The sequence below is a fragment of the Vespula vulgaris genome, chromosome 18, assembly GCF_905475345.1.
Source record: "Vespula vulgaris chromosome 18, iyVesVulg1.1, whole genome shotgun sequence".
In the NCBI taxonomy this organism is placed as follows: Eukaryota; Metazoa; Arthropoda; class Insecta; order Hymenoptera; family Vespidae; genus Vespula; species Vespula vulgaris.
The window spans coordinates 1,260,487-1,387,500 of record NC_066603.1 but is presented as its reverse complement, the minus strand read 5'-3'; the positions used below and the strand labels follow the sequence as shown (position 1 = coordinate 1,387,500).

At 33.9% G+C, this 127,014-nt stretch overlaps 6 protein-coding genes and 1 non-coding gene across 37 annotated transcripts in view; 4 read left to right on the top strand and 3 right to left on the bottom strand.

Annotated features, from left to right (window-relative positions):
• Positions 1–45,933, top strand: part of LOC127070480 (lachesin-like) — a 143,772-nt gene extending 97,839 nt beyond the window's left edge. For 7 of the 10 annotated variants that reach the window (XM_051008524.1, XM_051008525.1, XM_051008522.1 and 4 more), the window contains 6 exons: positions 9,128–9,313; positions 9,605–9,800; positions 10,084–10,212; positions 17,974–18,093; positions 18,832–19,002; positions 22,209–30,354. In XM_051008524.1, coding sequence (XP_050864481.1) covers positions 9,128–9,313; positions 9,605–9,800; positions 10,084–10,212; positions 17,974–18,093; positions 18,832–19,002; positions 22,209–22,471 — 1,065 coding nt within the window. In that variant the 3' untranslated portion in view covers positions 22,472–30,354. The other 3 variants (XM_051008529.1, XM_051008528.1, XM_051008527.1) reach the window with 3 other exon arrangements.
• A 15,317-nt stretch (positions 45,934–61,250) lies between these two features.
• LOC127070478 (RNA-binding protein 25) lies at positions 61,251–117,981 on the bottom strand. Of its 5 annotated transcripts, XM_051008510.1 has the most exons (13): positions 117,922–117,981; positions 117,704–117,815; positions 70,510–70,652; positions 69,271–69,625; positions 68,939–69,133; positions 68,747–68,862; positions 64,716–64,933; positions 63,906–64,524; positions 63,280–63,706; positions 62,933–63,151; positions 62,681–62,856; positions 62,448–62,594; positions 61,251–62,337 (listed from the first exon to the last, which is right to left on the bottom strand). In XM_051008510.1, the coding sequence occupies exons 3-13, from the start codon at positions 70,615–70,617 to the stop codon at positions 62,245–62,247; spliced, it is 2,673 nt and encodes an 890-aa protein (XP_050864467.1). In that variant the 5' UTR covers positions 70,618–70,652; positions 117,704–117,815; positions 117,922–117,981; the 3' UTR covers positions 61,251–62,244. The 5 variants fall into 5 exon arrangements, with proteins under 5 accessions (XP_050864467.1, XP_050864468.1, XP_050864466.1 ...); XM_051008511.1 differs by lacking the exons at positions 117,704–117,815; positions 117,922–117,981 and adding an exon at positions 71,460–71,620; XM_051008509.1 differs by lacking the exons at positions 117,704–117,815; positions 117,922–117,981 and adding an exon at positions 71,142–71,368.
• Positions 71,984–78,985, top strand: LOC127070479 (serine/threonine-protein kinase VRK1-like). Of its 4 annotated transcripts, none has more exons than XM_051008516.1 (10): positions 71,984–72,425; positions 72,770–72,937; positions 73,019–73,144; positions 73,243–73,439; positions 73,550–73,793; positions 73,858–74,058; positions 74,175–74,395; positions 74,567–74,814; positions 74,904–75,052; positions 75,228–78,985. In XM_051008516.1, the coding sequence occupies exons 1-10, from the start codon at positions 72,383–72,385 to the stop codon at positions 75,302–75,304; spliced, it is 1,674 nt and encodes a 557-aa protein (XP_050864473.1). In that variant the 5' UTR covers positions 71,984–72,382; the 3' UTR covers positions 75,305–78,985. The 4 variants fall into 4 exon arrangements, with proteins under 4 accessions (XP_050864473.1, XP_050864471.1, XP_050864474.1 ...); XM_051008514.1 differs by having other exon boundaries at positions 72,767–72,937; XM_051008517.1 differs by having other exon boundaries at positions 72,678–72,937.
• Trnar-ucu (transfer RNA arginine (anticodon UCU)) lies at positions 103,077–103,149 on the bottom strand. The gene has a single exon. It is a non-coding gene; the product is annotated as a tRNA-Arg (tRNA).
• LOC127070477 (calpain-D-like) lies at positions 103,528–117,470 on the top strand. Of its 3 annotated transcripts, none has more exons than XM_051008506.1 (10): positions 103,564–105,062; positions 105,525–105,916; positions 106,005–107,371; positions 107,450–107,683; positions 107,777–108,471; positions 108,548–108,584; positions 108,656–108,981; positions 109,058–109,400; positions 109,481–109,659; positions 109,720–117,470. In XM_051008506.1, exons 1-10 carry the CDS (start codon positions 104,554–104,556, stop codon positions 109,898–109,900), a joined length of 4,263 nt encoding a protein of 1,420 aa, XP_050864463.1. In that variant the 5' UTR covers positions 103,564–104,553; the 3' UTR covers positions 109,901–117,470. The 3 variants fall into 3 exon arrangements, with proteins under 3 accessions (XP_050864465.1, XP_050864463.1, XP_050864464.1); XM_051008507.1 differs by having other exon boundaries at positions 104,924–105,257; XM_051008508.1 differs by lacking the exons at positions 109,481–109,659; positions 109,720–117,470 and having other exon boundaries at positions 103,528–105,062; positions 109,086–109,220.
• A 297-nt stretch (positions 117,982–118,278) lies between the features above and the next one.
• On the top strand, positions 118,279–121,204 carry LOC127070580 (nuclear pore complex protein Nup58). 11 transcript variants are annotated; one of them, XR_007784585.1, is made up of 9 exons: positions 118,279–118,459; positions 118,568–118,884; positions 118,962–119,169; positions 119,251–119,624; positions 119,697–119,921; positions 119,990–120,064; positions 120,192–120,414; positions 120,933–120,943; positions 121,012–121,204. XR_007784585.1 is itself a non-coding variant. In XM_051008720.1 (9 exons), the coding sequence occupies exons 1-7, from the start codon at positions 118,389–118,391 to the stop codon at positions 120,390–120,392; spliced, it is 1,281 nt and encodes a 426-aa protein (XP_050864677.1). In that variant the 5' UTR covers positions 118,279–118,388; the 3' UTR covers positions 120,393–120,414; positions 120,933–120,943; positions 121,012–121,204. The 11 variants fall into 11 exon arrangements, 8 of the variants coding, with proteins under 8 accessions (XP_050864677.1, XP_050864673.1, XP_050864670.1 ...); XM_051008720.1 differs by having other exon boundaries at positions 120,382–120,414; XM_051008716.1 differs by having other exon boundaries at positions 120,192–120,214.
• On the bottom strand, positions 121,200–124,525 carry LOC127070579 (protein FAM114A2). Of its 3 annotated transcripts, none has more exons than XM_051008709.1 (6): positions 124,373–124,525; positions 123,042–124,165; positions 122,358–122,956; positions 121,971–122,294; positions 121,773–121,850; positions 121,200–121,532 (listed from the first exon to the last, which is right to left on the bottom strand). In XM_051008709.1, the coding sequence occupies exons 2-5, from the start codon at positions 124,054–124,056 to the stop codon at positions 121,776–121,778; spliced, it is 2,013 nt and encodes a 670-aa protein (XP_050864666.1). In that variant the 5' UTR covers positions 124,057–124,165; positions 124,373–124,525; the 3' UTR covers positions 121,200–121,532; positions 121,773–121,775. The 3 variants fall into 3 exon arrangements, with proteins under 3 accessions (XP_050864666.1, XP_050864668.1, XP_050864665.1); XM_051008711.1 differs by lacking the exon at positions 124,373–124,525 and having other exon boundaries at positions 121,200–121,349; positions 121,488–121,532; positions 123,042–124,294; XM_051008708.1 differs by lacking the exon at positions 124,373–124,525 and having other exon boundaries at positions 123,042–124,294.
• Between the last annotated feature and the right edge of the window lie 2,489 nt (positions 124,526–127,014).

The window sequence follows — 127,014 nt, the reverse complement described above, 5'->3', positions numbered from 1 at the left end:
CAAAAATAGTTCAATGATATCGGTTCTATTTTGCGAGATACTTATGTACTTTCATATCTTTTTAATTGCGAGCTTTTAATAACGAGTGTTGAAGAAAATCAACGAACGATTTTCGTTAAATCGTCTTCACCTATTTCCAACTCTTTTCTTTCACTTTCTTTCTTTCTTTCTTTTTTTCCTTTTCTCCTCTCCTCCCTCTCTTCTCCTTTTTCCATCCTCTTCCTTCTGTTGCTACAACGAACCTCTCTCTCTCTCTTTCTCTCTCTTTCTCTCTCTCTCTTTCTCTAGCTCTCCTCCTTTCGTGAATATATTTAATGGAAGTACAAGTCTAGCATATTGATGAGTTTAGATTGTAAAGTAGAGGAAGTGTAACGTGGCGGATACACCTCGCCCGAACGAAACAGCCCGAAAGCGACTACGACGTTTAAACGATGAATTACATTTCACGAACTTCCGTAATTTCCCTAGCCGTCCCGCGTATACTTAAGAAAAGATAAACGTAATCCATCGAAAGTCCAAATAATAGACAGCATACGATATTTATGAACGATCATAACCTTTATTCGGGAAATATATATACATATAGATATAAGAGAATAAAGAAGAATAAAGAGAAGCGAAGGGATATAATGAAAGTTACTAAATCATTTCTTAAACAGACAAATAATAATCGTGAAACAAAAAAGTATATTCGATCGTATTAAATCTATCAGGAAGTTTTATCAATTTTATTTAACCTGTTAATTGTTTAATTTTTTCCTTTTTTTTATATACATATATATATATATATATATGTATATATATATATGTTTCCATTTCTATGATAAATTAAATATGAATTAAGAGATTGTGGGAATATTCGTCGAAAAGGAAATAATTCAAAAGAAAAGAAGAGAAAAGGAAGGAACAAAATTCCAGTTTCGTTTGATAGAAAATAATTTGAAAGGAAAAGCGATAGGGAACGAAGTTTCATTTAAAAATAATTGTGTGCTCTTAAGCGGACACAACTTTTTTATATACATATATATTCTTTCTTTCCTATCTTTATTGTAATTTTGTTTACTTGCATTTTTTTTTCTTTTTTTTTTTTTTTACATGTATCCCGGATTTTTTTTGAACCACAAAATTTCATCACAATAATTCTTTTCCGCGGGACATTTCGGCGAGCGGCACTACGCGTCGAGCGTTTGATTTTAATCAAACGCGTACATACCACACACACGCACGCACAAAATGTTAAAGTTTATAACTTGTAGCAAAAGCGATTACTTCCGTTAACGTTCTCATGCTTAAACTTTCTACTATGCGATATAGGTATAGCTCGACCGTCGAACGATAATTCTTCACTCGAAGTCACACTCGTTAACGACCTACTCTCTCTCTCTCTCTCTCTCTATCTATCTATCTATCTATCTATCTATCTATCTATCTATCTATCTATCTATCTATCTATCTCTCTATCTCTTTCTATCTCTTCTTGATAATGAGATTGAATTGATTACAACGATCCTTTACCTTCCTTCGATTATTCGACTATCGAATTCGTGTCGAATTGGAAACATTCGATTTACGTCTGGCTCACTCATTTCCTCCATTACGTTTCTTTGGCTAATCAGTCTATTAGAAATTAAATTATTACAAGTTACATATATACATATATATATATATATATATGTGCGTGTGTGTGTGTATATATATGTATATATGCAGAAGAGAAAAACGATTTTATCATGTGAAATTCACGTTGGGGAAATTCAGTTGGATTAACGTCGCGTCAATTTTACACGAATGATTTATGTTGGCACATAAGAATAGGAGAGCAATTTAATAAATCGATTTTCGTCTAGCAATTAAACCTGATCAATTAATTATGAAATTAATTAATTAATGAATGAAATAATTAATTTATTATTATTATTGTAATTATTATTATTATTCGTCGAGTTGACAAAAATGTATCCAACGTAATATTATCGTTAGGACAATGCCATTGTAGAAAATAGCTGAGCAGAGTAGAGTTTAGGGGACGCGTGGGAAATAAAAAGAAAGAAACTAATTAAAGGCTCGGGCGTATGGCTCCGGCCTTAAAAAAGCTTGTTAGCGTTAAAAATGTTCCACCGTTAATAAGCATAATTGCTTCGCTGGACGACGATCGCGAGAGAGAGTTGCTAGGTGTTAGGTATATTCGTATGTATGTATATATATATACATATATATATATATATGTTTATATATTTTATACTACTTGCCGCTCGCCATCGAGTATGATGATTCAATAATTTTTTTTAACGAGTTCGACACTCATACAAACGAAAGAAGCATCCTAAATTATCGATGAGATAACGTACGCGATGGAATACGTTCTATATGTACGATACGTATATATATATATTTTTTTTCTTTCTTTTCTCTTTTCTTTTTAATTCATATCTTTCTACTTTTATACATTATTTTATTATCTTATTATCTTTTTATTATCGTATGAAACATATTAGGTATATATCTATGAAATATACTTTCAGATAAACAAAATTTCTTCTGCATTAATATATCAATGGAAATACTTGTTGGTAGATCTAATATAAAATCGAGATGAGAAATATTGAAATGTTTCGCTCCGAATTTCTCGTAAAATTTGTTCGTCGCTTTTTTATTTTTATTTTCTTTTTTCTTTCTCTCTCTCTCTCTCTCTCTCTTTCTCTCTCTCTTTTTCTTTTCTCTTCTTTTTTTTATTTCCTCGTCGTAAATATTCGTGCGTTTTCATACATATATTCACTAACGTAGGTATGTACATATGTACGCGTACGTAGGCAAATCTTGGGGAAAGAAAAGTCAGGAAAGTTAAATAAGACGTTAAAGTTCCCTACCGAGAGACTAGTTGAAGATAATAAACATACGTTTTACAGTTCCAGCCAGGAACGATCGTACCGTTATAAAGTTTCGAGTTCCATCGACAGGACATGTTCGAGACGGTTCTCGAACTCGTTTCGGTCGTTCTACTTTCAACTGAAAGTAACCGAAAGGAATTTGCCATCGAAATTCATTTCAATGATATATATATATATATATATATATATATATATATATATATATAAATGTGTATTACATTTTATCAATTAATGATTGAAAATATATAATAAGCTTTCTGGCTTTTTCCAGCTTTGACGCTTACATTAGTAAAAAAAGGTGGATGGAGGTGATCCCGCCCGACCTGTAGTTCGTAGTCATCGTACATCCTCGAATTAATCATATAATCAAAGCATTGGAATATACATACATATGTATATATGTATGTATGTATGTATGTATGTATGTATGTATGTATGTATGTATATGCATATACTTTCATTAATATATAATAATTAATATAGCACAAGTAGTAGTTTCATACGTAGAATATAAACACAGTGATAAATTAGATGAAAATAATCGATCTTAAATGACGCCAAATAACGTACTAGAAAAGTATATTTTCGATAGTAGATTCGATAGTAGATTAACGGGATAATTGATATACGTATCTTCGTTTAGAGCAAGATTTTACCTTTAAAATGGTCTTTGTTTCGTCCCTCTACGACTTCCCGTTTCGAAGATACGCGCTTCTAAAGATTTCATTGATGAATTATAATGCAAATATATATGTATATATATAGGTTAGTAGTCAATGAAGTCTCAGTTCCAAGAATTTTGTGCGTACTACTAATAGTAAGATGGCGGACTCGTCTGGCAGTCACTTTTTTTTTTTTTTTTATGAATGAACGGCGCCGAGCCAATTCCAAGAATTAATATAGGTCTAGACGCTCCTTATATGGTAATGCGTTATTCGTTTGTCTCGTACGACGAAGGTAATACATTGACACCATTTTCTAAGAAATTATATAGGTCAGTGGGTTAGTAAAACAGCTGATTGACCTATATATACAGGGTGACTTTTTTGAAAAGGATTTTAATTTTTTTTTTTAATTAAACGAACGAAGTAAATGTTTTTATTAATATTTTTCCGAAAAATATAATTATAGAAATATATTTATATATCGTGTGTGCTGATATTATTATATATAGGGTGATCATTTTGAAACGAATTTTTCTTCATTAATCGAAACAAAGTGAGATTCTTAAAAATGATTTAATAGAAATAAATAAACTACTTGTTAGTGATATAGATTAATATGTATCGGTATTTCATATATAGGGTGACCATTTTGAAAAGAATTTTTCTTTATAAATCAAAATAAAGGAAAAAAGAAATGAATAATTACAATTTAATCGGGGACGAATAAACTGTTTAGTGTGGAATATTGGGCGCTGAAATTTTATATACATGGTGTCCATTTCGAAAACGACTTTTCCTCAAAATCAAATCGTAATAAATAAATAAATAAATTTTTGTTTAAAAACGAAACTTATCGTCGAGTGCGCGTATTTTTTTTTTTTTTTTAACGATCTAACTTTTCTACAAACGATTCGATCATATTATACAAGGTGTACTTTCGAAAAGGGATTTTTTTGATTTTTGTTTCCCAAGGACGATGACGGCGAAGCATGTCCCGATGCATGTCTACGCGATTGAGAGATCTGAAACAGGCAAAATTGCATGAGCATGTATTCTTTCTCCCCCACCCTTCACCCTCAAATAAGCACAAATTTATAGATAATAAATAAAAATAATAAAAGCGGGGAGGAGTAGAATTTTTAGCAGGGAAAAAAAAAAAAAGAAAAACTTTTTCTTAATGTTTCGATCGAATGTCCAAGATTTCTCTTCACTTCCATGCATTGTACACATATTATATATCTCACATAGCAATTTAATTTAACGAGAAGGGTTCTTAACGACATCGTTAAAGATGACGAGATAATGATTTATACAATCGTGCCCATTCAATCGAACGATCATACGTGTAAGTAGATAGTGAGTGCGTTTCAATGTAACCGTAAGTCGTTTAAAGTCTGCACATTTGGGGTAGAAGAAAACCTTCAACTTTCTAAAAAGAAAAAAAAACGAAAGAAAGAAAAAAATGAAAATAAATGCAAAAAATAAAAAAGGAGAAAATATTCTATAGGAGAAGGAGGTGTGTGTAAGTTGAAAAGGTACTTCCGGTCTAAACGCGAACCGTGAAGAAAGTGGACAAAGCGAAAAGTTTGGTGAATGTATATAAGTATACTATATATATATATATATATATATATATATATATATATATATATATACGTGGAGAAGAAAAGAAAATGCAAAAGATAGAGTAATAAAAATAGAAAAAAGGAAATAAAAGAGGGGAGAGAGAGAGAGAGAGAGAGAATAAAAAAGAAAGAACTTATACAAGGTGCCTCATTAAACTCGATCATAAAAATGAATCATTCTACTAAACATAAGAAACAATTTATCTTCCAAAGAAAAAAAAAAGAAAAAAAAGCAAATGTTTTTCTTATCCTTTCCAAGTTTCTTCTCGTTCCATCTTTTCTTTTCTCTTTTTTCAAGGTCATACTTATTTCCCAAAGTATCTTTCTTAAGGATAACGATACAATCGAAAAAGTATACGTTTCGAAGTAGCAAGTTTAAATGGCACACCCCGTGTATAAGGATAGTCGGAAAGAAAGTTTTAATTAGCGAGTTTATCCATTTATCTGCATGCCGTTGAAAAGAACAGCAGCATCCTCCTCAGTCTGTCTGTGGAAAAGAAGGAGGAGGAGGAGGAGGGGGAGGAAGAGGAGGAAGAAAGTCTCGTCGTTTCTCTTTTCGGCGATAGGAAAAAAAAATAAGAAATAAAAAATACGAAATGGAAAATACGAAATAAAGAGTAAAAAAAATGGTGAAAGCAACGAAAAAAAAATAAAAAAGAAGACGGAGAGAGGGGAGAGAGAGAGAGAGAGAGAGAGAAATGGTGATACAGGATTGCAAAGGTGGATGGCGAGGAGGTGGAGGAGGATAAGGAGGGGAAGGGGGGACACGTAAGTTTACCGAAGGGAGTTGAAGTGGTGGAAAGAGAGAAGGGAAAGAGATGGTGGAAGGATGGAAGGGTAGGTGTGTGGGAGTATGGACTCGGGAGTTGAAGAAGGTAAAGGAGAAAGAGGGAGACGATGGAGGGAAATAAACGAGGTGTGCTAGCTAGACTGGACCGAGCCTCCTGATCTCGACAATGGCCGACAATAGAACGCCGACTATGGTTTTGCATATGAAAGAGGAACGAGAATGGAGCCAGCCAAAGATAGATGCACGCTTCGCGATATTATATCTGACTCTTCTCTTCGCTTCTCACCACCCTTCATCCTACTCCTCCTTTAACAACTCTCTCTCTCTCTCTCTCTCTCTCTCTCTCTCTCTCTCTCTCTCTCTCTCTCTCTCTCTCTCTCTCTCTCTCTCTCTCTCTCTCTCTTCTCCCTGTCTCTCTTTCTCTCTCTCTCTGCACGAGTCCTTCCGTTTATCCGTCGCCTCTCTTACCGACGAAGGGCGGAACGATTGTAAGTCGAAAATATCCGGGAGGGAAGACCCTTCAAGAAGAGAGGATAACCTCCTCGAGATTCTTTATCTCTTTTAACGAGCCTCTTCTTCTTCTTCTTTCGCACTTGACTCTTCTCCTTTCTTTCTCTTTCTCTCTCTTTCTCTTTAAATATTCTTCTGTAATACTTGTAGTTGTTTAAAGAATTGATTCCAATATATTCGTAATATTGTTTCTTCTCGTTTATATTCGAGTACTTCTCAAATAGAAAGAAATTATGAAATTTTAGTATATCCGTTACCTGGATAGTTATCTATAGTTAGTTGTTATCTACTATATTCCGTTCTTACTTAGTTGATATTTTTCATAAAGGCATACACGCATATAGTTGCACATAAAGCCTTTGTAATTTTCACGGTGTCACGTTTCCGTTCTTGATATATCTAGCCACACAATAGACGTCTCTTCGTCCTTCCCCATAATCAACCCGATCGAAGTAATATCGATAGAACGATACCCGTTCGTTCCTTCGTTCGTTCCTTCGTTCGTTCCTTCGTTCCTTCGTCTCCTTCGTCCGTCCCGTTCGTTTTGTTCGAAGGAACTTTGTATAATCGAGGAAACCCTAGCGGTTTTGAGGAAAATGAGAGGAGAGAAGTGAAGATGAGAAGATACAAGTTCGAAGTATATAGCTTTTAGCAAACGGTGAAGTTGATGTTGAAGTACTCCTCTCACCTTCTCGTCATCAAGAGTTTCCACAAAATTACTACAACGTCATACGAGTATGTAACTTAAAGTAGCTTGGATATACGTACGTATATACATCGTGTGTAACGCCGCAAAAGAGAAATCTAATCTTTCGGATTGTTTAGAATATCCATAACTTTTCTATCTTATCTCGTCTTCTTATTTTCTTATAAGAGAGAAAGAGAGAAAGAGAGAGAGAGGAGGGGTGAGATAAAAAGAAAAAATATCACTTTCCTTTTCTTTTCTTCTTCATCAAAGAAGCATAAACATCGATAATTAACGAATACAAAATTCTAAAATTGTTCTCTCTTCATTTTCCACGTGTTTAATAATACAATAAATAAAAAAGAATGATTGAATTTTTTATTACCATTATTTTTCTTCCTCTTTAATAAAGAAACTATAAGATATTCATAATCTCAATTTTTTGTCTATAAGAAAAAGAAGAAAGTAAACGTAAACTTTGATAAGATCGATAAAAACGATGATTCAAAATTTGTCATCGTTTCCGCTTAGGTATCTGTCGCATTCGATGTCAGACTCGATATATGATACGCGTTGAATAATAAGCAAAATAAAACAAAACAAAACAAAATAGAAAAAGGGGAAATGATGAAAGAAGAAGAAGAAGAAGAAGAAGAAGAAGAAAAAGAGAAACAAAAATAGAAAGAAAGAAAGAAAGAAATAAGATATAAGGTTGACAAAGCAAAACGCCGGTGCAAAATGTTCGGCATCCGGCAAGTAGATTTTTTTTTCGTAATGCAAGAACGAAGGATAAAAAGAGGGCTTGGTAGATGAGAAGAGGAAGAGGAGGAGTAGAGGAGAAGAAGGAGGATAAAAGGGAGGAAAAGGGAGGAGGAGGAAAGAGAGGGAAAGAGAGAACGTGAGCTTAGCATACTCCGCATAATGTATTATAAGTGGAGGCACTCGCAGGGCCATCACTACCAAACACTCGAGGCCCTCCTCGCTTCTCTCTTCTCCTTCTCCACTTCCTCCTCCTCCTCCTCCTCACTTCTTTCCTCTTTTCGTTCTATCCCCTTCTCTTTTACTCTTTGGCAGGGATCTTCGGTTAAGGATTTTCTACCTTCCGTACCTCTCTCTTTCTCTCTTTCTCTCTTTCTCTGTCTGTCTGTCTGTCTGTCTCTCTCTCTTTCTTTCTTTCTTTCTCTCTCTCTCTCTCTCTCTCTTTCTCTCTCTCTCTCTCTCTCTATACACTCCACTTTCGAGTTATCGATAAGAACCGCAGACCTCTTTTGTCGGTTGATAGATAGCCTTTCAGAACGACGCGAGGTCAGATACTCGACATCGCCGGGAGTTCAATTTCGTGCCAATAATATCTATGCGACGCGAAAGAGCATGGGTGTCGGAGATAGTGGGGATGAACGGGCGTAGGGACGAAGGGGAGGGAAGGGGTGCGATTGATTTTTGCGCGATCCCTTATCGAAGAATAAGGGAAAGAAAAGTACGACGCGTTTCTTCTCGTATTTATCGCCTATGTTGTATAATAGATCGAATTGTATTCAAAGGATTATTTATCGATCAATGGGAGATCTACGATCGATGGGATCTATATATTTATATGTGGGTATCTATATATGTATATGTTGAGGAAATTTCAGAACGTATCTGTTTCTCTTTACTGATTTTTTTCTTGTATTTTTTACTTTGTTAATCTGTTATATTATATTATTTTATTTTTAATTTTTTTTCATTTTTTCATCTTTTTTTCTCCAAGTACAGAGGAATGAAGAGAGATCTCTTCGTCGGATTTTCTTACTATATTAAGGGGAAAAGAAATGTGTCGCGTTTGTTAATCGATTCTATTTTTTTTTCTTTTTTCTTTTTTCTTTTTCGATCGATTAGAGAATCGACTTTTCTAAAGAGATCTAATTTCTTTTGATCTCACGAAAAAGAAAAGAGATTACTGAGAAACGGGTTTGTGAGATCAGGTAGCGTGGATCAAGGCGGACACCAAGGCGATCTTAGCGATTCACGAACACGTCATCACTAATAACGCTCGTCTGTCGGTGACGCACAATGATCAGAACACCTGGACGTTGAATATACGAGGAGCTAGGAAGGAGGATGGAGGTGTTTACATGTGCCAAGTTAACACGAATCCGATGAAGAGTCAGGTGAGAGCATTGATTATCATTCTCATTTTCCTTTAATATCCAGTGTTTCGTTTTCTTTTTTCTTCCTTTTAATTTCTTTTTTTTCATGTCTTCTTTCCTCTCCCATTTTTCCTATTTTTCTTTTTCCTTTATTTTTCTGTTCTTTTTTCTTTTCTCTCTTCTTCTTTTTCCCTTTCATTGGAGCATAATCAATTTCTCTCGGTGTTGATTAATTAACGTAGGGAACGAACGTAATTAAGGCTGCAGGTAGATCGTAAGTAAATGATGATCAATTCCTCGCACAAATTACAGAGCGCCTTCCTCGAAGTGGTAATACCACCGGACATCATATCGGAGGAAACGTCCAACGATTTAATGGTTCCGGAAGGTGGCTCGGCTAAGCTGGTATGTAAGGCTAGGGGATATCCGAAACCAGACATCGTTTGGAAACGAGAGGATGGCTCGGAGATCATATCTCGTGCTGGCTTGTCTGGCGGCAAAACGAAAAGTAAGGGAAAAGAAATAATCGATTTTTTTCTTGAATATAAATTTCTTTTTCCCTTTTCCTTTTCTTTAATTATAATATCGGATATAATACGAGCGTCTTATCGTTTATTTTCAACGTTAACTTTTCCATAAATATATTATATATATAATAATATGTATATAATATATCAGTATAAAAAGGTATTACAAATTATTAGAATTACTTAAATTATTAAATTATAGGATACATTTTATAATGTTCGTAATATACAAACACGATCTTTCCTGATGGATCTATTTCTCAGCACCAACGGCGGAAGGTGAGCTCCTAGTTTTATCTAAAGTAACTAGAAGCGAGATGGGAGCTTATCTTTGCATCGCCAGTAACGGAGTACCGCCATCGGTTAGCAAAAGAATAATGTTGCACGTTCATTGTAAGTATTATTATCCTCGAAATGATCAATAATTTTCATTTCGTTTTTAATCCTTTTTTTTCGATTAGAAAACTCATCAGAGGGCAATTAGTTGGAGAGCTTTCGATATTTCCCGACTGTTTCTCACGTTATCATTTAACTCTATAAATACATACCTGTATACACACACATACACACACACACTCTCTCTCTTTCTCTCTCTCTCTCTCTCTCTCTCATAGTTCGAGATCATAACAGATACTCCAGTAATTCCATCGAAATGGGTTAATTGTCTGCAAATACAGTCGGTACTGAGAATTTGATCTATTGATGTATAATCCGCGTACAACTCTCGCTTTGAGATATTCCCTACAAACTGGTTGTTTCCTAATCCTACGAATACTATTAATCATCTATTCAAGATACTATGCGTTTATACAGATCTCGACTCGGCGGCGTATTCGCCTTTTATCGTATACTATTAATCCTATCGTTTCACATTGTTCTCTTCGTTTCTCTTTATCTCTTAGTCTCGAGGGTAATCGAAATGAGAAGTAAGGGAAAGGAAAAAGAAAATAGAAAAGGAGAAATATTTGGTTGGTAATTGTCGAGGGTTAACTCTCATTCAGTCGTACTCTACGATAGAACTGCTTTTATTCTTGTCCAACAACTCTATATATATATATATATATATATATATATATATATATATATATAATAAGAAAAAAGACAAAAGTGGAAACGAAGCAATGGAAGAATAAAAAGTACCGGCAACAGCAATGGTAACGGTCCTGCTATCGCCCTGATACGGCCATCGTCTTCTTCTTTGCATAATTTCTCTCTGTGGAGAAAGAAGCGAGAAGGCGCCGGGGATTCGCAAAGGGATAAGTAAAACAAGAAAGTAAGAAAGGAAGGAAAGAAAGAAAAAAAGAAAGAGAGAGAGAGAGAGAGAGAGAGAGAGAGAGAGAGATATGGTATGAGAAAAGATTCAAGCTAAAATACAGCTTAAATGAGATAGATAGAAAGAGAGAAAGAGAAAGAGGCCGTTTCGTCGCTTACGGTAAAGAAAAGAAAGGAAAGAGAGCACAAAAAAAAAGAAAGAAAAGAAAGATAGAAACTTAGAAGACGGCAATAGCCGACCATCGTTCGAGTTCGTTCGTTCGTCGAGAGAGAAAGAGAGAGAGAGAGAGAGAGAGGGAAATAGAGAGAGAAATAGAGATGGAGATGGAGATGGAAGAAGAAAGATAATAAAATTACACTCTCAGGACGATATATACCAAGGCACTGTTCTCGGTTTTAAGGAAAAGCGAAAAGGAAAAGTCGGAAAATAGGGGGTGGGTTAGGGGTGACGGGGTGATACGGTTTGAGGATCAAGTTGAGGCCGTTGGGTAGTCTCTTTTCTCCTACTCTTCTCTCTCTCTCTCTCTCTCTCTCTCTCTACTTCGAGAGTTTCGAAGGATGGGGACGATGGTGAGTTAAGCCGTGGTTACGACCGACCAGCACCGTCCGTTCATCCGTCCGTCCGTCCGTCCGTCCGTTAGTACGTTAGTCCGTCCGTCAGTCCGTCAGTTCGTGTCTTAGATCCAACCAGAGAGGTAATTCTTATCCCGGAAATTGGATGTACTTCTAACGCCACGAATCTTGCACCTGCTCTTCCCTACCTTCCCCTACTCTATTCTACTCTGTCCCTTGCTCACCCCTATCCTGTATACTCGGATAAGAGATCGTCCTAGGATAATCGAATTTCATTGAATACGTTACGCAAACTTGGTTCCACACCGAGCATCTCGGCATTGAGAGATCTCCATTTTATTGTAATTGATAAAAATTCGACAGCGATACAAGTGCTATCAGGATTTGATCTATGAATGAATGTGTGTTTGTGATAAAGAAAGAGAGGGAGGAAAGGAGAGGAGATACTTTATAGTAGTAAGAATAAAATTTGATTGATTGTTTTAAACGATAATTCGATCTTTTTTTTCTTTTTCTTATTCATTTGGACGAATGTATAATGTAATGTTCTTTTCTTTTTTTTTGTTTCTTGTAGCTTTTCTTTAATAATATAATTTGTAGAATGAAACATACAAGTTTCTAATCAGTTTGATATATCGAGAAGTCGTAAGAACGATTTCGTCGAAGTAAATGATAGTTTAGAGAAGGATCGAAGTCAATCTTATTGGTACAAGCATAGAAGAAAGACAGAGAGAGAGAGAGAGAGAGTGAATAGGACAGTAACGGAGAAATAGCACTTGTCCTTTACTTTGACAAAATCCTCCTTTCGTTGGAGTTCAGGTTGTTCGAGAGTACGGAGTTTAGTAAGTATATATGTAGAAGCGATCGTACGATCGGTTTGTTCGATCTTTTCTTGATCCATGAGACTATCAGGAAGGACTGTTACAATGTCTGTTAACCCCTTCTATCTCTCTCTCTCTCACTTGATTTATTTTAGAACTTATGTCGTGCAAATATATATATATATATATATATATATATATATATATATATATAAATGTGTGTATGTGTATCGATAAGAAACAATCCTTCGATTACATCGTACAAATATTTTATCGCCCAATTATAGAATAACATTTGAATACTTTCGATCTAATCGTTCTAATAATCATCTAATCATCATCCTCGCATCATCGCAATACTATTAATAACAACGATTCGTTCATCGCTGTCTCTAAAACTTTTTCTTTTTCTTCCACCATATATATATATATATATATATATATATATATATATATATATATATGACTTTTTATGCCATCTCATAAAACATTAACAAACCTTATTAATAATGATCCGTATATCTTTATTTTCTTCAATCAAACATATACATTTCTCATCGGAATTTGAATACTTATTCGATACATAATCGACTTGTCATCGTTCCACACGAAATCATCTGTAATATTCAAACGTAAACGTAATTCATGATTCCCTCGATGATTTATGGTTTTATGTACATATGACAGATCCAATATTATTATGTACATAACAATGAGCAATTTATCTATTTATCTCCCTCTCTCTCTCTCTCTCTCTCTCTCTCCCTCTATATCTCTATTTTCTTACACCATGGAATATCGAATCGAATACGCACATAAATTCATCTTTGGACGAATAGGTTTATCGTTGGTTGGTAGTACCAAAACGAAAAGAGGATCGCACGTTATCGTATCACCGCAGAAGAACCTCCGAGTGAAATCCTTTGCACGAACGGTTGTACTAGCTTGGGGTTGATACCATTGGTGGCGATGGTGATGGTACTAGGTGATAAAGTAGTGGTGGAAGTGGAGAATGGAGGAAGAAGGATGCTAGGGAAGGGATGAGGTAGGGGAAAATCCTCCTGCTTTCAGCAAAACCACCGGCTACGAGCTGACCAGTCAACCTCGAAACCCATTACCGAGTAGCAATGTTTCGGCTCGCAGGCTTATTTCATAGCCGCAATCGCATCGGAGGAGAAACTATCTCCGTCTTTGTTTCTCTCTGTCTCTCTGTCTTTCTGTCTTTCTGTATCTATGTCTCTCTCTCTTTCTCTCTCTTTCTCTCTATTTCTCTCTCTCTCTCTCTCTCTTCGAGGATACCAACGACTATTAGCCAGGGATTTCCTCTTTCCTCCAATTTAAATGATTTATTTCGCGCGGTAGGGAAAACCAACGTCGCGCGACTCGCTTTACCTTCCTACCTCCCTACGCTGTTTAACTTTTTTCTTTTCATTCCAATAGTAGAATGCAATAGTAATAATAATTATTATTATTGTTATTATGATTATAATAATAATAGCGTTTAAACTTTGAAAGTTCTATATCGAATCGGATCGAATGCGATTTTATTTTCTATTTGTTTTTGGTCGTTTAATATTAAATATATGTATGGATGTTTGTATATGTACGTATATGTGTGTGTATATATGTACATATCGTATAAATAATGTATATGTATATATATATATATATAAATATTGTATAAATATTTAATTAGATAATATCATTATCCGAGTAATAATAATTATTATAAAATCTTATCCCGCAAGACACTCCGTTCAATATCAATTGAAACAATTATTTCAAAAAAGAAAATAAATAAAAAGGAAGACAAAAAAGAGGCAGGGAAGAAACAAAAATAGAATAAACAAAAGTCAACGAACGAAATTATGATTTATCGTAGCCATTTCTTATTCGAATAAAAATCGTACAACATTTTATCCTTCTTATAAATCACCGTACAAAGGCAAATTATTCGGAATGATTCATAGACGCTATCTTTAGGATTCTTAATGTTTCACAAGTATGATTATCAGAATGAAATCGCGTTTCTCGAATGGTTTCGTAGCGAAATACTGTCGTTTACAATCGTCATTGTCACTGATAGAATAAAAATATTCGTGTCGGTCGTTCCGGTGTTTCGTATCGTAAGGATTGATTTATGGTAGCTTGGTTTCTCAACAACGTGATAACGAATTTTTAATTGCTATGTCTGTAAAAGCGTTCGTTCTATTTTCCTCCTTGTTTTTTTCTTCTTTCTTTTCCGTTTTTTTTCCTTTCTTTCTTTCTTTCTTTCTTTCTTTCTTTTTTCTTTTCTCTAACAGCACGGCTATCGTTCCATTCTTCTTCTGGCTTACGTTCGCTCGTTAAAACCAAAAGCGATTTCGATTAAATCGACGCACGAAGCCGACCACTCCGTCTACGTTCGACTTCTTTGAATTCGAGATCAGGAGAAATAAAAACGGGAAAAGAAGAGAAGAGAAGAGAAGAGAAGAGAAGAGAAGAGAAGAGAAAAGAAGAGAAAAGAAAAGAAAAGAAAGAAAGAGAAATAAAAAAATCTAAAAAAATAATTCGTCTAAATACACATACACATCTATATAAATATATGTAGTATGCAAATATATTATATATACATATATGCGAATTCAAAGGGTGGATCAAAAGTTTCTAATTTTGTAATCTAAATAAAATATTAATGTAGAAAGTCTGGAAAATGAGTAAGTGATTGTTAATGTCATCTAGAAATTTTTGATTCATTTTCTCTCTCTGTCTCTGTCTCGATCTTCCTCTCTTCAGATATATATATATATATATATATATATATATATATATATATATATAAAATGAAAATTATCGAGTAATTTGGTGTTGTTTAATTTGATAAAATCCTCGTGAAATTTCGTGTCCTTACTAGGATCCGGATGAGAAATCGAGGAAAAAGTAGCGATATTCTCTCTGGTAAAGCACGTCTTTTCCTTCTTATCTCGTAGTATCATCTTAATTTTCTATTACCTACCACCTATGTAATATCCGGCTCAAATTTCGTTCGTAGTATCACTGGCATGATCTTTATTGCTAGGGGAGACTATTACACGTTGTAACACACACACATACACACCCACGCACGTGCGATCACACGCGCACATACACACATATACATATTAGAGTAATGTTATCTTTTAATAACGATAAGTACAAAGCTCTGTGAAAGTGTCGAGAAGAAAATTTGCCACTTCCCTCTCTCTCTCTCTCTCTCTGTCTCTCTGTCTCTCTCTATATTTTTCTCCCTTTCTCTCTCTTATAATTAGTCCGTATAATCCTAAAAAAAAACTCTACCTTGCTAAACGAATTTATTTTTTTTAACGTGGAAAGAGATTTTTGAAAAAAAAGAAAAAAGTAAATCGTCCGATTTGCGAGTGTTGACAAAATAAAAAAAAAAAAAACAAAGTTAATTTTATCCTTCGATTATTCGGAAATATTTTTCGTGCAATTTCGAGAATTTGTCAATTAATTTCGTACTCGTACGATCTATGCGAGTGAATTTAACGCCCTCGTGTAATCACGAGTATTCCCCGAGAATGGATTGTTTTTCGATGGACGACCGCAATGGCGAACGCGTTTAATACCTAAATAGAAACATTTTCGAGAGAGAGAGTAGAGCAATTTTCATTGTATCGAAAGCACTACTAAAATGTTATCTAGGTTGGTCAGTAATATCTACCTAATGCTAATGAATTATTCGATAAATTATTTTCATCTTCTATAATCAAATTTTATTTTATTCAACGTAATTATATTAATCATTTCAATCATATGTTATAGCTTACTATTTCTAAAATTTTAATTATTTTCGTATATTAAGCAAATATTATACGCAATATAAAAAAACTATAGAGAAAGAGAGAGACAGAGAGAGAGAGAGAGAGAGAGAGAGAGACAGACAGATAGATTCATTTTTTATTTATTTTAAATAATTGATTAGTTTCAATTATATTATAATATACAATTATCATTTATGTACACTTACACAGCAAACACATTGCGCTCTACAGAATGTCACATTTTGGACAATGAATAAAATAAAAGTTGTATCAAACGACTACGAAAGACATATTCTCAAAAATAGAGAACCAATTCAAAATCTATTCTGATCAATCTCGTTATTGTTCGAAAAAAAGAATCACTAGATTTCGTAATAAACCTGGTGTTTCGTTCGATCATTGTACATATATCATATATACATATATAATATTACAGATGAATTAGAAAAGTAATAAGAGAACGAATTCAGGGTAACCGAGAAGGGCGCATTTCTAAAGCTAGAGATGGCGAACAAAATTAATAAACATTTTCTCTAGGAAAGGAAAGTGCGAGGACGTTGGAAGAGGTTAAGCGGCCTTTCTGAACCAAAAGAGCATTACAATGCTCTCTCACGTTGGAAGATGCAAGCGGGAGTCGAGTTTCGGTCAAAAGGAACGTCCAATGAAAGGATGTTAAAACCTAAGCAGCTTTTCGTGAGCCGTTTACGATATTCGAAAGGAAGAACGTACATCTAGGGACTTGTATTACTCGTTCATACTAAATGCTAGACTGTCAAGGCTTGTCGGCATTTCATTAACGTGAAAGCTCCTCGTCTCGATGGTTAATGAGTAACAAAAACTCTTTCTCTCTCTCTCTTTCGAGAGAGAGAGACAGAGAGACAGAGAGATACTAGTTCCTTGTAATATAATGATTCAAAAATATACAGTTGCGGGAGTTAAGTATTCTTACAGTAGAAATATAGAAATACATATTTATGTATGTATATATGTATGTATGTATATATGTATAATATATTATATAAGGGTCTGGTTGTGCTTTAGTCTTTCGTTGTTTCGCAACACCGTCGAATGCAGAGAAATCTACTTGTCCGCCGAGATATTTTCTAGAAAAATACATTCTACGCTAGTCGGCCAAATGATAATCCTAGATAAAATTTGAAACAGTCTAATTCACTCTTTTTCGAGATGTTTTACTATACAATATTTTTGTTTCTTCTCGTATCGTAAAATTACAAGGTTGAAATTGCAAATCTAGAAACAAAGAATATTATCTCGGAAAAGAAGTCATCGATTTATCAAAGCTATCAGCTAACTGGGAACTTTTGATTGCCCTGCTCCTCTACAAAAATTGAGAAACATAGAGAGAGAGAGAGAGAGAGAGAGAAAGAGAGAAAGAGCATTGTCATCGAAAGATCTGTAATAATTTCTTATCTTTCCAACGCGACATTCATAATTTTAGAGAAATATCTCAAGAAAAAAGTGGAAGAATAATATCAGATAATAAAAGATGTAAAGAGTTCGGAGAGAAAAGCTGTTTTTCATTGTTACCATTTTGAAGAGGTTTATACAGAGCGAGAGGAAGAGAAAGAGAGAGAGAGAAACAGAAAGAGAGAAAGGGAGAGAGAGAGAGAGAGAGAGGAAAGGATCCTCACACACATCGTAATATGTGACATCGTGATAAATTGCAGTTCATCCGATGGTTCAAGTACCGAACCAACTTGTTGGAGCTCCAACTGGAACTAACGTCACGCTGGTCTGCCACGTAGAAGCATCACCCAAAGCCATTAATTATTGGACTCGCGAATCGGGTAAGGGCCCACTGGTTATCTGTATCCTTGTCTTCGTTAACTGGCGAGTAAACTTCCGATGTATTGCAATAACGAATTACTAAAACCACCTAGATAGAGAGAAGAGAAAGGAACAAAGATAAAAAAAAAGAAAAAAAAAATTATGCCACGTTGTATAACAAGGGTTCGCTATCACGTTGACTCACCGATAGTAATTGACTGTGTACTTATTTTACAAGGAAAAAAAAAGAAATTACTTACTACGAAATTTAATAACGACGTCGAATAAATATGTGCATAGTGTGTAGGTATATATATATATATATGTGTGTGTGTGTGAAATTTTTTTTTTCTTTTCCTAGTACAAATGACGATAACAGAGGTAAACTAAAAATATAAAAGTAATCATTTCTCTAATCTATTAGAAATAAAATAATTTTCAAGTTTTACATAAAGTTTCTTAGCGATCGATTTCAATTTGAATATAAAGTGATGATAATAATAAAGGCGCGAATGAATTTCGAATAAAAACCAATGAAATGGAAATCATATATTCTTGTATATAATATGAGTGACAAAAATTTTTTAATTTAATTATTTTATTATGTATGTGCGTATAACATTAAAAAAAAAAAATTTCCATCACTTGCGAATATTAAACGAGAATGTTTTCTTTGTTTTCTTTTTTTTGGGCTTTTCTTTTTGTTTTTCTTCTTTTCTTCGTTTTCTTTTCTTTTTTTCTTTTCACTTTTTGTCCAGGTGAAATGATCATCAGTAACAGCAAGTACTCGATGTCGGAGACGAAGACATCTGCTTATAGCGTGCATATGAAACTAGTTATCATGAATCTTCAAAAGCAAGATCTTGGTGGTTACAAGTGTATCTCGAAAAACTCTATCGGAGACGCCGAGGGTAACATCCGACTTTACGGTGAGTTTTCACGAGTAATACCTTGATAACGGTAAAAACACGTCGTAAAGTTTCCAGGCAGAGAGAGAGAAAGAGAGAGAGAGAGAAAGAAAGAGAGAGAGAGAGAGAGAGAGAGAGAGAGAGAGAGAGAGTTTGAGAGTTTCTTACTACGTGTCGAAACGTGAAACACTTTAAGCACCTTTTCTTCTAACCCCTCTTACACCCTCCTCTGCTATCCCATCTCACATTTCTTTTTCTATACACAGATAGTGTGTGTATGTATATATATATATATGTAGAAAAAGAATATGAGAGAAAGATCTGTCCACGTGACAACAGTTTTACATGAATCTTAAAAAAAAAGGAAGAAAAAGAGCTTTCAAAGAAGACATTTTTTTAAGTAGGTTTTTAACATAAAAAGAAAAAGGGAGAAGAAAGAAAAAAGAAAAAGAAAGAGGAAAAGTCGAAGTTAACTAGCTCGTAAAAGATAGGTAGTACCGGATAGCTAGTTAAAAGATTGATCTACCGATTGGCTTATCAGCAACGAGAGCACGATTTATCTATCCATTTGGAGTCTTTAATCAAGTACTTCGATCGGGTCTATATATCGTTCTCTTTCTCTTCCTTCCGTTTTAACATGGGTAATGTAGAAAGACGAAAAATGTGAACGTATAAAACGTATAAGAGGAAGATTGAGATAAAAATGGGTGCAGTATCAATATGTATCTCTCTGTCTCTTTCTCTCTCAATATATATGTATATTCATATATATATATATATATATATATATATATATATATATATAAATAAATAAATATATATATATATCCTTTTATTTCTATTTGGAAAGACGAAGAATGTAAAATTATAAGAGAGAGAGAGAGAGAGAGAGAGAGACGAAGATATAGAAAAGTCAGAGAAATTCATATAGTATATTATTTTAAATCCACAAAATCATTGGTTATTTAAAATAAAATTTAATAATCCATATTTCTCGTTTCCTCCCATTCTCTATTTCTTTCTATTTTAACATAGTAACGTACAAAACGAAAAATTTATAGAAAAGTGTGAGAGAGAATGATACCGATATATATATATATATATATATATATATATATATATATATATATATATATATATATATAAATTTACATTGCATAGATTTAACGTGAAAGTAATACCACCTTAAAAATATAACAACCCTCTCTCGGCTATGTTTTATTTCGAATAATATAATCCTGAGCGTACAAGTTACGTAGAAATTGAACGAGTCTCGTTGCAACAGGTTTATCGGGGTTACAATCGAAGCGATTCGTGGGAAGATATGTATGTATGTATATATGTATTTTTATGTGTGTATATATATATATATGCATATATATATTTATGTATATATATATATGTATGTGCGTACGCGTGCTTTGTCGAGAAGATTATTTTACATGGAGGAAAACGAAATAAAACTAAAAAAAGAAGGAATGATAAAAAAAAGAATAAAAAGTGCAAAAAAAAGCAAAACGAAAAATGAAGGAAAAAAACGCGCGCGCGCAAACGCAGAGAGACATAGACACGAAATGATTCGTACCGAAGAGTGAAAAGTGGAATAGTTTTAGAGTCACGCGATGAGCTAAACTAAAGTGAGATTAAAAGGTTTAAAAGGCAACGGAGAAGGGGTTATATGGGGTGTTTCTATCGTATTGAATTCTTCAACTTCCGTATTACGTTTCTTTATAATTATTTTCTTTTTTTATTTCGTGTAGTAGAAAATATGCAATACGTGTAGATAGTATATATTGTTAAATAATTTTAATATACGTATACAAAAGAAAAAATTAAAAGGAAAAAGAAAAAGAATAAAAAGAGGTAGGAAAAAAATGTATAAAGTTTAATATTCTTCTCTCTCTCTTTCTCTCTCTCTCTCTCTCATGTATATATTTCATACGAAAAATATCTTATATTTAGAATATTATTTCATATGAAATAACTTGAATACCCCCACTATCCTATATTTCTATATATACATATAGAAAAAGAGAGAAAGAGTGAAAAACTTGTAAACGATAAAAAAAATATATAAAAAGAAAAAAAGAAAAGGAAAAAGAAGGATGAAAAAAAAATCATGATTTTTCTCATAGAGAGTAGCGTCACGTCGAAGGTTACAAGTCCGCGAAACAATATCTTCGTAGCATCTTTTTCTCCTTCCTTTGTATCCACCTTTTTTTCTTGGCCCTTCCCCTACCTTTCAGTTTGTACCTTCTCGGTGTAAAACAACAGTTTCCTTCGTATTAGTTATCGTTTATCAGACTGCCCGGAGAAAATCAGGAAAGGCTCGTGCGGCGCGCCGCTATGGGGAATTGGCTGAGCCATCTGTTGCCAGACATGATCGATAAAAGTCCGCCAAGTGTTATCAGTGCTAAACTGCTATTTCGACGAGCTGCCGCGCACGTTTTCTCTTAGCACTTCCCCCACTCCCTTTGCCTACAACTCGGATATTCTCGGGTTATCCTCTCGACGTATTCCACTTTCGTGTTTCATCGTCTCTCTCTCTCTCTTTCTTTTTCTCTTATTCTTTTATTCTCTCTCTCTCTCTCTCTCTCTCTCTCTCACTCTCTCTTGTACTCATGTATAAACATGTGTGTGTGTGTATGCATGCCTGCACGCATAGTAACGATTTACGTGGACATACACGAAAAGAATGAGATAGATGGATAAAAGGAGAGAGAGAGAGAGAGGAAGAGAGAAAATACGTAAAGCTACGCGATAAATTGAATCGGGATTCCTTGTCAAAGAGGAATTCCGACTCTCGCGTTTGTATGTGTGCGGTGAAGCGGTGCATAAAACGTGCATTTGGCATTTGTGTTTTGTGTGAACAAGCTCGCCAGCGGAAAAAATAATATTCGAGGGTTCACGGACGACTTGCCGTCTAGCAAGCAGCCTATCTTCTTTCTCTCTTCTATACACACACACGCTCTCTCTCTCTCTCTCTCTCTCTCTCTCTCTCTCTATCTCTATCTTTATCTCTCTATCTATCGTTTCATCAAATATAATGTTTTCACGGTACGTACGTACGTTCTCTTTAATCTAACGTTTACACGAGTGTAACGATAATAATAGTAACAATGTCACTAAACATTTTCTTTATTCCTTTTTTTTCTGTTTTTTTTTGTTTTCGTTCTTTTTTGTTTCTTTTTTTTTTTTGGTTCTCCCTCTCTCTTCACAATCGACAGATATGGAACTTCCGAAACATACGAAAAAAATTGGCGATCGTCGCGGAGCAGAGGAAGATACGAACGACTCCATAAACGAACGGGATCACAACCTGAATCGCATTTATCAGGGCTCGCTTAGAGAAGCTGGCTCAACTCTGGACCCGTCCGCCGTCGGAGGAGAAGATTCTGCCTCGTCTACCTCCTCTCCTACGGAAAGACGCAGTATCATTCTCTTCTGGATCTTCCTTCATATCGCAACAAATCGACTGTTTGCCGTTTAACGACATAAACCAAATATCAATCAGATAAGAAAAATGGATTAGAGATCGTTTATTCGGTCATATTTTTCATCCGAATTAAACGACGAACTCTGGATTGCGTGTGTGTGTGTGTGTACGTGTACGTGTACGGGTATGTGTGACGATTATCTCGATGGACGACGACGTTCGATCGTTCATAATCTCCGAGAAATCACGAATTTTTATTCTCTTTCTTTTTTCTCTTCTCTCTTTTTTCTCTTTTTTTATTTATTTACTAATGATTATCGAACGATTCGATCACTTATTTATCTCGTCGCGATTATAAAATTACGAAGAAATTACCGCAGACTTTATCGATATTAATATTCATTTAAATTAATTATTATCTCTGGAGAAAAAAGTAGATTAAATCGTGTCGCGTGTAAATTAAATATTTTATCGATATTGTCACTATTTCTCTCTCTCTCTCTCTCCCTCTCTCCCTCTCTCTCTTGTTTTCAATGTTTCATCTATCGATAATTCGTGTTCTCCATTCGTAACTTATTGGTTGTTTCGTTCGTTATCGAATCCCGTGCTAAAGTTATAATTATATCCCCACCGATGTTATCCACTTTATTACATTAGAAGATAAATCGAAAGAAAATTATCGTTCGATTAATATTCAAGGTAAATCGATTGATTTTATTAAATCCGATGTTACTAATCCTTCTTTTTTCTCAGGCTATATGAAGAAAACCGACGGGTCTTCGTCAGTCAGGTACGTTAATTCTCTATAACCCACAATTTTTATTCATAATTAAAAGCAAATATATTATATTCAAATAAAATAAAGTATTAAACTTTCTCTCTCTCTCTCTCTCTCTCTCTCTCTCTCTTTCCCATCGAAAATTCATAACAAAATTTAACTTCCTTTTTCGAATCTAAATGAAGAATTGATTGTCTGACGAAGTAAAAACGATTAGAACGAAACGAAACGAAACGAAAACGAAAGAAAGAAAGAATGAAAAATAAAAGATCGAATTAACGTAAGTAGATATGTGAGCATGTGACGGATAGTGTTATAGAGAGTTAAAAATAAGAAAAAGAAACGAAAAGAAAAGAAAAGAAAAGAAAAGGTCGAAGGTAACGCTAGAGTGTCTCGATGGAAAAATAACGCTCGTCGGGCTTACGCCCGCTGCGGATAGCAGTTTTATTTTCACATAAAAGTGGAAAAATTTCTCGCGGGAGGAAACGAAGCGTAGAACATAGCCCGGGCCCGGATTGATTGTTTTACTACGTGCGCCCCTCGAAATGAACCGCGGGACCGAGTTTGCCGGCGGCGGCAGCTCTCTGTTCCTGAAGTCGAGCACAATTTCGTGGTACTTTAAGATAAATTCTTACGAGAAAGGGAGAGAGACAGAGAGAGAGAGAGAGAAAAAGAGAGAAAGAGAGAAAGTATAAACGAGACGAGAGAAAACTGTACTCACCCTCACCCTCCTCTTTCTCCTCCTCTTTCTCCTTCTCCACCTCCTCCACCTCCTCCTCCTCCTCCTCCTCATTTTTTTTATTGTAAGACATTTCTTTTCCTATCAAAAAGTATCGTTCCAAGGAGTGCCTCGAATTACGAACGGGTTATGTTCTTTATCGATCTTTGTGTTGGTTGATCTTTTAATATACTGGGTGAATGAAATTATATCGATAGAGTAATAATGATAATCATGATAATAATAATAATAATAATAGTAATAATACTAGTAATAATAAATAATGATGATGATGATGATGATGATGACAACGATGTCGATAATTATTATCATTAAATATATAATTCTATCTCCAATTATTTATATCAAAGGTGTTGCTAAATTATATTACATTTGTGTAATATTTGTAATACTACATTTAATTTTATTCATATAGTTCCGCTCGGTGTTAAATTAATGTTATTCTTTTTATAGAGAAAAGGAAATGAAAAAAGGCAACTTCGGAAAAAGGAAATATTATTTGCAATTAAAAATTTATTACACTCCGACAACAACGTTTCTTTTTTTCTTTCTTTTTTGCCTGTTTTCTTTTTTTTTCCTTATGGGAGATGAAAAGAATAAAACAAAAAAAAAAGAAGAAATGGGAGAGGAAAAGAAAAATGTAATAAAAAATATGCCACTCCTCACGTATTATAAAAAATATCGTAAGTTTCTGTTATTTTCTGTTCCTTCTTTTTCTTTTTCTTTTCTCTTTCGTATTCACACGTGTATTCGCATATTCAAGTGTCAAAACATTCTCGTATAAACCGAGTAGAACGAGAGTCGAGAAAGAAGTAAAAATGAATATACATATGTCTATACTATGAAAATAAGATGAAAAAGAAAATAACAGAATATTATTACGTTCTTGTATTTTAAAAGAAATATATTATTATTATTATTATTATTATTATTTGTTTTTTTATTTTTATTTTTATTTTTACTTGCATTTCACGTCTCTTAACGTAATACACTGTACACAAAAAAGAAAACATTTCTAATTTACAAGATGAAGGTTCATGAAAAGATCGAGGTAAACATCGATGTTTCTTTCGCCATTTATAAAGATAAATTTTCATTAGAGAAATATTCTTCTAATACCTCTTGGCGTCAACGTTTACCCGACGCCTTTCCTTTTCTTTCCCTTAAACCTCCTGCGCCATCACCATCGTAGTTTACCACGTAAACGAAACGAATTCCCGACGAGGGAAATGCTCGAGCACGCGGATTTAATCGTGTTTAACGTGGAATCTACTTCTTTTTCTTTTTTCTTTGCTTTTTCTTTTTTTTTCCTCGGTCGCAACGAAAACGCATCCGGTTGAGGCACATTCGCGTGTAACTTCGACAACGTGAATTTCTTCGAAAGGAAGATTTATATACCGATATGTTTTTTCTATGGGTTCACGCGTAAACGTGTAATAGTAATTGTTTTATCTGTAGTATGTTTTATGTATATATATATATATATATATATATATATATATATATATGTATATATATATATATATATCTTTATCTTCTTGCAGTTTTTAATCTTCAAAGGGAAAAAGTAATCTTTCGGAAAATATTTCCTCGATGAAAGATTTCCACGATCTCTCAGTTCGTTTCTCTCCTTTGAGAAAATCAAGATTCCATAAACTATCCATTTGAACTTTCTTATTCAACTTGAACGACGAGAGTTAACGCGAATCGAATCGCTTTTTCTCTTGTAACAATAAGTGATACCTTAGACGATAAAGACAGAGAAAGAAAGAGAGAGAGAGAGAGAGAGGGAGAAGGAGAAAGTTGAGAAGAGATACATTGTTTTAAAAATATATATAATAATACGTTCCAGAGAGAATTTATTTTTATTTATTGTTTATCGCAATCTTTTCTATTTTTCTGTTTTTCTTCTTTTTCTTTCTTTTTTTTCATCTTTTACACTTTTTTAATTTGAAAAACGATCGTTCAAAAGATTCGTGCGTTTCTCGTGGATAAGGAAAGAGAATAATAATAAGAGAGAAAAACGAAAAGAAAACGAAAAAAAAAAGAAAAAAGAAAGAAAAAATGATAAAACGTGTGGCAACGTGCTGATAGTACAATACTTAATAAACAATTTAGTCGTATCCGTTGCTTACGCTTAACTGTTGTAAATAATGTCGAAAATAACATCGGCTTGTCTAATGAGAGAGAAAAAAAGAGAGAAAGAGAGAGAGGAATAAATAGGGAAAGACATAGATAAAAATTGAGAGAGAGAAAAATAATCGTCAAATCTGTACAAACGTACAGAATGAAAGAAAGATTGAAAGTGATAATTTTCAAAATCAATTAAACTCTTTCTCGAAATTTGCTTGGTCTTAAATAATTGATCGTAGATTTATAAGCTACCCTCGCAGTTTTACGACGTGAAAGCTAAACAAAAAAAAAAAAGAAAAAAGCAGAACGAAAACAATTAATCTAAAGAATCTCGAAAAAAAAAGTATAATTTATTTTTAAGATCACTTAGTAGGAACTTTTGGTTCACCCTGTGTATGTATGTAAGTCTTGTTGATGAAAGTTCTTTCCTTCCTTGCTTTTTTCTTTATTTTTTGGCTCTCTCTTTCTCTCTCTCTCTCTCTCTCTCTCTCTCTCTCTCTCTCTCTCTCTCTCTCTCTCTCTTTCTCATGTGTAAATTTACTTCGAAAGCTCATGGAAAAAGAAAAAATAAGAAGAAAAAGAAGAAGAAAAAAGAGAAAGAGAGAGAGAGAGAAAAGAAAAAGAAAAAAGGAGAAAAAAATATGAAGGAATACAAGAAGTAAAGGAAATCGCAGTCCATTAAGACACATTAACGTGCCAAATCTATATACACAAAGGAACGATCAAAGCATTTACGTTCTCTAACGTGTATGGTCGTCTAGTTAAAAGCGGAGATCATTAGACCGTTCTATTGATTTTTCTTGCTTTTATCAAGGCGCTCGCGTATGTCTGTGTTGTGTGTGACTGTACGTTTACTTGGTTGCATGCGTGGATGTGTGTATGCGTATACCTGTGTACCTACCGTGCAGTCATCGACATTAAAAGAAAAAAAAAAAAGAAAAAACGAAAGAAAAATAATAATATTAATAATAATAATAACAATAATAATAATATGACAGATATCATAACAGAATGCAATCAATGATAAATGCAATCAATGACATTCGGATCTTCGATTACGGATTTGCAATATATCATTGAAAAATCATTTAACAGGATTTGTTTCTATGGGGAAAATTTTTTCACGAGAATATTATTATTATTATTAATCAATTGTATCGAATAAATGTTAATCTAACAAATATTATTTGTAAGGATTATTTGTTTAAATATTATCAAAGACTTATATTATTTATAAATTGTTGGATTAAATTGTTACGTTAAAGATTATTATGTCGTAATTCATAGATTGAAGTGGTTGGTTGTTAATGAACGAATCCATCTAATTAAATAATCGATATTCATGTATCAAATACATGATGATAAATAATTCAAGTCGTACAAGTCGTTTTGATAAAATCGAAACGTATTGCTTTCGAATGGATTGAGAACCATAACGAAAGCATAGCCGAATATAACAGACGGTATGAACGTCGAATGTATGAATGGATTCTCGTGATGAGAGAGAGAGAGAGAGAGAGAGAGAGAGAGAGAGAGAGAGAGAGAGAGAGAGAGAGAGAGAGAGAGAGAGAGAGAGAGAGAGAGAGAGGATTTAAGAGTCGATAGATGATCGTTAAACTCATCAATGAGAAATTACTTTGGAAATGGTCATGTATTAACAATGCAACTATGAAACAAGCTTATGAGCTAATATTTTGTTATAAATTTGTGGAAACGTTATCGCGGCATCCTGATTTATCGATCCTTTATACTCTCAACGTATACGTATATACGCAAATGATTATGAAAGTGAGGTAGTGTAAATCATGTTTTATCGGTATTTTTTTATTTTTTTGTTTTTTGAGATTATAAAGTTTGAGATTATAAAGGCTTGAAAGCTATTTCAAAATTTATTTGTATTCCATAATGAAATATATTTCTTTTACGTAATTTTATAATTAAAATATTTCAAAGGATAACGTGAGATATGTCTCTTAATATCTAATGATGAATGACTAATAGAAATCACTTTCATGATCAACCGACTTATATATATGTATCTTCAAAAAAAAAAGAAAACTGTGCGAGTACGAAGAACTTGAAAAAACAGAAAAAAGAAAAGAAGAAAGAAAGAAGAAAGTTTGTCTGTAGATTGTATAAAAAGGTATAAAAGGTTAATTATTATCAAAGAGTTAACGAATTGTTGATCATAGGTGTTGTTCGCGCGAAAGTTATATTAAATTAATATAAAAATGGCAAGAGGAGATGTATTGTATAATGACATCGTATAACTATTAAAAAAACAAAAAAAAAATGACCGTGTGATAAAATATGATATACATATACTATACTATATATATATATATATATATATATATGTCATATTTTATGTGAAAAAATATGTATACTGCATATTACACTTTGGTAAAAACGAATCTAACACGTTATACGTCGTATAAGTGAGAAACCGACGAAAAGAAAAAAAAAAAGATAATTAAATCCCAAAAAATACCCAAATCGGCCTTTTTTTGAATAATCACAAACATCGAAGACGTCATAATGAAAGAGACGATTTTTCATGAAATTTCATTCGTCTCTAAATTAATTATTATGGCTTCGATCGTTTGTTCGAAATAAATAAATAAAAAAAAGGACAAAGAAAAAACACCATAACAAAATAAAAAATGAAAAATTACGCGATTAGGATGACTATGGTACACCGCGAAACGTAAGCACGAAAAAGCACGAGAAACTTTGTGATGCGATCGTATATATAAATATCGTGTATATAAATATATAATATATAATATATATAATATATATAAATATATAATATGCAAAAAAGAGGACAGCTCTTCACACAGTTACACGTATTGCAAAATGTAACAAAATATATTTACCGAAGAAACGCGTCCGCTTCGTTTCGTGATAAGACCAATGTATGACTGTTTAATAATTAAGAATTCAAACAAAAAAAGAAAAAAAGAAACAAACAAACCAAATAAATAAATAAATAAATAAGTAAATAAATAAATAAATAAATTCATATAACATATACCATACGTGAGGATCATCGAAGAAAATAAAAAATAAAATAAAATTGAAATAATTCAAATGAAGGAAAAATGCTTGGAAGCTACGAATAAATTCGTACGAACGCACGTGCGTAGTATATATAAAAAATATGATATATATATATATACTATACACACACATATATATATATATATGTATATATCATAAAATGACATAGACGTGTATATAATTTATTATACATAGGCAAATAAAATAAAGAAAAAAAAAAGAAAAAGAGAATAAGAAGAGTCGAAGAAACGTAATCCGTTAAGAAAAGTGATTAAAACTTTAGTTCTTTCGCGAATAATTTTTGAAACGGATGTTCACTTCCTCTTAATATAATTGTATAATTTTCAGTCGCCAAAGGGGGAACGAAAAGTTTTTAATCCTTCTTACGAAGATCCTGACGCGAAGGATTATTCAAATCTCTAACGCATATCGTGAGAATGAAGGAAAAAGGATAGGGGATGGGGAAAAAAAGAAAACAAGAAAAGAACGAAAATAAAAATAAGAAAGTGGAAACAAATTTTAACATATCTAGAGTCTGACGAAGAATGAAAGAAAGAAGTTAACTACTGCACTTGTGTTTTACCTTTATTTTTTTCTCTTTTTATTATTTATTTATCAGACAAATCGTTATGATCGTGGGCATATCATCAAAAAAAGAAAAAGAAATGAAAATAATATGTGATTGATTAAAATTAATGTCGGACGTTACGGACGATCGTAAGAAAAAAAAAAAGAAAAAGGAAGAAAGAAAGAAAGAAAGCAACGAAGAAAATAAAAAAAAGAAAGAAAAAATCAATGAAAAACGACAGACTATCCACGAAGAAAAGTAAGCGACAAAATGACACGAATTTTTTCAAAACGCATAATCGAATGAAAATAATAATAATAATATGCATAGTAAAAGCCGATAATCGTTCGTGCAGCAAAGAAATAATGAAAATAAAAGAAAAGAAGAACGATCGACAAATTAATTCTTTTTGTTATAATTTATTACGTTGTGTGTGTGTGTGTGTATGTGTGTGTGTGTGTGTGTGTGTGTGTCTGGTGTAAGATGACTAAATAAAAAAAAAGAAAAAGAAATAACCAATTAAAAAAAAGGAGACAAAAGGGAAACGAGTATGATATAAAAATTTTTTCTCGCGTAAACGACAAAATAAAACGAAACGAAACAAAACGAAAAGAGAAAACAAAGTAAAATGAAACAAAGGAAAATGAAAAAAAAAATCGTCTCTTCCTTCGAAGAAAAAGAAAACGTATAAAAATGACGGCGCATTGCACACTGTATAATAATCACGCACGTACATATGTTGCATACGGTATACATACGATTAATCATACGAATGCTTATGCGTCGGTGTAATTAATTATTGTTCTCCTTCCCCTCCCCCTCCCACTCTCCAACCCTTCCATCAACACTACTATCACTGAAACATCACTTCTACCGCAAACATACGATCTCATGTAACATCATTTACGAAAAAGGAAACAAAACTTGTATCAGAAGCGAATTTTCCGATTTATGCCGAAATGTGGCCACGAAATCAGAGGTATATATATATATATACATATGTGTGTGTGTGTGTGTGTGTGTGTATAACGTGTATGTACATATATTATATACACATATACAAATGGAAATAGCAGAGAAATATGGACATCATTTAGCGTGCATTCACATGAATTCAATGTACGAGAATATTCTCTTACATATATATATATATAAAATGTGTATGTGTATATGTATATGTATATACCTATGTATGTATATACATTACGCGTAGTCGAATAAAGAGACAATTACTGTAAATCCTTACTTAATTCTTCCACGACTTCTCATTCTTTTTTTTATATATTAAATCCTAATCAATTTCTATCTCCTATTTCATCGTTATATATCTATCGAATTATTAGATATATTCGGAAAACAATAATGAACATATCGATATCTAATTTATGCGATTACCCTTTTAAGGTAATAAAGTAAATCGCAGCTTTTGCCGTTCTCTCGATATTTGTACGTATACCTATATACTTACACACATACATACACACACATATTTATGTATATATGTACGTGTAGATACGGATATACATGCATACATAAATACGACATACATATGGGTAGCATTGGTGATTATTTAATCTAACGAACTGTTGTAAATCAGAAATTTCGCATTGCCCTGCGCGATACGCCGGAAGTAGACGTACACGAGCGAACAAATCATTATAATGCACAGGACGCGTTCGATTTTCGTTATTTACCGAGTTGTTTGTATTTCGCTTGTTAGGAAAATTAGTAATGATTGCATTGCAATAGTAACAAGACCACGTTAATAATACATTATTTTATTAAGATTTTCTTTTAACAATGTATTTATATACAATTAAATATATAAGTTCCCTATGACAAATAATATATAATACAATGATTATCAAATAAAATGGAATAAAAGAAAATAAAGAAATAAATCTACAAACATACATACGTACATACACACACACATATACATACATAGATACATACATATATATATATATATATATATATATATATAATATATATTAACGTATACGTACTTTAGGAGGCTATATATTCTATAAAATCGTAATTCTCGAGGTTAACTGCAATTCCCGCTACCTGTGGCCTCGGATATGACCTCGATGATTATTCAATTTAATGAGCCATTGTAGACGGCCTCTGAAACGTGACGTTTACACCGCAACCCGTTTCCAGACTTCGATCGGTCGTTCGTGCTTAACGAGTTCGCGAGACTCTCTCTCTCTCTCTCTCTCACGCACACTTCACGTACAAGAGAATGAGAGAAAGAGAGAGAGAGAGAGAGAGAGAGAGAGAGACAGGGAGAGAGAGGCAGAGGTAATACCTATGCCGTTCTCTTTCCATTTCTCTCTCTCTCTCTCTCTCTCTCTCTATCAATCTACCTCTCTTACTAACACTTACACACATCTCTAGAATTTCGATCCGATGACTAGCACGCAACAAGACTCTACAGATAATTAGTAGACACTTCGAATCGAATTAATCCGTGATACGAATTATCTACGTGGACCATTAATTAAGAAGCTAGTCTGTATGTACCTGTGTATATATGTCCTATATACGTCTTCGTATCTATGAGAGAAATATAGACCAAACATAGAACGACCAACGAGAATACACGTTGGAATTGTAAAGGTTCGCTAAATCGTCGATTTCGTTTGAACCGATCGAACGAGGTTTAAAAGAGAAAGGGGATGAAAGAACATCGACTTGTTCACACGAATAGATACACGATCGGTCGATAGGTATATAAGATCGAACTATAGTAAGACGTTTCAAGGCTGATCACGAATGGGCCCAACCAACCTCGGACTCCTTTTTCTTTCTGTCTTTCTTTCTTGCTTTCTTATACACATATATGCTTTTTTTTACTTTTCTCTTTCTCCCTCTCTCTCCTTTCAGTAGCAGCCTCTGGCTAGTACTCAGAAAGAAGGGAGAAAGGGAAGTTAGAAAAAGGGTTGGCTCGTTAATCCAGATCGCTGGTGGAAGAGTAACTGTGGTGGATGAGAAAAAACCAGAGTATGAGAGAAAGAGAGAAAGAGATGTAGGATCCTTTCGATCGTCGATGACGATGAACGGTGGTGTAGTGTTCGATCCGACGAGAAAAGAGAAGTAAAGAGTAAAAAGATAGGACGAGGGGATAAGGAGAAGTAAGGAAGAAGAGAGTGAGTGTGTCGGTCTCCTTTGAAAGAGGAGGGCCGAGGATATTGTAAGTGGCTGCGAATCCTTTATAACTGAGGGAGAACTCGCGGATGGTAGGTAGGTATGGGCGAGCTTGGAATTTTTGATGTAGTAGCAGGCAGATATGAATATCGGAAAGTTCCCAAAGGAATTCCGTAAGGAGGGAATCTGTGGATGTGAGAGAGAGAAAGAGAGAGAGAGAGAGAGAGAGAGGAGAAGAGGAGGAGGAGGAGAAGGAGGAAAAGGTGGCTGGGAAACTAGCTCGACCAACTTTGAGAAATCGTCGAAGAACCGATAAACTTCACGCCAAACAAACAACGCGATCCAATGGACTGATACACCTTTGACTATCGATAAGGTGAGTACGAAAGAGAGAAAGAGAAAGAGAGAAGAGAGAAAAAGAAAAAGATGCTGACGAACTGGTTAGATTTTATCGATGTAGATATATTTCTAAGAGTCTCGACTGCGAAACTTTTTCAAGGGAGAATTTTCTTCCAGGAAAAAAAAATATTTATCTTTTATCGAAGAAATTGATCGTAGAGAAGGTAAAAGAAAATAAATAAAAATAAGTGAAGTTGCATCTCCTTGATAAATTATTAATTAATTGACAAAATCGTAACGTGTACACCGTTAGATTAATTGTGATATAGGTATGTGTACCTTTCTATTTCTATACTTGCTGCTATGCCAATAAAATTTTTCCAACAGTACGGAAAGTTATTTTTCTGCTTGAAAACGTACGCTTACGTTAACCAGTATATTACAATGCAAACGTAAAACGAAATTACGCTCGATTTAGCAATGTCTGTGTATTCAGATATATAGGTTCGTGAGATTTCTATTTTAAATGTCTGTGTATATATGTATATATGTATGTACATATGTATAACTATAATATTGATATATATATATATATATATATATATATTACAATTTTTTAACCAAGTATTAATAGTAGTAAGTAATTTATACAAGATCTATTTAATAAAATGGATAATTAAACGAATTGAAATATATATACACATATATATATCGTACATGAATAGGTAGGTATTTATATATATATATATATATATTCGTGTACGATCAGCTGTAAAATCTTTGAGAGATTTAATTCATATACATATATATACATATATGTACATTTTTCAATAGAATATCGTTCAAACGAAAAATAAAAGCTTCGTGATTTCGATATACTCCAAAAAAAAAAAGGAAAAGGAAAAGAAAAAAAGATACCGATTAAGTTTCAAACTGTATTGTTTTAATTTCATTATTTAACCAACCATTGAAAATATTCGAAGTGCCGTGAATAGATTTCGATTTAACAATCGACGTTTCACCAAACTTTTTTCACATTTATCGTTGAAATACGATTACAAATTTGTATGCGTATTTGTAACCAGAAACATGGGCAAACTGAAAATCCTGCGAGAAAAGGAAAGGAGGAGGAGAAGTAAAAGGAGAAGAACAAGGACAAGAAGAAGAAGAAGAAGGAGAGAGTGCAAACCCGTAGAAGGGTAGGGTAGGTAAAGAGGAACCCTATAGCGAGTTTCGCGCCCTATCGCGAATCTTACCGCACGTGTAAACTCATAAACTGTCAGGTCTCTGCAAGCCCGAGACGAAAATCGTGATACGCGTTAAAACCATTACGATCTTGCGATCCTTTGGAAACGAAAATAACGACACGCCATGTTGGAATATACGTTCAGATATACGTCGTCTCGAAAAAAAGGATAAAAAAGAAAAAAAAAATATATCTACGATCGAGATTAAACAAAGACATTTTTTTCTTTTACAATTTAAAATATCCTTATCTACGTATCCATACGTCTGTTAAAAACGACACGGATGTAAAAGGATAATTATGGCAAAATATATGGAATCTTTTAATAAGTTATTAATTTCTTATTGTACCTGATTATATATAAATCATATTATTATATAATTTTTCGATACGTTGAATATTGTATGTTTTTATAAGAAAAATATGATAAATCGAAGTTTTACGTATGTCTGCTAAAAGACGCACGATGAATACGTATGAATAGACGAGGTATAAAAAATATGAAGAAATATCAAATCTCTTAATGAATAATTTGTATTTTTGAACGATAAATAAATTATATGTTATTATTATTATTTCGTAAAAGTGAATTATTCCACGTAGGTATATTAAAGAATATATTGATGTGCTATATACATACATATACACATGTTATAATTCTCTTTAAAGAAATACATTGAAGATATATCGTAATAATTTAAAAGAAATATTGAACGTATAAAGGACGAACAAACAATCTGAGTAGTCGATATTGTGTCGTAAGTGACATTGCGTTATCGGATTTTCAGGTACAGTCTAACAGGCGATCGTTCGTCGTTTAGAAAACTTTTAATCGACGACTTGCTCAGCTGATCTTCGCTTGATTCCAATCGCGAATAAAATTTATTGGAAAGCAATCGGATAAACGATCGTTGCCGAATCAGATTGGGAGTGTCGAATGTTCAATGGAAATTTCGAAAACGATTTTAATGAAACCTATATATATATATATATATATATATATATATATATATATATATATGTACACATACATGTATGTATACAATATATATGCGCATTCCATTTATTTTTTCTTTCTTGGTGGAAACAAAAGACGTAAAAAAACGGATATAAAACAAAATAAATAAATAAACAATAAAATAAAAAAAAAGAAATGTACGTGGGTGATAATTTGATTTGAAATATAGATCGATTTTAGGACACGGCGTATCTCTTTTAAAGTTCAACGCTTGATTTGAAGAGTTCTCTTCGATGTGACACCAACGGAACGAAACCGTCCAACTTTCGAAAGGCAAATATCCGCTTTAATCGAAACGAACTTGGAACGGTTTACTCGTCTAAAGAGAACGACGGAGAGAGAGAGAGAGAGAGAGAGAGAGAGAGAGAGAGAGAGAGAGAGAGAGAGAGAGAGAGACACAGAAAAGAGTAGGAGACAGTATTTTTAATGAAAGGATCTCACGGAAACGAGAGGAATTATTTTATTTTCAAATTCGAAAAACTTGGTTAACAACGTTACATTTATAAACGTAACGAGAATATTGTTAACTAATAGAAATCTTTTTTTATTTAACACGATCTATACAATGTTATATTTAGAAAGCATTAACCTATAGTGACAATCGGTCATTGATCCTTCCTTTGCCATCGATTTCGTAATATATATAGTTAGATGTTACGATCTAAAAAAATCTTATACATACATACATATATATGAAATATAGTGAATTAATATCAATTTATAAATTATATAAATCTTAAAATAAGGTAGGAAAAAAAGAATCATATACAGAATTATGATTTTGAAAGTTAACGAAGATAAGAAAGAATACGTTCGTGCGGATAAGATAATTAGTCAAAGAGAGATAATTTTGTAGACGAATTAGCCTACTTTAGTTCTAGAGGTTCGCGATCTGTACGCGATCGTAAAGTGCGGTTCGCCGTAGCTGGCGTCGCGTTAATCAATTTCATTGAGTATCCGATTTCGGGCGGGCCAGGTGCGGTGTCGGTCTGCGTAAACCTGATCAAACGATGCCACCGTGAGCCAGGCTTCGCGTTCATGTTATTAATTGGGCTCCGCATAACACAGCAATAACATTAGCGAAATAATATAATAACACTATCGGCACTCGACCACCATCCTCGACCACCAATGAAAGCCAACGAAATTTAGCGTCGATCTATACCAGCGAACATTTGCATAATGCCTCCTGCATTTACCCCTGCGCTTCGCTTTATTAAAACTCAAAAGGTCACCCTCTCTCTCTCTCTCTCTCTCTGTCTGTCTCTCTTTCACTCCCTGTCTCTCTCTCTCTGTCTATCTCTTTCTTTTTGTTTTTATTAGATCTTATCGTTCAACGATCTTCTCTATGAAAATAATAATAGGAACAAAAAAAAGGAAATAAAATAAAAAGAAGGAAGAAAAGAAGTAAACCAAAGAAAATATCTCAGAAAGAAATAATAATTATGAAGTATGCAAATATAACGTCGGATCTATCGAAAAAGGAATATCATTGAAAAAACAAGAAGACTAAAAAACGATAATAAATTTTGCATAGAATATTGCAATGCTTTCGATTCCATATTTCGATAATGCAATAATAAACAAGTAACATATTACATATTAGAATAGATATAGCTCGATGTAACTCGAAAAAGTAGAGATTTTAAGTAGAATTACGTCGAATAAAAATAACATTATATCTATTCGATTCGATCGTTCGCGCGATATGTAATACATCCTTCGTGTATTTTCTAATCGAAGGGAACGGTCATTTTTCAAAAAGTTCCAAAGCGAATTTGAAAGATTTGAGAGAAATATTGGCAGACGTAGGAAACAAAGAAGAAGATAATCTTGAAGGTCCCTGAGGAAGAGAAGACTCGAAGAGAAGGAGATAGGAGAGATAGATAGAATAGATATTTATCTATCTGTCTAGCTATCTGTCTGTCTGCTTGTCTATCTGTCTGTCTGTTCGTTGATGATGCTGGAAAGAGATATACGTATGTATACTCTATCTCGCACTCACACTCGCTAAATCGGACACGGAGGTACGTTTGTGCGGTGGAACGGGAATAGAGGGGTGGGTGGAGGGATGAAGGGGAAGGGGTAGGGTGGTGAAAGAGGAGAGGAGGGGAAGAGGAGTGGTCGGAGTTGGGGTAGAAGCGAGTATGGGTTTTAATTATTTCCACGAGATGAGATTTCGCCACGGTGGCTAGTATTGAGCGTTAGTCCGGTGTAAATTCCAGGATCCCGGGCTAATCGGCATAATTCCACGGAATCCGTAATGGACTTTGGAATGGGTGGGACGTTAGTGAACGCTGGGGCTAGCAACACCCACCTCGCACCCCACGAAAGAGAGGGGTGAAAGAGGGTGAGTGCCTTCCGCTTTTACACCACCGATCCTACGGCACACCATTGTCCTCTGTCTCTCTACCATCTATTCGCCATCTCTTTCTCTCTAATTCTCTTTCTCTCTGTCCGTCTTTCTCTTTCAGATACACACATATACACAGTAGCCTCTTCTTCGGTCCCACTTTACTTGCACGGCAAATTAGATCTTCCCAACGTTGACCAACTTTAAAGGGCTTAACGCAATAGATTTACCAATCGTAGAGAAAATCTGACCGCGAAAGATCGGTTGGTTTTCGGCGTTGGCTCGTAACACGTAGGTATATACTATTTTATAGATAATTCCAACGATTAAGATGCGTTAAATACGATAAATACTGCGACTAATTACCTTTCAAAAATAAAAGTACATATATATATATATATGAAGAAAGAGAGGAAGACAAACAGATAAACAAGACAAACAAGGAAGGAAGAAAGAAAGATAAAAAAGGAGGAAAGGAAAACGATGTTATAGGAAGAGACGTTTGAAAATCAGCTTTCCGAAGTTTGTCTGGTCTCGCTCGTTAGCGAGGTTTCCTCGTCCGAAGAGACAACAAACGTGAGAGTAAAAGAGGAAGAGAAAGAGAGATAGATAGACAGATAGACAGAGAAAGAGAGGAAGAGAGATAGATACAGCAGTCAGGCACGTATGTAGGTAACAACTAACCTTTCCCCCTCTACTCCTCCTTTCGTACTTCTTCAACCCTATCACGGTTTCTATCCACACATTGTTCAGGAACGAATAGGAACAGGACCGTATACCACAAGGAGAGGGACTGACTATAGAATAGGAGTCTCGTCGTCGAACGTGTAGCAGTAGACTTGGACAAGTAGTAGACTTGGACAGTTCGACCGGCAACGTTCGATGCTAATGAAATTCCAACGTTTCTCGGTCGCTTTCGCGGATCGCGTAATCGTTTCAACTGACTACTGACTCTCTCTCTCTCTCTCTCTCTCTTTCTCTCTCTCTCTCTCTATTTCTATCTATATGTCTTTCTCTCTGTCTTTCTCTATCTTGTTCTCTCTCTCGTTTTATCTCATTTTATCTCTGTCTAGCTAGTATTCGACTCACTGGCCCAGCTTGACCTTCTCGAATCGACTCGACTCGACTCGACTCGACTCGACTCGACTCGAGTCGACTAGAATCGACTCGACTAGAATCGACTCGACGAAGTCACACACCGAACACGATCGACAACCACTACTATTACTATTACTACTACTACTACTATTCGTTCAAATCCGAATCGAGAGAGAGGGAAAGAGAGACTGAAAGAAGCTCGATTTCCAGTCGGAAGCGCGGCCCAGCTCTGAAACGTAGATGGAATTTTAGAGACGTATTTTCTCTCGTCCGTCTGTCGATCCCTCCGATCATTTTTCTATTTCTTTTCTCCTCTCTCGCAATTAGTACTGATTTCTTTCTATTTTTTACTTTTTTCTTTCTTTTTTTTATCGCTTCTTTCATTACCCCTCCTCATGCTCAACCCTCTCTTGAAGAAAATATCGAACGGACGTCAAAGCGTTTAATTTGTTAAATCGTTCAGGAATATTTTTGACAGAGATCAAAATTAAATTTATTCGTACGTATACGTATACATTTTTATCAGACATAAGAAATTAAATTCATGTAAAATCCTTGTAAAAAATATGTATGTTCCTCTGTATAAATTTTCAAATGTATATACGTGTATACATATACCCATATATATCTACAAACACACACACATATACTATTCTATCCTATCCCATCCTATCCATCGATATAAAATCAGACTGAATCTGAATAATTTCAAGAGAATCTTTTTGGATTCGTAAAAAAGTCTGGGCATGTAACTATACATATAGATAGATATAGATAGATAGATAGATAGATAGATAGATAGATAGATAGATAGATAGATAGATAGATAGATAGATAGATAGATAGATAGATAGATAGATAGATAGATAGATAGACAGACAGACAGACAGATAAATAGATAGATGGATAGATACTATCCTAGTTACTACATACATTTACCAAGATTCTTCCTTGAATAATTTACATTCGCTCCAGTTTTAGTAGTACGATAATGCGGGAGAACTCTGAAACAAAGTAGAGAACCGTGAATAGCGAGAGGGTAAAATAAGAAGAAAAAGTAGAAGAGGAAGAAGAAGAGCATGCAGAAGAGGATGAAGAAAAATAAAAAGAATAAGAACAAGAAGACGAAGAAGAAGAAGAAGAAGAAGAAGAAAACGGTTTAGAAGGCACATAATCCTTGGGTGCTTTCGGTAATTGATCGGCGAAAGGATTCGTTGGCTTTGCCCAACGCGCTATCTTCGGAGACTTCATTGCGTACGCACCGAACTATGAACAGTTTGCTGAAAGTTAAAGGCACTTATCGACGACGGCATATCTCCGCCGAGTTTAATCTACCTTGGAATCTAGGTTTCCTTCGAGGAACAGTCTCTCTCTCTTTCGCGAGACACTCATTTCCTTCCACCGTCTGTACCCGATTACCACCCGGGAATGTTTATTAAATCCGGCTGTGACTCCTTCTTTCCAAACCCCCAACCACCCTTACTACCCAGAAAGAAAGAAAGAAAGAAAAAAGAGAGAGAGAGAGAGAGAGAGAGATCACCTACCTTTATTGCTACCTCCTCTCTGATTCTCCTCGATTAAAAGCTTCACTTCGGGGATTCGATCATTCGATTCTTTCTTTTTTCTCTTTCTCTCTGTTTTTTCCTTTTATTTATTTATTTTTTTTTTTGCTCTCTTTTCTTTTTTCTTCTCCCTTTTTTCATACCGTTTTTCTTAAATTTTCGAAACTCGTCTTTTTGATTTTTTTCTAGTTCTCAAACACAACTTCTCATCAATTGCATTTATCGTATTTATTATAATGAAGTCGACTTTTTGTGTAGCATCGACGTAACTGTATTTGAAGGAGTAATGATATCGATATATATATATATATATATATATATATATATATATACACACATATATATAACGTTACGACAGACAGGAAATTCGAAACTGTCATAAGCGGGAAATTCGAATGTTGATGAGAGAAAAAGGAAGGAAGACAGAAAGAAGGAGAAAGCACGCTCGCACGAGAGAGAGAGAGAGAGAGAGAGAGAGAGAGAGAGAGAATGAAATAATTAGAGCTCTTTAGCAACGTCATCGACGATGGCTAGGCGTTGCATCGCGTTGTACGAAATTCATTATACTTTCCTTTTTCTTTTCGTAAAATAAAAAAAAAATGAAAGTAGGTATGCATAGCTGAAGCTGGGATAGAAACTTTTATTCGATGGTAGAGAAACGACAGGGGATTGAAAATTTTCTGGGAAAATTTGTTCTATTTTCCTTCGTCGAATAAAACGACAGAGAGAGACAGAAAAAGATAGAGAAAGAGAGAGAGAGAGAGAGAGAGACAGAGAGACAGAGAGAGAGAGAGAGAGAGAGAGAGAGAGAGACAGTCCTAAGAGAAGTTAGCGTAACTGGTGCGTATTAAATCGCACGCGTTCCGCTTGGTTTAGCTCGGTGGTCTCTGCAACGACGCAAACTTGACACTGGTCCCTTCCGTTTACATTCGCTTTGCGTTCTTCCACCCAGAGTCGAGAAAGAGAGAGAGAGAGAGGGAAGGAGTAAGATAGAAAGCAACTTCGAACCAATTGCGGCACGCAAAGCAAACTGCTAATACATTCACGAACGTTATTTAAACGAAAGAGAGAGAGAGAGAGAGAGAGAGAGAGAGAACGTTTAGAGAACAATTTTCAATCGTATTCAATCGTAAGATCTTGGGTCTGACCTTTACATGACTAACATATATATTATGTATTATATTTATATATATGTATGTATGTATGTATGTATGTATGTATATATATATGTACGTATGTATGCATGTATATTGATTATATCTTAACCCTGATTCCCTGAGTCGATAAACGATTCAAGGAAACTGGAACGTTTGCGAAAGAGAAAGAGGTAAAGGGAGAAAAGAGACAGAGAGAATATTAATGCATTGTTGAAAAATTTGTTAAACTTTGAAAACTGGAGACTATAAGTATTATCGTTAATTATATATATATATTTGTATGTATGTATGTATGTATGTATGTACGTACGTACGTATGTATGTATGTACGTATGTATGTAGTATATGATCATGAATTTTTTAATAAAAAATTTCGTTCAATAAAATATTTCGAATGGGTAGAATTTTTTTACATGCTAGAACCACAGGCAAGATAGTTTGAAAATTAAAATTAAAAAAAGAAATTGGAGAAAGAACGTCGTTGATGCTTCGATGCTTTTGATTAAATTGATCTTGAAAATATGATGCATCTGATGTGTTTTGGGTTTAATAATTTCTTATAACAATTTGAGAAACACGTGCATGAGAGAAAGAGAGAGAGAGAGAGAGAGAAAGAGAGAGAGAGAGAGAGAGAAAAGAAGAGAGAGAACAGAAGTTGACAAGATAATAAAAATAGAAATATGTCTACAAAGAAAGTAATACATAATTTAGAGATATTTACATAAATAAAATGCAATGTCCTTATTTTTTTTTTCTTCTTTTCCCATTCATTCTACAGGATCTTCAATTAGTTTCTTTAGCTTATACTAATACGTTTACAATAACAAAACGAATGAACGGTTCGATTAGAAACTTTCATCGCACTTGTACGAGAATTGATATTACCGAAGAGTATCGATTTTAATTATGATATACCATCCCACCCCCTCCTCCTTTCTTTTTCTCTCTCTTTTTCTATCTCTCTCTGAGAAAATTACTCTGTTGAGCTTTTAATAAAATTTTCTCTTCTCGTCGAAACGCTCCCGATGAGAGTTCGATCGAGTAACGATGATAAAGACGCGCTATCGTTCACAACAAAAGGTTTCTCTTCTATACATACAAATGCGCGCACACACACCCACAATACGTATGTATATGGTATGTACATAAAAAAGAGAACTATCGTTGTCTCAGGAACGTTGTAACATTATTTCAAGCAAAGTAGATACTAAGGAGGGGGCAAAAAAGAAAAGAAAAAAAAAATAGAAAAATAGAAAAAAGAAATAGAAGACGAGATATGATAAAGAAATAGAAAAAGATTCTTCTTATATTAGAACAAAAAAATTCATTCGTAGTTTATCGAGGGATATTAAACTAAAATTTCCTTTATTAGTCTCTAAGAATATTATAATGAAATAGATAGATAGATAGATACGTAGAGAGAGAGAGAGAGAGAGAGAGAAACGTTAACACTTGTATTTAGACGCGGATTCGCGAACGATCTTCGAGGCTACCCGCGTGGCTCACATGCCGACAAAGGATCCTTTGTTCACTATGATCGTATCCTGTGACCGACAAACTACGGCGTTGCTTGCTCTCTGTACTCGAACGAGAGAGTGACAGAGACAAAGAGAGAGAGAGAGAGAGAGAGAGAGAGAGAGAGAGAGAGAGAATATGAGGAGTCTCTCTCTCTCTCTCTCTCATACGGGCTTGTATACACATACAATTAGACATTTACACGGTCACACGAAGCTGAGTGACGACCAATACTGGTGTACGGCTGCCTAGGCTGTCTTTGACGTATTCACTGTTACAATGCCAGGTTCTACGCCTTTGAAGCTTCGTCGTAGGTAACGTCGCTCGTACTTCCCTATATATACTATGCAATGTCTGTGTGTGTGTATGTGCACCGCGTACGTACGACCACGCGAAACTGCACTCGGCATCAAAACGATAATGGAACCTAACGTATGATATATATATATATGTGTGTGTGTGTGTATGTATGTATTATATATGCATGTATATATATATATATATGTATATATGTAACTGAGAGAAAGAGAGAGAGTGACAGAAAGAGAAACAACGAGCATGAAACAACGAGTATGTAAATCGACCGTCCCTTTATACGTCAACCTTTTGGACACTCGAAACAGCAGAAATAAATTCGATCAAAAAAAAACTAATGATTTTTATTAGTTTCAAGAACGTCTCTATTAACTTCGAGTAGTCAAAGTCGGACACTGGTCGGACGCTAAGCAAGTAGTCGTAACGTTGCACTTCACGTATTGAAGTTTTTAAAGTAGTAATACTCGCGCTTTTCTCCGACGAGGTTTTTCAATGGTTACTTACAAGCATCGTCGACAGAGATTATTTATAAAATATAATACTTGAGTGTTCCCCTTCTATGGGAATTGATTATATAGGATGTTTCGACGTTCGTAGATATTTTTTATTTTAAAAAAGAAAAAAAGAACAAATAGAATTTCGTTCATTAAATTTTGTATATTTATGACAGAGTCTTTTGGATACTTAATTGTTAATTGGATCGCGTATCTATTTTCTTTTTTTCTTTTTATTTTAAAGTGAAGAAGAAACAGGATTAATAAATCTTTGATTTTCTGATAAATTACGATATATTTCATTCCTCCGATCTACAGCGCGTTGTGTATATTAACGATATTAAACCTTCTACCATTTTTCTTGGTACTAAAACCCGCCAAACTTTTTAATAGTTAAAAATTGTCAGTATCGTTTAGAGGAAATATTTATAAATAATTGAAGTGACAAACTTCGATCAGATAAGTTTAAAATCAACGAGCATGGATCACAGGTCACGTCATATCGATCGATCGATCGATCGAGCAATCGTTCAATCAATCGATCAATTAATCCATCGATCGATCGATCGATCGATTGATAATCGTGATATACTATTAGTTTAGAAGTTCCTTCAGATTCATCGAGAGCATCGATCCGTCAATATATTTCGACTCGGCCGCGCAGCCCGGATGAATGACCCGTGCGCGACATCGTGCCGTTGATTGCGCTTTTCCAACAAATCCAATTTAAATATTATCCTCCGATCGAAAAGCGACGGAGTGAAGGTCTCTGTGTGCGTGTCTCTCAATCCATCTGTGTGTCTACGTGTGTATACGCGCGCACGTGTGTTCGTTGCACCACGCGTTGCCTTCTAAAAATAGAGAAAAATATTGAACAGAGAGAAAAAAAAGAGATAGAGAAAGAGAGAAAGAGAAAGAAACTGAGAAAAATGAAGAACAAACAAAGCGTTACACAAACGATTTAGCGATATTTCTCGCTATCACGGCGTTAGAACTCGACGAGCTAATAATGCGCTACGAGCAATCGAATTCCGAGATTATTGCCAACGAGACGATTATCGAAAATCGTTTCTATTGTCCTATTCGTTCCTTTCTAAAATGTATCCAAAAATTTCCAAGATCGATTACGAACGTCACTATAAGAGATATCAATGTCGAATTAATAACATTTTTTATGTCCGCAAATATCTTTTGTATTCGGAACTCGTTTCATTAGTTAAGTCATTTCTAAATAATGCTAAACAAATTAAAAATTGACAAGTTTTCCTATCTCGATTTTAGCAGAATGTGCATATTACGTATTCGCTTGAAATCCGGCTGATCATTGTACGAGCGTGACTACTCAAACATCTTGCTTCTTCTGACATAAGAGTTGTACTGTTTGAAAAACAATCTCATTAATATTAAAAGGATATTAACGAGTTAATTGTCGAATAAATAAAATGAAAATTCGTTTGTAATTAATATTTAACGAATACGATACATTATTTATACGTCGTTTATTATTTCCAGGAAACATTACACTGATATTAAGGGAAAGGATAATACGATATTAAGGGAAAGGAAAATGGAAAGAAAGGAAAAGAAAAAGAAGAAAAAGAACAGACAAAAAAAGAGCAAAAAATCCGTGGGAACAAAAATTGGAGCATTGAAGCTGCCAACGGACCTACCAACGGCGTTAAAATCAATCGATAGAAAAAAAAAGAAGAGAGAAGAAGAAAAAAGAAAGAAAGAAAAGAAAGAAAGAAACGATCGCGAATATTGTTAATATATTTTAATCGATCGATTGTGTTTTAGACGAACACACGCGATTTCCTCGCGATCGTTAAATCGAGACTCCGCGCTATATGTCCCGAGAATTCAACGTATACCTAATTTAGTTTCGGCCACGGTTACGCGTGCGTATCTATATCCCATTTGTATTCTGTGTATTACGAAATGGAGAAGGACGCGAGGGGATATACGGTAGCACGGGAAATCGCGTTCCCATATCCGGCAATATCATATCCGTCAGACAACTCGACGTGTTTCTCTCGGGCACGAGCCAAATCTATGTTACGCGTGTCTTCCGCGTCATCGGAATCGTCCGTTTTTAGTTTTGTTTCTTCTTTATCCGCAAATCAATTCGATTTATTTTCTTCTTTTAATATCTATCCTTTTCTTTCACTCTAAATTGTAAATTAAAATTTCTCTTCGTCTCTCTCTCTCTCTCTCTCTCTGTTCTTTTTTCTTTTTTTCTCTCTTTTCTTTTTAATATCTCAACAAACCTTATTATTCGTTGCACGACTTTATATCAATGATATTATCCCGAATTATCGGATATCGCGTTTACGTCGGAAAGGAAAAATGACTTTTTCGAAAAACGAGAAACAAAAATGGAAATAAAAATTAACGAAAGGAAAAAATGGAAGAAATAGAAGAAACGATATCGTTGCACAGAGAAATAACGCAGCAGCAGCAGCAGCAGCAGCGGCGGCGATAGGAGCAACAGCAGGCGGACTCATCGAGAGAGGCTAATTAGCTCGGCGATGCGCGGAAATTGTACGATGTCGATTAGGATCGAGAGAGAGACAGAGAGAGAGAGAGAGAGAGAGAAGGATAGATAGATAGAGAGATTGTAATTAACGGCGATATCATTAAATATTCGAGGTGTAACGCGATATCGAAGTCGTTTAAATCGCTTTCGCGCAATCGAGGAAACTGAGGAGGATATCGTCATTAATTAACGAGTATTTAAACGATCGTTTGAAAAAACTATTTCCATCTCATCCTCTGCGTTTATCAACTCTTTCCGTGTATCTTCCTGTTTACCTAACTAAAGGTAACATTATTTTTTTTTTGTTCGAGAGGTCGCACAGTAGATGGTTAAAAAACAGAAAAGGAAAGAAAATTGGCAAGGTATCTAATATCTTGTTGTAGTATCGATGAGAACGAGTTAGAAAGTGAAAACTTGACCTTCTTCTCATTTCGAATCGATTCGAAGTATAGTCGAAGACTATATAGAACGTATCTAATAATATTCCTTAAGCGTGTGCGCTTCTACGACGTACTACGTGACAGACAGGGATAGAGATAGGGATGAAGATAGACAGAGATAAGGACAGAGATAGAGAGAGAGAGAGAGAGAGAGAGACTGAGAAAGAAGGAGAAAGAAAAAGAGAGAGAGAGAGAGAGAGAGAAAAAAAATCCTTGTGAAACGAGCGAAGGAAACTCGTGTTAGAGAGAACGTTCTCCGGCAATGGGGTGAATATGGGTACCTACGGGGTTTACGCAAGTATCGTCCGCCCTCGTCCAATCTCCTTTATGTCCTTCCAGTTTCTGCAACTGCCTCGCCTTGTCAATCGATATCCATACTCTCGTTGCTATCGAAAACGAAAAGGAGAGAGAGAGAGAGAGAGAGAGTTTCCTTCCTTCCTTCCTTCCTTCCTTCCTTCCTATCGTGAGTCTTTAAACTCGCGTTTCTTAAATTTTGTTCTTTCTTTTCCTTTCTTTCTCTCTTTTCTTTTTTCTTCATTTTTTTCCTTTTTTTTTTTTTAGACAGCCAGATCGTTTTACTTTCCTTTTTTTAATCATTCATATACACGAGTCAACATCAGTCTTTAGAGATATATATTACTAATCGTAATAATTATAGATAGTTATTGATATCGATTCGATCATCGAAGTTTCGTTTGCAATTTTCAGCGCTACTTTATCTCTCGTCAAAGAGTCGTTTAACGTAAATTGGTGTACGCGCATTACGACTGGTGTAAGCATGATTTAATCGAGAGAGAGAGAGAGAGAGAGAGAGAGAGAGAGAGAGAGAAGGAATGAGAGAGACCTTTTAGCGACAAATATTAATTTACAATAAAATCCGATGATTTCTTTTTTATTTTCTCTGTCTTTCACTTCTCTCTCTCCCTCTCTCTCTCTCTCTTTCTCTCTCTCTCTCTCTCTCTCTCTCTCTCTCTATCAACTCGCATTTCACAATTTTGATTGATTCCATGCACAACACCGTGCTTGATTTCCCCGGTTGATTGATTAATAACTAATTACGTCATCGATTATATATATCATGAATTGAAATGAATCGTTAAATATTTCATTTCCTTCTGGCATCTACGCATCAAACACATGGACGTATACACCCTTTCATTATCCAACTACTAGAAAGACGTGGGGAAAATTGATGAAATAAAAAAACCATGAGAAAGAGAGAGAGAGAGGATTTCGTGTCTTCTCATTCATTAGGAAGGATTCTCTTGGTTGTAACGTCACACTATTCACGACGAGTCTTCGTCCCTTAACATTTGCTGGTAGGATCGAAGGGTGAAGTATAACATTGGACTCCAACGAAAGTGAATTTTGCAAAAGGAGATGTAGGGGACAGAAAGGTGTCGGAGAGTGTAAATTATTAAGAGAGAGGAACCTTCTCATTATTAAATTAAAATCCTTTTGTAACATCCTGTAGATATATAAGAAACCTAGTAGTAGATCTATATTAGGTTGGGTGAAAATTTTCTAGACTCGATCGAACGTTCCTAAATTATTTAAAAAACAAACCGATTACATCTGTTTTATCTGTTATATTAAAACGATATTTCTTTATACGGATTAAACTAATTAGACAAGTAATATTAAATATCAAGGATCTTTTGGATCACCCTCTATACACACACACACATATCTATATATATATATATGTATACATAGGATACTTTCAGGGTGATTGTAGAGAAAAAGCTCGTAACGCTCGCAAAGCCTAAGTCGAAGAAATCGCTCGTCTTTCGAAGCATGACCTGAGTCCAACGTTCTTGGATTCGTCGAAGATCGTTCGATCCAGGTAAAAGTGCTACGTGTATGTGTACTATCTTCTCTCTCGTTCTCTCACTTTCTCACCCTCTCTCTCTCTCTCTCTCTCTCTCTCTCTCTCTCTCTCTCTCTCTCTCTCGCTCTCTCTTTATCTCGTATGCGTATATATATATATACAGATATAGTTATATATCTGCACACCTCTTTCTCACTCACTCTTACACGAACTTAGCACTAAGCGAACAGCAACGGGGGATGGTGTATGAGCCAGATGCGCTCGTAAAACCATCGTCCCATAAAACCAGCTAGTTCGCCGGTTACCGAGACGCCCATCAACCATTCCTTACATGGTCTAATTCTCCAGAATACCGAGACTTGCTCCTGCCGCTAGTACTACCTCTCCCCTCACTACCACTACCACTACCACTACCACCACCACCACCACCACTACTATCGCTACCACTACTACCACCACCCACAATCCACCATCCACCTCTTAGCTCTCTTACTTCTCCACCATCTTCTCTAGCCATCTATACACTTACGAACTTATCCCCGTCGTCCCGACGATTTTATCTGACGTTTGCAAAAAAAAAAGAAAAACAAACAAACAAAAATAAAAAAGAAAAAAGGAAAGAAAAAAAGAAATCGGAATGACCTATACGTTCATTCGAATAGCTATTGTCGATTTTCTTTCTTTTCCTTTTTCTTATTATTCTTTTTTTTTTTTTTTTTATTGATCTTTCCTTCAAAATAACCACTTAATTTTTCATTCGAAAGTTAAAAATATCTTCCTTTTTTCCTATCGTCGTACGATGTGTCGTAATCGTGTTTTTGTAAAGAGTCGGGGATAATTAAAAGAAGAGGGAGAAGAGGAAAAAAGAAAGAAAGAAAAATTGCATCGCTAGGAATATATTTCCTTCTTTAATATTATTATTATTATTATTATTATTATCATACAAGTAGGTAACAATTTTTCTTTCCTCTTTCTACTCTCTCTTTTTTTTTATATTTTTTGATCAAAGAAGAAGAAAAAAAGAAAAGTGCAATCGTAGAAGATCGTTTCGCTACCTCCGGCGAAATTTAACGTCGTCTCATCGGCAAACGCATTCGCATGAAATGTGGACTGGTCCTTTGGAACCCTCCAGAGAAAGAAAAAGGCAACGCTTATCCTATCTTTCATTCTCCTTTCTTTCCCATCAGTCCTCCCTCTTGCGAAGGGAACTTGAGGGTGAACACCAAGCGCTAACGTCTCTGCGGGACGATTCTGTCTTAGTCTGCCTCTTTCTTCCTTTTCTCCTACTTTTTCTCTCTCTCTCTCTCTCTCTCTCTCTCTCTCTCTTTCTCTCTCTCTCTCTGTCTCTCTTTTTCTCTTTCTCCCTTTCTCTCTTTTCCTTTCCTTGTGATATCAATGTCTCCTGGATCTTCACGGTCCTCCAAGAACAAAATCACTTCCACTTTCCTCATTCCAAATCCTCTTCGAACTCTTATCGAACAGAACACGCTATTTCGTAAAATACTTCAACGATATGTTTCTTCTCGTTATTAAACGAAAGATTTATAAACGATTTATATACTTGTGTATTTTATTAACGTATGTATATATATATATATATATTTATTTTTCCTTTTGGTTCGTTTCGATTCGATTCGAATGGCGCGTCGTTTCTTCTCTAAAAAAATTCTTTGTAGATTTTACTCGTTAAAATCATACTCATATGTATGTCCTTTTGCATTTTACAAACGGTCGGACTTTCGTATCCCTGTTGAAAACGACTGATTCCTCGAATAAAAATGATCTATGCTTGTACTGATCTCGATGCTCGTATAAACTAATACCACGTATTTTCGCGCTCATGTATGATTCATTCTTTATCTCTTTTTTAGATTGAAAAGAAAAATAGAACCAACAAAATAAATCACAAATACAATTCGTCCTTAATGAATTAATCTAGAAAAAGAAGAACAAGGAAGAAGAAAAAAAAGAAAAAGAAATGATTAGAAAGCCGATCAAACTCGAACGCGAAAAATACATACGTGATAGGATTGAAAATAGGAAATAAATAAAAAAAGCAAAAAGAAAAAAGAAAAAGGAGAAGGAAGAACTAATTGTTAATATGAGCCGCGTGTGTGTATATGTAAAATAGATAGAAAGAGACAGAGAGACCAAGAGAGAAAGAGAGAGAGAGAGAGAGAGAGAGAGAGAGAGAGAGAGAGATAGTTATAGGAAAGGGTAGGGCTGCCGAATAAATCGGATGATAAGATTTGCATATTAGTAGCGTAACTGTCTCTTCAGGCAGAGTTTACCGCCCCTTTCGTGTTGTGCCCTAGCCGAGCTATTCGTTCGTATTCTCCCCCAACGAATTCCCAACCCACTCCCAATTTTGACCAGAGAGTTTTCCAACCCTTTTTCCAAGCGTCGAGAGGCTGAATCGACGGACTAGGAGAAGGCTCTACGGTAATCCGGGACAAAAAGTCGCGTACCTTCGAGTTTACATTATCAAGCGAATCGATGCTTTCCATCTCTGTCTATTATCCCTTTCTCTCTTCCTCTCTCTCTCTCTCTCTCTTTCTTTTTCTACACCTTTCTCTCTTTCCAAATGCAAATCGACGAGAGAATTTTCACGCTGGGGATACCCTCCCAAGGGAGAGAAAGAAAATAAAATAAAATGAAAACAAAAAAAAAGAAAATTGGAAGATAAAGAAAAAAAAAGAGAAAGAAACAAGAAAACAAAAAAGAAAGTAAAATACAAAAAAAAAAGAGAGAGAGAGATTTAATTTAATCGACGTATTATTGGATATAATCGAACCTTTCGGATTTCTGTAACAATATTTACATAATGACATTTATCAAGAACGTCAGCCCGTCACTTTAGATAATAACGTATTATTTTTCGTTCGTTTTATTTTTGCCTTGTCTTTTTTCCTATTTTCGTTTCTCTTCTTTTATCCCGTTTTACCTTTCTCTTTTTGTTTTGCCTCTATTATTTAATCCGGTTTTAAGTTACAAATCGATATGTCGAAAATAATCGAAATGATTATCACATTTTTAGTCGGGAGATAAACTTTTGATAGACAAAATCACATTTATATCTTTTCGATCTCGATTTGGATAATGAAGAAGAGTTGACAAAAATAAAACAATTTCCTTTTTTTTTATTTATTTCCCTCTCTCTCTCTCTCTCTCTCTCTCTCTCTCTCTCTCCAGAGTGACTATCGTGTTTCGAATTTAAGCTCTTCCAAAAATTATATACATATATATATATATATACATCGTTGAAAGTATCAACCCCTCAATCCTCACACGTTACTTATGTAAATTTTCGAAAAAGAAGAAGAAGAAGGAAAAAATGCGTCGTCCATTCTTAGCATGACTTCCCTTATACCCATCTCAGCCCTTCGACCCTTCGATAGAATAGAAAAAAGCAAAAGAGAGAAAGGCTTGCACTTTCATCGGTTGGTCCGGGGCTAAAAACTCGCTCTCGACACTCGAGTGTAAGTCGATGGATAAGTGAGAGAAAGGGGATGGATATCGCGATATCGAGAAACGTTATCGCCCACACCGATCCTGAAAGCGGCCTCTCACATTCACTTTTTTCGGGAGCATCGTTTACTATGGAATAGGAAAAGAGAAAAGAAAAAAAAAAGAGGAGGAAAAGGAGAAAGAAAAAAAAATCACGCCATAGAATGCGTACACTTTTTGGTCGGATTTCTTTTCTTTTCTTTTCTTCTTTTATTTCTTTTGTTACGACGTTTTTTCTCTCATCGACCCCATCAAATTTTCTCTTACGGTCTCATACTTTTATTTTCAACGTTTAGTAATATCGTTTGGTAATGTTTGATTCCATAGAAAAGATGTAACAGAAAGAATAGAAAATAATGTACTTCTATCATTTATTTAATATCAATATTTTTTCTCATTTTATTAATCGTCGAAATTATCAATGATATAACGTACGTTATATTTCTGCAAGATAATAGCATTAACAAAATAATGTAATAAATAAATAATCTATAAAGAATAGATATAGTGTTAGAATAAATGGATAGAGATAGAAACTCGAAACAATGTGAGAGAAATGTCACCTAAAAACAGGATGACGAACGATCTAGGATATAATACCGATCCCATTAAATATGTTTAATACATACATACGTACATATATAGATAAAATTCTATCCATTAAGAGAGAACAACAATGGTTCAAATATTATATATATATATATATATATATATATATATTCTTTGCTTCCCTTGGATGTTGAGCAAACCCTCGATGAGATAACAAAGTAATACATAAGTGAGAAGAGCACCATTAATCATTTCACACTGCTTCTTTGGTGTCATCGATTAGTTCAACGATCGTCGAAGAAAATTACCACGGAAAAAAAAATAAGAGAAAAAAAAGAAAGAGTTGCGATTTAACCGATTGTTCGATCTTATCGACAGATAATTAGAGAGTTACTGAGACCATCAAATCGTGTTAACAATTAATTAAGAAAAAGAGAGAGAGAGAAGGATCAGATTTACATTGTGTTGGTTAAAAGTTTATTTTCAAAATCAATTACTCTAACTCTTTTAGCTTTAAGCCAATTTTCTTCTTTTTTCTGACATTACGAATCTTTGGCCCAATCTGTATACATACATACATACATATATATATATATATATATATATATATATATATATATATATGGATGTATCTGTGTGTGTTTTTTGGTGCTAAATAGAGAAGGACAGGAACACAGAAACGACTCGCTCTGAGGTTCTATCTTTCTTCTCTTCTCTTCTCTTCTTTTTCTTCTTCTATCTCGTCGAGACAGTAGCAGGCATCTAGTCATCCACCACTCGCTAATGGATATTGCTCTTACTCTTGCCCCAGCCACCAGCTGACTTTCGCAGGACGTCTACTCGCATTCCAGATAAATTAGAAGACCTCGGTTTCGCATCTCTTACCTCTTTCTCTCTCTCTCCCTCTCTCTCTTCTTTTCTCCATCCCCATATTCCATCTTCTTCTTCTATTTCTTTTTCTTCTTCTTCTTGTTCTTCTTTCTCCCTCTTTTCCTACTTCCCTTTCTCTTTCTCTTTCTTTCGAATCACCATTCCGTTCCCGCGCGAGCCGCAAAGCGCATTTGCATGACAAACGGTCGGCACAATGCATATTTGCAGCTTCCAATTTGCACCACCGAGCTTCTTTCCTTCCTCGGTTATATAATATCTTTATATTTATTTATATAGTTATATACGTATATACATATACATACATACAATATATATATGTGTGTATGTGTGTGTGTGTATATAAAACTGTAATAATATATAGGAATGAAAAATCAATCGAGTAAAAATCATTTTAAAATACTTAAATTAAGTTTTGTCTCTATCGATTATTATTATTTTTTTTATATTATTATTATTATTATTATTATTATTATTATTATTATTATTATAAATATATCTCATTTTCTTTCAGGAAAATGGTCAAGTTCGACTATGATTGCTGTCGATACCTGTTTCAAGATACGAAAATGAAATTTTCCACGTCTCCTCCTCTCACATACATCTCTCTTCTCTCTCTCTCTCTTTCTCTCTCTCTCTCTTTCCGTATCCTCCTTCTCTCCAATCTCCAACGGAACCGTCAATATTAATCTACCGACGAACGCTCATGGAATTTCAAGAGTGGCTTGCTACCCTATATCGTTGGACTTCTCCTACAAAAGCACGAATTTTCGCGAGGAATATTAATTGATAAACGAACGAACGAACGAACGAACGAACGAACGAACGAACGAATGAACGGACCAACGAACAGACGTACGAAACCTTCTACGATGCAATAAAAGGAAATAACGTTTCGTATTTCCGGTAACGAGGGCGCGGATACCATTGGGTAAAACTCATTGTGGAGTCTTCGTACCGATGCAATCACGTTTCTTAGTTTGTTATTTCTTTTCTTTTCTTTTCTTTTTCCTTTTTTCTTCTTCCCTTTTTTGTTTGTTTTCTTTCCTTTTTCGTTTTCCTGTTATTTTATTTTCCATCTTTCTCGTAAATCATTTTCTCTCTTCCAAGTATTTCCACTTTTCCTTCGTAGAGATTTCGATTCGTAGAGAAATCTATTTCTTTCTTTCTTTCTTTCTTTCTTTATTTATTTATTTTTTTCTTTCCTTCTTTCATTCCTTTCTTCCTTTCTCTCTCTCTCTCTCTTTCTCTCTCTTTCTTTCTTTTTTTCTTTCTTTCTTTCTCTCTTTAGCTTGTCGTTAACTACAACGTTTCCCTCTAATTGGTATCGTTCTTACCTTCGTGTAATTTTGTAATTAAATTTAAAAAGAAAAGGAAAGGAAAAAAGGAGAAGAGCCGATTCTCTTATTACAAAACTAAGAAGATCTTATTAATAGTTAAATTACCTTTTTAAGTCGTTTTCAATAAGTCGTTCGTTAATTTCATGTCGATGGTTGAAAAAAAAGAAACAAGCAAACAAATTCGAGATCTTCGATTCGTTTCTTCATAATGTATACAATTTGATTAAAGATAATAGAATTTTTTTTTTTATAATATACATTATATAAACGTTTTTATTAATTTAATACATCGTTACAATTCTTTTTCCTTTCTTTTTCTATATTTGATACGTTTACGTTAAAATAAAATTTGTTCTATTAGATATCTACATATTTCTTCGCAAAAGATGTGGAAAACGAGCAAGTCGCCAAAAGGGGATCCAAGTTTTAAGATCCTTAGTATGGGTCTCGAAGACTTGGGATGCAATAAACGGAAGTTTTTGTAAAAGTTTAATATAAATAATAGCGAGTTATTGGCATTTTCTAGAGAGTCTATGTACTTAGCTATGATTTCTTTCTCTCTCTCTCTCTCTCTCTCTTTCTCTCTCTCTTTGACTTCTCCATCACTAGCCCATCGTAAAGAAAAAGTTTCTCAAGTTATCTCGATAAGGGAATTGAGAGAAAAAGTATCGAAGTATCCAATCGCGAACTAACTCGTTATTAAAGATCGAAAACGCAAAGAGAGACCCTTCCTTCGTCTAGATGCTCGAGAGTCTCCTACTATATTACGAATTCCGAATGTGACTTGATCGTACTTGAAAGAAATTCATATAATTTCTGGAGAAGTCGAAGATATAGATATATTCGAAATTGTGAAGCAACATTTTCGAAACTTGCCAGTGATAATCATTTCTCTTGAAAATGAGAAAATGTTAACGTTGAAATATTTGACGAGGAAAAAGAAGAAGAGAAAGAAATGGAAAAATGACAAGAGAAAAGGAAGAAGAAAAGATTGTAAATTATTTTAAAGAGACATTCGGAGAGTCGACAAATGAGATTTCACGAAAGAAATAGCGCATTAGCTTAACGATTCTTAATACATCTCTCTCTCTCTCTTTATCTTCCTCGTCTAGTTTTTCTTTTTCTATTTCTTTATTCTTTTTTTTTTCTTTTTAGTAAAAATAGTTTCATTAAAAGACAGTCCGTCGCTTTAAACCTCATTCGGTAACTCTGTATAGGTACTTACTGTCCACGGTAGCAACAGGTACTGGACCTCGAGCTCGAAGTGGCTCGGTTTCCTTCATCGCTTCGAATATAAAAGGCTTGTGTTTCGTTGTGTTAACTCTCTAACTAACAAGTTTTCAGACTTAACAATCAAACTCTTTCTGCTTTCTATTTTTATTTTTTTTCTCGTAACTGACGCAATAAAAAAAGAAGAAAAGAAAGGAAAAAGAAATGAAAAAAAAAGAAAGAAAGAAGGAAAACAATTTTTTCCTTTCTCACATGAACGTGGACGAATAATTGAGATAATCGTTAATCTAAAAAGTGATATTAAATAAAAATAAATCGTTTTGAATGATTTATATATATATATATATATATATATATATATATATATATATATATATGTACGTATGTATGTATGTATGTATTTGTCGACGAACACAATGGTTTCATCTTTAAAACGTTTTAACGCGACGAAAGCGCATGTACATACACACGAACCATTGATTATTCTAATAGCGTGGAAAATCCTGAGCTCATAATTACACGCTTCGGGATCCAACGCCAGGGTGAAACTTTACAGCACGATCGTGTATCAAATGTAATTAGCGTTGGGACGTCCAACGTTGCTGCCCGGTCTATGACTAGACCATCTCTAGAATTTAATCTACGTAATGAGGAGCCGCCATGGGTCTAAGAGTAACCTACCGGTTCACTATACATCAAAGATATCACTATATAATACGGATTATATTAATACATTAATACATAGATATCTGTGTTATAAATATATATCTAATCTCGATCCTTTGTTGTTGACATTAGATAACAGACATTAATATCTACCATATATATACATAGGATATATATTTTGTATGTGTATGTGTACATATATTCGTACACGTATATATGACGTATAACAGATATTATTAATAAAACAAATATTTAAAGAATTTAACGTAGCCAATGCTACGTCATCTTCTTTTTTCATTTTTCTCTTCTTTTCTTCTCTTGTGCTCTTCTTTTCTCTCTTCTTCCTTTCTTTTTTCTAGGATTTTTTTTCTTTCTTTTCCCTTCTTTTTTTTTTAATGGTACGTCGACTTACAATCAAACGAAACGTTTGAGAAGTCGAAAGTGGAGGTGGAGAACGTGGACGCACAGCGGTTTTGCGTTCTATAGGCTTTACTAATATCCCTAAGTGCATCGTCAGCCGCTTCGTGCGGTCTTGCACGAGTTCCGCTACGATGCACCCTGCGGCTCCTTCTCTATCTCTCTTTCTCTCTCTCTCTCTCTCTCTTTCTCTTTATATATATATATATATATATATATATATATATATATTTCTACCTATGTCGTCTATCGTATCACTCAAACGAGAAGCTTTATCTACCTTCACCGAAATATAATACTCTCGCTATCGGCTTTTCTTTTCTTTTCTTTTCTTTTCTCTTTTCTATTTCGATGTTCTTTCTCTTTTCTTATAGAAAAACAAAAAATCTAAAAGAAAAAAACCAACCTTCACTTGTCTAGATTACTTCCGATTATTATTGAAAGAAACTCCGATATGAGTTTTCAAAAAATGACACTCCGACAAAAGGATATAATGTTAATGCGTAAAGATCATCAAGATGATAGAACCAGAAGGTAAAGTTTGAGCGACTATTTTATCTAAAAAGGAAAAGAAGGAAAGAGAGAAGAATCAAAATGTTACTAATAGGAACTAGTGCTGTTAATCATCGATTACGATTAATTTGAGAGAAAAAAAACAATTCTTCGAATGGAAAAGCTTGGAAATTAATAAAATCTTCAAAGTCCAATAGTCCAAAGAAATCAAGATCAAGTAGATCGGAATGGATCGAAAAGCGTTTGAGTTTGAAAGAAGGAACGGAGAAGATATATGAGACGAACTGAAGGAACTAGCCTTAGTTATAAAAGAGAGAGAGAGAGAGAGAGAGAGAGAGAAGAAAGGAAGGGTGAGGAAGGACAATTCGGTCGTGTTATTCAAGATATTCAAACTGTACCCACATCGGGCTTGGAGGTGGCATTTAAGGATTAAAGGAGTTTAGCATAATATTAGCAAGCAGGAGGGACAACACACACTGAGGTGTAGGAAGGTATAGGTCTTCCATAAGAAAGAGTAAGAGAGAGATAGATAGGTAGATAGAGAGAGAGAGAGAGAGAGAGAGAGAGAGAGAGAGAGAGGGAGAGAGAGAGGAGAGAGTAGGTAGAAAGGTACAGGTATTATTCATGGATTACCTCACTTGTCTTGGCCACAATCCTCCCTAAGCCTCCATTAGAATAATTGCTTCTTCATCTTCGCGCTTACGCGGTTGCTGCGCTCGCTTTCGCGACGTAGAAACGATCCATCCAACCCTCCACCCCTACTTCCTTCTCCTCTTTCACCTCCTCCTCCTCCTCCTCCTCCTCCTCCTCCTCTTCCACCTTCTCATCTTCTCAATCCTCGGCACATCGTCTCGTTGTTTCATTCAACCGCATCTCGTTCCGCATGTGCATCGTGTCTCACTGACTCTATCTCTATCATTCTATCTTCATCTCTCTTCCATATATCTATCTTTCTTTATTTCTTTCTCTCTCTCTCTCTCTCTCTCTCCCTCTCTCTATGTTTCCATATGCATTCTCCGCAGATCTTTTCTTTCCACCTTAGTTTCGACGAAGACGAACGAACATTTCTGGAACGATAGACTCGCTTTTCAATATACAATGTAACGTTTCAAATAAGTCCGACACGACGGGATCACGATCGAAATCGATTATATCCCCATTGCAAATGTTATTACCCTTATCCTTATCATTTCGCTTTACGCGTTCTAATGACATTAGTAGAAACTCGATTAAGGGATACTTCGTATCTAATAAATTACATCATCAATGATATTACGTTCACGAGATGTTGGAATAATAATAAAGTGGAGAAAGGGTAAAAAAGAGAAAGAGATAGAAGGAAAGATAAAAAAGAAAAGGGAAAGGGGAAAGGGAAGAAAAAAATTAAAAGAAAAGAAAGAAGAAATAAAAATGAAAGGACTCGGCACTCATTCGCATTCAAGGATCAAACTCTGCGATCGCAAAGAAGAGAAGAAAAAGGAGGGGCGGGAGGGGGAGGAGGAGGAGGAGGAAGAGAAGAAGAAGGACGAGGGTCCTATGTAAGAGTCCTTCGTGGCAAATGTCGCGTAAAGTGCGATTTTCAGAACGCGTAGTAAGAGGCCTCTCGAAGATTCGATGATTCTCGTTAGGCTCGTAGAGTAAATTGCGTGATGGTGGTACCGAGCTCCATACACCATCCCATTCACTTCTCTCTCTCTCTCTCTCTCTTCCACGACCTTTGCAAGCTCTTGTGCGAATATTTAGTTACCGTGGACCGTACTCGTTACCGTTTCATCTCCTTTCGCCATGTACGTGCGACGATTCCTTGAGTCCTCCTCATCCTCCTCTCAAAGTATATTCCTTTCTCGCTGATCGACATCTCGAGCACGTTTCACCTGTAAAATGCAAAACGCGAGACGTCTCCTTTCTCTCTCTCTCTCTCTCTCTCTCTCTCTGTCTATCTTCTTCTCTTCCTCCTTTGCTCTTTCTATCTCCGTCTTTATTTCTATCTGTCTCTCTCTCTGTCTTTCAGTTACCCTTCGATACCTAAGAGAGACGGTCGTCTATGTCGACTCGCTCGTTAACTCGAGCAGAAATAATATTACTTTATCTTCGGAAAGTTCGTATCCGCGAACCCTGGCGACTCCATCCACTAGTAGAGAGAGTAGACTACGCCGGAAGAAAGTTGCACGTTTCGAGGGGGTTGACTTGTACCACTCACCCCCTTTCTTTCATTCTCTCTCTCTCTCTCGTTTTCTCTCTCTTTCAATAGTCGACGCTGATGGCGTCGAAACGGTCGTTTCACTCGTCGGGCCGGTCTTTCAAGATCCCTAGAAATTATCAGACGGTGTGCTCGGCCGAGCAATGTACCTGCTTCTCCTACTACTACTGCTGTTGCTGCCACTGTCGCTACTGTTGCTGTTGCTGTTGCTACTACTGCTACTGCTGGTGTCGCTGTCTCTAGCAAAAAAATTCTTTTTCAGAAAGAACGGTGTGTGAGATAGAAATAGAGAGAGAGAGAGAGAGAGAGAGAGAGAGAGAGAGAGAGAGAGAGAAAGAGAGAGAGAGAGAAAGAAAGAGAGAGAGAAAGAGAGATGTCGACGACGTCGTGCTCGTGGTCGCCGTCGTCTATATATATCTCGAGCGTTAACGGCACTTCTCGTATTATTTGTTGTTAAGTGCATAAAAGCTTTTTTTCGAGGACTTAATACAAGCTCTCCGGTAATAGCAGGGCGTTATTGTGTTCACTGGTAGAGCGAGAGAGAATAAGAGAGAGGGAGAGAAAGAGAGAGATAAAAAGAGAGAGAGAAAGACAGAGAGGGGTACAGTCGCCTTACCCAAAGTGTCTCCTACTTTTTTGGTACTACAGGAAAAACGTCTCCCCAACCACCTTTTATGGATTCTTTGTACCGGTACGATTGCGTACCACCCCAAGATCACTACCCTTTCTTTTTCTCTTTTTCTATTTCTCTTTCGAAGAGTTTCCAAAGCTTTTCTATTATCGTCGTCTCCTTCTCACTCACGTATTATGCATCCCTGTATACGTTTCGCACCTCTATTCGAAACGTTATTTACGATGATACGCTCCTCGTATATACGCTCAGTTTGTTACAGAAGTTTCTTTCTCTTTTTCTTTTTCTCTCCCTCTCTTTCTCTACTTCTTTCTTTTTCTTTTTTTCTTCTTTCTCTTTCTCTTTCTCTCACTCTACTTTTATTACCCACTCGTTAACCCCCTTGGACGAATGCGTCTGACTCTCTTCGCTCAGGGGTTGAACATTGAAAAACGATGAATGTACGAAATAAAATAAAACAAATAAAGGAACGAAAAAAGGGATACCATGTCCTATCGAATATTCATTTTCATTGCGATTAAAAGAAAAAGAAAGATATATCAAGAGATCTGTCGTAATGTAAAATTGATTTTATTCAAACTTCCTTTCCTTTATTTACATTTGACGAACTTGTGCGTGGATAAAAATTATTTGGACGACGACCAATCTCCGATCTTTAGTTTTTAATTTCTATGTACGTTGTATGTATGTATGTATGTATGTATGTATGTATGTATGTACGTAGTTGTGCGATAATAGAACGATTTCCTTGATCGATATCGCTGCTTCGTAGATGGAAATTTTATTGATGAAGTTCTATGTCTATTATGCACATTATTATGTAGTAGAGTAGACACGTGAAAATCGTATCAATGATGAAAAAAATTTCTTTGTAAGTATACGCGCATTTGTCATTGACTGAATTCGTATGTAAATATTTGAACGATTGATTCTCGTCTTTTATCGAATTCGAATGAACTTTTACTTCATAAACGTATATATTTAATTTGATATATACGATTAATTCCATTTCGTATGCGTATTTTAAAAATTTATAAAAGATATATATACATATATATCTACATTGTATACATGTTATACGTAATGCCCACATGGCACGGACAAATTATATTAAATATATTATAAGAGTAGATCCTCTATTTATTTCTATGGATTAATTGCGTTATTATTATCAAATATCTTTTTTTTTTCTCTTGTAAATATTTGTTCAATGACTACGAAGACGAATATACAATATTAAAAATTTTTCACGGCGAAGAATACTTACCTTTCAATTTTTGATGATCGATTGACAAAGCAAACTTGAAGAGAACTCAAAATTTACAAATCGTAATTACAAGTTGTATTTAACAATATAACTTCTACAAACGTAGATCTCGCCTATTTAATTAAGCAACACGTCGTTTTTTTCTTGTCTAGCGTAGACTCCTACAAATGATACATTAGTAACGTGCGTAGGATTCGCAGCCTACAGATTATACTGTAATCAAAGGTATTTTATGTATAATATAAATCGTAAATCGAGTAACGTTGTAGATGTTACATCATTTATTTAACTAAACCCATCTTTTTCGCCTCTACTTCGTAAATTAATAACCTCCACATTTTAACTACAAACACTTCGGCTTCTTCGTCTAATACCTATAAAAGAAAGAAAAAGGAAAAGAAAAAAAGGGCGAAAGTAGATACTTGCAATGGCATTAATTTTTCTAAATAAAATCCATTTGTACGAAGAAACGCAATACACCTACCATTTGTACATCATCCAGTATACCTTGAGGAGAACTACCAGCCATAACTTTGCTGCATATAAAATCGACCAAAGTAGGTTCCGGTTCTCCGATGTATTCAATGATCTTTTTATTAATCCACGGTCTTATTCTCTTTTCCATTAATGTCTAAACAAAAATATATATATAAGAAAAAAAAAGGATAAAAAAATGTAACGCAACAAATAAAACTTAATAAATGTTTCGACACTAACATTATCTATTACCGCCCAATCGAGCTGATATCCGAAGAGCGCGTTCTTATCAGTAGGAATTTTATCGATGAGAGACTTTATATGTTTTCGTTTTTCTTCTTGACTTTTTGTACTTTCTTCTTTACCAGGCTTCGGAGTCTCCTCGTTTGCCTTTTTCTTTTTCTCATCGCCATAATCTACGCATATACATATATGCATTGTATCATTAAATTATATCGTTATATATCGATTATGTCATTAGCGTTAGTTTACCTAGAGGAACTAATTTCCGTTTCTTCGCATTATTAGTACCGTCATCGTCATCGTCATTATTAAAAACGTCCTTCACATCGATGCGACCTTTTTTTCTAGTCTGATTAGCCTGTTGAGAATTCGTATTAACGGCTGTACCAGGACTAGCGGGAGTTTTGTTACCAACGGTATGTTCTCCCCGAGTACCACCGCTTCCCATCGCGAAAGGAACAAAATTACCTAAACAATAAAACAAGATAATGGAGAATTAACGAGGACAGTGTTCCTTAATGGTATAATAAAATCGCTTATATTGAGTTGTTCAGATAAAAAGAAAAAAAATGGACAAACGAAAAATGAAAACCTACTGCCGCTTGTTTTTTCCGGCTCGCTGACGAGTGACATACGCGAATCCTCGTCCAACGAAGGCGGAATCGATTGGACTGGGTTACCGACCGATTGATGTATCGGCGAGGACCTAGTATCCTTCTGATTCTCGCGATCGGCCTCGACGACGATTTCCTCGTTCTCTTCGCCGCCATCGCGATGATGATTCTGATGATGACGATGATGCCTACGATGATGATGATGATGACGCGGAGGTGTCCTGGAAGGTACCTCTGGTTGAGACGCATCATCGAACTGGACGCCGTCGTCGCTGTCACTTTCGATTGGCTCGGTTTCTATAGGTGGCATTACTACTTCCTTCTCTTTCTTCACAATCTTTTCATCCTCCTCGTCGATAATAGTAATCACTGGTTTAGGCTTATACTGTTCTTCCCTCTCTGCTTTTAGCTAAAGGAAACAAGAAGAAGAAGAAGAAAGAAAGAAAGCAAGAAAGAAAGAAAGAAAGAAAGAAAGAAAGAAAGAAAGAAAGAAGAAAGGAAGAAAGAAAGGAAGAAAGAAAAATAGAAAAAAAAAAAATTAAACGCTCATCCCGTTTCGTATATTACACGTTATATCGGTATTATCACTGATGGAATCCAAAATTTACCCTTTCGAATTCAGCAGCAGGATCGGGATGCGAGGCATCGGCATAAAGTTTATCGCGTAGTCGTTGCAACTCCTGTCTTTCGGCACAGCGATCTCTCGAATCAGCTTCGGCTTCCAAAGCACGTTCCTCCAAACGTCGAGACAATTCCTTACCCTTGTAATACTTTGCGTCGTCGCGATCATCGTCGTAATCTTCCAAAAATTCCTTCAATCTTTTTGCCTCGCGTTCTCTCGCCTCTCGCTTCGCCCTACGCTTTTCTGCCTCCTTTTCGTATTCCTTTTGTTTACGACGTTCCCGAGTTTCCCACGCTCGCAAACGTTCCTGATAAGCCGCCTCCTTTTCCCTAGCTCTCCTCTCATTTTTCTTCCTCTCCTTAGCCTCCTCCTCTTCCTCCCTTTCTCTCATTATTTCTCTTTCTGTTTTTCGTGCCTCCTCCCTTTCCCTTTCTCTCTCCCTCTCTCTGTCTCTCTCCCTCTCCCTATCCCTCTCCCTCTCTCTCTCTCGTTCTCTCTCACGGTCGCGATCCCTCTCTCGATCCCTCTCGCGATCTCTCTCGCGATCTCTGTCCCTATCACGATCCCTCTCGCTCCTTTGCCGATCTCTCTCGCGTTCTTTTGATCTTCAAGAATATAAATATAAATATCAATTTTTATTTATGCCTATGGCTATACGTATTTCAATACGTTTCTTCGTAAATACATGCAAATGATGTGTATGTACATACGTACGTACGTCGTCGTACGCAGAGAGACTAAAAATCGTATCGATATTTAAAATGATTCGTGTCTCTATCCTCTATCTCCTTCTTACCTGGATTTAGAACGACGCTTATCTCTTCTACTGCTACCTGTACTACTACTTCGTCCTTTGTGAGACGTAGGGCTACTACCAGGCTCGCCTTCCTGATCATCCTTGTTAGCTCCATCCTCCTCTCGTCTATCTCTCCGTTCCTTTTCGCGTTTCTCTCGTTCCTCCTTTTCGACAGCCTCTTTTTTACGTTTTACTTGGGCCTTCTCCTCTTCCTGCTTCTATAAAACACAAGAACGCGAGAAAGATGAGATCGGATAGTCGAAACAAGCTTATCGGGCTGATGTATAATATAATTTAATTGAAAAAGAAAAAAAGAAAGTAAAAAAAGATAAAAAAAAAGATAAAAAAAAACTAGCAATCGTATATTGACATATAAAGAAAAGAAACGTGTGGGTAAGATGAGTCGTTCTATTGCCGCAATCAGGTGTAGAGTAAAAAACATATAAATGAAGCTTTTAATAACTAATAAGAAATTCTTTATTTATAAATCTTCGTGGATGTATCGTCAATTAATATGTAAAAAAATGAATAATAAAATACGTTTGAGAATAGCATATTTATCGGTATTTTCTCACTGTCCAGCAAAACGATGCTATATATATATGCATATATATAGATGCACATATATATATGTATATGTATGTACGATAGATGCATCTGCTTGGATATTAGAAATTTAGAAAATGGATATGAAACGTAATTGTCTTTTGTCTCTATTTTTGTTCTCTTTTGTTATTTTTTTTTTCTCAATAACAAACGATTACTAGTTGTGGACAATGATTCATTGTTGAACATTATTTTATAAAACTGTTCGTGTCAATGATGTATACTCACTCCACTGGAGCATGCTCGTTCAGCAGCATCTTACACGTAATCTCGTTTACATATCAATTACCTAAGTGCAGGTACAAATTTTGGAACAAGCATGTAATTTTTCTTATATTCTACTTAACCCTAGATACCTTAAAAACTAACAGACGCATCGTAGAGGCCACCCAATGTACTTACAACATTGCAAATGTGCCTGTAAACAGATTCTCTAATACTAATATATAGGAATAAAATATAGTTGAAAGGGGTGAATAATAAGAATTCTTGTCCAAATTCAATAATTATTAGAAAATATTATACCAATCAGAAGCGAAGTCATCATGGAGAAGGGTATCCATCAAAACATCATTTGCATTTGCCAAGAAATATGTAGTCACACGTCTGTCAACATTGTTTTCCTCTGGTTATGGTTATACGCGGCAGCTGATGCAGCAAACTGTTGGATATCAAATGCACAATAGTTTGCTCACCCTTATCTTTCCGTGTTACCCACAAATCGACTTAGAAATAGATTAGTATGCTTCACCCTTATTTGATACACTAGTACTGATAACACTGATAGATTACTGTTTGGAGAGTGATTATCATTAATTGTCGCTATTATTACAAAAGAAAATTATTAAGTAACAGAAGCCATATAATTTAGTATCTAACTTTTGTTTAGTACATAATTATATTCTTCATTGCATTATTAATTATATTATGTTTGTATAAAATAAAAATAATGAACGGAACGAAATTATGCATCGAAGTGGTGAGAGAAAAAAAAAGAGGAAAAAAAGAAAAGAAAAAAAATGAGAAGAAAAAGAGATAGAAAGAAATCCGTTAGAACTAATTCTAACATAAACGTCTAGTATATTCAAAAACAATTATATGAGTTAGAAACTGTTATAATCTCCACACAGTAATCTACAGTTTTAAGCTATTAATTATAATGGAACTGAGTGCATAAAAATAGATGCACATGTGAGGAGAAAATAGATTCTTGAAATACGGAATATCAATGACCAAAGGGATTCAGACGGGCAGTTGACTAGCAAAACTACAAGAACCGAATGGCTGTGTTTGCTCATGGTTGTGGAGTTTACTCACGGTGTGAAGTTGACTTGGTCAGTCAGTGTGGTGGTACCGGAGAATGGAGGAGCGCGCACCTAGGTACTACGTACATGTCTGATCGAGACGCTGACAGAAGCTGTTTACACAAAATAAAGACAACAACTGAACAGTCGCCATTGTGATGATAAAATCATTTCATTGTGTAAAACGTTCGCAAACTCTCGCTCCTATTAATGTTCTATCTAAAGAGACATTAAGTTGTCAGCGTCTAACTATTTTTTCTTTCAGATTAACAGTAACTATTACTTGTCCAATGTATGTGACCAATAATAACCTATATACTCTCTGCCATTAATAGAATTGGGATGAACTACATGTTAATATAGACGCGCAAGATAATTTCCAAACATTAACAATTCCCTTTCTCTTGATCATATTCTAATACAAGAAAAAATCTCAAAATATTGATCTACTGCCATGTATGTTTTCCTTGAATGATCTCATCTCCACTCCTTAACTCTGATATCATCTAGAATGTATGTACGTTAATATAAAATAGACAGAGAAGTTCATAAAACAGATATGAGGTAAGAAATAATTACAAAATTTACTATAGTAATGATACTGAATATCTAATAATTCCCTAAGATAACTAACTCCCTATTAGACATGCCCGTAATCGTATAAACGATATTATTAGTATCACAGCCTGATGTATCTATATATAAATAGAAAGAAGTTGATAAAATGATATTTTTGTCAAATGAGAAGTGCAGGTTTCCATACATTCTAAATGTAATAACTACAAAATAGTAGAAAACTATCTCTGATGAATCAATATGATTTTTCTTGATGAAAACAAAACACATGTCAATTATGTGATGTCAGCGTGTCGAGGAGATTTAAGATTCTCCTGCTTGAATTTTGCTCATTTTTCTTGTTTTCATGTTTTGTTGGTTGGATATACTCTGACTTACCGACGAGGCTGCAGCTGCCTGCGAAAATACGAGGGATGTGCTGTGATTGACTCCCTTCAGAGCCAATGAGTGAGTGAAAGGGTGGTCCCCACACACAGCATTCCTAGGCGTGTGCGTTTGCTGTGTGCGACGCACGCTGCCTGTTATTATAATTATAGCAACGAGTCACGGCTCCAATTATTTAGAGCTAAGATAGCACACACGCGCTTTTTACCATAAAGTACTTAAAAACTACACTTTATTTATAAATACTTATTGTCCATCTTGTATATCCAAATGTATTATATATATATATATATATATATAATACATATAATATATATATAATATATATATATATACATATATAGATTTATGCATACGCTGTGAGCTTTAATTTCATTATCAACTGGTATGAAATATAAACGTAATCGGGCATACAGAATCTCTTTATACAGAGTATTAGCATTATAAATTCGTTCAATTTATCTATATAAAGACAATATTTAAATGCATTCTCTGTGCATTAAATAAAATGTAATTACTAAATTACTCCAAATTTTTTAAAGAGCTCAGTTGCAAGAATGCAAGTTGCTCTCATATACATTTGAACAAATTACATTAAATTAAATTAATCAAACAAAATCACGAAACAATTAATTTATATTCATTAAAAAATTTATATTTAGATTTATATATTATGTATATGGAAAGAAATGATGTTTGATACAGTTATCCTTCTTTTTAAAAATTCAAACAAGATATATTCGGACAAACTAATCATTCAAGGAATTCTCAATATTTTTACTGATTATTTTCGAAAATAAATGAATAGAATTTTATATAATTAGCTCCATGATTATAAGAAATCAATCCGAATGAAAAATTAGAAATGTTATAATTTAATACCAGAAAGATATATTCTTATCAGAAAAAAAAGGAAAATAAAAAGTATAAAAAAAGAAAATAAAAAACGTTTGTAATTTCAAAAGTTCTTAAGCTTCACAGATAAAAATTATGCATAAATAGTAACAAATTGTGTGCTTTAAAATTCTTTCAGTTATTCTGTACCCCAATCAACATGCCGTATTTCATAGCGCCTTCATATTTGATATATTCAAAAACAGGAGCAAAGAAATAGGAATTAAATCAAGAGAAATGTCATATTACATATGTCAAAATAATTACCTTCATTACTTCCCGGAATTTGCCGATTTCTCGAGTTATCAAATCTCTTTTACTCTCTTCAATTTCTGCATCATCCAAATTTAAAGACTTGGCGACCATTTTGGTTTGATGTTCTTCTATTAATGATACAGTAAACATTTATAATAGATATTCTATCGTTCTTAATTAAAATTAATAAATAAATTAATATACCTGGCGCAACTTGAGCCATTTCTAAGTCTGCTGCATGTTCAGCAATAATTTGATTAATACGTGCTAATGCATCTGCATCTACCACTCTCATTCCTTCATCCATGTAATCTTCACCTTCCTCTCCCTCTATACCTTCAGTTGGTGTTTCATCTTGTAAAGGTGACTGACCTCCTCTAAGTTTCTTCCGTCTCTCTGCTAAAAATCATAATGTAAAAACATTTAAATTTACATCAAATAATTAGTTGTGTGTATATTAAATTATTCATTAATAATAAAAAATATATATATGTATGTATGTATGTATATCAATAGTAGAAAGATTGTTTAAATACCTTTAAATTGATCCAGTACCACTTTAGCTTTAGCGTCCACTTTAACAACAAGCTTCTTTGTGCCTATTTCCATATCATGTAACAATCTTACTGCTCTTAATCCTGCATCTGGACCAGCATATTCACAAAATCCAAAAGCTTGTACCCTTTTCCATGACAGAACATGGCCGCAGGCCCCCAAAATATGTCGTATCATTACATCGGGCGCTCTATCCATTATATTGCCAATAAAAACTGTTACTGGTGGTCCAGATTCTCTCTCGCGACGACGATTATTATCGTGTCGATTTTGATTGCGTGCGTAACGTACGGCTGGTGCTGAGGTCTGCATCGCAGATACGGGTGTTGGAATCATCTATGTTTTATAAATGGTAGCTTTCTTAATAATGCACATTTCTACTCATGCACTGCATAGTGTCCCCTCCCATTAATTGTGCATTAGTTTGCGTTCTATCTCTTGCTGTACACTTGAACATCAGGTACTAAAAATTGTTCCTACATTGTTTTGCTCGTGCAAATGAAAATTAATTGAAGAGACATACACATGCTATATATTTTATTTGAACAGTATATTTATAATACTCTTAGAACTATACGTATATTCTTTTTTTATTATTATTAAACACTTCTCAATAAATTCTTCATAAAGAAAGAGAGTGAAAGAAAGATAGATAGAGAGAAAGAGAAAGAGAGAGAGAGTTTCATTCTCAATAAAGATATTATTATTGCAACATATAGAAAGGTTCATAAGCAAACTCGTTAGCGATTATAGATTAACCTAAATTCTATCTAAAGAAAAAGAATAATGATATCTAACCAAAATGTATACATGCTAAGGTAAATATACCTCTGCATTTAACCCAAGATTATATACTCATTATAGGAAATGCATCATTTTGTATATATGCAAGAAAAGTTTAATATTAACTTATCTATCTATATCTACTATCATCAAATACAAATGTCATTATTCATAGAAATAGTTTATTAGACAGAAAATAAGTAGGAAGAAAAATTAATCAGTGCTATTATATTATTAAAACGATAAAATTATAGCAATAAGATATTTATAGTTATGGAAAGTATAGTAATAAATGCAATGAAATTCTACCTTATAGTAATTACAACATCAAAGAGTAATGTTTTAAGAGAAAGTGGCATAAAAATATATAACTACACTGATAAAAACGATCATGCATAAATATAATAAATAAAAATTAATTAAACGTAAATACTTACATGAGCCATAGACATTACACCACCAATAATAGGTGGTGGAGCACCAACCATATATGGCATGGGAGGCATGCCTGGTATCCCCATGGGTGGTTGTCCAGGATAAGACATAATGTACTTTAACTTAAATTATGGCAGTGCTTTTGCTGCAAAAGAATTAATATGGAATATTAAAATGTAAATACTGATTGTACCACACGATGCGCTTGGAGAAAATATAGAAAAAAAAAAAAAATCTATAATCATCTTACACTAACAACATAGTAGAAAACAAAACAGATTATATAATGGTTTTGCATTTGCAAATATAAATAAATACCTGGAAAGAATGAAAAAGTTGTTCAATACATTTTTAGTATGTAATAACTCTTGTGTTCTTTTATAATCATATATCAATATACATAATGTATTAGTATCGATGGAAAATGAACGAGGAAATGCAAAAATTTAATGATAAATCGATTAAAACATTCTCATTAAAAACGAGAACAAACGAAAAATCTGACAAAGTTAGATTTTCACTACCGATCGCGTTTTGATGCCAGATCAAAGAAGAATAATGGATGCCTTCAGATCCTAACCATTAAAATGACGAAACGCGGAAACACACAGACATTAGTTTTCTTCGTACTTACACAAGAAACTTTCTAACGTAAAAATATTGTCAATCATTGTTTCGCACAAATTCGCGTCATCCTATTAAATACGTCTATAAAGTAAGGGAAAGATATTATTGCGCAAATTAAATTTCAACGGTCATACAGAATAATCACGTCGTATACTTCCTCCATTAAAGCTTCATATTCTACCATTGTGAAAGTTGCTTCAGAATCAGAATAGCTAACATAATTGTAGGGAATTTTCTTATTTATTAACGGATATCAATATAAACGAATGTGTTCTTGTCTCAATACAAATCAATTAATAATAATATTTAACGATGTTTCACTTACCCGCTTGAAATTTCTAATTCCCATCAAACTTTTCTTACCATCGATATATCAGTTATTCACAAACGATTAACGTTACATAAAACGTAATTAACATGATTTAACTATAACTTAACATGTATCAAATAGAAAAATCTCAATGAACTATTAATTAGATTCCATAAAAAAGTTACGAGCTCGTTGTTAAAAATGTTGTACATTCGATTGATTCTGATTGGTCGATTCTGATTGGTCACTTTTGAATATGACAAAAAAATATGACGCTTTTTTCGGAAATTTGCTTGTGCGATTATAAAAACTTCAATTTTATTCTCGTTATATGATCATTATTTAAACTCTTAATAACATTATTTGACATCATATTGTTAAAATATTACAAAAAAAGAAGGTAGAAATTTATTAATAATGGTATCTTTTATTGTGATTCGTCGTAAATTCATTTTCGCAAGATGGCGCCTTGGTATTCGAACAAAGGTATTTGCATTCCTTTCTATTCAATACTTTCTACTTTGGTTCATGAAATGGCAGTGCAATGTATTATAAAGTTGAATGGCGTACATTTCACGCTAAACCGTTACAGTTGAAAGAAAACAAAGTGTATAATTATCCATTGTTTAGTAATAATTATTTTAACTGGAAAATCTCTCTTATAATTTTTTTAAACGATATCTGATTCAATATCGTTGGCAAGATAAAAGAGAAATTATTTATTTGTCATTTATTATCAAACAATCAGAGTGAATATCCCACTCTAACTTACCATTTCAATATTACGTTCATTTATATTTAACTACTAACACATTAAATATTATAATATTTGTTATTATAATAATTTTTGTGCTGCGTATGATATTAGAATATAATCTACGCTTGTATGTCAATTTTTCTATTAAATAGATAAACATAATTCGTAGTGACATTAGTTTATGTTTTCTATACAAAATATACAATTGAAAAAAAGTAAACAATGTAAGTGTAGTTGAATGTATACTATAAATTTGATCGTGTTAGTCGATAATATATAAATATGTTTGTATGATAATTTATTGATATAATGATTATATAGCTTTGATATTAAATGAATGTTTAATTGTTTATATTTATAATGCTTTATATTTTTGTATTTCATAAATATATAAGTAATATGTATATGTATATATACATATATATAGATTTATATATATTCCTTTAATATGATGTTAGTCTTTTTATACATTACAGTAGCATCTACATACAACTATGTTTTTAAACATTAAGCTTTATATGAAGCATATTTAATAATAAAATATTATGTTCTCTCTGCGATCAAGCAGTAAGAATGGCACCAGGACGAGACGAAGTTCCTGTTAAAAGAATAGCAGCACCAGGTTGTAAGTTGCCAGCAAAATTACCAGCAAATGAGATTCTTACAGATATCACTCAGAATAAATGGAGACTTGGTAGTAGCATTGGATATGGTGGATTTGGCGATATATATTTAGGTAAGAAATTTATAAAAAATATCTTTAATTAAAATAAATTCGAGATGTGAACTAATTAATAAAATAAATGTATTTTTTCAGCTTCCAAAGATATTACATCTCCAGTAGGCGATGATGCACAATATGTTATTAAAATTGAACCACATAATAATGGACCTTTATTTGTTGAGATGAACTTTTATATTAGAGTATCTAGGAAACATATGAGTAAGCAATTGATGCCATTATAATTTTTTAAATAGGTTTATAATGCATATGAAATTACCTCCAAATTCTAACACTTTACTTTGAAATGTTTATCATAGTTGAAAGTTGGTGTAAAACACAAAGAAAAAGAAGAATAGGCGTTCCAACTTACGAAGGATCTGGATCTCATGTTTATCAAGGACAACGTTACAGATTTTTAGTGATACCAAGATATGGTATAGATATTGGTAAACTGTTTATATCAAATAACAGAAAATTACCAACTAGACTTGTTAATAATTTAGCTGTACAAATGGTGAGATAATACATTTACGTTTGATACTATTATTAAGAGAATTAAAAAAAAAAATAAATTTCCTCTCTCTCTCTCTCTCTCTCTCTTTTTTATTTAATTTAATCTTACAGCTAGATGCATTAGAGTACATTCATAGTCATGGATATGCTCACGCAGATATTAAAGGCCCAAATATTTTATTAGCTCCTTATGAAGAAAGTGTAGTGAGAGAAAGATCTCAAGCTTACTTGGTAGATTATGGATTGGCTTATCGCTTTAGAACAACAGCTGGTAATCACAAACCATTTGTTCATGATGAAAGAAGAGCACACGAAGGAACCCTGGAATTTACGTCTCGTGATGCGCATCATGGAAGTGCGTATATTGTTCATTATATTTTATAACTTATAACGTAAATTAATTTTTCATATATTTTCAGCACACTCAAGAAGAGGAGATCTTGAAACATTAGGATATAACTTATTACAATGGATGTGTGGTAAATTACCTTGGGAAAAAGATAGTAATGATTTATCCGAAGCGATAGATCCGGAAGAAGTTCATGCTGAAAAGGAAGCTTTATTATCAAATTTATCTCTACTTATGGAGAAATGTTTCCCAACCAGAAAGAATTATCCATGTAAATAATTTTACTTTATTCTGCCGTATGGTGATACAATAATTGCTAAATCTCGTTAAAATATACTGATATGATACATATATATATATATATATATATATTTGTTTTCTACACAGCTGCTCTTATGGAATATATGAAGTATATTACAGAATTAGATTTTGAAAGCAAACCAAATTATTCTTATCTTAGAAGTCTATTTCACCCTGGCACCAATCAAGAAAGTAAAGTTCCTACGTGTCTCTTCAACATCCACGAGTCCAATGAAAATACTTGTGCCACGTCGATTAGGCGACCATATTTACGAGAACGAAAACCATGCAGACCCGTAAATGGCGAGGTGATTAAGAGATACAAATTATTTGACAAAACTTCATACTATTAAGTTACTAATACGTATATTTCTTGTTTCTCCAACTATTGATGTTTTTTCAACTTATATAGGTATTGGACAAAGTAAAGTATATAATATGATATATATTAATTGCACGATATTATCAATATATTTCAGATTCGAATAACAAGAAATACGCAATCGAAAAGTCAACCAAAAAAATTCTGTTGGGAGGAAGTATTGGCATTTCATCCAGACAGACTAGCAAAAATTAGTGTACAAACACCGCCAACTCCATTGACACCACCACCGTCCCCACCACCATCGCCAATTCCATCGCTACCCACTTATGCGATGTTAGATGTTATTCGTAGAATGAAAGAGAGACAATCAGGAGCATATAAACATAGGTCACGATCAGTAGAGTAAGCATTACAATTTTTATTGATCTATTTGATTTAATTAAAAATTAATTTATATAAGTGTTATATGAACACACATTTTGTCGAGATAGCATTGACTGTAAAGCAAAATGGATGACTCCGGCGATGGAAGAAATTGTACGTTTGAAAAAGAGATCATTGGAGACTTTGATTTCGTCTATTAATTCTAATACCTCTGGTACGGCACGTATAACACGTTCTCGAGTGGCAAAGTTAAAACGTAAGAATAAAAAAGATTTCTTTTTTCTTTTCTTGTATGTATGTATCTATAATGTATCGATCGAGTAACGTAATACGTAAATAGTACGTAGTGTAGTAAATAGATTTGTATCCCATTTATGATATATCGACAGATCATTTCATTAATGTAAAAAATATATGTTTCTCTCTTATAGGTTTAGGAAATCATGACAAGTTCGATCAAATGCTAAATAGCTCCAGTAATAGCAGAAACGCACAAAGAAAAAAATAAGACATTATGCTACTACGCTAAAAATTTTTCGATCAATCTCAAATGTCTGTTGTTATCGAACAATATATTTGCCTCTCCGATTATTTTATTATCAGACATATACTTAATAAGTATTATATAATTTTTTTTTAGCTTATACTTAGATTTATATAATAATTAATGTTCGACGTTCCTCACACGATGGGATAAAAATTTGATCTATTATTATTAACATCATTACTGTGTTATTGTTCACTGTACAATGTTATTAAAAAACAAATGTGTACCGTCGAGACAGTTTCGCGTTAATCGACGAATAAAAAAGAAACTACACTTCTCTGTATCGTGATTTTTGATTTAATGAAATTGTACAAGGAACGAAATTATCGTATCGTCACGTAAAAGACTGTTTAAATATCGTTTTTCTTCTTTTTCTTCTGTTCTTTTTTTTTATTTTTTTTACTTTTTTTAATTTTTAATTTTTTTTCTGTTGCTTAACAAAATTATGATGAATGTAAAATCTTTTTAAATGCTTGTATAGTGAGTAAATGATTATATATACACACACATAGAGTATAAGTAGAGATAAAAATGATTTTGGAGAATATGTATAACTTCATTATAATATCTCTTTAAGCAAAGAACAAATCAAAGAAACTTGTGTTAATTTAGCGATTAACAATCGCATCGAAACAAACAAAATGAAAAAAGATATAATTCTCGTAGTAGCGTACGATCTTGTAAAAAAATTAAAAGAACAAAAAGTATATATATATATATAGAATATATATATACATATATACATAAGAAAGAACAAGGATTTACAAAAAAAAGGAAAAATATTACTCCACCGAACAAAATGCTTGTTAGTCTGATAAAAATTGTGTAGCGCTGACATAGTAATTGTCTTTTAAATAAACATACACGTTCATGATAATCGATTCCTTCGAAAGAAAGAAAATCATTCATTGTCTTATTTATGTATTTGTTTATCGCATTAGAGGAAACGTGTTGTTTTGTAGTATATAGAAATGCCATATATATATATATATATATATATATATATATATATATATATGCATTTATCGTGCCAATTTCTCTGGGAAAACTCAACCGGACATTGGTTATCTCTTTTGAAAACGATAAACAATGAAACATCGAATAAACAACAAGTTGTGTTTTGCTATTCTTTTATCAAAGTTATACAAGGTTAAAGAAAAATATTTGCGATTAGAGAAAAAAGAGAAAACTGATTAAGCCATCCAAAGTACGATAACTAAATTATAGAATCGATCAAGATTTGTTAATTATTAACTGACTCGTTATTAGTATTGTTTAGTTGGAAAAAAAAACGTTTCGTCGGGTTCATTGTACTCATTTCTTGCAATTCGTTAAATTTTACACTACTGTGACATAGCTCTCGTGCCTTTTTCCATCGTTTGTCACCGCTAGAAGCTTTCCTAGAATCACGCATTTGGCCGTCGGCCGAGTTTCGTCTCCCTCTAATTTCCTTTTTCCTACGTACTACTCGAATTTAGCGAGCCATCAGGCGAGGTTTAGGGTGAATCACAGAGCAGCACGCACCCTGTCCTTCTTGCCAAATAGTCGGCCACGGTAGATTCATTGGTATTTATTGACCGTCAGCTGTGTTCTCTTGAAAAGTTTCTTCTGAGACACTGCATTATTATATTTTCCTTCTCTTCTTAAATTCACTTGTATCAACATTTCTCATTTTTTTTTATATTTTTCTTTTTTCTTCCTTTTTCTTTCTTTAAGTCGACGAAAGATTTTCTTTATTTCTTTAACGAACGTCATGTGCTCTACGAATTTTTTTTAATTGAGTTATTATATATATATATATATATATATATATATATATATATATATATAAAAGGAATTATTCTCTTAGAAAAAGAATAAAAAAATGTATGGAAAAAAACGAAGTTGATCTTTTTTCTCGAAGCGATTAGAAAGAACTACGATAAATAAACGAGAACTAGGCGAACAAAACAAAAGGAGCGTCGGAAAGAAAAGGAAAAAGGATATGAAAACATGCTTGTTATTTTCGCACGTTCGAAATGAGACGCGTCAATGCACTGCGCGCGAATCTTTCGTCTGAACGTCGTCAGAGCGCGACACGGCAATATTCCGCAAGTGCGCATGCGCAATACAGTTCGATGAACCATATAAATATCGGTGCTGAAAGTTTTCGCGGGTAGTTGCTTGCGCGCATTGAGAGAAGGTGATTCGTTCGTCGAAAAAAAAAAATAAGCGCAAATTAACAAATTGCATCTCTATATACAATTTGTTTTTTTTTAAATATACATATATATATATATATATACATATTTATATATATTCACAGAAACGCACATCTCTATATACATACATACATATATATAATATAAATATATCATAGTACGTATGGTACTAGCCGATAGTTTTTCGCTCGAAGCGATCGAAGAGGAAGAGGAGAACTTCGTCGAGAACAACGAAAGGAAGAAATTAGTGAAAAAAGAAGAAAATTTAGGAATCAAGATGCCGGCCGACGTAGCTATGCATACCAACTTCCTTCAATTCAACCAATCGAGCTTGAAAGAATCGAACGTCGATTCCTGCTGGAATACGGAGAACATGAGCGGTTATATGACCTTGGTGGGTCCGAACGGTCATCGGCAGGGCGTGCAGGTGAAGGTCTATCGTACGAGCGTCGAACACTTTGCCGTAGTTTATCCGCAAAAAAAGGTCTGCCGACCGTTGGGAGTACTTAATTTGAGAAACACAACGATCGAGAGATTCGGCGAGGAAGGTTTTCTCGTACGTCAGAAGGGTTTTGATTCGCCCATAGCGTTGACCTTTCTAATGGAGAACAAAAAGGAGTTGGATTATTGGATAATGGCGTTTACAGCTAGAACGAGTCCTTTGGTGCATCAAAGTAGCCTGCCTATAGTCGAGGAAGAAGAAATCTAATTAACGAGAGAAGAAATCCTAAACGATTTAGCAGATAAACGAAGTGTCGTCCTGATCGAGTCGTAGACTCGAATAATTAAAAGAGGGATGGCCTCCGCTTCTCTCCTTGGAGGACGCATGGCCGAAAGCCAGCCGATCGACCACCGTCTCTCTCTGCGTGTGTGCGTATGTTTGTGCGTGTACGTGCGTGCGATGCGTATCCGCACTCATAATATGAGTCTCCTTGCTATCCTGGCTTCAACGAGAATGAGATAAGAGAGGACCATGAGATATGAAAAAAGTAGACGAGAGAAGAGGAGAAGAGAGAAGAGGAAAGGAAAGGAAAGGAAAGGTCTTCGCCACTCCCGAGAATTCATTCAAGCTCTTCCGGGTTCCAGGAATCGTTAAAAAACAAGGGAAGAGAAAAAGAGAGAAGGAGAGAGAGACCGAACTCTCCCCTTTGAGTAATATTCAAGGATGTTTCGAAGAAGAAAAAAAAACGAGATGAAAGATGAGGAGAAAGGAAAGAGAGAGATCTTATTGAGAGATCGAAGGATAAATCGTAAGTAGGGTCGATCGTTTCGTCCTTTTATCTCTCTCTCTCTCTCTCTCTCTCTCTCTCTCTCTCTCTCTCTCTCTGTCTGTCTCTTTCTCTCTTGGTCTCTCTCTTTCTCCCTCTCTCTCTCTCTCTCTCTCTCTCTCTCTCTCTCTCTCTCTCTCTCTCTCTCTCTCTCTCTCTCTCTCTCTCTCTCTGACTAGAGAAGTACGAACAGAAACGCGTGCGCGCAGTTTTCACCTCTCTCGAGGGAACGCCGAGGCCATGTTGGCACTCTTTCCTACGGACCGACCAGCAGCACCAGCAGCAGCATCATCGATCCCTACCTGCTGCAGCCAATCGCTGCTCACCTACCATTCGAAGAAGAAAAACAAGTGAAATGGATGGAAGGAAGAAAGAAAGAAAAAAACGAAGATGGCAAGATTTTCTTCGCTAATTTTTCCAACTCTTACGTTATATAAATTCTCATCTCTATCTATCTATCTATCTATCTATCTATCTATCTATCTATGTATCTGTCTATCTATATTTCTCTCTCTCTCTCTCTCTCTCTCTCTCTCTCTTTCTCTCTCTTCTCTCATTCTCTCATCTTTTTTCGATAAAAAGAACGAACAACCGTTAAGTTCGACCTGGCAACCGCATGGAGAAGCCGTTCTCCATTCTGTCTCGTGAAAGGAGAGCATCTTCTTGTCCTTACGTACGATAGGATCAAAAGCAAAAGAAAAAGAGAGACAACGAGAGAGAGAAAGAGAGAGAGAGAGAGAGAGATAGAGATAGATAAACGCGTAAGCATATGGAAGGGATTTCAAGGCAAGAAAAGTAATCTCTCTTCTCTTCGACGAATCACCTTCGTAATCGTGACTCGTCTTTTTCGATTCTCAAACCTATCAAAATTGGCACGAGAATACGTACTTACGTATATAATTTTATATACATATATTTATATGTATGTATATATATATGCATACATATATACATACATATATTTATACCGTTGCAAATAGTGTGATCTTAGGAGCACGTGGGAGAAGTTTCATCTGGATACTAAATGTGAACTCCCTTCGATTATTTCTAATTCGTTGCACGTTATCGTTTGTGCAGTTAGGACACACCAACACCTTTTAAAGTTTCGACGATACATTCTCTCGGGACTGTCATTGTCGTGTCTCATTCTGACGAGATACGTGAGTCGAATAAATTCGAAGCTTAACGATCTATCGAACGGTGATAATAACAGATAGATGGATAAAAAGAAAGAGAGAGAGAAAAAGAGAATAGTATGGCGCAAAATTTTCGTAAGAACGAAGCTGTCAGAAAAATTGTAAAAAAGAAAAAAAAAAGAAAAAGAAAAGGAAAGAAGAAGAAATACAAGCGATAGATATAGTTTATTTATCGTCGCATTATACCCATCGCGTTTGTGGTAAACTTAATTTAAGATTTGTCTGTGATATTACGTAGATGAACGATGCCGTCGATTGCTATAGGCATCGAAAGATATCCCGTAATTATTAGAATTATTATACATACTATAGAATACGATACATATACATGCATCGAGTAAGTTATGTACAAGGTTGTTCGATCGAATGTATACGATCGGAATCGTTCGATTTTTCTTTTTATTATTTTTTTATTTTTTTATTATTTTTTTTTCTTTCTTTCTTTCTTTCCTTTCATATCTTCACTTTGTAGATATAAAGATATATATTAATATTTATCTCTTTTCTTTTTTTGGATTATCTACGTACGATTAACGAAAGAAATTCCTTTAAATCGATCCTTTACATCGACCGAACATCCTTACGTATACACGTTACACATACATAAATTATATATACAGATATAGAAACGAAAAGATTGAGATCGTAATGAAACGATTTCGAAGAGTCGACGTGTTCGAGCCCGATCCTATGTACTTACTTATTATACTTACGTCTCGATATCTATTTTTCGATTAACGAGAATTGGACCGGTGCCCGTTGGAAACATCAACCGATCACATCGTTCTCTCTACTTCTTCATTCTCGTCGTCATTCTCGCCCTTGTCATTTGATCGAAAGATAGAAAGAAAGAAAGAGACAGACATAGATAGAAAATTTCAACGAAAAAAGAGAGAGAACGGGCTTGATCGGGCTCGAAACTTTTCCAAGAATCTTTGTAAATATTAGTTAGAGAGAGAAAGAGAGAGAGAGAGAGAGAGAGAGACAAGCCTTTTTATTACAAAGGACTCTGTCAAGCATTTCAATGCTTTCGACGATCCAAAAAAAAAAAAATATCGATTGATCGATCCCTACGATCATTATTTTTGGATCGCGTAAGCTGTACTCGTAGCTCTACTCGAACTTTTGATAAAAAATATCCACGATCATACTTCCAACTATCTTTTCCAATAAGAAACGATATAAAAAAAAGTAAATAAATAAATAAATAAATAAATAATAAGGAAAAAGCAGTTTATCTCTATGTAATAATCGTATTAAACATCGTAGTCTTTCTCGATCGTGTTAGCGTACGTTTAATCGACACACGCATATCGATGATAATATTCTTTGTATATACATACATATACATATATATATATATTATATATATATTTCATATATATTGATATATATATATATCACCAAAATAAACGTCGTTCATGTCATGATAAATATACAAGTTAGTATTGTATTTTTATTTCAATCCTAACACGTTCCCTTGTAGATATTAGAAACTAATGTTGAAGAAAGAGAGAGAGAGGAAGAGATCTAGAAATCATATATATATAACATAGAATCTTTTCCGATTGAAAATGAACAGAAGGATAGATCTCACAAGTCCGTTCGTATTATCACTCGAAAGTTTCCTGCTAACACGCATACATATATCCACGCAAGCACATGCAAACGCATACATAAACAAACAAACTTGCCCTATATACGTTCGAAAAAGAAAAGACATAAGTTACATAACGAGTGAAACGAGTTCGTTTCTTGCATGTTGACTTCTACTCTCTGTGGCTTTTTGTCGCTAGACGTTTATGCAAATAAAAAGATTAAGTTTATGATTAAGTTAATCTCTCGTGCCTTTCCGATGAGAATTTTCTTACCTTTTCCATCAAATTTTTTATTAGATTTTATAGTCCAAACGATCGAATTAAAATCTTAATGAAAGTTAATAAATATAACATACGCATATATATTCTTCTAATATATATATATATATATATATATATATATATATATATATAATGATCAAAAAGAATATACATAGAGAATAATTACAACGGATCAATGCAGATGCCAATAAAACGGATGTAAGTTATGGTAAGTTATTCTCTTTATACCCAATTAAAGTTTTCTTTTAACTATGGTATCGAATTTATTGTGATTTTACGATCCAATCAATCGCATATGATAATATTTAAAATTGTAAATTGAACGTAAATAAGTTGAAATCGTTTAATTATCGAAAAGTATATACGTTATGGTGTTACCATAATTATATATAGGCTAAAATAAAATCGAGAACTTTTTATATTCTTTTTTTCTTGAGTGTTACGCTCGAATTGTCGTTTCATAGTAATAGAACAACCACGATAGTCATTTCTAAAGACCTTTAACATTTTCTTTACTCTATTCTCTTGTACCTTGAGCAAATAATATATATAGTATATTATACATACATACATACATACATACATACATACATACATACATACATACATATATATACATATATATTCTTCCTAACTCTCTTACATATATTATTGCTTTTTTTAATCTTAATCCTAAGATTAAGAAGAACTCTGACATTATGAAATCACGAAGAGTTTCTCTCGTTATGTCGGCCAGCCACATCGCTACACAGACAGAGAAGATCGCGGCCGTTGACTTTGCCGTTTCCGCTTTACGTTTACCAGCTCGTCTGCTAAGTAAAAGAAAGAAAGAAAGAAAGAAAGAAGAAGAAGAAGAATGAAAAGACTGGTCTCTAGAGAAAAAGAAAAAGAAATGTACGGGTTGCATTCGTTTTCTCTATTTTAAGACGAGTTAAACACGTTTTATATATCGATTTTATATATCTTAAGATTATATATGCGTGAAAAAGAGAAGAACGAGTATGTGTGTATATATTTACATATATAATAAACGAAAATTTAGAAGAAGGGTAGTTTCAATGGTTCAACGAGTTCATTCGTTTGAGATATCAACGGTTTTTGCCCATCTGCAGCACTACCCTACTTTGAATTATAAAAAAGGTATAGGTATACGCACAGCTTTTGTGTGTGTCTTCAAAGAAATGCACCCTACTTCGAAGGATTTTTATTCTTTATGTAAGTGATAACAAAGAGATCTCTTGAAAAGTTCTACATAGAAAACTTGATCTCTGATACGTTAAAAATCTTCTCAATATCTTTTTTTCTTTTTTCTTTCTTCTTATTTCTCCCTTTTACTCTTCCCAAATTTTTTCAAAGCTCTTCTTCTGTCTTCTACGATTTACATTCATTTTATATTTCTTTTCTTTCTTTTTTTTTCATGAAACATAAAAAATATATAAAATCGTTGTGATTCTCCTTTTGTAAAATGAATAAAATTGATTAGCGTAATATATAATATATATGTATAAACGATCGAAGCGATCTCATTTATTATAGTAACATGTTTAAACGATAATAAAATATATATCGATATTAGTCTACGTGTTCTTCTTCTTTTACGTCACTTAGGTCACGAAAGAAGAAGAATATCATGCTCGGAATCACGAGATTACATAAATCCGCGCTTGATTACAGGCTCACGGCGATCCATAATTTTATGGAAAGAAAGAAAAAGAGAGAGACCTTATCTCGATTCTCGTATAAATGTTAGTATTCTTTCATCTATCCATTGTGACGTCTTCTTCGATCGATGGACACAAAAAGCAATATTTGATCTCTTTTTTAAAAGAACGTCCCATTATAAATCACAGATAGTTATATTATATTATACTAGGATGTCACAAGAAATTGCTTCTAATCAATGAATTAACTTGATTTATATTTAAACGAAATTTTAATCACTTTTCCATTTTAAATCCAATTGATTTACAAATGAATCGCTTCTTATCGTCTCTTATATCCGTATCACGAGCTCATCTTCGTGCATTAAAAATGCAATTATTTCTATGGAGACACGTGTTTGATCTGACATTTAAAATCAGATATTCAATTAAATATAGTAAAAAATAGAAAGAAATGAGAGGGAAGAAAAAAACCAAAGATTTATTTCACTCGTCGAGATAAAAAGTCACGTATCTTTTTTGCCGATCAATCGATATTTATAAATGACGATATAATAAAGTGTTTCTCACCTTTAAACTTTAGCGGCCCTTTAACGTTGGACATCGAATAGTCTCTAAATCTCATATAGGTACGAGTTGTGGAATTCATCCGTGTCTCATTCCTACTATAATCTAGTTAGCTAGCTACCTAGCTGGAATAAGCTAGTCTGGTTCATTCGTTCGTTCGCTTGCTCTCTAAACTTGCTTTCATAACGAGTTAATTCTTTTGTCTCGTCGATGCCTATCCATCCAACGACACGACGTCGAAAGAGGTGCGGCCGATGCTTTTTCGAGCTACTCTCGATGTTAAAAAGGCCGACACGTACGTACTTACGTACACGATCAACGACAACGACGACGACGACGACGACGACGACGACGACGACGACGACGACAACGACGACGACAACAACAACGACGACGAGGATGACGACAATGACGACGACGAGACAAATCTCGCTGATGGGAAACCTTCATTATATTATATTAGCTCGATATAATTTCGTGTAAAAGGTCTATTAAAAGAGTTGAAAGTACATTATATTACTTCCTTTTTCCTACTTCAATTATGTTACCTTTCAAGTGTCAACGTTCCCGAGAGAAAACTTTCCTCTTCCGTGTCTTCTATTATATTTTCCATTGTCGTCGTTTGTCGTCGAGCCCTCACTTGGGATTTTTTATTTGCTATAGTCTTTCATCCTTATTCTCTTCCTATTGTATTTCCTTGAACAATATTTTTTTTTCCTAGTAAATTCTTTTTTATTTCGCTCTACAACCACACCTTCGACCTCCTAAAAGAACTTAAATTTCTTTCCATTTTTTTTTTGTAGCCGTTTACGAAAAATCAATCATGATTTTTATTCAAATCGTTATCTCTGTCGATAGCTTAGTTCGATTTATTATTTCTTCTTTCTCTCTCTATCTCTCTGTCTCTGTGTTTTACAAAAAAATTGTCAGAGACTATAAAATCAAAGATTCATAAGTTTCCTCGTTAGAAACATAAATTTCGATTTATATTTCTCTCGAGTTTTTCTCTTTCAAAAAAGAAGTAAAAGAAACAGTAGAAAAAGAAAGAAGGAAGAAGGAACGATCGTGAAAATTGTTAGACGAGCGTTACGATTTATGTTTCAAAGTATCTCTTTTCTCTTATTTTTTTTTTTTCTTATTTCTTTTTGACCGATCAAGCACTCACGTGTATACGTCAATGATTTTTATTCCTCTCATTCCTTGACGTCATACCTCCTCTCTCTCTCTCTTTCTTTCCCTCTTTCTTTTTCATTGAAACGGTGAGATAATATTACAGAAAGGTGTAGGACATTTACAACGAAAGACTCTGCAAGAATGTGAGTCAGCAGAGGTCAAAGGCCATAAGTCGGTCGACAGTATACTCCATCGAGAAATACTAGAAACGGCAAACAACGTTTGCAAATCGGCCAGAAAACAAGTGAGAGTGGTGAAAGATCGATCGATCTTCGACCTGACGTCGACGTCAGGGCAAACAGCAGCTGATATTTGCGCTTTCTCTCTCTCTCTCTCTCTCTGTCTCTTTCCAGAAATAACGCGCGAATGCAGTATTTCGCTTATACGAAGCAATTTCATTTGTATCGTTTCGTATTTCACAGAAAGAAAAGAGAGAACGAACAAACAAGATTCATTTCGAACAACAAAATGAGTTAACAAGAAGAAAAAGGAAAATTATATTTGTTTGTCATTTGCTTTCAATAACATCTAATTCTAATAAAAGATTAGGAAAAAGGGTAAAAAGAAAAGAATGAAACTTGCAACCTAAATACGTATTTCTGATTATAAGATAATAAAAACGAAGAAATAAATATCAAAAAAAAAGGGTAATAGTAAACCGTGAAACGCGAAATTAGAAATGTGTAATCGAATTATAATACGTCTAGTTCCTTTTCCGTATACAGGATAAGTCAAAAGTATTCCTAGATTAATTATTATTTATTTACTTTTCTTTTTCAGATTATAAAACAACGATCTAAGGAAATTTTTCTTTACGATCTAAAAATAATATTGGCCCAAAGAAACGATGTCGAAGAAGATCGAGATCAAATCGATTTTTGATATCGGATAGAATCTTTTGTTCCATCCTGTATACCCTATACACTCATATACATATTTATTAGAAAATTCGATTCGTATCGTTTGTCGTCTCGTATCGATTATGTAACACTTCGGATAAATTGAAGAAGAGAAAAAGAAAAAAAAAGATAAAAAGAGTAGGAACAAAAGCGCGTTACGTAGTAACGTCAGTAACAATATCATCATCATCCGTGTTTCGTTCGCGTAATACTTGTCAAAGGCACGTTTTCCTTACGAATTTAATCGCGTCGGTTACACCAGTTATATCTATCCGATTTGCTTCTGCCGTAATATACCCAAGCTTTTTATGTAATCGCAGAAGCGAACGTTTTATAAACGTTTACGTCACGAAACGTAACATTTTCTTTCTTCTGTCAGTACGATTCATATCGAATATCTGTTAATATTCACAAACCGATGGCGAATACGAAAAAAGAAACAACTCTCGATTACGCGTTCGATGAATGTCTTTGCAATAAATTAAGCGCGCAAGCTCAATATCCTTAAGCGATAATAATTTCGGTTTTCTCTCTCTTTCTCTTCCTCCCTGTTATATTCCCCTCTCCTATCCATCCAACCACCCATCTCGACCCAACCACTACCTACCCCCATCCATTTCGTATTCCACTCGATCGATCGTTTCATGCAAATTACACGAGAATGTCCAGGCCAAACCATTCCCATTTACAATTTACACCTTCATTATCCAAGTTATTTTACGTTCACTTCAAGATATATTCGTACGATTTTTCTGTAATATTACGCGATTGATTTTTCTAACGTTACGTAAATAAAAATCGTTCAAGTAATATTCTAATGATAAAACGATATTATCGATCGTTTAATATAGAAATTATTCTGTAATACTAAAAATAGCAAAGATCTCTATGATAACGATCGTGTATCCATACCCAATAATACGAATTAGGAGATAGAATATCGAGTGAGATAAAAATATGGAAAATATTTGCAGGGAAGACGATGAAGTAGTAATGACGTAACGATATTACTTAAGATCCGTATCGAATTGATATTAGATTTATCCTTGAAACGGGTGTCGTAATTATTTTTTCAAAGAATCGTTTCTCACGATACATTTCACGGTGAATTTTCATTAAGTACTCGAAACAATTGATTAGTCGCAAGTACTTCTGTGAAGAGTTTTCCCCTACGAATCTCTCTTTCCCTCCCTCTCTATCTACTTCTCCTATCCCTCCCCCTTTTCACCCCATTTCCCCTCCGCCCTTCCCCCTTTCCTCGGCAGGAATAAATTTAACTCGCGAACGTTGGACTCGCAAATACGTTTTCAAAGAACGTATTCGTAAGGCAGGCTTCGCTCGAATTAGAAGGGTTCACTTGTGTATGTATGCGCTTATGTGCATATACACGTACATACGCTTATGCACCAGCATTTGTAAGCTCGCTACGAAGGGAAAGCACCTCTTGTTGGCCCTTCTCTAGTCGTCGGTTGGAAACGAAAGACTGATTCATCCGGGAATATCCTACTTCTCTCTCTCGTTTCTCTCTCTCTCTGATTATACGTTCGAGGAAGACATTCCTATTGAAAGTTTCGAAATTCTCTATTTGCATTTGGATTCTCCTCTGGTTGATTCTCTTTTCATTTCTATTCCCTCTTTCTCTCTCTCTCTCTCTCTCTCTCTCTCTCTCTCTCTCTCTGTATCTCTCTTTTTCTGTTTTATACATAATTATAAATTTAAAATGTTGGGTGCATGTTGATCCAAAAGTACATACATATGTATTATAGATAATAAATCATTTGCAATTTTATTCAAAAGTCGATTCAACATTTTTTTAATTATTAATTAGTTTTATATTATTGGTATAGTAGTGGTTATACGTATATATATAAACGTATACATCGGTGTTCGTACAATATTTTTAGAACTAAAATATATCCTATACTTATTTTTTTGTTTTTTAATATAAATCCTGACAAATTATTTATTGGCCAACTTAAATGTATTTTAAATTATTCCAATACTTTCTTAAGATGATCATGATTTATTATTATAATATACTATAGTAATTTCTTGACTGAAAACTCAATATTTCTTTTTTGTTTTCTGTTCTTTTTTTACTGAATTGTTATTAATTACTTATTTATTAATTATTGACTTATGATAACCATCTAATATTTCAAATAGTTCGAATAACACTTTTATATATATTTATATATATAAAAATAAAACTCGAAACTTCCATAGATATATACAAAGCGTAACTCTCGAAATAAGATATTTGCGGACTGTAGGATGATTCGACGGGAGTTCCGTTGACTCAAATCGTATATTCTATCGTTGTCGGTCCAAGAAAATTTTCCTCGATCTAGCTAGACCAATGTCTCGAATTCTCTCTTTCTCTCTCTCTCTCTTTCTCTTTCCGTAGAAACACGAAGAACCCTATTCGAGCGAGAAGATAAAAAGAGGAACCGTTGGGCAACGGTTCTTGCCAAATAGAGAGAGAGAGATACGTGAATATATAGATATATAGATAGATATAAAGACAGATAGAGAAAAAGATTTTTCTTTAGACCGATTTTTCCAAGCTTCTGCCGGTAACGTTCATCTCTTTCTATTTCTAGGTCAAAGAATAAAATAGAAAGGAATGGAAAAGAAAAGGAAAAGAAAAGAAAAAAAAAAACAGAAAAGAGATCGTTCGTTCTTCTTTTAAGCCAACGAAGAAACGCTTTTCACGGCCCTACGATAGTTACGAGGTTACGCTTCCTGAATCTTATTGTATGTTGAAAAATGAAATGCGAACACGGACAATGTAGAAAGAGAAAAAGAGCAAAAGAGAGGGAGAGAGAGAGAGAGAGGAAAAGGAAGGAAGGGATGAGGAAACGCCAGGTGCAACGAATGCATCGGGGTGATCGAGTTTTATCTTCGTGCGAAAGTGCCACGTATTATCGATCGCTTTACTTCTTTCATTCGATCTTTGTTTGCAATTTAAAATACGTACATAAATACATACCTACATACGTACATATATACATAGATACGACGTCATTACTCAGACAAAATTGATTTTCTGATTATTTCGATAAAATAAGGAAAAAATAGACGATTTTATCTATAACCATTTTTAAACATTGAATCATCGAATTTATCGATTAATTAAAAAAAGAAAAGGAAGATCATCGAAGTCAAAGATCTGAGATAAATTCAATTTTAGATATATCTATACATTTGATTATATCAAGTCGATTCAAAAAATTCCTAAACTTGTATTCTGAAAATTTGGAGAAAATGAAATTAGGACACCGTAGAAAGTCACTAAAAAAAGACACTAAATTGATTTTTAAGATCGTCTCGAAACTCTTGACTCATACATATATATATATACATAATTATTTCAAGATATAATCTTATGTAATATATTTTATATTTGTTATTCCAAGAATATTTAACGTTTAAAAAATGTAAATTAATGTTTAAGATATTCAAAATAATTTAGAATAATCAGAAGAGTTGAAAAAGACTGGAGGATCTCTCGAAATGATCGAAGGGCGACCTTTTGAAGGGCGTTCTCCTCACGAAAGCTCCTGTTTGGAGTGCAAGAGAGGAAGAATGGGAACCCTTCGGGTCGTCATGACAACGTGAACTAGCGGTCTCCTGATCCCCTCCCCCCCAGCTCCAGTTCAACCCCCCCGAATACATACATATGTATGTATTCAGCCCGTGTCGCCGTAGCCAAGCCAAGCGATTAATCTCTCGGTGATCTTCGATGACGATGTGAGCGTGTATGCATCGACGAGAAGCCAAATCGATCGCAACACACCTAATCTCCATTGGGAATAAAATATCGAGCTCGAAAATAACAGTGTTAAGTGATACGATGGTTTTTAGCGTGATCGATCGATTCGATAACAATGATCGCGTTTCCTTTAGATATTATTTCTTTTAATTGAAAATTACAATTATCTAGTTCATCATAGTTTACCTAAATACGATCTTACGATATTATTTTACAGAATCGCGGTCGTATTAAGTGCTCGAATTTGTAACATTTGTTTACAAATTATATTAATATTACATAATATTAACGAGATACTTTGTTCACATATGTATACTCGTATAACTCTATATATTCGTAATATACAATGTACCTTTCTCAAGCTTCTTGCACCTTGGACTTGTTTTCGAAAAATGATGAACGATTCGACCCGAATATCATCGATAACATTTAATCGGAATGGTAGTCGAGAAATTAAAGTGAAGAAAAATGTTTTACGGTAAAAATAAAAATATATACACACACGCATATATATATATATAAAAAATGAGTATATTTTTATATAAATAAAAATTATTCTATATCAGTGTTTTATTCGTATACCCGGAAGTGCTATTTATCATTATATCTTATCTAATACTAGAATATTTTTTCTTTTTTTTCCTTCGTTGCAATACAATGCTAATTAGAATTTTGTTAGATTAGCAGTTCGACCAACTGAACGTATCAACGAAGAAAAACGTTTCTGGACGATGTTAAATTATCAAGAACTATCTGTGCAATGCAGCTTCCGAAGAATTACAGCGAGCAACGAAAAAAAAAATAAAAAAAGAAGAAGAAGAGAAGAGAAAGGATAGAGAAACACGAGAAAATCTAATGGAAGAAACGGCGAATACGTCACACGCTTTTGCGTGTTGGAATTTTACTCGGCTTGAATTGGCCATTTCTTACGCGTCCTCGTAAAGCTCGATACGCAATGAGATCAAATCGAAAATATGCGTATTATTCTAGTATTATTGTTTACATACATCTTACACAATAATCATTTATTTATTTAGCGTATCATACATCTATATCAACAATTTCGATTTGCGTTGTAGTATCTATTTTTTTTTATTTTATTTCAATGTTATGTTTATTTGAAATTCCAAATAATTTACACGACTGGCTGAATATATAAATGAATATTGTAAAACGAACATTCAGTATTATACATAATAGACAAAGTTAATCTACATTTTGTTTGTGAAATCTGAAAAAAAATAATATCTTCTTTTATCGTTTCGATCTAATGGGTTAGATCTTTTCATACGTCGAATGAAAAGATGAATGATTAGATTTGTTGTTCATAGATCGGAATTTTGACGTCAAGAAAAGGGATCTTTCGACCTCTAGAAATAACGAAACCTCTTTTGATTCTTCCTACATATATCCAATATCTTTCCAATCAATTTTATTTCTCTTTGAATAAAATTGACCGAATAAAATCCCGAAGTCATCCAACTTCTCGATTCAAGAAATATGAAATAATAATATATGTATGTATGTATGTGTATATATATATATATGCTCATTCCTATAAATTTCGAACAAACAAAATAAATATTGATGATCGATGAATCGAAAATCATCTTACCCTTACCAAGACATTCACGAGTTAAACTAACATAAAAGATAATAACTTTCTTCGACTTTGCTCGCTAAAGATATTTACGCACTTCGTAACACGCGATAACGAACACGTTGCTTCGTTTTTAGAACGATAGTAAGAACGAACGAACGAACGAACGAAAGAACGAAGAAGCGAACTAACGTATGTACGAACGTGCATAGATATATACATATGTACGTCTTGCAGGTTTATCGTTTATCACAATTTTTCTTTTTTTACAGAATGCAAATGGAAGAAGAAGAAAAATAGATAAGGGAAGTAATCGAAATAAAATTTTCGTTAATATTTACAAGGCAAAAAAAACTGTATATAAAAAGAAGACAAATTATAGAAAGTCTTTCGATCTAGATAACGCAATGTGTAAAACATCTAATCTAATCTAATCTCATCGAGGATATCTTTCGATGTCGTGAAATTCAATTACTTTGATATCTTCGTTACATGCAATCTCATAACGAGATCACGATAAATAAGTATTAAACATACATACATACATATTTTAATCTTTCCAATATCTGTTTTTGATGTTCCTGTTAAAATTCAATTATGTCGGAAAATTTTTATTTTGTGTTTAGTGATAAACGAAATGATAAATTTCGTTCAGAAAGTTGAATCACTTTGTTCGAAAAAGTTTTCTTTTTTTTTTTTCTTTTTAATCATCCTTGAACTTATATCATGTATCTATATGCATAAGTATTATATCGTTTGAATCGTTTGAACGATATTACGGTAAAGATCTTCTTTCAATTTATTCGTTTCGTCAGAAGCTAAAGAATTTCTGACACGCTAAACGAATCGCGTGATATGCGCGTGCATATCGATGAACCTCGTAGGGGGTCTTTCCTTCGGTTATATTAGCTTAATTGAAGCAATGATTTAAATGCCCTCTAAATAGAGAGAAGGCGCATTGTAATATCGGTCTGCCAACTTGTCTGACGAACATACGTTTTGATTAAACGATAAGTCCATACACACGCACACGCACGCACGCACACACACACACATACACAAGCACATATATATATATAAATATTTAAATGCAGATGTAGTTGCATAAAGACATTTACATAACGTTACAAAGAAACACCTGTTTCTTAAACTTTGATTGATCCTCATTATAAATAACATTTCATTACGAAAGAATTCTAACAAGTCATTTCGTTATATTAAAAAACATGGTTTTCTTTTTTGTTGATTCCGTTTTGTCGATGAATCATTCCTCGAAAAGAAAAAATACGATGTATAATTTAGATCACTCGCGTGATTACCGGCTCATCTTATTGCGTAGATATTTCTATATGTATATATACAATAGCGAATTTATTCGTTCCATGATTTATAAATAAAATCATGATTATCGTATATACAAATGAATTAATTAAATTTCTTGAAATTCTTTATATGAATATTATATATTTTTCAATAACGCACATGAAACGAGTTCTCGTTGATCGTGCTTTAGAAGTTAACTGCAGCACACGTTAGACTCGTGCTCGTTTTAAACACGTGATTCCGGTGTTGCGTTACCTACTCTACTATTACAAACAACGTATTCAGAATATCAGGACATATTGTACGTTAACGATATATGTGTTTACAGTTAATACAGAGAAGTTCGTCGATTGATACGAGCAAATAATAGGACACAAGGAAATCGTGATCGATAATAGTAAGGTTATACGTATGTATGTATACAATTCACAATCGACAACATGTCTGTTTATATGTGTGTGTGTATATCTGTGTGTTTTCATTCTACGTTCCGTAATAGGTTAACTAACAAATTACGAGAAAAAAAACGATGGAGAAAAGGGGGAAAGAGAACAGGAAAGAGTCGTTTGAATTTCGATGACGAAGTCCTGATTACGAGGCAACCTAGTCGTTCCTGGTCATTCGCACAAACGAAACGAAAGAAGCGTGACGTTCATTAGAGCATTTAGATGGAGTCAACAAAATGATTAGTAAGAGTTTCAAGTATATTCGAAACGTTACCGCACACGAAGCACAGATAATTTCAAGAAAACGCTGAAACCTACAAAACGCACTTTTCTGCTTTATGCAAGTATGTATGTACGTAAATTCGTTCGCCACATAATCGTATGTAATGTCATTTGCGTTATCGATAATACATAAATCTCTCTCTTTATTCCCATCTTGTTGGAATTATGCGATAATGAAAATACTTATATAGGTAGGTAGGTACGTAAGTATTTATATTTCGAGAGTCGAGCCATAGTACGTTCGCGAATAACACGAACGAACATTTAAACGACGAGTTTCTGCTCCGTTTCGTAGCGAGCTCGACACTTTCACCGCGAGCAGAGAACCGTAAAACGATGACGTGGATCCTTTTGCAAAGCTCCGTCGAGTTTCGTGTCGATCGTTCACGTTACACCTGCGAGAACATGGATATTCGAAAATCCGAAAAAGATTACAAAGAGGACAACAAAATCGGAGCAACGATCGGCGAGATCAATTTTTATTCGCAATTGTGTGCGTGTGATGTCTCGATTAAAAAACCTTCGGTTCATTCATAAAGATCGTAAGAGCTTCGTTAAAATAAGTAAGAGTGAAATAGACAAAGAGACATAGATAAATAGATAGATAGCTTTTCGAAACAGCTGATCGACAATGAATAGTTCAACTATAAATAAATCGTTAATAGCTTTATATTTTAGTGAGCAGCTTTCGAGCTAACGTAAGACATAACTTTTATTTTTGGAGCAGATTTTAAAAGACAGATTTCTAGGTATACGCGGGATATATATACATTTATGTATGTATGTATATATGTGCGTATATATGTTCGCACGTACATGTATATACGTAACAATGGCTGCTTAGTCACACGACCGGCTTCGTTAATGACGACACTGATGATGATGATGACGATGATAATGATGATACGCTCGTACGACTCGCATCGATTATCAAATCAAGTGGATTAGCGCATAACACACAGCACACATGTTTTTCTATGAACATCTTTTCGCAGAACCAAACTAGCGTATAATAGGTATTTCTTTTACGCGATTAAAATAATTAGAATTGTTCTGTTTTCCTTCCTCTTAGTTGTTTCGTTTATTTACACAATGATAATAATGTTTATGTACACGTCTGTTACTAAAGTATAAACATTAACTTTTTTTTCTCTATTTCTCTCTTGTTTGTCTCTCGAGAAACTTATAAATCACCTCTCGTATTTTTCTCTTTTTCTTCTATTTATTCATTCTCTTTTTCATTTTCTCAAAACCCACGTCGACCAGAAAAATTACTACCTTACAACAAGATACATTTTTATTTATTGGCACATTACTACCAGCGATATTCAACGATATCAGACTTTGCAACGAGTGCGTTGGTGTTCGTTGCTTAATCATTCTTCCTCGTGTATGAATATACGAATGAAAACAAATTAAAATAACGTATTCTTTTTCGAAACCAATGTTATCAATCTCTCACTACGGAAATCTTCTCGTTTCGTCCTCTTTCTCCTTCAATTATTTTTCTTTCCTTGTTATGTCGTTTTGCTCTGTTTTTATTATTTATTTATTTATTTATTTTATTTATTTCCCTCTCCGATAAGCGAAAATCTTTTCGTTCCTTCTCTTTCATTTATTTGTCTTTTTCCTTGTATCATTCGTTTTTTCTTTTTTTTTTTTTTTTAATTATTATCCACTTTTTACGTAGATTATTTTCCGTAGATAAGTTTTTTTCACGTAGATAAATTCAAGTAAGACAAGAGAAAGAAAACGAAAAAAGAAAAAGAAAAATAATTTGTGACCGAGGTATCCAATACTCGTACCATTGAAAAGGCAAAGAATACTGGCTTTGGATTTCGGCCCGATAATCAAATCATTTGATATTAGTCACCCTTGACGACTGTGCGTTATTACATATCGCGCACAGACAACACATTAGTGACTAAAGAGAGAGAGAGAGAGAGAGAGAGACTTTATATCACGCAGATAATAAATTTGTTACAACCCACAAAGTGAAGAGAGAAAGAGAGGAATAAGAGAGGAGATAGATAGAAAAAGACGTACGAACTATTTTTGAAATAAAAATCTTTCAAGAGAAGAGAAAGGGATTTGAACCTGCAAGGTTGGGACCAACAAGCAACCACGCTGAACATTACCCTACGCATCAAACGTACGAATTTTGTTCTGATATTACGACATACTTATCGTCCATATTTATTTATATTTTTCTTTTCTTTTTATAAAATAATAAAAGAACGCACCGTATACGTTCTCTATTTTTTTTCTTTAACGTTTTCTTCTTTCTTTCATAGAAACGTACTTAGAATAAAAGGAATGTTAAATAGATAAAAGATAAAAATTATATATCATAAACAATCTAATCGTACAATATAATATCATAGGTATGTGTATCGATCAATTACGTTGTCACACGGCAACACTCGAAAGATCATCATACATTGGATAACGAACGAAAAACTCTCAATGGGAGATAATTTAATCTGAGACATGTCATCGACGAATATATATGTATATGTGTGTGCGTGTCTATATAAATGTATACATTTAATTACGTACATGCGTTTTAAATGTATCCTCAAGTGTTATATGAAAACAATCTTTTTTTCTCTCTTCTATATTCGATAATATGACTCGATCGAGTCAGTTTTGGGAGATAAAATAAAAAAATCAAAAAGACTAAGACGATTGGATGAAGAGATGAAGAAGACAGAAGGAGGGGACTATAACGGTGTATACAAGCAAATGATATATGGATACTTGTTAAAAAAGCAAATTCGTATTCCCAAATGAAGTTCATTAAGAGATAACGATTTCTACGTAAAGAAGATTAATGATAAAGCAAGAAGTATTCTGCTCGAAAAATATCTTCTAAGATATTTTCTTCAATTTTGTTTAGAATACCAAGAATTGTCTCAAAGTAATTTGATTTAAAAAGAAAAAATAAATAGGATCGATTTAATCTCTTTCTGAGAAACTTTTATATAGATTAATTTGTTTTTCTTTCTTTCTTTCTCTCTTTTTTGTATTCTTTTCTTTTCCAAATTGTAAAATTAGGAGCATCTAGAAACAGTTTGAACGGCACGACCTGTGTTTCCTCGAATTTTTATTTTCACTTGGTTATTTTTTCTTTGTTTTTTTTCTTTTTGCAAGAACACAACTTTCCTCAATTTTCTTACTTCCTTTTTCTGTTTTCCCTCATTTTTCTTTCTTCCACTCGTTTCGTTATGCAAGGAAAAAAGGGAGAAAAATGTTGACGATAATGTCGTTGGTAACAGCTACAAGAAATCAATGATAAATAACGTGAATCGTTTGCTCTTTTAATGTCGGCACGTTCGACCGAATGGATAATTCACGTGTGGTGGCTTCGAAGTAGTAACTACTACCTACAACTTACAAGAACGGAAAAGGCCAAGCGAAAGGAAAGTTCTTTGCGAAGGAAAGGAGAGCAGACAATGAAAGAAGAAAAAGACGGAGATCTTTTAACATGGATGGAGTATAACGTCGTAACGCTAACTATTATTATAATGCACGCGCTATTTTTATATTAGAGAGAGAAAGAGGTAGAAGAAAAAAGAACGAAAAAAAGAAAAATTGAGTCGATAAAAAATAATTGTCAAAGACAAGATAGGTATCTCATCGTACAAGCTCGTACCGATAATTTACTACACGGAAAATTCTGATATTGCTTCGAGTGATCATTACGTAAGATCTGTACGAGTGTTATGTATGTGTGTATATGCACGGAATAAATTTTGTGTGCAGATACAACAGAAGCCTCCGTTAAACGCGTGATCAGAGAGACAATAATTAAATTTCAAATGTTTGAACGCGCGAAGATACATACCTACATAATTACATGAGTTTACAGAGAAAATGTTATATTTGTATTAAAACGAAAAAAGAAAAGAAATGATCCGTATTAATCGTCGATAGTCACGTGTTTCCCTTGAAATTTTACTCAACTTCGAATAATTTCTTTTTAAGACCTTTCGAGAGTTCATTCTCTCTTTTCTTCATTCTTTTTTCTGTCCTCCGAATTGCGAAACAACGAGCCTAGCACGTTAACGATTGGCATTAACAAATGTTAACGTAATTGATATTTAAAATCATTGAGAAACTTTTGAGCCTCTCTTAAAAGACGTATTTAATTAATTAATTATCAAAAGATTTATTAAAAATTATTATCGAATTTTCAAAGATCTAGAACGGTCTTGAGCCTACATTTTAGATTTAATGAAATTGCTAATAAACGACGACTCGTTCTGGGATTACCGTAATGGATAATAAAATAATTGATTCGAGGGATGCTGGTTCGCGTGAGTCAGGCGGATATAAGCGAAGAACTACAGGAGTGGGTCATCGTTTAAACGTAATAGAGAGAAGGGGAATAGAGAAGAGAAGAGGGTTAGATTCGCTATTCGATTTTATCCCGTCTCATCTGGAAGCAACTTGTTGTTTCATCATACCTACCGATAGATCGAAAGCGACTCACTCTAAACCGGTTAGAAGTTTCTTTATCGTTAAGTCCTACGCTAACAATGTTTCACTTGCATACATATGTATATGTATAAATACGTGATTGATTTTTCAATCAATCGTGATTGCTTATCGATTTATAATCGGTCTAACAACAAATAGAATTGATTAATTTCTCTCGATATACATATATGTGTATATATATATATATATATATATATATATATATATATATATATAGCGATAGAGTAATAAAAAGATATAAAAGGATCGATTGAAATCGAGACGTCCTATGTACGTACGGTATCGAAAGGACGATTGTGATTGCCTATTAAGGATAAAGGTTATTTAATTAACTGCTTGCACCCACGTGTTCTTTGCGTGGATAAAAGAAACAGAGAGAGATAGAGACGCACCTTAAACGGTGCAGGGTCAAAAACGTACGAGAGTGACGTTCATTGATTATTAATGACAATATATTTCGATAAGTCTCTTAATAGGGAACAACGCCTAGAAAATGAATTAGTTATATGTATGTATATCGTAAAAGATCGAACGCTCGATCGATCGATCGATCGATCGATCAAAGAAAACTAAATATTCAGATACATATTCTTAGCATTTTCTTAGCCAGTAAAAGTTTCCATTGCCACGTTGGAAACGTCTGATTCGAAGGAGAGATAAGAATCTAAGCTCTTGCGCGCTGCGGTAGGTATATAGATATATATATACACATACATAAATACACACATATACCAAGAGACAAGAACGCAAGAGAACTCGTTTCCGCGTGCTGAGAGTATGTTAGCAGCTTGATGTTGACGTCTCGGGTGGGTGGCAAACTGGTGGATCGAATCGCGTTGAAATTACGTGGGATGAAGCGAGAAGGAAAGATTGCAAAGAGAGAGAGAGAGAGAGAGAGAGAGAGAGAGAGAGAGAGAGAGAGAGAGAGAGAGAGAGAGAGAAAGAAAAGATAAAGATAGACGTATATATAAGCCTACATATGTATAGAACGCATTGCTCGTTATCATTATGCAAATGACCCAGGCAGACGTTAGAAAAGAGCTACGTGTACACGTGTATACGTACGTATATATATATATATATGTATGTATGTATGTATGTATCTACGTATCTATATATATTGTTACTTCCCTTTTTCATTTCTCCTTCGAAAAGTCATTGAATCAAAAGATGAGCTAACCTAATACTAAAAATAAACTATTTTGCAAGTTTCTGAGTCATTATAAATGACGATAATGTATTGTTGATCACGTTGATAAGCCTCGTGCTAAATGACGTTCTCCTTTTTCTTTTCTTACTTACTTACTCACTTTCTTTTTTTCTTTACGATGATCGATAAGAAGAAAAATAATCTAAGTACATAATGTATCTCGATTGCTTTATTATTCTTTCTTTCTTTCTTTCTTTCTTTCTTTCTTTCTTTGATATTAAAAATAAAAAGGATAAATATCAAAGATAAGCGGACAAATTATTCGCATGTTCTATTGCGCGAACCGGATTTTCTACACGATGCCATTGACCTGTGAGCGATACCAGATATCGATTTACATATAATTATAACTAGAAGGGATAAAAAAATGGAGAAGAATCGTAGAAATGTGTCTGCATATATCATAAGTCTCTTCGAGAGGTCCAGTTCGATAACCTACTACTACCCTCTCCTCCCATCTCCTTCCAGTCTCCTCCCACCCTTTCTCCTACCCGACTCTTACTTTTTCTACCCTTCTATCGTCGTATTCCGACGTAATCTATGCTTTGTTTACGTTATTTATCGAGTTACGCTGTGCTTTCGGCAAGGCCGAAACTTGTATCACGAGTAAAAACAATCTGCAATTAAACTAACGGATAACAAAGACTACCCAATGTTATTAGATATTATTTAATTCGTATGAGGAAAGGAATGAAAAACAAAAAACAAAGAGAACAATATGCAAAGAAAAAAATAAAATTACGATAATCAGCGGAATTAGTTGACGAAACATTATAATTATATAAGATTATTTTCTTGCTTAATTAAATCGATAAAAAATATGTTATGTTGAGATTAATTAAAGAAAAATGATAGTAAAAGTTATAATTTATATAGATATATATGTATATACATATATTTTATTATATATTTATATTTTATTATATATCCGACATAAATAACCTCTTATCGTAGATAATAAGAACATCGTAAACAATTTTATGATAGCCAGATAATTTTTTTTCAGAAAGACACGACGTGTTTACCTCACGCGTTAAAGACATGTTTATATGTACATATATATTTATGTATATGCATATGTATATATGTATACTATATTTTCATGCAGACAAACATTTTTTTCAAACGTGGGTTCTTAAAGGTCACGACTTCGAAAAAGACAGAGAGAGAGAAAGTTTATTTCTCCATAACGCTTTCTTGTTCATTTTCAAGGAACATCGTTCGTTTATACTTTTAATGAACATATAATGTTCGTTCAAAATGAACTAGAGAATCTACTTTTCATTATTTATCTATATATACGTATTATGTATATATATATATCTATACGTAGGAAAATATAATGGGTGTGGAAAAGCTCGAAAAATTTACATCATATTCAAAGTGATATGTTCCTTGATATTATGCGCATAATTAAAAGAAAAAAAGAAAAAAACCTCTCCCTCTCTCTCTCTCCGTTTCTCTCGCGGTAGCATAAGAATATTCATAATTAATTGCTCGTAGCGTCGGAGACGAAGTTAATTAAGTTGGAGATGTAGACACTTTCGAACGAACTCGCTGATACAAGTTATTGAAATTTGGATTCTACTCACATAGGAGAGGATTAAGTCACGTTTCAAGGCTTGAACTTACTCAACATATCCGACGCGCTTATTTCAATATGTGTGCACGCGTGTGGGTTATTTCTTTTTCTTTCTTTTTATTGGCTCACGTCGAGTATCACAGAGCTTATTTTAAGAAATAATTATTGGCTTTTCCCTCTATCCTCACATCCCTCCACACCCTCACCTCCCACGCACGTTACTACGAACTTGTTAAAGAGAAAAAGAGAGAGAGAGAGAAAGAGGAAGAGAGAAAAAGAGAGAAGAAAACATAGAAATAACAACGTGGAATTTGATTTCTCGGAAAAATAAATCGATCGTTTCTAAAAATTCGAATACTTTTCAGTTAAATTCTATTACAATTTACAACGCATAAATATAGCGTATTATTAGTTTCGATCCATTTCGAGGAAGAATATAGGATATACTTTTGCCACGTGTCATCTATAAAAAATTTTCCACGTATAAATAATGTAAACAAGAGGACGATAGGGACCTTCGTAAATTAAAAGAATCGGATAGAGATTAAGGTCATTAGATCGAGTTCCTTCAAGTTTGTTAGGTTTAAACAAACGTTAGTAAAACGTTAGAGTGATACAGGTTGCCTTTTAAAATCATTCTCGTAACTCGATTGAAATACAATCGTATTTCCGCTAGTTAATCTTAGATCGGTTCTCGTACAGACTAGTGCCAATGTTGGTGACGTTTCTATCGTGAAGGCTAACGAAAAGAAAAAAAAAAAAAAAAAAAAAGAAAAGAAAAAGAAATAAAAACAGAAAGAGAAGGGAAAAAATCTATTTCCATTCATTTCCACTTCATCTTTATTACTCTTCCTTCGCTCTCCTACACGAGAGACAATGAATTCGTTCATAACTAATAGCAAATATAAAAAGAAAAAAAAAACTTGATCGTCAAGGTTAACCTCGATCATTCTGATTTATAATAAGTTTCGAACAATCAGATAGTTTTTATTGTAAAAGAATGTGCGAATAAAAACGAGAGATATAGAAAAGGAGAGTGGGAGAGATAAGAAAAAAAAGAAACGAAATATTATTTACATTTTACTACGACGTGTTCTATGATTACGAGGTGAAATCGTATCAGAGGCGTCTAACTGTCTGGGCAAGCAAATCTCGCACTGGCTGTCGTCCAAAGAGCGAGCAAGAGTCTCTCAATCAGTCACGTAATTTACTTGAATAGAAAAAGAAAAAAAACAAAAAAATGATCTCAACGCGTTGTACGCAATAGTAGTAGATTTATATGGCATGAGCCAAAAGTTCCCTAGGCTTGTAGTTTTACAATCTGATCAAAAAGAAAAAAAAAAGAAAAGAAAAGAAAAGAAAGAATCAGTTTGAAAAATCTCGAAGACGAGATAATTTAGATATTCTCAAATTTTGACTACTGTAGTAACTCTGTACTAAACTCGTCGTTTATTTTTATTCTTTATCGTTTTTCTTCTATAGAGCATCATCGATATTGTGTTTCATATGTTTATTTTTTCTTTTAAATATATATGTATACATATATATATATATATAATATGAAAAGAATGTTTAGAATATTAGAAGGAGAAAAAAAAGAAAAGAAAAAGAAGAAGAATAAAGCACATGATGCAGCTCGTTTCTTTCTTCAGCTTCTTCCCTTTCAAGTATTATTCTCGTTTCGAGTTGAAAGCCCAACAAAACGAAAATGATTCTGAAGAGGGGAAAAGAGGAGCTCGTAGAATTCCGAGTAAGAAGCGAAGAAAGAGACGTTTCTCTAAATACATCTTGCGAGCTCGGAGCAATCCACGTAGCCAGGAGACAGATGCTTCTTCTAACAATTGGCTAACTAAAACGAAACGATCAAATGAACGTAAACGATTTTCTATTGCAGCGTTGAACACGTTGGATCCATAAATCATTCGTCGGTGTAATCAAACGACGATTATTTCGACTTGGAAAAACAAATTTCGAGTGAAACGTTTATCAATTTTTAGATCAACTTCGTAGACGTTTCGATTTATTGTTTTTTCTTTTTTTTTTTTTTAATATATAAATGTAATCAATTTAATTTGTTATAAACAACGTGGATTCGATCGAGCATTATGTATAAAATAAAAATACGAAGTAAAAAAAAATTGGCGGAAGAGTGGTAACCCACCGCCGACATCCCTGGTGGGGATCGAACCCACGACCTTTGGATTAGAAGTCCAACGCGCTATCCTCTGCGCCACAGGGACTTGATGATGTGAGGTGCTTACGGCTATCTTACAAGCAAAAGTCAATTCCGATTCTTGCTTAATAGATGTCGCCACTATTCCTATGCAACGCAATACAGTAGCGTATCTTGTCGGGCGATTGTTAATGACGTAAATGACATACTCTTTAACATTTCTCTATTATTCGATTAACCTAAAATTAATATCGCTTTGATAATACTTGTAACTATACTTCTTATTTTGTTTACGTAACGTTACGATTAAGATCGAAGTCTAAAACGATATTTATTTATTTCGTATTTATTCGAAACAAAATATTCTATTATTTCTCTTCTATTCTAGAACATTTTTCAAAGTAGAACGCTTTCTTCTTTTTTCTTTTGTTCCTTTGAATCACCGAAAATTCGTCGATTATAACCTACGATAGGTCCTAACGTGCGCCGTTAATATTACGTCCCTGCGTTGCAAGTTGCAATACGTAGAGAACGATCAACACGCAGAGAACTCAAGTGAAGTAGACTCGACGTGTTCTGTGTTACTACGTCTCTCTCTCTCTCTCCTTCTGTCTATCAACCTTTCCAAACGATTGATCTATCTAGTCGGTGGGGCGCTCGTCGAAGCATAAACAAAGTGCGTGCGGACAACGAAGAGCGTCATTGTCATTTCCAGTGTCCTGTGATAAGGAGAAATAGAAAGGAGAAGGGTTGGACGTTGATCGAACACTGGTGTTGGAGAAGAAAAAGAAGGAGAAGAGGAAGAAAGAGGGAAAAAAAATGAGAAGGAAGATGACGAAAACGAAAATGAAGTATTTTGAGGGAAATGGAGAGAGGGAAAGAGAGTGAGGGAGGGATCGAGTGGAACGAAGAAAACAGAAAAAGGAAAAACAGAAGACAGACAGATAGAGAGAGAGAGAGAGAAAGGAAGAAAGAAAGAAAGAGACGAGTGTGTTGTGATTTCCGTGCGCGCGGAAGAGAAAGAGAGAGAGAGAGAGAGAGAAGAAATAGATGATAGTGTAAAGAAAGAGAGAAAGAAAGAGAGAGAGGGAACGAACAAGATGGCCGGCCAGAAACATATGACAAAGAACGGCGAGCTACCGCCGTGGCCGAGGGCGACGTTCGCTCGGTTCCTCGGCTCTCGGTATTGCTGATCCTAGTTCGCTTTCGAGAGAGAAAGAGGTGTTTTTTGGCACCGGCCGTGGTGCTCTTTTCGAAGGGGGTTCTTTATAGAGAAGGGAAAGAAAGAAAGCGAGAGAGAGAGAGAGAGAGAGAGAGAGAGAGAGGGATAGAAGAAAAGATAGATAGAAAGAGAGAGAGAGAGCGAGAGGGAGAGAAAGAGGAAAGAGAAAAGAGAAAAGAAAGGGGGGATCGTGACTGCCAAGAGAGTCGGTGATCCTGTGACCGAAGGAGCCATGACTACGCGTGGAGAATGGGCTCGATCGCATCGGTGTTGCAATGGCATTGCTCGGAGTGCGCTCTGATAAATCCAACGGAGAGCGCGCGATGCGCCAGGTGCGGCCTGGCACGAATCAGGAGCGATGACGAGAGGGCGACTAGACTCAGCCGAGAGTTGAGCGCAAAGCGCGGGGAACCTCCTCCGCGCCGGATGAGACAGTTACGTCGTAGGAAAGAGGGGAAAGACGCGGAGGAGGAGGAGGAAGGGGAGGAGGGGGGAGAACCCGACGAAGAGGAAGGTGTTTCTTCTTCTTCTTCTTCGTCGTCGTCGTCGTCGTCTTCGTCATCGTCGTCGTCGTCATCGTCGTCGTCTTCGTCGTCGTCGTCGTCGTCGGGATCGTTACCACCGACGCCACCACCAAGGCTCAATTTTCATAGGCTCGGTAACAATACCACCGAAAACCATCCACAGGTTGACGTCCACGAGGATACGATTACCATCCGCGAGCCCACCGAATCCCTCGCACTACGGTTTTTTCAACGGTGAGGAGATCTCGTCCCCTCACCCACCATCTCCTCTTCTCTTTTTCCCTATTCTTTGTTTGCCATCCTTCCATCCGGTTCAACTATCTCGATGAAAGCTCCTTCCTTGGTCATTGCACGCAGTATCCTGTTTATGTTTGTATAGCGGAGAGAACAAGAACAAGAATCATTCCTTGTTATGATCCTGGTGAAAAGGTGCCAAGCTTTTCAAATGAATTTATATATTGGAAGATATATTTTATCAGTTATATCTTTGTCATAGGAATAACATAATTCATTGTACCTATGACATTTTATTCCGTTATGTTTGTCTTGGCACATTGTTTGCACACTGTCATATCATTTAGACAACGTGTTATGTTATTTGTTTTTTTTTTCTTTTTTTTTTTAAAGCTCTCTTAATAAACGTTTCTCTATTATTTGTCAATGTTAATAGATATTTTCTTTGTATTTGCTTTCTAGCATTGATAAGGATTCGTCTGTATCCAATGTTCTTAAGAAGAGACTACGTTATAGTTCGTGGAGTGGGAATATCTGTGACAAAGAGCCGCTTAAACGATCCACTTCTGTACCTTCCCTAGTGACACGGTGGACCTGCATTCGTTGTTTGTTGGACAACAGTTGTAGCTCCACATTGGTTTGTGCAGCCTGTGATGCTAGTTTTTCTATAGCCCAGCTTGATGAAAGACAGATAGGAGCGAGGAAGGGAAAAAAACTTAATCAGTGTAAAACCAAACAAGAACCTAATGTAAAATTGTTAAAAAATGCAGTATTCGGACGTCTGACCAAAAATTTGGATGCTGGCTATAGTATAACGTATACTCCTTCTAATGCCAAGAGAGTTTATAACAAAGGTAATTTGTATTAAAGAGCTCGTATATTTGTGATGTTATGTATACGACATAAGATGATTAGATTATAATCATTATTTTGACTGGATAGGTATGGCACAATTGACAAGTATAAGTCGCAGTGAAAGAGGAAGAAACGTACGCGAGGAGTGGACATTACCTACGCTCGAAACGATGGATCCAACGTCGCTTCCCTACTCGGATAATGCGGAAAGTTCTCAACGTTCTCCTAAGCGTCACAGTCCTTCTATGTATGAAAGAGTTAAATCCAAAGTGAGTCGTTCTTTGTCTAATGGCTCCGTCGTACAAAAGCTCTCTGAACTCGTTATTCAAAGACCCACCAGCTTAGTAGTATCCGAAGCACATCAGGACGATGCCTTGTGGAGTTGCGATAATTGTACGCTCGATAACGCACCGGGATTGGAGCAATGCGAAGCGTGCGAAGCACCTAGAAGCCCAGCACCGTGCAGTGGTGTTGTTATCAGTGTTCCTGCTTGGGAGACACGCGCGTTGTCCTCGGCAGGTCCACTGTCTTATAGACGATCTTTCTCTGATGTCAATTCTATTACAAATGTGACTCAGAGGAAGACCATAAATCGTAGGAGTCTAAACGACGAAGAACCACCGGCGGTACCTCCACATTCCATTGGTTTCACCTCAAAACCAAAGTATTCTTATATAGGTATCAGCGAGCCTGATGTTCCACCACCATTGCCAAAGAAGCAAAGCAGCAAATTAGGTTTACTAGCCACCAAGGCACATAGCGAAGCTACCAGCCCTGTTAGTGATGTAGCCAGTGTGAGTCCTTTAAAACGTATGTGGACGTGTCAAAAGTGTTCTTATGCCTACAATCCTCTGTGGTCTGTGGCTTGCGATATTTGCGGTTCCCCTAGATCACCACCTTCTCTCACGCAACCTAGTTTAATAACTGTGACTAAGGATGGAGCTAGTTGTCCTATGCGAGTGCAGTCTCCTATTATAGTGTCACGAGACAGTGTCAGATATATCCCACCAAAATCGGCTACCTTGGCTACAGCAGAGTCTGATTTGGACGATCAGTTGGATCCTCCTCCTTCTCCGGTTTGGACTTGTAAGAAGTGTACATTACTTAACGCTGCTTCGCGAACTACGTGCGAAGCGTGTGGTGGCTCCAAACTTAAAAGCATAATGCACTTGGAGGATGCTACATTAAGAAAAGGGGAGAGTTGGGTATGCCCCTCGTGTACATTAAGGAATCCGCTATCAGCACAAACTTGTAATGCCTGTAAGACGTTAGCAGACTTTTTAGAAGTGCCCAAGGACAATAGAATTCAAGGACAAAGAAGTCCAAGTCCAAGACTTTGTCAACCAGCAAATTCAAAAGTTGTTGCTCAAAAATATAAAAATTCCGTACGAAGGAACGGTTCCTCGATAGCTGACAAAAGACATTCAAGATCCAAAGATCCGAGTCATACTCAAGTAAGAACCTTTTTCTATTTATGCTCCTTCTCCCTGTGATAACGTCACATAGTCTTTTTCTTTTCTTGCTCGTTACAGTGGCAATGTAAGCTGTGTACTTATGAAAATAAGAGTACAAACAGAACTTGCGAAATGTGCCAAAGCTCGAAGACCTTATCCGAAGCATCAGGGGATAGACCTAGACTTATCGAGGCTGGTACTAGTACACTTACGATGCAACGTCAGGAAAGTGTGGTAATGGAAAATTTAAGACAATTGGAGGAAAGAGAAGCACTAGAAAAATGGGAGCGTATAGTACGTTATTGTAAAGAGGTAATAGAACGTTGAACTAAATTAAAACCGCGCGATACTTTTCTTTATGACGATCGACTAACTACACTTCCTCTTTTTTCTTTTTCCCTTAAGACGAACGAGCCCTTCGTCGACGATTCATTTCCACCAGCTCCAAAATCTTTGTACTATAATCCCGCGGATACGAAAGATAATCACGTAGTTCAATGGAGAAGACCTCATCAAATTAACGTTGACTCGAGCGTCGACTCTAAACTGCCATGGGCTGTTTTTAGAACACCGTTGCCCTCAGATATTTCGCAAGGAGTTTTAGGAAATTGCTGGTTACTTTCAGCATTGGCCGTATTGGCAGAAAGCGACGAACTCGTAAGAAGGGTTCTCGTGATGAGAGAAACGTGTCCCGAAGGGGCTTATCAAGTTAGACTGTGTAAAGATGGAAAATGGACAACGGTATTGGTCGATGATCTCTTGCCTTGTGACAAAAGAGGTCACTTAGTATATTCACAGGCAAAAAGAAAACAACTTTGGGTACCATTGATCGAAAAGGCCGTTGCTAAAATTCATGGTTGTTACGAAGCTTTGGTATCGGGTAGAGCTATTGAAGGTTTAGCTACGTTAACCGGCGCACCGTGCGAAAGCGTACCTTTGCAGCCTTCTGCATTACCAAGCGAAGATGAACTTGATAAGGATTTAATTTGGGCACAACTTTTGTCATCGAGACAAGCTATGTTTCTGATGGGTGCTAGCTGTGGTGGTGGTAATATGAAAGTCGACGAAGAAGAGTATCAAAGAAAAGGTTTAAGACCAAGGTAGACTCGAAATTTAATCGATTCCAACAAAACTAATACGTTCTACGAACTTTTAAAACTTTAACAATTGTTCCAGGCACGCGTATTCCGTTCTCGACGTACGCGACGTTCAGGTGAGTTACAACAAAACGTCGTAATCACGTTCGACGATACGATCGAACTACAACGGAATATCTCTTTTCAGGGAATACGTTTGTTGAGACTACGAAATCCCTGGGGTCATTACAGCTGGAAAGGAGATTGGTCCGACGATAGTCCTATATGGACTCCGCAATTACGAGAAATGTTAATGCCACACGGTGCTTCGGACGGCGTGTTTTGGATTTCCTTTGACGACGTGTTAAAATATTTCGATTGCATAGATATATGCAAGACGAGAGTTGGTTGGAGCGAAGTTAGATTACGTGGTACGCTACCGCCTTTATCATCTCTTAGGCATTTATCGTGCGTATTGTTAACAGTATTAGAACCAACTGAGACTGAGTTCACACTATTCCAAGAGGGTCAAAGGTATGCATGTTTCTATTAACTTGACGGTCGAGTAAAAGTAAGACCTTAAGAATTTGTTTGTTTGAAAAATACGTAGGAATTCTGAAAAGTCACAACGTTCTCAGTTAGATCTATGTGTGGTTGTATTTCGCACGCGGTCACCAGCAGCACCAGAAGTGGGGAGATTGGTAGAGCATAGTAAGCGGCAGGTACGAGGATTCGTTGGATGTCACAAAATGTTAGAAAGGGACTTGTATATAGTCGTATGTTTGGCATTTAATCATTGGCATACCGGTATGGAGGATACATCCAGCTATCCGGAGTATGTCCTCGCAATACATAGCTCTAAGAGACTTCTGGTAGAACAAATATCTCCTCCTGCGTTCGTATTGGCCGATGCGATTATAAGTTTAACGTTGGCGAAAGGACAGCGACACGAGGTAAAAAGAAACTTTGTTGATTTATTATCGATTTGAATTCTATAATATCGACCGAAATTAAAAGGGAAATATCTTTCTAGGGAAGAGAAGGTATGACGGCGTATTATTTAACCAAAGGATGGGCTGGTTTGGTGGTAATGGTGGAAAATCGTCATGTTAATAAATGGATACACGTAAAATGTGACTGCCATGAAAGCTATAACGTTGTGTCCACAAGAGGACAGCTCAGAACTGCCGATAGTGTTCCCCCACTTCACAGGTACGTTTTACTCGTTATATTATTATGAAATTGCTATCCTTACGATACTCCTTTTTCCAGACAAGTTATCATAGTCCTAACGCAATTGGAAGGTAGCGGAGGTTTTTCAATAGCACATCGACTCACTCACCGACTAGCGAACAGTGGAAATTTGCACGATTGGGGACCACCCGATACCCAACATCATCCTCAAATAGATACTCAGGTCGAAGGTTTACACAGTCCTCGTTTAATCACGTGAAAATTTACGTGTTACGACTGACTTTCGTTGAACACACAGGGGCGACGTTTAAGAAAAAAAAGAAACAGTAAAAAAGTGCCGATATTGTTCGAAAATTTTTTATTATAATAGCAAAAAAGTTGAAAGATTTCGACTGAAAACAACGTAAAGAAAAAAAAAAAAGAAAAAAGAAACTAAAACAACGTAGGAAGATTGCAATGCATAGTACATCATCCCAAAGTAATTAAAAATGATACTTTTCGTGCTTTCTAATCGACGGTACTTCACGAAAATTCTTAGAGTTGCAATACGCTCAGCGCAAAGGACAGGATACAATAATTAAAAAAAAAGGAAAAGAAAAAAGAAAAAAAAACGTAAAAAAAATACAAGTAAGAATAAAAAGGGAAAAAGAGAAAGAAAGAAAGATTAATAATACGATGGTTCTCTGAGGTTAAAAATTTGTAATATTTTCTTCTTTACACTCTTGTATGATTCTCTCGATTCGCGTTCTAACGAGAAAGCACATACTTTAAAAGAACACAAACAAAAAGCAAATTAAAAAAAGGACAAAAAAGAAAATATCGGGTGCTGATTAAATCATTGGATATCTCTGCTGGAACCATTGATCCATAAAATAAAAGATGAAAAAAATAAAAATAAAGATAAAAATTAAAAAAATTAAAAAAATAAAAAAAGACTTAAGGATATGAAAAATATTTATGTGAAGAGACAAGTTTTAATATAGAGGTTGTTGCGTTGACATCGATGCACGCTATCTTTCCGATTACTGCCAGAGGTACAAAGAGATAATACATTGGACGCGCATATAAAATGAAAAACTGTTTGAATAAAGAGGTACGTCTCTTGTCTAGGTGCAATAGCTTAAATCTTAACGTTTCACGTTATATCACACACATTCTGGATATTATTTTGCAAAATGAAAAGTTACTTATCTTCTAAATAATATATGAAATAGAGAATAATGTTTGCACGTTTATCAATTAATTATTCTCTTCTATCGTTTCGTATGAAAACTTCTGAAAGTGATGGTGTGCATTTATATCAACGAAACGGCTTGTGTAACGACACACACTTTGCTTGTTATATATATATAAAAAAAAAAAGAAAAAATATGGAAGAAGAAGAAGAAGAATAAGAAAAAGAAGAAGATGAAGAAGAAAAAGAATTATTTTCTCAACTTAACATTTAAGCATCATTCATAAGAAATGAGAAAACCTAAATGAAAATATAACATAATATAATATAAATTGCGATATCTCTAGAAGTCATTAAGGAATTTGCGAAAGCACGATACAATAAAACATTGTTTTCTTTTTCTTTTCTTTTTTCTTTTTGGAATTGCTTAAATTTGCTTAATGGAACATCATATAAATACAATTTCACGATTTCTCATTTTCACTTTTTGTCTCGTGCATCCTATCGCTGAGAACGCTCTTACATTACATAAGCGTGATAATGATGATGATACTGATACTGATGATGATGATGATGATAATGATAATAATTATGATGATGATGATGATGATGATGATGATGATGATGATGATGATGATGATGATGATGATGATGATGATGATGATGATGATGATGATGACGATGACGATGATGATGATGATGACGATGATGATAATGATGATGATAATGATAATGATAATGATGATAATGAAGACGATGATAATGATAATGATGATGATCGAGGCTCATTTGACATGTACAAATGTAACAAGGAGATGAACCTTCGAAGGAAGAGTTTTCAAATGATATTAAGTATTGTAGCATGTTGTTTCCTTGCCCAAATTTATTTTGCTTCCATCTCATAAGTGGATGCAGTGCTTCTTTTTGAAAGTGACGTAGCACATTGCTACAGAACCAAAGACCCATTTCAGAAGTCTTAACGATATTATATACATTATTAACGCGTTCACTGCCATTCTATGCAATTTATATAGAAATGTGTTTCTCTTTCATATTATTTTATTTTATTTTATTTTATTTATTTCGTGTTTTCTTTTTATTTCTCTCTCTCTCTCTCCCCCCCCCTCTCTCTCTCTCTCTCGCTCTCTCCTTTTATTATTTTATTTATTTTATTATATCAAATTCTTACGATTTAGTTACGTCAATAATAAACGAATAAAATTCTTGCATATCATTATAATTGAGACGATCATTTTACTTTTGTAAAGTCCTACACATTCTACGACTATGTTTATATGTATGTACATCTTTAGAGATTTCATACATGACACACGTATCACGTGTATAAATATACACTCACAAACATATATATAACTGTGTATGGGCAAGCATGGCAGTTAGCGAGTTAGAAGCCAAATTTAAGCTAATTTGCGCGTAAGTCAGCTGTCCCCATTCATGTGGTTTTCTCTTTTCTCTTTTTTTTTCCTTTTTTTTTTTTAAGAATCAACAGTGCCGCTGTAACTCACAACAGAAAGAGAAAAATGGGAAAGAAAAGAGAACGAACAAAGAAAAAACTAAAGCACACATAATGAATTATTTTTCGTTGAATCGTAAATTGAAAACGCGTTTAGCTCTGTTACACAATATACATAGGTACATACATACATACATACATGCATCTATGCATACATGCAAATATACATACAAGCAAAAAAAGCATTTTGTGATTTTCGACAAGTTGAAGTTTCCATCATCGTAGGCTTCTCTCTTTTTTTCAATAGAGAATCATTACGATTTTAAGATGACATTGCCTTTTGTATCGCGGATAAAAGTTAATTGCAATAACGATATGCGAATAATGTTCTCCTCTATGTTCGATTACTATCAATCGATTATATTAGCCTCTTAAGAATTGTTGTATTGGGATACATCGTCGAGTCGATATGTATTTTCACCGAGGTTCACGTACACAAATGCACGCAACATACACACGTAAAAAAGCAAAAAGAAGAAAAAAATAAATAAATAAATAACACTATGAATTTTCTGTAAAAGTATCAGAAGAGAAGAATAAATATAAGAATCGTTTTCGATAATATTCGAACGTTATAATATATAATAATTCCATGTAACGAGTCTAAGGAGAAATATTTATTGAAAAGTCCGAATATGTAACTTCTTTCTTTTCATTTTTTTTTAAATTATTTTGATTGCATTGTTGTTGTTGTTGTTGTTGTTGTTGTTGTTGTTGTTGACTCTGTATAGGCGAGAAAAACGGCGAAATTTTTCTATGGTAAACTCGAGTGCGTTTTATGGCTTCGATTGGTCAAACTGCCATTATCAAATTCTTTGTCTTTTAAGATAGACGACCGATGATAGATAAATAATAGATCAATTGAAACAAAGAATGTTCTTTTTCTACGTACATATATACATATGTATAAATGTATATGTATGTATGTATCTATCTATGTACATATGTATGTACGTACTTCGAATATAGAAAAATTGTTCGAAGCTCTTTCTGCACATAATGAATGTCGTGATGTGACAATATAGTAATCGCTGTGATCAGACGACGACGACGATAATGACGACGATGACGACGATGACGATGATCTAATTCGAAAGAATGTGTCTAAACAAGGGGTCTTTGAGGAAAAACGAGCAGCAGTTTTGGGAAAAATTAAAAAAAAATAAATAAAATAAAATAACAAAAGAAGAAAAAACAAAAAAACAAAAAGAAAAGAAATTAAATAAAAATAATTAAAAAAAGAAAAGAAAAAGAAAAAAAATAGTACAAAATGCTAACTTGCTATACAGAAATCCGCTTACATTCTTTTTTTATCGCAATACATCTCAAGATAAAATATGATGATGACGATGATGATGACGATGATGATGATGATAATGATGACGATGATAATAATGATAATAATGATGAGCGATTTGGAAAAATATCGAACATCTTATAATTGTTTCTAATTGCCAAGCCTTTTCCGAGTATCCAGATTATTAGAATGTATGTAATAAGAGAAACGGATGAGCTCGGATTATAAAAAATAGTTTAATAAATAAATGTCTTTGTTGTATACTTCGGTAGAGTTCCGGTGCTAAATAAAATTAATTAATTATAGGCTCGTTTACACACGTGTACACTCCAATTGTCATATATTAAATATTACTTAGGCCGATTTTTATAAGAAAAAAAAAAAAAAAAAGAAATGTTTTATCTGAATTAACGATCTCAATAGATCCTAGCCTGGCCTAACAATTAATAACTATTTAATTACTTTTGAATATGAAAAATATTCGACAGAATGTACCATTCGATATTATCGGCCTTAGAGTGTAATGTTAACAAAAAAGATTTCTTTTTATTATTTTCTTATTTTTAGTTTTTTTGTTTGCTTTTTATATCTTTATGAAAATCTTTGATTTTAACACGCGATCTCTCTCTCTAACGCTATATATATTACCGCACATTTGATATTAAATTATAAAGAGCACTGCAATCCTAATTTCTAAGAAACATATGTGATAACAAGAAGTAAGAAAAAGTGAATAAATTGGAGTGCAAAGATAATAGTAGATAATTAAAGCATATATTATAACAGTGGCCTAAAAGAGAGCGAATAAGTCAGCAAAAATTCAATAATTCGATTATATAGATCTAAATTATAATGAAAAGAATCTTTAGAAAAATATATGCTTTAATCTATTCTCATAATCACACTGATTCATGTAGAGTGTATATATATATATATATATATATATATATATATATATATGTATATATATATATGTATATACATACATAATGAATTATCAAAAGACGTTTGATTATTAACGTAATACCAATAAATAATAAATAATATTATAAACGGAGTTACACGTTTCAAGTTAAAAAGTGAAGTTGCAAAAACGAAAAATGAAATAATCTTAGGCTCATTCCACCGAAGTGTACAGCTGTTTCATTGCATATGCACAAAATGTATACACAGAAGAATACACATACACACACGTTACACATACATAGAGAGGAACAGAAACATGAACCTTTTATCCAGCAATAGATAATACGATTTTTAAACAAATTAAAAGAAATACGATAATAAATCTGATTCTTTCATTTCGCTATTGTAAAAGCTGACCTTTAGTGCCATAAATTAAATCACGATTGAAGATGTTGCTGAGGGTGAGGAGGAGAAAGACGTTGCGGAAGATTCATAAAAAAAAAGAAAAAAAACAGAGAAAAAAAACAAAGGGGGGGAAAAAGTAATAAACAAATAAAACGAGAGCGATTTTTAATATTGCGATCGCACCCACCGATCTGTCATGGTATAATATTTTCTAACGACGATTTTTCTTTTTCTAACGAACGAAAGAAAATGAAGAAAAGATATACTATATATTTTACATATTGCATATAGTATCGAGCGACGATATTGTACGTAGATTGTCGATAATTAATTACATGAAAGAAAAAAATAAAATGAATAACATAATAATAATAATAATAATAATAATAATAATAATAATAATAATAATAATAAAAATAATAATAATAATAATAATAATAATAATAATAATAATAATAATAATAATAATAATAATAATAATAATGAACCAGTTGAGAGAAGAAGAGACGAAGATGTTCGTTTTTCTCGCAATTACAAAATAAAAAACAAATAAAAAAAGAAAAAAAAACATTCTTTGGCAGGCGTAATTTATTGAGATTCGTAAATAATATTAAGAAGAAAAAGAGAGAGAGAGAGCGATAAAAAGGAAAATAAATAAATAAATAAAAGAACGCGTGTGTTTGCTGGATATAATCCTCGACAAATTATCTTAACGTTCGAACGGATTTAAACGTTTTAGAAAAAAACAAATTCTGTATGTAAATATACAAAGTCGAAGAAAATATAAAAAAGAAACAAAGGAGAGAAAAAAGAAGCGGACTAAAAGAAAAAAGAAAAAAGAAAAGGTATTTATTCTATTTCGCGAAGCGAAACGAGACGAGAGATGAAAATCTGATATAAAGAAGCAAAAAATAAGTTCATATTTATACAGCTTGCGTTTTCGCACACACGTAAATAAGTATGCATACGAATGTTTATTTGTATGCGCTTTAATTAAACCCTTTTATTTTTATTTTCAATTTTAGGACGACATTCAATAACGTATAAAATGTAAAGAGTACACAGTGATATATATATATATATATATATATATATATATATATATATATAACAGATGTCGGTATATATACGTTATATATATATATATATACCTATATGAAAAGTTTATATATATGTATATATATCGTCGTTTACATACGATGGTGACGTGCGAATTAAAATTATTTCTATGAATCCCTTTTTCGAAATTATTTTTAATATGCAGCGATAATTAAGAAAAAGAACAATACTGCATCGTTATTATTTGTTAATCGAGAGGAAAGAGAGAGACAGAGAGAGAAAGAGAGAGAAAAATGATAGAAAAGGAAAATAATTTGTTGGAAAAAATCGAAACTTAAACGTAAAAATATATACGCCTATATCGTTGGTATTAATATTAGCACGGCATTGTTGATATCTTTACATCCAATTGAATATTTAGAATAATCGCACGGCATCGCAAAAGTACCTAGGAATAATATATTCTTTAATATGTGTGTGTGTGTGTGTGTGTGAGAGAGAGAGAGAGAGAAATGAACCCCATAAAAAAAGACACAAGCATACAAAAACACTGGACATGCATAAACATATAACATAACATACATACATGGATACGTGCATACATACATGCATACATAAAATGCGCGCACACGCTGTCTCATTGTATTTGTATGATAGAAAAAATAATATTGTCGTGTCAATCATATTTCATGATCACCGGAGCGACTCATTTTACTCTGTAAAAATGTTTTACAGCGTAAAAATTATACCGGGTGTCTTCTAAAACTACGTACAAGCGTTTAATCGCCTTTCCTGCTTTTTGTTTCTTTCAAACGGGATCGGATTATACGCTTTTTGGGCACGATGAGAATAAAGGAAAAAGAATAATGAAAGATAGAAAAGAAACAGAAAGAATTATGTGCGAAACGTGTTGAAAGTGATTTATAACGGTTTGTACTGTAAATTGTATAATATAAACAAGATGGAAACGATTTTATTAGTGGTCAGAGAGCCCGGAATGTTACAATAATGTATAAGTCTAAAAAAAAGAGTCTATCGGATATAATCTGGCGAAATTCTTTTCGAAAAGAATAAAAAAAGATGGAGAGAGAGATAGAAAGAAATAGAGAGAAGAAGGAGGAGAGAGCTCTTTTAGTCTTGTTCAACACACGACTGTGATCATTTTAGAAACGCCCACGTACGAATTCAACGCCACGTACGAAATCGAACCAGCAATCAACTTTGTGATAGTCTACTATGTACCGATCTGGTAAACTTCGTTGAAATAACCCCATTTCCTATAGATAAGCTGTATAATTAATTAGAACTTTGTCACGTACACGCAAGGAAGAAAAAAAAAGGAAAAGAAAAAAAAAACGTATTTAATACATTTAAAGATGATAATATGAAATTGTGTTGTCCCCTGATTTGTATCACGTAGGCACGTTTAATAATAAATCGAAATATTATCTATATTTTTTTTTGTATTATCGTACATCTTCCTTAAATTCAATCAACGTTTGATGGTGTTACCATTGTCGTTGAGAACGTGATTATATGTTTTATATATATATATAGATAGATAGATAGATATATGTGTATATATCTAGCTTATTATAATCATTATAAAACGTTTATCTGTTTTTCTAATCATCGTATATAATGTCGAAGAAAGATAGATAGCGATATTAGATATTATTTTAATTACCTCTAATTACGATGAAAACTTTAACTTGTAACTGCTTTATAATTTGTTGTACCTAACTGCGTAATAATGACGTCCAGGACAAACCGCCAAAAGATTTGATGATCGTTTGCTTCTGTAATAGTGTTACATTTATTTTACTTTTTTCATACTTTATTGAGATTAGAATTGTACATTTATCTGTTATATAGAAATATTATGTGGGATAATTTTGTTTATACCTTTTACAATCGGGAGAAGAAAAAATTAAATCATACACCTCTATGTTTTCCGCACGTAATAAACGGTTCAACTGATTCTCGAATTGAAAGTAGTTACTTGAAAAATATGGTATTAGTGCGCAAAAGAAAAAAGCTGATTGGTTCTTTACAAAATTTCGCGAATTAGAAGAAAAAATATAAATAATAATTATATAATTTCGATATTGTTGTAATCGTATTGTTTTTATATATACAAATAATTTATTATTAATTAATTTTTTGTTTAAAATCGCAAAAAGTACGTATTTAATGCATAATATTTAAAAGTTTAGTTCTATAAATTTCCTACAGAGGGCAATTCTGTAGACCAATCAAAACATAGATGATTTCGAAGAGTTCAGACTACCGTGTAAAGTGATAGAGTGTTGTGTATTGTAGATTTATAAGATTAATTATTTCTGCTTTACAAGTAAGTTTAATGTGTAAAAATGTCTTCGTTTACATTTGGAACGCCTACTATAACGTCGAGTAGTTCAGGTTTTGGATTCGGAACTCAGAGGTATGTGATTTAATTAACCTCTTAATATCTTAACCTCTTACATTGAAATTCGTATTTATAAGTTAATGATATTACGACTTATATCGGTGATAATATTGACTTAAATAGCACGTCCTTTACTTCAACAACTCCAGCAACTGGGTTAACATTCGGAACATCAACTCCAGCTACTACTACTGGCCTAACCTTTGGTTTTGGAGCAACACCGGCAACTTCTGCACCAAGTCAACCAGCTACCACCTTGTTAGGAGCAGGAACAGTCACGACAACGGCAACGCCTAATTTATTTTCAACTCCAACTACTTCTGCCCCTTTATTTACAGGGCGTAATTTTGGAACACCTGCTCAAAACACAACATTAAAAGGACCTTTAAATACCACACCTGCGACGGGAGGTTTAATGTTTGGAACTGCTACCAGTGCACGTAATATCGTATAATAAATTAGGACATGATAATTAAACCAAAAATAACTGTACTTTAGTGACAATTGGTATTTACAGCATCTCTGTTTGGTTCTATTAGTAGTGGTGGTTTAGTGGGTACAAAATTAACAACCACTACGACTACGACCTCGACCACAAGTAGAGGATTAGGTGGATTAGATGTTTCTGTTAATAATAAAGGTCTTTCCCAAGGAAGCAATAGTCCAACAGCTGCAAAAGAAAATTTATTACCAAATGAACTGATGCAAACCATAGATAAATTCAAGTAATAAGAAATGAATTATTTGACTAATTATATTACTATAAACAAATGTATATAACCTCAAAATATTTTTTTTTAAATCAGAGAATTTGTAAAAACTCAGAAGGTTTTATCTTCTGATATAGCAAGAGGTTCTGCGAGACCATTAAATCGCTGTGCAGAGGATACTGCATCATTAATGGAAATTTTAACTACATTAGCAGGATCTGTTCAACGAGATCGTGCTTTTGCCGATAAGTTAAAGCAAGATACAGCAAAAGCATTACAAAATGCGGAAATAGCTCAAAGAACAAACGATACACCACCTGGCTTACAATATGAAAATAATGCGCCGCTTCTATTTTTCATGGAATTAACTGAGAATTTCGAACATGACTTAATGTTATTTAGATCTCAAATTGAAACAACAGAAAAACATATACAAACTATGATGACACCAAAGACCTTAACTCCACAAGGTATAATTTATTAATAGTTTAAAAATAATATTGATTATAAAAGAATATAAAAATTATACGATTTTCTTGTAGAATTAACTATGGCTATGAGTAAACTTCATGAGTCTTTAGTTGCTGTTGCTGGAAAACTGCAAGGTGTACATTCAAAAGTACAACAACAAAAGGAACAATATTTAAATTTTAGAAAATACGTGTTAAAAGATAACACAAATGTTTTTGATGATGTTAAGACAAATGACAAATCATTGCGGAACAGTATAGGAAGAATTACTAGTGGTCCAACACCTTTTAGTCCAGGTAGAACGTCATTTTTGTAACGAGAAATACGTATTATATTAGAAATTCAAATAATTTGATTTCAATAGGCAACAGAAGCTTCCTATCTTCAACAGCATTGAATACCGCTCAAGCAACCAGTTATGATGCGCGAAATCCTCTAGGTAACTAATTATGTGACCGATTTACAATACATTGCAATACTAATTTAATTTCACGCTAAAGACAAACTCCCAAGACAACGTGTGTTCTCGTTGTTACAACTTTCCCATAAACATGTCCTACCTTCAGGTCTTGCGTGGATCTAGTGTAAGGTAGAAATTACTAACATTTAACGTCCTTATTAAGTACTGTAGAAGTAATATATACAAGACATGAAACTGCTCTGTGATTTGTCTTTTTTATACATAATACATATATATATTTTTTCTTTGTTTATACATATTATTTTTATTATTTGATTTTAATTTTGCGTTTGCAGGGGAAAAGTAGAGGCTGTATTTTAGTTATTGAGGTATTGAATTTTACTTTCTTTTTTGTGATACAAACTATGGGAAAAATTATGGAGCTTTTCTATATAATATTTTGGGAGCAAACTTGTGTTTGTCAGATATAAAATATTATATTTGGGTATATATATATATATTAACTAAGAAAAAGAAATGAAAAGTTTTGTCTTTTGCTTCTTAAGGAATGGCTGTGTATTTTATGTATGCTTTAAGTGCTCCTGCTTTACCATCAAAGTTGATATAATAATACTTGCATTATTCAAGAAGTGGTGGTAAAATTTGTATGTAAAGATAATATTTCTGCTAGTATCTCTTAACTAGCAGAATCTTTAGTGTAAGTGTAAAGATGGGTAAGATGTAGTTTATGTAATTCAGGAATTATTCAAATCTAGGAAAAAATTGTAGTAGTTACATTAGCAATTTTTGCTGATTATTTCTATTACATATCAATTATGGATTAAACCTGCAGATAATGTGTAACACTCATTAATGATTCTATGAATTCATGGAAAACATCCAACAGCTTCAGCTAATGTACGTGCATTTAAGTTTACCATGATCTTTTGATGAATTCGTTTTGATTAGTAACTATGTTGTTGCAGTTTGGGGAACTACAACACCAGTCCCTTCTGCTATAAATACAACCATAGATTCATCTGTCAAGCCACCAACAGCAAGCTTGAACTTCAACGCGCCAACAAATCTTACTGCACCTTTGTCAACAATTGAATCAAATTCAAGTTTCCAACTGCAAAAACCACCGATTGGAAATAAAAGAGGGAAACATTAATTTTACATTTTTTCTTTTTCTTTTTTATTTTCATAATTCATAAAAATATTAAACATAAGATAAATTTTCAGACATCTTTTTCGTTATTGGAATATGAGTTTCATACATGATTATCTTTGTTAATAATGAATACAAAGTGCATAAGAAGATCTAAAAAATAATATACATATTTATAAACCATCACCTTAATGCTGATATATAAAATAATTGAAATAGATATTTTATATAAATTTTCATTATATCATATTTACACTTAAATATCAATCTATCGTTTTCTCATATACGAACCTGCATTGTTCTATTTAAACAAATCATTATCACAAGATAATCATCCTGAAAATGAAAATATTTTAATTACTTTTTAATATTTATAAGAATAATCACTAGTAGATTAGACATAATACGCTATATGGAATTAGGAAATTAGATTAAAAAAAAAAAAAAGAAAATGAATTCATAATTTTGATCTATTTTATATGAAAAAAATCATTACATTAATTTACTGATCTCTTGAGTACTTAATAGTTCTATTTTATCATGTATTTTTTATTTAGTAACAAATACTGCATTTACCATTTAAAGAGCACCAACTTGTAAGATTGGAATTAACAATTTAAAAGCATCTTGAATGTACGAACTTGCATTTTCAGCCTGAACGAATAAAAAATTAAATATTAGTAATGATAATATAAAATTAAGTAATTTTTAATAAATAAATAAATAAAAAATAAGTATATATGTATACATATATACATACACACATAAACTTACTTCAAAAAAGATTGTTGTTATATTATCATTAATACTATCTGCATTGTTAGACATTTTAATAAATTCATTTAATACATCGGAGAAATGTGTAGCCAGTAAACTAATCTCATCTGTTAAGATATGTGTTAGTCGAACAAGTGCATCTGCTTCACTTGCAGTACTACGTCTTTCTTTAATTAAAAGTAATTCTGCAGTTTTATGAAACCTTTCCACACTAACTGCTGTAAACTTTGCTATAGTAGAAATAGCACATTGAAAGATCTCCAGATTCGTATGAGACATGGGCGAGGCAAGATATGAACTTGATTTAACTTCATTCCAAACCTACAAAAGATATTCTTGCTATAAGTAAATAACAATTTTTATATCATAATAATATTTGCTTACATCTTCAAGTTTTTCATATGTAATAATAATTTCTAATTCTTGGCAAGCATCAGCCAAACGACTTTTGAGATCTTTTTTATTTTCTGATTTATTTTCTTCGTCATCTAAGTCACATAACTCTTTAACTTCTTCTAATGTTTCTTGCAGGGACACCAAATCTTCCGCGTCAAGATTTATCAGATATCCTTGAATCTTTATATTACACTGCTTTGACAACATTTCTAATGCTTCTAGATGAACCAGACCCTGATAATCATCAAATAAAGATTCGAAGTGGATTTTCCTTGCCAACTGTTTCTCTTCAATAGTTTTTTCTTCAGATGCTGCTTTTTCTTTTGCTTCTCTAAGTATTTGAGATAAATTTGGTTTATTTTCTTCTGTCATAAAAAATGCTCTCTTTTTTTTTAAACCAGGATCACCTTCTTGTAGAACTTCCATTGTCTTTTTACCTATTGCTTCTAAGGTATCTAAACCACCGGTCATAACTTTGCTACCAGTTGATTCAACTAGTTTTGTAATGGATGAAACTCCAAATAAAAAACTACTTAAACCAAAAGGTACTTGAGATAGATTAGATTCGGTTTCTTTAGACTCTTTTTCTGTAAGCACAAATATATATTAGAAATTTATAAACTTATGATATAATATATGATATAACAGTAATATAGTAATAATATATTATACCAGGAATTACAACTTCTTCTTCTTCTTGAGTATTTTGTATCATTTGCAACTGCGAGGCATCCGATACATTTATTGTCTCTTCCAAAAGCGATAATCCTTGACTAACATGAGTTGTCAAAGTAGAAACTCCAGCAGAAGCAGTGTTAATCAAGGAACTTACTCCCCAACTACCCCAATTGGCCCACAAAGAATTTTCAGTATCTTTATCATCTAAGGATAATCTATCTAATACTGGTTGAATTTTTTGTTCCGTTAGATCTTCAACTAATTCTATATTATTACCAATTTTTTCCCATCCTTGAGGTTTAAATATCTCTTTAAATTTTTTATTTGATTTCAATTCTTCAGGCATGTCAACTTCTGAGAGATCCTTATTAGAAGATATATTAGAAACAACATCTATCTCCTTTATAGATTGCTTAGAAATTACATTCTTTGTAGATATATTTTCTTTTACATTTTCAGTCGTATTAGGTGTAATTTCAGACTCTTTTTCAATCTTTGTTCCTAGTTTTTTGACACCAAGTTTTCTAGGACCATCGGCTGATCTTCTAGATCTAGGCAACTTTTCCTCTTTAAGACCGATGGTTGACGTATTTTTTGATGTAACTTCTGTAGAATTTTCTTGATTTATAGCACAAGTTTCTAATGTATTGTCTTTGATTACTGTTGTTTCTGTTACTATATCTGCCGTAGAAACAATCTCTTGCATTTTTTCAGCAGACACTTTACTTTCTTCGTCATTACATTCTTTAGTAGGCGTGTCCTTTAAGGTAATAAGCTTTTCTTCACTGTTAGCAACTTCTCTTGGAAAAGAACGGAATCTGGGCTTCTCATAGATTAAGATATTTTTTCTGGGTAACTGTGGAATGCATTCTGTATCGTCATCCGATTCAGAATCAACGACCGATTGCATACCAGGCCACCTCGTATCTTCTACATTAACTTTTGAAGCTACATTATGAGCTAATTCTTCGTCAGCACTCTCAAAATCATCACTCTCTGATGTTGCCATATTAACTTTTTATCGATACATTTACTGCATATTTTTTCATAAATCCTTTTAATTTGACCTATTGTTACATGTCACATATTCGTCACAACTGACACACATGTGCACGGTACTGAAACACAATTATCAAATCATTAATCGATCATGTGGACGGATGGAAATTATTATAAATATCTATATAGTGCATCATAAAATGCGAAATAATGTCTTCGTGGCAGTAACAAATTCATTAAATGCAACTGCGCATGCGAGAGAGAAATTATTTAAGCTTCATTAAAGTCGATGAAAAAAATAGTCCGCCTAATTAACAAATTCTCACCTATTTCATATTTTCTTATCTTCGTTACTGTCATTTAATATATTGATTACGATATTTAAAAAAATAGTACATAGAAAATAGAAAATAATTGGTTTCTTTTTCTTCAAAATCGTACAATTAAATATTTTTCGTATCGTATAAAGTCAACTTTATTAAGGCTGACTTTCAATCAACCAATCAACGTCTTCTTCGTCATTGATACCAATTGCATACTTGTTCGAACTATTTTCACTTATTTTATAAGAACAAGAAAATTTTTCGCAATAAACTTTTATTCCATCTTTTAATTATCCTTATCGTTAACAATAGCAAGGTAAATATAACACGTATTATTACTTTTGACATTAATTATCGTCGGAAAAGATTCTTTATAGAAAAGAATTAATGAAAAGTTGGCAATACATCGTTGGGCGCATGCACACGCTCTCGTCTTTTGTTTCGGCTTCCCGCCATTCGTTGTTGCTGCGAAATTCATCAAGCAAGACAATGCATTCGACATTTTTCGCAAAGTTACAAGTGATTATCTTATTTTTGTACTATTTTCTCTTTTCCGAATTATAACCATGATCGAACGTTCTATCATCCGAGACGATGAATTATCCGTATTTCTATGTTATATTTTAATCTACGTATAATCTAATAGTCATCTTCGCATTTTCGCGATTCGACATCTAATTCGAGAATTTTTCCATTAAACGTTCAAAAAATATTCGAAGAAAAATGTAAGTTAAACTTATTCTTTTTTATTTTAATGTAAAATCAAATGGACGACAGGAGATTTGTACAATTACGTTTATTTCTTATATGGAAAAAGATTCATTTCTTGGAAATATCAGGGACGGCGGTATCAGACTCGAGGCCTTACGATCAAAAATCTTTTACAATAAAATTTTGTAATCAAAGGTAAATTATTTTCTTTTAATCGACTATTAGATGATCTATTGCGAAGTTTGTAGGATCCATAAGAGAAACTGATCGATTCTACACTGTCATATTCCACATAAATTGAATGTCCTATATTTAGACATAAAATGATCGATAATCAATTAAACAGAAATATTCGAATATAATTAATAAGAAATTCGATTCGATTATTATGATTCCATTAATTTCGTAAATATTATTATTTTAATTAGAGTTATACCGAAGATAAGATAATATAACGAAAGTCTCCAATGAGGAGCGAGATGGCGAAGATAGAAATGAATGCGGTTTTAAACGGAAACAATTGGACCATGTCAATATCGCTATAGACTAACTGAGAAACCTCTTGGGATAGTTAGAGTAGAGTAAATTAATTGCCGTCGTCGTTGTCTGCGTCGTCGTCATCGTCGTCCACATTCTGGGTGTTAGAATGTCCTCAATCTTTGAAACGCTTCTCTGTGTTAGCAGTATGGAAGAGGTAACATTACAAACACTGCTTGTTCTGACAGAAGCAGATTAATCAACGATACCAACGATCCGGTTGTTCCGAGTTGAGCAAGAATTCAATTCGGCTCGTCTCGTCTTTGTCACCGTCTCTTTCTCTTCCTCTTTCTCTTTCTCTTTCTCTTTCTCTTTCTCTTCCTCCTCTTCTTCCTCAACCTCTTCTCCCCCTACCGCCAGTCTCACTCTTTCTCTCTTTCAAATCTTGCATTCGCACGCCAGGGAGATAACTCTTCCCACCAACCTTCTATTTTCTTCTCGACGACTCCTTTGCGAGTTACTGACAAATTTACTCAAAACTATCCAACAATGGCACGCAAAATTCAAATTGCTTTGAAGCAATTTGTTCGAGGTAAATATACGAGTATAATTTTGAAATGATATGAATAAATTATATTAATGTATTATTACGAACAGACCGGATAAGAATTTTTGATATATATTTTTAGTTGAACGAATAAGAAGAAAATTTGTGAATAAGAATATTCAGCGAATAATGGCGAGCAAAGAATGCGTTTGCTTAACGATGTGGCTTTAGCAGACGAATCTCTAGTTAAATATATGAATAGAGAGAGAGAGATTAGTTTCATGAAATATCCTATGTAATTTCGACTAGGAAGATGAGCTTGGTAAGCCTGCCACTTTGTGTTACGACTTAATGAGATCTCTCCAAAGGAAGCACCTGTCCTTTTCGTTTCGCGACAACGTACATATGTATAATTTTCTTCATCGTTTCTCCATTAATAGTAAGCAATACCTTCAAATTATTTCCTTTTTATTAAACGAGAAAACAGTAAAGTTTTCATCGAACAACGTTAACTTTTTTCATTTTCTTTTTATTAGAAATATTTACGAACAATTTTCACTTGGAAAGTTATTGTATACAATTTTTCAATTAAATAATTCGTGACTATACTTTTACTTTTATTTTTGTAACAGGTATAGGAAAAAGTTTAAAAGTTGTAATGTATGTTTGAAATTAAACCTCGAAAGTAAAATCGCGTGATATTAATGAAATTAACTTTTAGTATACATATCTACGTATATATACGATACCATCCCGAGAATGAGAAGAAAGTACAGAATAACGAGCAACTATTTCTAACACACATACAATGTCAGGAAATTAATATCGCATTAGTATTATGATTCTGAAAGCACCTCTAGAAATTTTACGAAACTATTTCGTACGATAAATGAGTATCAATGGGCAAACC

Excerpts from the sequence above, each read along its gene's own strand:
- LOC127070579 (XM_051008709.1), bottom strand. The coding sequence starts at position 124,056 with ATGGCAACATCAGAGAGTGATGATTTTGAGAGTGCTGACGAAGAATTA. Across the intron at positions 122,957-123,041 it reads AGAAGAAGTTGTAATTCCTG|AAAAAGAGTCTAAAGAAACC; the intron begins GTATAATATATT and ends TTGTGCTTACAG. Across the intron at positions 122,295-122,357 it reads CATATGAAAAACTTGAAGAT|GTTTGGAATGAAGTTAAATC; the intron begins GTAAGCAAATAT and ends TATCTTTTGTAG.
- LOC127070477 (XM_051008506.1), top strand. The coding sequence starts at position 104,554 with ATGGGCTCGATCGCATCGGTGTTGCAATGGCATTGCTCGGAGTGCGCT. Across the intron at positions 105,917-106,004 it reads CAAGAGAGTTTATAACAAAG|GTATGGCACAATTGACAAGT; the intron begins GTAATTTGTATT and ends TTGACTGGATAG. Across the intron at positions 109,660-109,719 it reads AGTGTTCCCCCACTTCACAG|ACAAGTTATCATAGTCCTAA; the intron begins GTACGTTTTACT and ends TCCTTTTTCCAG.
- LOC127070479 (XM_051008514.1), top strand. The coding sequence starts at position 72,383 with ATGTTTTCTATACAAAATATACAATTGAAAAAAAGTAAACAAT. Across the intron at positions 74,396-74,566 it reads GCAGACCCGTAAATGGCGAG|ATTCGAATAACAAGAAATAC; the intron begins GTGATTAAGAGA and ends AATATATTTCAG. Across the intron at positions 74,815-74,903 it reads CATAGGTCACGATCAGTAGA|CATTGACTGTAAAGCAAAAT; the intron begins GTAAGCATTACA and ends TTGTCGAGATAG.
- LOC127070478 (XM_051008510.1), bottom strand. The coding sequence starts at position 70,617 with ATGTCTTATCCTGGACAACCACCCATGGGGATACCAGGCATGCCTCCC. Across the intron at positions 69,626-70,509 it reads GTGTAATGTCTATGGCTCAT|ATGATTCCAACACCCGTATC; the intron begins GTAAGTATTTAC and ends TATAAAACATAG. Across the intron at positions 63,707-63,905 it reads CTGCTGCTGAATTCGAAAGG|CTAAAAGCAGAGAGGGAAGA; the intron begins GTAAATTTTGGA and ends TGTTTCCTTTAG.
- LOC127070580 (XM_051008712.1), top strand. The coding sequence starts at position 118,389 with ATGTCTTCGTTTACATTTGGAACGCCTACTATAACGTCGAGTAGTTCA. Across the intron at positions 118,885-118,961 it reads TGGAACTGCTACCAGTGCAC|CATCTCTGTTTGGTTCTATT; the intron begins GTAATATCGTAT and ends TGGTATTTACAG. Across the intron at positions 119,170-119,250 it reads CAAACCATAGATAAATTCAA|AGAATTTGTAAAAACTCAGA; the intron begins GTAATAAGAAAT and ends TTTTTAAATCAG.